Consider the following 128,541-nt stretch of genomic DNA (forward strand, 5'->3'; position numbering starts at 1 on the left):
AGCCACATCTCCTTGGAGATAATTTAACCAAGATTCCGATCTATAGTGCTGAACAGGGATTAAAAGAAGCGGCTGCCTTTACACAACGGGATTAGGATAAAAACACGGCTTTTCTAGGGGACACAAACCTTTGCAAACTGGCAATTGCCCCCACATCGGGGATCACGGCAGCCACAAAGCAGGTCTGGGCAAGGAGCCGGGAGGGTGGTGGAGCCTTGCACACTGGGGAACACCAATCCAGCATGAGAGATGTGTCCACGCTGATGTCAACCGCTGAAATCACAGCAGCTCTGGCCAGGCCCTGCCCAGGCGCCGTGAGGCAAGCCTGCGCTGCTTGCCAAGCACGTGCTCATGTCGGGTCCGTATGATTCGCTGGAGTGACAATGCAGAAAAGCCAGCGGTGCCGCCCCTGGCAGAGCGGGGCAGCTGTCAGGGGGAGCCCAGCCCACTCTGGCAGTTTCAGTCCTTACCGTCAGCCAGCGCATTGCCGCACTTGGACGCACACTTGCTTTTACAAAGTATTTTATGATTTAGTAAAAATAGGTTCATTATTGAAACTTCATTGTGCTGATGGCGAAACGCAGGAGAGGAAAATTGTCCATATCCCACCTTCAGGGCACCGCTTAGCGTGCTGCTGTGTGGCAGCGAATTATATACTTACGTCCACACATGCGTACATGTGAGTGTGCGAAGACGCTGGCTAATAAAGCAGCACCTGCTCCTCTCGTCTGTGATCTCCGTCTTTCAGCTAGGATGGGAGTCGATGTGCGTGTCCACATCCTCACTGACAGCGGCTCTGTCCAGGAGGCTCTGCCCTGTCCCTTTCCCAAGAGATCTGTGGAGTAGGGGGTCCCAGCTGGGCAGCCAGGAGGCCCATGTCCTCCCCATGTGGCCCATCCAGCTCAGCCCAGGGCTGATCTCCAGGCCGACGAGGGTGGACAGGGCCTGGGGATCCAAGGGGAGGGAGGCTGCATTGTGACGAGGCCCCTGGCCGCCAGGAGCCCAGAAGGGATGCAGAGCTGGAGCCAGGGGTGCGCATCCAGACAAGTGTGCACTTGGCTCCGGCCAGGCCTGTGGCCACCCCCTGTGACCAGGGCTCAGGCGGGCAGTCTGAGCCTGGCCTCAAGGGGAAGTGGGGTCCCACAGCTGGGAGGCCAGATCACGCGTTGCACTTGATTGCCACTGTCTCATTAGTTGCTCTTTTATCATTATTATTAATTGTGGGAACAGGTTTACAAAGTACACTTTCCCATCCCCCCAAGCACACCATTCAGTGTTATTACTCTTATTTACACTACTGCGTGCCCTCCCCACCTTCCATCACTAAAACTTTCCCATCTCCCCAGACAGAAGCCTTCCACCCCTTATGCATTAACCCATCACTCCCCGTGCCCTGCCCTGGTGGCCTGCACTCTAATTTCCATCTCTATAAGTTTGCATATTATCCAGTATTTTTTCGTGGTTACCATGGGGTTTAAATTTAACATCCTAGGTAACAGTCTTGTTTGCTTTGACACCAACTCAACTTCAATAGTTTACACACACACACACTACATTCCTACACTCTCTGTCCCCCACCTTTATGTAGTTCTTGTCACAAATCACACGTTTTACTTATGAGTCCAAAACTACTGATTTCTCAATATATTTTATGCACTTGCCTTTTAGACCTGCAGGAATTAAAAAGTATAGTCACAAATCAAAGATACCTCAGCCCTGGCATTTACATCTCCCCTTATCATCCTCACTGGAGACCTCTGTTTCCTTGCACAGCTTCGCTCTGGCATCCTTTCCTTTCTACCCACGGAGCGCCCTTAGCAGCTCCTGGAGGGCTGGTCTCTAGGGTAGGAGTTCCTCAGCTTCTCTTTATCTGGCAATGTCCAATCTCCCTCAGTTTTGGGGGGAAAAAAAAGGTTTTTAGGATATAGAATTCTCGGTTGGCAGTTTTTCGCTCTCAGCACTTTAAACATGTCACCCCATTGCCGTTTTACCTCCATGGCTTCCAATAAGAAATCGGTGTTCTATCTTACTGAGGCTCCCTTGTATGTGGTATGTTGCTTCTTCTCTCCTGCAGCTTGCAGAATTCTCCCTTTACCTTTGGCATTCGAGAGTTTGATTATACGCCGCTGCGTGGCTCTATTTGGGTTTATCCTGTCTGGATTTTGTTGAGTGTCTGGGATATGTACATATATTCATATATTTCATTAAAATTTGGAAGTTTTCAGCCATTATTTCTTTGACTATTCATTCTGCCCCTTTCTCTCCTCTCTCTCTGGGGCCCCCACAATGCATACATTGGTACACTGATGGGGTCCCACAGGCTCTTCAAGCTCTGTTCTCTTCATTCTTTCCTCTTTCTGTTCCTCAGACTGGATGATTTCAACTGTCTTATCTTCAAGTTCACTGATTCTTTCTTTTGCCAGTTCCAATCTTTTAGGGGATTTTTTGTTTCTATTACAGTGGTCTTTAGCTCTGTTTGGTCCTTTTTCATAATTCCCATCTCTCTCTTAATACTCTCTTTGTGCTCATCTACTGTTTTCCTGATTTCTGTTAACTATTGGTCCATGCTTTCCTTTAGCTCTTTGAGCACATTGAGGATCATTTTTTAAAAGTCTTTGTCTAAAATGTCCCAGGTCTGGTCTCTTCATTAATGGTTTCTGACGCTTTAATCAGAAAGTGATGCCTTCCTGCTTTTTTCATATGTTTTGTAACCTTTGTTGAAACCTGGGCATTTTTATATTTTAAGGTGTTATCACTGGAATTTAGGCTCTGAGGTGTCTGTTCCTTAAGCTTGTGTCCAGCTATTGTTATGACAAAGCTTTTCCAGAATGCCAGAAGCTAACAACAACAAAAAAAAAAAGAAAAAAGGAAAAGAAGAAGAAGAAAAAAACCACCTTCTCAGTCTCTGCAGCTGGACCTGTGCAAGTGCTTCCTTCAAGGCTCGTCCCTACGATGAGCTTAGAGAACAGCTCCAGGCCAAAGCACAGGGGCCTCCTGGTCCTTCCTGCGCATGTGTCTCGTCTTGGGCATGTGTGAGTGGCCCTGGGGATTCCCCCGTTTGTACACATCCGGATGTCTGTCTTCCCTAGGACGCAGTTTCCTCCTGGCCCTGGGCCCTGCACTGCTTGTCCTCAGCCAGCACCCCCTGCCCCAGGCAGCCCCTCGCCCACCGTCCCGCAGCATCATATCCTGTAGGAGAGCTGGGAGAGCCACCTCGACAGCAGGGCAAGCGAGTCACACAGACCACCTGAGACAGACCGGGCCGGGACCCCTGCTCCCCGTGTGTGCACAGGGTCACGCTGCCTCCTCCAGAACCGGAGCCAGGGGTCCGCACTGGGAGGGCAGGAAGTCCTGTGCCCAGCCGAGGGCATGGAGATGGCAGGAGATCCGACCACTTCTCAGTGCCCTTTTTCTCGATTCAGCACTTGCCCTGTTATTAATCCCTTAACTCTCTTCTGGAGCTTTGGGAGAGATGTTTCTGCCATTTCCTGCTGGCTGCTGAAAGTTTCCGTGCAGGGACGGGCCCTGCGGCCTCTCACTCCACCATCTCAACGGGGAGGGCCCCTCCGGCTGATTCTGTTCCATCTTATTCTCTGGGCTTTAACATCCTTTTGTTCTCCAGGACCCTGAGCAGAGTCAGGGGTCGAGGCCAGTCCTGGGCAGTGTCCGCCTCTCCCAGCAGCCCTGTCCCTGGACTTTGCCCCCAACTGCGGGCCGGCCACTGAGCCACACCCTGGGGGGCAGGCGCCTCTGAAACTAAGGTGACTGTGCCAAGGCGGAAGCTCTTGCCTGGGCTTCCCAAAGTCTGTTCTAGAACTGGCCCCAGGGCCATCACCTGGAAACTCATTAGAAATGCAAATTCTCAGGCCCCACCCCAGACCTGCGGCACCTGAGGCTCTGAGGTGGGGCCGCGTGTCCCAACAAGCAGCCAGGGCTGGGAGCTGTGCTGGGCGGAGAGATGCTTCTGCCTCCTGGAGGCCAAGGGGAAGCGTGGACACACATCTGGGGCTTGAGACCTGAAGCAGGTGGGGAGAGGCCGAGCAGCCACGTGGCAGGAGACTGAGACGCCCCCGTGGTCAGCCCATCAGCCTGAACGTGACTGTGACCAGCCAGTGTGGAAGGGCAGGGCCGGGGTCCCGGGACCCACCCACCCGAGACATCAGAGCCCCTTAGATGTCACAGGATGGGGGCCAGGAGAAGGGAAGGCTCAGAGAGCAGGTGGAGCAGAGACGGGCCCCCCCGAGACCCCCTTCCCTGGACTCCTGCCCCCCACCCCACACAAGATGGGACCCCCCATGCAAGATGAGCCCCTGCCCCAGGCTCCCCTACCCCAGCCCCCCGCCCCCCACCCCAACAAGACGGCTCCACGTGGGCCGGGTTCAGTGCATGCCGTGAGAATGGACTGTGGACGCGTCATGCTCAGTGAGAGGGCCTGGACACAAAGGGACCCATGTCGTGGGTTCTGTCCCTCTTAGAGGCCAGGGGGAGGGAAATCCCCAGGGACAAAGGCCCGTCCACAGAGCCCAGGAACTGGGGTTGGGGACGCTCGTGGGCCCAGGTTCCCCACAGGCGTGGAAGCGAGTGGGGGCGGCACACATGGTGAACACACCATGGGACACTTTAAAATGTTTCGTTTTCTCTGTCGTCCGAGAAATTATAGGCCGTACTGTGGGCAGCAGAGGCGGTCATTTGGGGTCTCCGAATTGCAATCGGGGAGCACAGTTTGGGAGCAGCTCAAACCATCTCCTATCTTGGGACTTCCAAGCAAGGGTTTTTAAGGAAAAAGAAGAGCTCTCCGTAAGCTGCTGGGAAAGCACTGCAGTCAGGGGATATTGGGGGCATTCGGGCGTCCCCGAGCTGGGCGTCTGCCTCTTTGTGCTGTTGCTGCTTCATGGTGAGCAGACGCCCCGGGAAGGGCTGGGACTGGCTCTCCGGACCTAGGCAGCTCTGCTCCGTCTCTGCCCCGCCAGCTTTCTGAGCCTCCCCTTCCGCTGGGGTCCCCGTGGCTGATATCCTCGTACCTTTTGTGATCTTGCCTGTGGAGCTGACCTGTGTCTGCAGGCGCCGGCGGCGGGCGAGCCCGGAAGGTGACGTCTCTTCTCTCGGTCTGCGCCCCGCAGCCTCGACTGCATCACCCCCCACTCCAGGCAGCCAGCAGGACCTCTCAGGACAGTGTTTCAGGGCGCCAGCCTTGGTTTCCCCAAGTGACAGGGAAAAACTCAGCCCCGGAAGACAGGGGTGACAGTGGGAAGGTTCCAGAAGCCACAGCCGCCAGGAGAGCAGAGCAGGCTCTGCCAGGCAGCTGGGGCCAGGCATGTCGCCAGGACAGGCACCGGCAAGGGGGGACAGGGTACGTCACGGGACACAGCGGCGTCTGGGGGGCAGGCAGTGTCTGGGGTCACAGGCTGTCTGGGGCTTGGGCAGGGGGTGGGTCACTCCTCAGGGAACGTGCCGAGGGGGCAGCGCCCTCGGGTGACGCTGTTCCTGGGACCCCGACTCAGGCAGAACCCGGGGGCGCACGGCCCTAGAGGCCGAGGCATGGACCCCTTGCCCTGTCCCACCCAGACTGCAGGCAGAGCAGAGGGGCAATTCCCAAAGGAAAATGGGGTTGTTAACAAAAGAGGGGGGCAGGCGCCGGGGCGAGCAAGCAGGCCCGGCAGCACCTCACAGGCCACGCGCCATCCCCCAGTCTGTCCCTGTCCCTGCTCTCCTCCTGCTCTGCGGTCCGACAGCAAATCCCGTCAGGGCCCCCCCGGCCCCCGCTGTCCCACCCCATGCTCTGCTCACCACATACTATTTGCCAATGTGGGTCTGAACCAGGGGTCCCCCGCTTCCCCCTGAGCCACAGAGGCCCTCAGCCAAAAGGGGGGACTAGGGGGGGCCACAGGAGGTCATAGGTGGGCTCAGCGCTTTCATGAGGGGGACACAGGGGCCATGGGGGGTCATGGGAGGGGCCAAGGGACAGTCTGTCAGTCACGGGCTCAGTGATGACACCCACGCAGGGACAGCGACAGAAAGGTGACAGAAGAGTGACACGTTGCCCACCTGCACTTGAGACACACCCGGCTCAGGGAATACAGAGATGTCATCACCCCTCTGTCCCTGGGCGACCTTCCATCCCTGGGCGACCCTCTGTCCCTGGACGACCTTCTGTCCCTGGGCGACCCTCGGCCCTTGGGTGACCCTCCGTCCCTGGACAATCCTCTGTCCTTGGGTGACTCTCCATCCCTGGGTGACCTTCCGTCCCTGGATGACCCTCCGCCCCTGGGCAACCCTCGGCCCTTGGGTGACCCTCTGTCCTTGGGTGACCCTCTGCCCCTGGATGACCCTCTGCCCCTGGATGACCCTCCGTCCCTGGGCGACCCTCGGCCCCTGGGTGACCCTCTGTCCTTGGGTGACCCTCGGCCCCTGGGTGACCCTCTGTCCCTGGATGACCCTCCATCCCTGGGTGACCCTCTGTCCCTGGGTGACCCTCTGTCCTTGGGTGACGCTCAGCCCCTGGATGACCCTCTGTCCTTGGGTGACCCTTGGCCCCTGGACGACCCTCTGTCCCTGGGTGACCCTCGGCCCCTGGGTGACCCTCTGTCCTTGGGTGACCCTCTGCCCCTGGATGACCCTCCATCCCTGGGCGACCCTTGGCCCCTGGGTGACCCTCGGCCCCTGGGTGACCCTCTGTGCCAGGTGCAGTCACTGGAAATCAGCACCTAAGTGTCCTGCTACAGGAAGCACCCCTCATTCCACCACCATCTGTGGGCCCCATGTGCGCCGGTGCCGTTCTCGGGGTTAGAAGCCTGTCCCCAGAGAGAATGGAAAGAGGCAAGGGAATTTGGGAGGGTGAGCGGGATGGGGGTCTGAGTTAGAGGGGCAGCAGGGAGGACCCCGATCTTCTGAGGGAAGGCCTGGCGGTGAGGGAGCCATGCACGTGCACGGTGCAGCCAGCCCGGTCGAGGGTGGCGGGTGCCAAGGCTCCGGGAGGGTACGAGAGGCAAGGAGGGGCGTTCCCCCTGCTGCGCTGTGGGACGCACTCCGTCTCGCTGGAGCGATGGAAGGTTCTGGCAATAGACAGCGGTGACGGAGTCAAACGTGAGTGCAGTGAGCGCCACTGAAGTGTATGGCAGAAAGTGGTTAAAACAGGAAAGTTTGGGATGTATATATGTGAGCACAACAAAAAGTCAGAAACCACTACCCACAGAACGGTACAACACAGGGGACCTGCTGTAAACCAGGGGCTACAGTTAATAATTTAATTATAACATTGGCTCAGTTGTAACAAAGGTACCGCACTAATACAAAATGTCAGGCAGAGGGGAAACTGTAGTGGGGGCGGGACTCAGTACTTCCTGCTTGATTTTTCTGTAAAGCTGCAACTGCTCTAATAAAAAAAATTGAAAAGAGAATATCATCTTGGCCTTCCTTGTAATTTCCTTGAGACCCCCAATCAAAATTCAGTTTCCTCTGTAAGCCCTTCTATTTCTCTGTTTCCGAGTGGGCAGGACTGGGCTGATGGAAAGTGTGGAGGGGGGGCGGCACGCCTCCAGAGTTCCGGGTGGGGGGAGGGTCCGGAGGCCCCACAGCCAGAGGAATGGGGGATGCCGGAGGCAGGGGGGAGCTGTGAGGCAGGTCTCCGACCCGGGCAAGGCCCAAGTTACCAAAAGCCTACGCCCGTCAGCCACAAGACTCTGTGGGCTCAGACCCAGCCTCCACCCCTGTGGACAGACAGTTCTTATGAGCTTCGTCTAGATTTGGCAAGGATGGGGCCTTTCTGCCTTCTCGACTCCTTCCCCAACACTTGCCCAGTCCTCTTAAGGAAATGATCAGGAATATGTGCCATGAAGATACTGCTGTCACGGTTTTTGTGACAGCAAAGGCTGGAATTGACATGAGGGCAGAAGGAGCGAAAGGAGGTGGCTTTGCAGAGGGAGCCGGCAAGAAAGCATGTGCATGGGTGCTGAGAAATGCTCTCCACCTGGGGTTGGTGGAAACATGCAGCACTCTCACAGCAAGTCACCTTCCTTAATCATTAACAGTGATCCACTGGGGCCCTCAGACTCAGTACCCATGCAAATACCAGCAGGTAGCCCATGTACTCTGAAGGAGCCTCCCTTTGATTCGGATAGGTCCCCGCCTAGGAAGGGACTGTCTAGAGGTCAAAGACACGGAGGGGTGTTTGATATTTGTGCTGAGCCAAGATTGTGGGCACCTTTAGTTTCTGATATGGGCTAATCTTTACCTTTTCTAATTTTTCCAAAATGATCACAAATTGATTTTGCAATAAGAACTAAAAAGCTCTTCTCACTTTTATGCATAGAAGGTCATAGTCCCAGTCTGGGGGAAGCGAGGGCAAGCTGGGGACAGAGGCGGAGTTTCCTGGCCAGGACGCATGGAGAACCTATGGGAGTGGGCTTGGGTTGGGAGTTTCTGGCAGGGAGTTGTGGGGACTCCCAGGCCCTGGCAGGCCAGCCAGGGCTGCTCCCCACAGGGGGGGCCACTGCGGGATGGGGCTATGGGAGTGTGTGCAGGGGTGCAGCCAGAAACCAGCCAGAAGCTCAGGGAGGGGGAGCAAGTGAAGGCGAGAGGGGGCCAAGGTGGAAGTCCAGAGGCAGCTGGAGGCCGCACTGCTGGAACAGGGGCTGCAAACCCCCAGTGGGAAGGGCGTGGGCCACAGAAGGGTCACAGTGGGGTGGGGGCAGGGCGGGGCGTCTGTCACTGGGACAGAGCCTGAAAGCCTAGGCTGGGAGCCTCTTCTCCGTGTTCCTTGCTCCATGTCCTGAGTCAGAAAACAGCCGCGGCCCAAATCACCCAGGCCCGCGGCCACGGCAACCGCCCAGGCTGCAGATGGCCCTGACTTCAGGCCGAAGCAGTGGCGAGGGAAGCCTGGCTCTCCTTGGGGGCTGGGGGCTCTCAGGAAGGGCGCAGGGGCCACAGCAGCCACCAGTGTCCTCTGAGGACGCGTCACAGTAGGAGACTGTCCAACTGAGGCCCTGACCAAGAGCGGCCAGCCCTGGGCCCCCTCTGCGCCCGCTGAGACCCCCGGGCCTAGGACATACTCGGCCATAGTTCACTACGTTTTCAAAGGAATGAAATCTTCAAACCCTCAACTGTAATAACTTTCATTTATATTTTCACATTAATTCATTATAATTTTATTTTCCTTTTTAATTTTAAAAGATATCTTTGAACACTTTTAGGAGGTAAATAACTTTTTGGAAAATGCCTGAAAAGTATTTTTAATTGACATATACCTTGATTCACATACTTTATGAAAATGCATGCCCTTTTTTGTGCATTCTGAATACAATTTTGGCTTTTTGCGTGTGTTAGACCAGCACTGCCCTAGACCTGAGCTGTGGGAAGACCCTGACCATCACAACAACCAGGGACTTGGTTGAAACGCCAGTGAGAAATTAGCCCTGCTGGATCAGTGTGTAAGAACACATGCGTCAGGTGCATCCGCAGCTAATCACGCCTGGGACACCTCCTGCCCACCCCAGGGCCCGCGGCGCTGCATGACAGTAATTACCCATGTTATCCTAGCCGTCACCCCCAGAAGGGAACACTTTACTCATCCTGGCGCCGGGTTGGGGCGGAGAGCCTGTCTTGGTTTAGCCAAAGGTTTAGCTTAGTCCTTCGCGCTTCCTCTCTCTGCCCTAGTGGCCACTGCACACTCGCCCCCAGCCCCTCTCGCCAGCTGCCTCAGCAAACCCTGGTGCCACATGCCGCACTGGCCCCTCGGTCCACCCGGGTCCCCGAGAGATGCTGTGGGGCCGGAGTCTCCAGCAGAATGCACTGCACGCGCAGTACGAGTGAAGAGTAGAATTGTTTTGAGCTCCTGAGTTTTGGGGCTGTTTGTTTCTGCAGCACAGACAGGCCCAGCCTGACCAATGTGAACGCAGCCCCATCCTGGACCCCCAGAGCTCCACGTGCGCATCAGACACAATGGGCTGCAGCCACTCCCACCTCGTCCTGCGGGCAGGCGGCCTCCTCCCTGCCCCGGGGGCGCCTCTCTGCACTGCCTGCTCCGCCGTACGGCCTGCACAGAGGGCACTGGCTGGGCCTCCACAGGGGCAGACGCTCAAGGAGGAACGGGGGAAGGATCTCAACAGCCGGGCTGCCCGCGGGTGCAAGCCGGCCACGCAGAGACTTCCGCCACCTGCAGTTCAACAAGAACCCCCAGCCACGGGAGGCTGTGCCGACCCCACCCAGGGCTGCAGGAGTCCCACCCCCGTGGCTGGTGGCGCCCTGATGTGCATGACACCCGCTGGGAGCCCAGCAAGTGCAGGCCGGCAAGCCACAGTGATTCATGTGGCCCATTTATTCATGACAATCAGGCTAAATTTAGGTTAATTACTTTTTAATCATTCTCTCGAGGGCACAGGAACAAACTTGAAGCGAAGTGCTATCTGATGGCCCCGCTGCCAGCCCAGGAGGGAGGAGCCCAGGCAGCAGCTTCTGGGGGGCCGAGTGAGCCTGGGGAGGTTCAGGGCGTGCAGCCGGCAGCCCCCATGGTATTTCCCTACAATGCGTGGGAACCTGTGTGCCAGGTACTGCCCACTGCCCGTCCCTGCGGCACTGCCCCTCCTTGCCCTGGAGCCAGCGCCTTGTGACCCCTCACTTGATAAGTGCAGATGCTGGGACTGGACAGCCCACCTTACTTCATGAGAGCCCCTGGCCTTGTCACCATGACAGGAGTCCCACCAGTGCCTCCACCTCCCCTTTCCCCTGGGCTGTGACCTGGGTGACAGGTCTTAACTCACCTGGGCTGGGCTGTGATCCTGACAATGTGTCCCTCCTCACCTGGGCCGTGACCCTGACGTTTCCCTTCTCACCTGGGCCGTGACCCTGACAACATGACCCTTTCACCCTGGGCCATGACCCTGACATTTCTCGTCTCACCTAGGCCATGACCCCGACAACGTGACCCTTCTCACCTTGGGCCGTAACCCTGAAGATGTGTCACCTGGGCTGTGACCCTCATGACATGTCTAGTCTCCCGGGTCCGTGACCTTGGTGACGGCCTCTGGTCTCCCTACCCTGGGGTACCACTCAGAGCAGAGGTGCTTCCTCACCACGGGGTGAAGCAAGAGGCCAGGCTTCCAAGCGCGGAGCGGGCCTGCCCCTGGGAGCCCCGGGAACCGGGAGGAGAGCCCCCCGGGAACCAGGCACTGGTAGCTGCATCCATGGCAGAGGCGGCTCTGCGGGAGGGAGCAGCATCCACGCGGCTTCATGGCCGCCCCGTCCCGCAGCAGCCACCCAGGTGCCCGGCTGGAGCGTGACGTCCACGAGAACAGGCCCCGCCAGCCCCCACCCGGACCGCGCGGCCGCAGCCGTCGGGAAGAAGAGAGGCTCTCAACTGCCCCGGCGCCGCAGAGCTGGGGCGCCCACGGAGTAGAAGCGGCGCCCTCGAGCCCGCGTTCCCCCGCAGCCGCGGAGCCGGGGGCGCCCACGGAGTAGAAGCGGCGCCCTCGAGCCCGCGTTCCCCCGCAGCCGCGGAGCCGGCGCCCTGCACCCTCTGGGATTTGGGCTGAGGGGACCTCGGATTGGACCCAGTGGATACTCCCAGGCCCTCTGTGTGGTCGGCTCAGGCCACGAGGGCCACAGTCTCCCATGGAACCCCGAGGCTGTCCCCTGGAGGCCCTACCTGGCCGGCCTGCCCAGGCCCAGGGCCCCGTGGCTGTGTCTCGGGTTCTTCTGTCCTTGACCCAGGTCTCGGAGACACCGGAACGGAGGTCCAGAAGGCCGAGGGTGCCTTCCCCCCGCCAGCCATCTAAGAAGTTGGCCCTACAAGCCCCTCAATGGGCTGAGACCGCAGACACATGGGAGCGACACTTTCAAGGGGGAATGGCCACACTCCCGGCTCACGGTTCCGCACCCCATGAGGCAGGTCACGCTGTGCCGACGCCCCAACCTGGAGTTTAAGGTTTTTCAAATGATGGAAGGCGCAGTCCAGCTCTAACACGGGACCCCAGGCTGAGCATGGAGGAGCCGCTGAGCCCAGGGGGCCATCAGAGCTCAGGGAAGCTGCCAGGCAGGCACTGGAGAGTAAGGTGCACAGTGACGGGCCCCAGGAAGACACGGGGCCCCAAAACCCTAGACAAGGGTAGGCTGCACGGGACCCCTGTGAGCCACACGAGGGTGGCCAGGGGACGCGGCCATGGGCTGACAAGGGAGGAGAGACCCTGTGGTCAGCAGTGCTGGGGACGCCGGCGTCTGGTGCAGCTGGCAGGGGGACCACCTCGGCCCCTCCATAAGCCCAGGCACTGGCTAAGAGACAGGAAAGGCCACAGCTCAGGCCTAGGGCTGACCTCACCTTAGGCTGGCCCTCAACCCCGACCTTACAAAGCCTAAAGGGAAGCCCTGGCAGGAGCCACGGGGAAACCGAGTTTGGAAGCCGAGTCCAGCCAAGTCAGAGGGGTGTGGGAAATGCTTGGGCTCACATATGTGCAAAACATAAAACCTTGAAGCCACACATTCAAGGGCCGAGCTGCCAACTGAGACAAAAACCAACACCTGCAGAGGGAGATAAGAATTCCAAGTCTCTTCAACATACCAGCAGCAAAGTCTACTGTGAGATGAAAATTTTTCTAGGCATGAGAAGAAGAAGGAAAATATGATTTACCATCAGGCAAAAGAGAAGTTGATAGTCAGCAACCCCGGGGTGGCCCAGAAGTTGGACTAAGCAAAAGCAGATATTATAAATAAGTTCAAAGAATGAAAGCACATGGTTGCTATGAGTAAATAAGTAAGGAACTCAAAAGATAAATGGAAACCATAAAAAAGAAGCAAATACAAAGTATGTTTCTCAGTTTTAGAATATTTTAAACGAATACTTTGCTGGGTGGACTAACTGATGACAGACCACTAGGAATGAACCATCCAGAGAGCAGAGAAGAAAAGTGGAGCCTCAGCGACCTGCAGGGCAGTATCAGAGGGTTTAGTCCCTGTGTCAGTTTGCTAAAGCTGCCAGAATGCAGGAGACCAGAACAGGTGGGCTTCTACAAAGGGGATCTATTAGGTTACAAGTTTGTGGTTCCAAGGCCATGAGAATGTCCGAGCGGAGGCATTGCCAGGACAACACCTGGACTCTGGAGCCAGGCCGCGGCGTCTGGGCTTGCTCTGCTGACTGGGAAGCACTTGGCCACGTCTGTTGGCCTGGCTCCCGGCCCACTGCTCTCAGCTTCTGATTCCAGTGCTTTCTCTCCGTGTCCTGCGGGTCCTCTCTTAGTCTCCGGGACCTTTTCTCATCTGAGTGTCTGTGGGCCTCTCTTAGCTTCTCTGGGACAAACTCTGGACCTCCTCTTGGCTCCCTACAGGTTCTGGGTCCTTCTGTGCACCCTTGGTTAGCATCTCCAGGGGCATTTTCTGAGCTCTCTCCAAAACATCCCTCTCTTAACACCCACCCTGAATGGAAGGGTCATATCTCCATGGAAACCACCTAATCAAAGGGTCCCACCCACAACAGGCCTGCCTCCACAAGACCGATTAAAAGAGTGTAGCTTTTCTGGGGTGCCTAAAAGTTTCAAACCAGCACATCCACACATAACTGGGGTCCATGAAGGAGAAAAGAATGAGAATGGAACAGAAAAGAATTTGAGGAAGGAATGAACGAAAATGTCCCAAATTTGATGAAAAACTTAAAGATCAGGTATCCAAAAACCTCAGTGAACAATAACAGGATAAACACAAAGAAATCACAGGGAGGCACACCAAAGTCAAACTGGAAAAAAAACACGATAAAGAGAAAATCAGAAGCAGATGGAGAAAAGCCGCTACTTCCTAGCAAACAGTGATGCGGTGACTTTTCATCAGGAACAGAGAAGGCCAGAAGAGCATCCAACATCATTCCAGTACCAGGAGAAGACGGGGCTGCTCAGACCCCTGCACCCGGAAAACAGGCCCAACAGGGGGAGGAGCTAACAGCCTCTCCTGATGGAGGAATGCCGAGCCTTGGCGCCTGTGGGCCTGCTCTGGGTTGGTGCCCAAGTCTGTGCTTGAGGCTGGAGGTAAGAGACATGCCGGAAAATGGGACCAACAGGAGGGAAGGACGAGCTCACAAGTGACGAGTGGTAAAATACTAGGCCAAGTTGACAGTCTTCTTGTCATTTCCTCAAAATGCAACTGCTCAGAGCAAAAGCACTCACACAGCCAGGTGGGGTTTATAATGGAGGTAGAAGTAAAAGATGTACCAACAGTCATGCAAAGCTCAGAAGGTGAAGTGTCAGGGGCGTGTACATTTTCAAAGGGGGTAGTAGGAAGTGTCCGTTGTGGGGGTTCAGCGTGGCCTCTCAGCAGATGCGGGAAGACCATGGGCAGCAGACTAGAGGCCAAGCCAGGGAGCCATGGGGAGGCACCTGGACAGAAGGACCTTCCACAAGGGCAGCAACACGGCCCCTCCCTCCCAACGGTGCACTGGCCCTCTGGACAGGACCCAGGAGGAAACCACCTGGGGGCTCTGTGAGGTCAACAGTCACAGGGAGACGGGGGGCTGCTCAAACTTGAGCCCCATAATGACGGTGAGTGGACAGAAGGGCAGGGCAAATTGCAGATGTGTGCAGGAACTGGTGAAGGCAGGATCTCCGGGAGGAAGCCCCTTTGCACCCAGAGGACCAGGAGACATGCACCTGTATGCCCCATATCATGGGGGGGTCCCCCACTTCCTTGCCTCCCTTTTCTCTCTCTGCCCTGATGCGCTGCCCAGGCCTGTCGCAGAGGCTCGGCCACAGCCACCACATGCAGAGACCCAAAGCCCTGAGAGGAGATCCACAATTCCAGCCAGGAAAACTGAGAAAAAGGCCCCTGTTGCCCAAAGGTTGTCTGGGGAAAGCCCCATTAATTTTTTTCTCTTTTCATCCCCTGCTTCGCCCAAGGACAGCTCAATTGCATGCCAGTGCAGAAAAGCTAAACCTCTGGGACAATCCCTTATTTCTGACCAGACAAAGGGTACAATTTCAACTTTCCATGTTCCACAAGTGCCACTAAGCTTTCTGCCACATCCTAACAGAGGTCCCCTTTCCTCCAGCTTCCTGCAACAGTTTCTCACTCCCTTATAAGCCCTCAGCACAGCGGCTCCCAGGCCTTGAGGCTTTGCCTGACCATCTCTTCAGGGCCCTGCTAATTTCCACTGTCCTTCCATTCCGGAAGCCACTGCCACATTTCTCGGTTTGGCTGTGGTTGCAGCACGCTGTCCCAGGGGTCTAAGTTGTATCAGTGTCTAGTGCTGCATAAAAAGTCAACCGAAGCCTAGGTCTTAAACCAACCACAATCATTCGTGGAGGCCCAGAGTTCCATGGGGCAGACATGTGGATGGGGTGCAGGGCCATGGCTTAGCCCAAGTGCAGGGCTGGCCGGGCATGTCTGAAGGCTCAGTGCTGGGTGATGCCCGCTGTCCACTGGAGGCCTAGCTGGAGTGCGGGCTAGAGAAGAGGCAGCGTCCGTGACTGGCTTCCTTACAACACAGCTGCCAGGTCTCCAGGCAGGGGCTGACAGAGGTGTCCTTCTTGTCACCTGGCCTCAGGAGGCGCAGAGCCTCGGTTCTGCCACCGTCCAGGTCAGGGCCAGCTCCTGCCAGATTTAAAGGGAGAAAACATGGCCCCATGGCTTGGCAGCCGGCATCAGCAATGACCTGAGGAGGACACGTGAGATGGGGATGCTATGAAGCCATGTGACACAAGAGGACCGTGGCAGCAGGCAGCTGAGACTATCGGTTGGCACTACCCATTTAAATGTAAACAAGTTCTCGTCTTTATCTTCAAGTTTTCTCTCCCCACTGGGCCCTTCTGGTCAGCATTCCAACAGGCCATGTGAGAGGAAACACTTCATCAATGCACCCCACCAGCCACCAGCCCACCTCTGTCCTTCTCACCGAAACCTCCATCTGCTCCAGCTCTGCCAGCAGAGCCCTGCTGACCCCAGCTCAGGCAGGTCTTCATTCCTCTCCCTGGTCACACTGCTTCTGAGGGCAGTCCGTGGCCCCCACGTTGAGCAGCCTCCCTCCCGTCCCCACCCCCCTCCCCCGCCCCACTGCGTTTCCCCTGCAGGTTGCCCTATCCTCCTTGGAGCTGCTCTGGCTGGGTCCAGGACCCGGGGAATCTGACCTTCTCTCTTCAGCCTGCTCGGGCTGCCCCAGTCCTGCTACCGCCCTGGGCTCAGGCCACTGCCTGGCTCCACACACGCTCACCCCCACGGCGAGCCCACCCAGACCAGGGCCAGGGATCCATTTATCCACCCACAGCTCACGGTGTGTATCCGGAGCCAGGATTCCTCTGAGCCTAGGGCTGAGATTAGGGTAGAGCAAGTGTACAACTAAGGACACCAAAGAACTCAGTAATCAAGATAAATAACATTTTCGTGCTGGGTTTTAAACAGTCAAAATGAAAAAAGAAGGCATGATATACAAAATATCAATATTTTAAATGAAAACGGCTCAATATTACCAATGTTTCCTCTTGCTTCAGGCTCCAGTCAAGCTCAGCAGGGCACTGCCTGAACCTCAGAGCCACACATCCTGTGGGCTCCTCAACAGCTCACGTGGACGGCCAGTGGGCACCTCAAACTGGACAATTCTCAAATGAAGTGCCCAGCAAGAATAGTCAAAGAAGAAGGGAGGAGACACACATCAATAGTAATACAAATAAAAGGGTGGGGGAACAACTGCAGATGAAAGAGAGGCTTAAAAGTCAATAAAAAATCCTAGTAAGCACATGGGCAAAAAAAATTGAAAACTTGGATGGATTGGATAAATTCCTTTCAAATGTAACATATTTGAAGAATATGACTGAAGAAGAAATAAAAACTTGAGCAGTCCCATGACTATTAAAATTGTTTTTAAGTTTTACAACAGAGAGTAGGAGGCCTTGGAGTGCTCTACTCTACCAGCTCTCAGTAAAAGGTTCTCCTGTAAAAAAAAGGAAGAATACGCGTCAATTCATTCCTAGATGACTATATTACTCTGACACCAAAACCAATGGCAATACGAAGAAAAGAAAAAGTCCCAATGAATTCATAAATATAGACACAAAATTACTATAAACAAAATACCAGCAAATAAAATTGAACAGTACAATTAAAAAAAAATACACCACAAATCAACTAAATCTCAGAGACAAGAATAGTTTGGTACTAGGAAATCCATAAATAGAATTCATTTTACTAGATTAAAGGGGGAAAATACATATAAGCAATCCAACAACATATAAACAGAATTATATACCATGACATGCAGGCTTTATTCCAGGGATGCAAGGTTGGTTCAATATTGAAAAATCCATCAATGTTTGCACACCAGGTATGGAATGTTCATATGTCAAGAATGTTCATGTTTATTTTGTTTTGTTTTATCAATGAAAATCAATCAATGTGATATTGTGAGCCACTGATTGTACACCATGTATAGTATGTATGTGTGTGAAGAGCTGTCAATAAAAATATTAAACCAAAAAAAAAATCAATCAATGTGATCCATCATGTTATCAGGCTAAAGAAGAAAAATTATGATCACATCAGTAGGTCATGACTGTAGAAAAAACATTTGGCAAAATCCAACCCCACTCATGATAAGAATTCTCAGGAAAGTAGGCAAGATCAGAAGAGGAACTTGGTAAAGAACCCCTAATGAAGCCTACAGCTACTAAGTAGGAGGAAACTAAATGCCTTCCCTGAAGAGCGGACACCAGGGGAGCCAGCCTGCCCCCACCGCTTCACTTTAGCTGTGCGCTGGAAGCTCCAGCTCATCCAATTAGATAAGAAAATGAAATGAAGGTGGACTGATCGGGAAGGAAGGAAATACTGTCTTTGTTTGCATATGACAGGACTGACTATGTAGAAAATCGTAAAGAATTGACAAAACACTTAGAACTAATAAGCAACTATATCAAAGTTGCAGGTACAAGGTTAATATACAAAATCCAACTGCTTTCCTATATGCCAGCAATGAACAATAAGAATTTGAAATTAAAAACATAGCAGCACAGACATTAACACCAAAGTAGAGTGAAATGCTTAGGTATACATCTAACAAAATATGTGCACAATGCATATGTGGAGAACTGCACAACTCTGATGAGTGAAATTAAGAAAGGTCTTAATAAATGGAAGGGTGTACCATGCTCATGGACAGGAAGACTCAATTTTAAGACGTCATTTCCATCTATAGATTCAATGTAATCCCAAGTAAGACATCAGCAAATTATTTTGTGAATATAACTGATTTAAAGTTTATATGGAGAGGCAAAAGACCCCAAATAGCCAAAGCAATATTGGAAGAACAAGGTTGGAGACTGACACCGTCTAACTCCGAGTCTCAGTATGAACCTACAGTGACCAAGATGGTGTGGTTTTGGTGAAAGAACAGACAAATATGTCAATAGAACAGAATAGAGAGCCCAAAATTAGACCCACACATGTTCATCAACATATAGTCAACCGGTATTTGACAAAGGAGCAAAGACAATGCAATGGAGAAAGGACAGCCTTTGCAACAAATGGTGCTGAACACCTGGACACTGATGGACAAAAACATGAATTAATCACTGACCTTACAGTGGATCTAATTAAAATGTAAATCTATAAAACTTCTAGAAGACAATATAGGAAGAAATCTAAGTGAACTTGGGCTTGGTGATGACTTTTTAGACACATCACCAAAAGCAAGATCATGAAAAAAAAATTTTTTTAATTGGATTTCATTAAAAGTAAAAATTTCTGCTCTGCAAAACATACTGTCAAGAGAATGAAAACACAAACTACAGACTGGGAGAAAATATTTGCAAAACATACCTGATAAAGGACTTGCATCTAAAATATACAAGGATCTGTTTAGACTCTAGAGTAAGAAAACAAACAACCTAATTTTTAAATGGGCAAAAGGGATGAACAGACACCTCACCAAAAAAATTTACAGATAACACATGAGCAATGGAAAAGATGCTCAGCAGCGTATGTCAATGGGGGATTACAAACTGAAACAATGAGAGACCATGACACCCTTATCAGAATGGCCAAAATTCAAAACACTGACCACGCCCCATGCTGGTGAGGAGGTGGAGTGGTAGAAACTCGTCCTCATTGCTGGTGGGAATGCAGAACAGCACAGCAAGTTGGGAAGACGGTCTGGAAGTTTCCTACAAAGTTAAATGTAATATGAAGATGTTGTGAGCCATTGATTACAACATCAATGGACTGTATGGTACATGAAGCTATCTCAATAGAAATATTTTTTTAAGTTAAACATGATCTTTACCGCATGATCCAGAAATCAAATACCTAGACATTGACCCAAACGAGTTGAAAATTTATGTCCACAGAGAAGCCTGCACATAAAGGTTTATAGCAGCATTATCCATAATCACCAACGCAACTAAAGGTCCTTCAAGAAGTAAACGGATAAACACACTGCAGCACATCACACAATGGAATATTATTCGTCAATGACAAGAAATGAGCTACCAAGCCATGAAAAGAGAAGGAGGAATTGTAAATGCACATTGCTAAGTGAAAGAGGACAGTCAGAAAGCGACACACTGCATGATTCCAACTAAATGACATTCTAGAAGAGGAAAAATAATAGAAACTGCGAAAATGATCAACAGCTGTTAGGGATTTGGGGCTGGGGTCGGGGAGGAATGCTGCTGTACTGGTGGATCCACAGCATAATGCATTTGTCAAAGACCAAAAACTGCATTCCACAAAAACCAAGCCCTAATGTCAGTTATGTGCTGCAGTTAATAATAATGTATCAATATCGGTCCTTCAATTGTAACAAATGTCCCACCCAGAGGCAAGCTGTTAATAATTGCCAGGTGGATTGTATGTTACATGAAGATATCTCAATAAAAATATTTAAAAATAATAATTGGGGAGAGTGGTGGGGGTGGGGAGAGGAAGCAGAGGAGAATTCTACTTCTAGCAATCTAAATCTGCTCTAAATAAAGTCTAGTAAATAAAGGGAAAAAATCCTCAACATGACAGAAGGCATTTATGAAAAACTCACAGCTAACACTACACTCAGAGGTGAAAGACTAAAAGTTTTCCCCCTCAAATTAGGAACATGACAAGGATGCCCACTTTCACCACTGCTATTCAACATTTCTAGCTTGCTAGCTGCCGGAATGCAATATACCAGAAACGGAATGGCTTTTAAAAAGGGGAATTTAATCAGTTGCTAGTTTACAGTTCTAAGGCTGAGAAAATGTCCCAATTAAAACAAGTCTATAGAAATGTCCAATCTAAGGCATCCAGGGAAAGATACAATGCTGATGAAGTTCAGGGTTTCTCTCTCAAGTGGAAGGGCACATGGCGAACATAGAGTTTCTCATTTGGAAGGGTAAATGGCAAACACTGAGTTTCTCTCTCATCTGGAAGGGCACATGGTGAACACCGCTTCATCTGCTAGCTTCCTCTCCTGGCTTCCTGTTTCATGAAGCTCCCAGGAGGCGTTTTCCTTCTTCATCTCCATAGGTCACCAGCTGGTGGACTCTGTTTCTCGTGGCTATGTTGTTCTGCTTTGCTCTCTCTGAATCTCTCATTCTCCAAAATGTTTCCTCTTTTGTAGGACTCCAGAAACTTATCAAGACCAACCCAAATGAGTGGAGACATGTCATCATCTAATCCAGCTTAACAACCACTCTTGATTAAATCACATCTCCAGGGAAACAATCTGATTAGTTTCAAACATACAGTATTGAATAGGGATTATTCTACCTTTATGAAATGGAATATTGATTAAAACATGCCTTTTGTAGGGTACAGATATCCTTTCAAACCAGCACAAACACTATACTGGAAGTTCTAGCCAGGGCAGTTAGGGAAGGGAAAAAATAAATATAACACATCCAAACTGGAAAGAAAGAAGTAAAATTTCCTTTTTTTTTTTGCAGATGACATGATCTTAAATATAGAAAAATCCCAAAGAATCCCCAAGGAAACTATTACAGCTAACAAAGGAATTCAGGAAAGTCTCAGGGTATAAGATTAATGTGCAAAAATAAACTATGCTTTTATATACCAGCAATGCACAATCCAAAATGGAAAGAAAACAATTCCATTTACAATGGCATCCAAAAGAATAAAGTATATCAGAAAAAATTTAACCAAGGATGTTAAAGATTTGTCCACTGAAAACTACAAGTCACTAATGAAAGAAATTAAAGACCTAAATAAACAGCAAGAGGCTCTGCATTCACGGATTGGAAATTTTAATTTTGTTAAGATGACAATACTACCCAAAGTGATCTAGTTTTAATGTAATCCCAGGCAAAATTCCAGCAGCCTTTTTTTTTTTTTTTTTTTGCAGAAATAGAAAAGCCATCCTTTCAGGGCCTTGTATTAGGCAATGATTCTTAGACTTCACATGAAAAGCACAAGCAACAGAAGGAAAAATAGATTGGATTACATCAAAATTTTAAAACTTTTGCATCTAAGGGCATTATCGAGAAAGTGAAAAGAAACCTACAGCATGAAAGGAAAGTTAGAAATCATATGTGCTAGTTTGAAATTGTTATGTACCCCAGAGAAGCCACATTCTTCTAATCCAATCTAGTGGAGGCACACCTATTGGGGGTGGGACCTTTTGATTAGGCTGTTTCCATGGAGATGTGACCCACCCGATTCCAGGTGGGTCAATTCTTTCACTGTAGTCCTCTATGAAGACAAAAGGCAGAAAACAGAGAGAGCTCAGAGATGACACAGACAGCAGAGAGATGGCAAAGACAGAGGGAGAGAGATGCCCCAGAGATGCCGAGAGGAGGCCCGCAGGACAAAGGAGCTCAGAGGGGTGTCCCTGGAGTAGCAAGCAAGGACCCACAGAAACTTAGAGAGAAAGCCACTGGCACCAGAAACTGAAAGCAACACAACCCGGGAGCAAGGGGCGCCAGCCACGTGTCTTCCCAGCTGGCAGAGGTGTTCAGATGCCAGCAGCCTTTTCTTCAGAGCCCAGGTATCCTCTTGTTGATGCCTTAAATTCATTTTCATGGCCTTAGAACTGTAAATTCATAACCTAACGAATCCCCTTTATAAAAGCCAATCCATTTCTGCTATGTTGCATTTTTGGCAGCTTTAGCAAACCAGAATATCATGTGCCTCATACAGGTTTAATATCCAGAATATATGAAGAACTCCTACAACTAAACATCAAGGTTGCTGGGAGCTGAGGCCTGTGCCCCCTAAAGACAAGCTGTCTTGTCTGAACAGGGCCTCTGATGGTGGTGCTATCAGTTAAGCTGTGAATGGGGTCTTTGCAGATTTTCTTTAGATGTGGCCAAACTGACCCTGAGTGGGCCTCGATCTTTTCGGCTGATGTCCTTGGAGAAAGTGGACATTGAGACAGAGACACAGACGGCTGAGGAAAGACGAAGCCCGAAGGAGAAGCCGTGTGGCAGGGGCAGAGATAAGAGCCAAGGAGGCCCCAGGATTGTGCAAGCCAGCACTGGAATGCTCCGGACTCGGCAAAAGTGTGGCCTGTGGAGCCTTGAGAGGAGCTGGGCGAGGGGCAGTGGGCAAGCCGCACCTGGTGGGCGCACAGCTCTGTCCTAGGGCTGGTGCTGGGAATCCTCCAGGCTGGTCTACGGCCCGAGGCACAGCCAGCGCAGCCCATCTTTGAACACTTCTCAGGCGTCAGCTCCTGGCTAAGCACTGCACAGACCTGGTCTCACTCAGCACTCCCGACAGGCCTGGGGGGTGGAGTACTGCTGCCATCACGCCCATCCTACAGATTAGAAACCAAAGCCCCAGAGGGACCAGCCAGCAGGCCCCCGGCTGCCAGCTGCAGAGGGCCGGGCCGAGCCCCAGCGAGCTGGGCAGCATCAGCTCCAGCCCCGGTCACCACAGAGGAGCCGGCCACAAGCCGAGGCCCATGCCTCTGCCTCTGCCTCTGCCCACTGGGAACAGAAAACCGCACACAGGCTGTTTGCCTTCCAGACCCTTCCTGATAACCAGCCGACCACTGTGAGCAGCAGCTTTGTGTCTGTGGCCCCCACAGGGCAGGGTACAGCCCCAAGGAGGCCCTCACTAGACCTGACCCAAAGCTTCCTGAGCCCCTAGAGCCACGCCCCTGCAGCCATCCCAGGGCTGGCCCTGAGGGTGCCGGGCAGCAGGGCACAGGGGAAGCAGTATGGGATTTGGCTTCCCAAGCTATGCCTCCACCCTGGGCAGGGTGCCCTGACCCCGTGCCCCATCTCCAGTCTTGAGAGCCAGCAGAGGACACCAGCCTCTCAGGGTAGGTCAGTGGCCGGTGGGTGGCATCAAGTCTGGGAGAAGGGAAAGCCGTGGTTCCCCAACCCTCTCGCCCAGCAGCCCCCCTGCCTCCATCCACTCCCCTACCCCCCGCTCTAGGCGCCCCTTGCCTCCCTCCCCCACTGACCAGCAGAGTTCTGGGGGTGGCCCAACCACAAGTCCTGAGCTGTGACCTGAGCAAGAGCCAGAACTCTGCCACTGGGCAGGGGTGGGAGGGGACTGAGAAGCCGACCCCAACTTGTGCAGCGACCCTGGGAAAGGAGGGGCTGTCCCCAAGACTTCCTGGGACTCCAGGGAGGAAAGTGCTTAAACAGACCTCCCACAAGTCTCAATTTGTGAATCTCCGAATTGCAAAGAGGCTCCGGGTCACCCAGGTCCTGGGGACTCAGTAAGGGGTCCTCTGGGAGGAGCCCTTAGGGTCAGACATCCCGCACCCATGCTGCCTGCTGGGGAGAAGAGGGCTGGGGAGAGGAGTGAAGGGGCTGGCAGGGAGGAGGGCAGCCAAGGTCCTGGAAGACAGGCGGCCCACGGGACAAGGAGCGGCACTGCCAGATCCAGGAGGGGCATGGCTCGTGGCCCCCTTAGGGTGCGGGGGACACAGGTGAGGCTGTTACCGAGGCTAGTCCTTCCGGCAGCAGCAGGCCGGCTAAAGGACCTGTGGTGGCTACCTCAGGCTTGAGGCCACGGCAGGAGGAGCTCTGAGGGTTGTGGGGGGCTGAGCAGCCAGGGCCGGAGTCAGTGGGGCCACAGGAGGCCCTATCATGAGATGCCACCCACCAGCCCGGGGGTGGCAACCTTGCAGTGCGGGCGAAAAGCTGCGTACTTTCACACCAGAGTTGGGGGGCCAGGCGGAACGGGCAGGGGTGGCCGTGGCCTCAGCAACGACAGCCGTGAGCCCATACCTGGCCGCCATCCCCAGGCTGAATGGCCTGGACAAATGACGGCCTCAGTGCCAGGCTTCCCATCCCTCCTGGGCTTTGTGGTGTTCACGCACATAACAGCACTACTTAGACACGAGCTGTGGCGAGGGCCCATGGGCTGTAGGTGGCGGCCGTGGCCTGAGAGGGTGCCGCCAGGCGGGCCTGGCCCCGGAGGGAGCACAGCCCCCGCAGGGACAGGCGTCCTGGCCGGGCTGACAGGTCACGCTGTGTGGTTAGGGCGTCCTCAGGCCGAGCCCAAGGAGTAGCAATGCCCGTGGCCAGTGAGGGCACAGGCAGACCCGCGGTGGGTGGCCTCTCTCCCAGCACTCCAGAGCCAGGGAGCTCGCTAGGTGCACTGGGTGACAGCAGTCCGTTGTCATCTGCCCCCAGGAGGGCAGGCACTGCGCAGAGGCCTTCCAGATGCCACGGCCAGGCGACCTTGACCTGGCGTGCAGGCCACATGGGCGCACTCAAATCCTCCCTGTTCTCCCTCAGCGTGCTTCCGGGGTCCCTGCCTCAGAGCACAGCACGTACCCCTGCTGGTGGCGGCAGAGACCAGGCCGGGGCTCCAGCAGATGCAGGCCCAGAGGGGCCTGTCTTCAGCTGCTGTGGCTGTGCGTCCAGCATCTGGCCCCACATCTTGGGTAACTCAGACCAGGTGGAGGCAGCCAGCAGAGGCCCTAGGCATTCTCCTCCTTTGTGAAACAGAGTGGACTGTGCGTTCCACGAAGGAACTCTGGGCAATCTATAAAAGGAGAGCCTGTACCAGGCCCAGCAGCTCTCTGAAATACAATCAGATTACAGAGAATACCAAATGGAAAGAAGCCACAACCCAAAACAAGCAAGGAAAATCTGCTGGACATGACTCCAGGATACCCAGTGGCCTGAATGTGCTGTGGCCCTGCCCCCTCCCTCATACCCAGGCTGGAGCAGTGAATGGGGACAGCCGACACCAGAAGACAACACCCAGGCCACATCCCCAACTCCTCCTTCATCTCTAAGATTGAGAGGCAAACAAGAAACCTCCAAAACAAGAATGGATATTCAACCAAAACAGAACAGGCATTTTCACCCACAGAAAAGGGGGCACCAAACTCAACAAAAAAATGAAAACCCCAAAAATCACAAGGAGCAGGCTAAACTTTTACAAATCACAGCAGGTGTGAGAAAGGCACCTCTGGAAAGGGCTATTGGAAAGGTGGGCCTTCAACTGACTTCGGGAAACTTGATGTCTCGAGATTCCCTGCTCCCCTAGCTGCACCTAAGCTGTCTGTAAAAGACAATGTACTGTGCCACCTGCATGCTTTCCGCTGGGAGGCTGCACCCTTGGCAGTGCCCCAGCCACAAAGTCTCTACTAAGCGTCCTGGACAGACAACACTCCACACGCTGTCATGACTCGCTCCTGGGGACCGAATGTGTCCCGAGTGGCCCCACTGGAGGAGCATTCCTGAATGCTTCACCTGGTCTCCCCCTGACACAGGCCCCTGCACCTTCCCCCTTGGCTGACCTGGCTCCATATCCTTTCCCTGCCGTGTGCATGCCTGGGTGCGGAGTCCTGAGTCCTCCTAGCAAATCACCAAACCTGGGGGCAGTCCTCGGGACCCCCAACACAATACCACAATCAGTCTTCAGTACAAAGTAGTACTCGGTGATGTGCTGACCTAGAAGCTAGGTGCCACTCTGTGCTGACCCCAGGGAGGTTCACACCCCAGCTGCCCACACTGCTGCCCAGGCCTCCAGCACATTCCACCAGGAGCAAACTGCTCTTGCATTTCCACGTGGTTATATACAGATGGGACAAAGAAAAATACAATTCACATTAGGGGGAAAATAGATAACTTTATTTCTTAACAACGTAATTAAATTCTACCACAGATTAATAAGGACATCATGGAATTATTTTTTTTCCTATTTAATAAATACAAATAAAAATACTTTGTTTTGCAAAAAGACTGTCTCTTTCTTTTCCAAATGTCACAGAAGTCTGATGGGCAAATGCAAGCCCTCCTGGAGGTCCACCGCCTAATGCAGCTCAACACTCCACTGCCCAGCAACACATTCCCACATATCTACACAGCTACCAGCACAAACCACTTTTTCACTCTTTATACAAACACTACATCTTATTTAATATGGCTGTAAATACTATTTAGGTACAATACCTGTCCTTTCCCCAAACCCTTCCTAATACAAGTTACCATTTTGGGTTTCAAAATTTTAAACCATTCCCCGCTGAGAAAGAAATAATCTGGTTTTCACAGAAGCTTGATATAAAGTCTCCTTTAACCAGTAATTGTTAACACCATGAAATTATGTGTGATATTTCAGCAAGACAGTCTATTTGTCCAGTGGGTACATTATAAAAGGGAAGGAAAAAAGGATAATATAAAATAAAATCTACTGTATGTCTTATAGACCATCCCTTATTTTAAAAATAGAAAATTCCTATTTGACCCCTGTTTGAAATGGGACAAGCATGTGTTTCTGCAGGTGGAGCTCTGTCACTGCTAGAGGAGCCTCCCAACGCCACGCTGCAAGGCTGCCTGTGTACAGAGCACCAACCTCATCAGAGCTGCCAGGCCCGGGAATGTGCTCTGCTCCGTGGGGGTCAGCGGGCCCTGTAGGCCACCCTCCAGGCAAGGTCAGGATAGGGGACGCACACTGCCTAAGGAGGGACTCCTCCCCATCTGAAGGATGATTCTGCTCCCACCCCACCCATCAGGGTCAAGTTCCTGGTGTAACCACAATGTGCAAAACCTTAGAACTTCCTACTTTTTAGATTAGAAAAGAAAAACTCCTGTAGATCCAGAACAAATCATCACTAAAACTTTACACCTCTTATATGCCTGCTCTAAAAACTCATTATAACTAAGACATAAACGTCAATCTTTGATAAATGTGATCAGAAAAGAACTATCGGTCTTTATGACCAGCAGTAAGCTTCTTTTTTACGTAACCCATTTTTCATTCATCTACATTTCTAAAAAGTGTTTATTTCTCAAAAATATTTCTAAGCATGACAGTTGGTAACACACAACAAATGCAGAGGATGTAACTGGATCGTAATAACATCTGCGGTATCATCTGAACTAACAGCGCGCAGCTGTGTGCCCTGTGTAGCACGCAGTGAGGACAGGACAGGCATGGCTACCGCAAGCTGCCTGGCCCGGCCCTTGGCTGTTGCCACAAGGACCCACTTCTTTGGAAAGAGCAGCACAGTTTCTGGCCCACTGAAAGTCTGGCATGGCCAGCCCTTTCTCCCATTCGCACTCAGCCGGGGGAGAGAAGCACAGGATGCCTGCTGCTGAGAGGGTGGCAGCTGCGGGGCTGTCGGCTCCATAGCTGGGAGAGGCCCCCGGCCCTTCTGAGGCCACGTCACAATGCAGCAGGCTGCCATTACTCTACATAAATCCTCATTTCAGAGAGGAAGCCTATTTGGGGTGGGAAAGTTGGGCAAATAAACAGATGATATGGTTCTGTACGTCTGCTTTTTTTGGTGCTAGCACAGAGTATCAGCGTCACTAATCATTCCCGAGGAGAAACGTCAGAAACCACCTGCTGGTAATGGGTCTGAACACAGGTGCAAAAAGCAAGCGTGCGGCCCTCAGAGCCCCAGAGACTTCTGTACAATCTGCTTGGCAATTTTATAAAACTGCTCTCGGTCATCCCGCCACATCTTGGAAGCATCCACATTTGCTCCACTTTCGTCATTGGGCTCTGAAAGAGAAGGGAGATATTTGTCATGATAACGAGAATGGGGCACGAGCCATGGTCAAGGGGCTTTAGCAGTCAGTAACTGCGCAGGAGCTCCCACTCCTTTCAGCATATGCAGCCTAGAAAGCAGCAAACAAGAACGCCTGGTGTCTGTGGGGGATGGGGAAGGGGAGACGGGGGGGGGCAGGCATGGCCGCTCCTAGACAGGAGACTCAGTGTATCTCTGGGCAAAAAGATCCATTCTTATAATTCCTACATTTTCAATGTCTAAAATGCCAAAGCAATTCTTCATTTCTCTTATTCAGGACACACCACAACAGACTCCCACAGTGAACCACCAGATAAAAATCATTTTTAGCACCTGAAGAACAAACTACAAATGATCCACCACTTGATTTCACGCACTGGAGATACTCTGCCCCAGCTGGTTCTCAGAGAGGCAGCCCCTCCTAGGTGACACGGCCCCTTCTCAGAGAGGCAGCCCCTCCTAGGTGACACGGCCTCCTAGGTGACATGCCTGGCCCAGGGAGGACACCTGGCACTAGCTAATCCATACGCTGCCACCTGCAGCCAGCATCATTCCAGAACATGAATCAGAAACAAGAAAACAGCCAGGGCCGGCCAGGAAGAAAGTGAGGACCAGGAGCACGACAAGCTGAAGGTAAGGGGTTCTGAAGCAAAAGCTGTGAACAGCAGCTATGAAGTATTGGCGTGCATGCATTAGAATAAAAGGATGTTCCTTGTTAGGGCAGAGAAATGAGACCACACAGGCCTGGGTGGAGAATGGGCAGGTGTGGTAGCAAGGACAGTCCAGCACCATGTAGGTTCCGATGCTGTCAGCTTCTCATCCAGGCCCCGGGTGCCCTCACTGTCCAGTCCTCCTTTCTCTAGCTGCCAGAATGGGCCTCTCATACTCCAACCAAAAAAGCCATAGCCATAAAACCATGGTCCCACTCTGATGCTGCCTACCTCTCGTTTATTCAACACTGACCACGTGAAAGGAGTACAGGGGATGTAGCCCCTGTCCCCAGAAGAGTATCATCTAGTGGGGCAGACAGACGGGTGACAAATACAGACAGGCGCACCACTGCAAACCATGATAAGTACTAGAAGGAAAAGAACCTAATAGCAGAGGCAGGTGACACAACACAGGTCTCTCCGAGGCTGACCCCTGAAAGGAATCTGTGTGCGGTCACGAGCAGAGACAGAGTCAGCTTCGCATCCCGCCAAGCGCCTGAGATTGGGTGACACAGGTGTATAGTGGACTCCACTAGGGCCCAAGGGCTGCAGGATTGCAGTTCGGTGCATGTGGGTGCCGGATCAAGGGTCAGAGGCAGGACTGGGAGGTGGTATGAGGTGGAGGGTGAGCGAGACAGAGACAATGTGGCAGAAGTGATGGGGCAGGCCTGGACACGTTTGGAGGCCACACACCTGGCCATGCTGGTGGCGAGAGGATAGCAGACAGAGCTGGAAAGGCAGCTGAGGCCACAGAGGACATGCTTTTCAACAGTGCTAAGGGATATATTAGTGTAACAAAGATATCACAAAAAACCATACATATAAGTTCAGAATTCAGAGCAAAGCTGTTTAACAGCCCATTAAAGAGGTTGGGATCTGAAACCACCCAAACCCCAGCCTCCCTGGAATCCTTCCCTCTTCCTCTGGGCTGACTCCCCTGTGTGGTAGGAGCACAATGCGGGGTGGAGCCTGCATGTGCCTGGACAGAGGCCCTTTCCTTAGGGCCTTCCTTGGCCTCTGGTGGCCTCTGTGAGCACAGCCGACTCTCCCCCTGAACTCCTCCCCCGTTTTCTGTGGCATGTCTTTCCTCCCTAACTTTCCAGATCATTCCTTCTTACCTCCCTTGTGGACTCGTCTCTCACGTGCCTTCTCATCACCCACCTTTTGCCTGACGTTATTCCCAAATGTCTTACCCACACGTGACTCCCGACCTCCTCTTCCCAGACAGCCCTTGGCTGACCTAGGGCCAGAAGGCCCCTGGACAGTCTCCAGGGACACAACCCTCACAACCATCTCACCCAAAACTCACCTCTCCCCCACATCATGCTCCCTCTGTATTCCTAACCCAAGGGCAGCACCACCCTCCACCCAGGCCCGTGTGTCAGAAACCCCAGCCCCCACCAGCCCGAGTCCTCCAGTCTGTCTCTTCAGGACTCCCAAACCCAAGCCTCCCTCTGGGCCCGGGACCAGCCTTATCCTGGCTCGGCCTGTCTTCCCTTTCCTAGGTCCCTCACCTGGTTAGGCCAACAGACATGCTGATGTCAAAGGACCTTTCTCTTCCCAGCCACGGCTGGGTGATTGAATGTCCCTGCTCTGACCCTCAGGATTTGCCCACAGCTGTCAGGCCAAGGTTCTGATGGCAACTGAGCAGGCTGCGTGGGGACATCCTTTCCCTGCTCTGGCTGTCCTGGCCTCAGCCAGCTCCTGCCAATACCCACCTCCTACATCCCACCATCCATGCCTCTGCATTCATACTTCTGTTTCCTCACTCCACATGCCTTCGCCTGTCCTCCCACACCTTAGCTCGTTCATACACATCCTGCGAAGTCCTCAGCACCCCACCCCCAGAAATTGGCCTGAGACCCTCCGCAAGTCTCCTGTAGAACCTGTGTGCACCTTCCCCACAGAACCCAGCGTCCTGGCTGGGGGCTGTGCCCTCGAAGGCAGTTCTCTTAGTGTTAGGGTGTAGGCCACACTGACCTCTGCAACCCTGAAGGCAGTGACTGGGACACAGCAGGTCCCCAGTATGTGTCTAATGAATGAATGAAATGCCCAATGATCAAGGGTCAGGTGTTAAAAAATCATAATTAGGAAAAGCATGCTTACCTTGGAAAAGGGTCTACAAATAAAATGAAGTGAAAAAGCCGAAAATAACACAGAACTCCCTATTTAAGGTGTCTCTCCTAAGACACCCCAGTGGGTGGCGCCTGCGTACCTGCCAGCATGCTCACTACTGACAGGAGGATTTTCTCCACGCTCTGCACGGGGCTCCACCGCTCGGCGCTGCTCTCGTAGCCCATGGGGTCGTCGCCAGGGGCGTGAAGGATGGAAATGCAGACCCTCCCGTCGGGGTAGACTGCAGAGGTGAGAACACGGCAGCAGTGGTCAGGCTCCACAGGTGAAAGAGAACAAGGAGATTCCGAGCTGAACTGTTTGCACAGCTGAGCTGGAGCACAGCCCGAGGCCTCATGCTTCACGCTCCATGGCTGTGCGATCCCTGCCCAGACCTGCGCCCAGCATGGGAGCCTGTCCAGGCCTCAGTGGACGTCACACACTGTGCACGGGGCTCCAGGCTGTCCCATCCAGTTCTAATCAGTTACAGCACGAGCTGACCCTCGGATGACTTTTTTTCCAGCATTATATCCAAAAGGGGTAAATTTATGTGGCAATTAAATATCAACACAGCCAATATAATTCGGGTTATCGGCAATACTTCACAACTGGTTTCTCAGATAGTTTTAATTCTACCACTAAAACATAAACTGAACTGCATTAAACGTTGGTTCACACAGCTAGAATAGAGGCAGCAGGGATAACACAAACACACAGAAAGGAAAGGACTACGATTTCCTTGGCGCCCACTCAAATAGGGAGACTGCTGCCCACACCGCCTGAGATGAACTGCGTGTGCTCTAACCCTCTTCCATCATGAAGAATCACTTGCAAAACAAGAAGATCTTATAGTAACAAATGAGTCTCCACTATATGCAATTAGCACGGGACTGGTTCTGTCAAGAAGGTTAAAAGCAACTGTGGTTTTTCTTTTACATATACTTTGAGAAACTCTCATATGGTATACACAGCTATCTGGAGAAATTCACGTGGATACACACAACTGTAAAATTATAAAGCCACTGACAGTACAATAATGGATAACAATTTAATATAAATTCACATTAATTCATGAGCTCAGAATCTGATGAAAATTTAAAATGTTACTAGTTATCACTTATCTCAAATAGCCTTTTCTTTTCTACCTGACCTTCATTTTTCCCATGTGTCCATTGTTCTAGTGGGTACTGCCTGGTGGCTGGGCAGACAGACACTGCATGCACACATTTCCTCTAAGGGAAAGCGCTTAAAAAATGCTGTGCCCACTTATCACAAACGTCCGGGTGTCATGGAATCTGCGTGCGTTTAACTGAACAATTTTCTCTGCTCTGAAAGGACAGCAGGTGACAAAAAGTTTCCTCCAAGGTGTCAGCAAATGCAGTGATAGTGCACACCCCAGAAATATAAAAAAGTAGCTGTGAAGACGGCAAAGATTGGGCAATCAACGCTTAAGGAGCACAGAATATTTAATAAGGTTAACTGGAAAGGTTGGTTTGGAAATGGATCGCACACTATTGAGTGATAGTAGCACAATATGGTAATTCACAATATTGTGTAAAATAGTGTAATTAACAAAGCTGAGTGTGAGTATGGTTGAAAGGGGAAGTGTAGTTATGTACATCACCAGAAGGAAAGATGGAGGATAAAAATTAGAACTGTATAACTTAGTAAATCTAGAGAGGACAATGATGGTAGCTAATTGCACAAATATAAGAAAGTTTTACATGAAGGAGAACAAAACACATGCCACAATTATAAGGTGTTAAAAATGGGTTGGTATATGGAAAAATGCAATTAATTTAACAGTAACATTGTAATATTCTTTCATCAATTGTAACAAAAGCTAAATGTCAGTAATATTAGGATATAAGGGAGGGGGTCTGGAATTTTCCCCCTTCTTTCTTTTCAGAAGAAATGGAAATGTTTTACATAAATTGTGGTGAATGCATAACTATGTGATCACACCAGGAGCCACTGACTATACACTTAGGATGGATTGTACGGTGTGTGACTAAAACTGTTCACAAAATAAACAGAAAATCACAAACTCCTGGAGCAAATGTGGAGAAAGAGAGATACCTATTAACTGCTGGTAGGAAAATAGAATTGTGCAGCCACTGTGGAGGGCAGTGTGGTGGTTCTCAGGATGCTGAGTATAAAACTGACATGTGATTTAGCAATTTAGTTACCAGTTATATACTCAGAAGAACTGATACAAATAGACATTTGCACGCTGGTGTTTACAGTGACGTTAATCACAATCACCACTGGATGGAGGCAGCTAAAGAGTTCATGGCTGCAGAAAGTAATGAAGTCGTGAGGCAAGCAATGGTATGAATGAGCCTTGAGGACCTTCTACTGAGTGAAGTAAACCAGAAACAAAAGGACAAATATTGTGTGTTCTTACATGAACAAGAACAAGCATACATCACTATTACAAAGTGTTAATAACAGGGTGGTATATGGGAACAAAATACAATTAATGTAAACTAGAGTCTATGGTTAACAGTAACACTGTAATATTCTTTCATGAATAGTAACAAAGGCATGATACCAAAGCTAAATGTCAATAATAGGGGGATATCACCAGTATGGGATTTTTTCTTTGGAAGAAATGAGAATGTTTTCATATCAACTCTAGTGGTGAATGCATAACTATGTGATTATATGAAGAGCCAGTGACTGTACAGTTAGGATAGACTGTACAGTGTGTGAATAAACTGTCTTAAAAAATATACATAAAGGCAGCTGTGGTCACTTCCACACGTGAGTTCATGCTGCTCGTCCACATGGAATGTCCGGCACTCTCATCTCTGCCAACAAAACCCTGACAATCCAGTTCCTTAGGAAACTAAATATTGAGTTGCCCTATGACTCAGCAATAGCACTACTTAGTATATACTCCGAAGAGCTGAAAGCAGTGACACAAACAGACATTTGCACACAGATGTTCAGAACAGCACTATTTACAATCGCCAAAGATGGAAACAATCCAAACGCCCATCAACAAATGAGTGGATAACAAAATGTGGTATATACATACAATGGAATAGTATGCATTAGGAAGATGAAATGATGTCCTGAAGCATATGACAAGGTAGATGGATGAGCCTTGAGAACACAATGCTGAGTGAAATAAGCCCGACACAAATGGATCGATACTGTATGTCTCCATTTTTATGACCATGGTAAAGGTAAAATCAGAGGCTTATAATACTTCAGAATATAGGGGACTCAGAGATACATAGAAGCTAAAGTTGGGTGAACAGTTAGCTAATAAGGTTGAATTCAAATGTAAGGGAATAATAGAAGTAAAGGTAGTTCTCTAGTGGGTCTATAAGTAATATTACCACATTGAAGGGTAACATGATTGAAAGGGGTTATATAGACCTATGGGTTAACACTAGAAGTATAAGTCCTCGAAAGAACTAGTTCAAAGATATGATTCGTGTACAAAGACAGTTTAAGTCCAGGGTACAGGGGGAAAAGTGTTATTGCATGCTACGGGCCCTGTTTTACAGGAAAACATCAGCACTACCACAGCAACGGCAGGAGTAAATGATGGGGGGAGGGACAAGAGTTAAGGGGAGGTTTAGATTTCCTATTTGGTGAGGGTGTGTTTACTGGTTATCTTTCTCTTGGGAACAATGAAATTATCTAAAATTGAGAGTGTTAATGGGCAGTGGACTTTGGCAGTATACATGATGCCTGATGAATGCAGGGGTCCGAAGGATGCACTGACTGAGAAGGAGACTGGCAAACGATGGTGTATATATACACATGAATACCGTGCCGCTACAAAAAGGAACAAAGTCTGAGGTAGGCAACGAGGTGAATGAACCTGTGGGACATTTGGTGAGGCAAAATAAACCAGAAACAGAAGAACAATTACTGTATGGTGTCCTTTAGAAAACGCTTATAAGAAAACGGGCCTAGATTGTAAGTTCTTATAGCAGACAATTTAGTCTGGAGTGGGTATTAATATTTCTGGATTTTGAAAGGCTGTTTTACATATGTATAACCTGGTATTTAGAGATAAGAACGACAGGGATCAGGTCAGGATTAAGGTAACACAGAACACCTGGGTAAGGAAGACATCGTCTATATTTCAGAACCAAACCTACTCTTTAAGATACGGAAGAAAGGTTTATTTCATCCAGAACCTAAATTTTCTGTAGCACACAATCTAACTCAACCTGTCTGGACAGCTCATTTGGACAACTGAAACACAGGGAGCCCAGAATAAGAAAGAGGTCCTTTAATCCTGTACAACAATGTAATGCCTGGATACATCCTAGAACATAATAAGCAGATAATCAAAAAGTATTGGTCAAGTCCCTTGAGGGATGGGAGAGAAAATATGGAACTACTAAACTTTACCATGAGGGAATCCCCTGATACTGTGTCAAACATTAGGGACACTTACATATATAGGCCAAGCCCTTGATTTTGAGGCTAACTCTTGTGAAGCTTACGTAGGTAGCGGAGAAGCTTAGACTACCCATAGGCAAGCCTGAGAGTTCCTTCTGGAGGATCTCTTCTGCTGCTCAGATGTGGCCTCACTCTCTCTAAGCCCAACTCTGCAAGTGAAATCACTGCCTTTCCCCCTATGTGGGGCATGACATGCAGGGGTGAAAATCTCCCTGGCGGCGTGGGAGATGACTCCCAGGGATGAATCCAGTCCTGGCACTGTGGGATCAATAATTTCTTCTTGACCAAAAGGGGGAAAAGAAGTGTAACTAATAAAGTATCAGTGGCTGAGTGAGTTCAAACAGAATCAAGAGGCTACTCTGGAGGTCACTCTTACGCAAGCTTCAGTTAGACACTGCAACCTATCATAACTTACCAAATTCCAACCAAACCCACTCCAGCCAATCCTAAAGAACACCTAGGGCAATACATAAGATTCTACAAAGGTTCCATGCACTAGGGTAACTTTTCAGAAACTTACAGCCTCCAGATGGGTCCCTGGACCAGATGAGTCCTGAAATCTAGAGGGCCCAGCCTCTCCAGAACATCAGCTAATCAGTTCCATCCATCCCCCTGCTCCATATTACTGACAGCCCCTTCCAACATGAAAAAGTTAGAATGGCCATAGCCCAAATACATCTAAAGAGTAGGACAGAGAGATCAAAGGTAATGGTGGAGTTATACAAAGAAGGTCAGGTTTAACAAATGAGTATGAGTGCTGAATCATTAAATCGATATTTCTTTTAGTCTCCAGTATCTTAGAGCAGCTAGAAGTAAAAATTTAATATTGTGGAACTGTAGCCCATATCTAACTCTGAAATCTGTTCTACAACTAATTGCTGTGCTGTGCTTTCAAATTTATTGCTGTTTTGTACATACGTTATTTTTCACAAAAAAATAATTTTTAAAAAGTCAATTGTGATGATAAAAAAAAATTATTCCTTCTAGCCTCCTATATTCTGGAGCAACTAGAAGGAAAAATCTGAGATGATGGTCTGGGGCCCATGACAAACTCTGGACCTGCCCTGTAACCAACTACTTGTTGAAGAGGCTTTGCAAACTACTGCTTTCTTCTTTCTATGCTTTGTATATATGTTGTATTATACAATTAAAAAAGTAAAAAAAAAAAAAACTTGCCAACTAGCTCCTTATAGGAGACCCCAAGTCCCCCGAGGGCCAAAGCCACACGTGCTGTGCCTCCATGCTGCCCACCACACTTGGTTCTGCTCCTAAAAGGCGTCATGACACCACCCCAAGTCCCACCCAAACTTTAGGAAGAGATTCGGCTTCCAAAACCTCTTAGAACATCCACATGGTTTCATCAATATTAACATTCGGTTTCAAGCCCCCAACCACTCTCCCTCAGATCCTACAGCCCAAACTGGACTCCTCATTTGTATCCTCTAGTACAACAGGCTGCCTTGATGAAAGATCACTCTGACCAGGATGCCCCTCACACCTCACTCAGAACCCTTCCATGGATTCCCAATGCTCCCAGGGAAAAGATGAAAGCCCCTGACACTGCCCCAAAAGCCTAGCAGGTTGGGCCTAACCAGCTCTCCCTTTTCCTCCTTACACAGGGCCTTTGCACATGCTCCATCCCTTCTGCCCCACAAACACATAACCTGGGGAACTCCTACAACAGGAGAAGCTGTGACCAGTCTGCTTAGATACTGCCTGTGCATGCGCCTTCCCTGACTGTCCTGCCAAGGCCAAGCCTTCTCTCCCTCCCTGATGTCTTTAGAATGCAGGTCTACATGCAGCCCAATGTTTCTTCATCAAAGCCCATCCCTACCCCCCCATAGAGTAAGCTCTTGAAGGTTAGCCATCCCTGGGTATCTTTTATTATTTATTCACCAATGTATCCTAGCAACTCCAATGAATATGTTGAAATTTTTTAATTATGTTGCACCAGTTTGAAAGGATGTACGTACCCTAGAAAAGCCATGTTTTAATCCTAACCCCATGTTGTAATTTCTTCTAATTACAGCCATTTCTTCTAATCCCTATTCAGTACTGTATGTTTGAAACTGTAATCAGATCATCTCCCTGGAGGTGTGACTCAATCAAGAGTGGTCGTTAAGCTGGACTACATGGGGACGTGTCCTCACACATTCCAGGTGGGTCTTAATTAGTTGACTGGAATCCTATAAAAGAGGAAGCATTTTGGAGAACATTGGAGATTCAGAGACAACAGAGAAGGACAACAGAGAGTGCTACAGAACCATGAAGCAGAGAGTCCACTGGCCAGCGACTTTTGGAGATGAAAAAGGAAAACACCTCCCAGGGAGCTGGAGAGGAACCCAACAGATGATGCCGTGTTCAACATGTGCCCTTCCAAGCGAGAGAGAGATTCTGACCGTGTTCACCATGTGCCCTTCCACTTTAGAGAGAAATCCTGAACTTCACTGGCCTTCTTCAATCAAGGTATCTTTCCCTGGATGCCTTAGAGTGGACATTTCTATAGCCTTGTTTTAACTGGAAAATTTTCTCGGCCTTAGAACTGTAAACTTATAACTTATTAAATTCCCCCCTTTAAAAAGTCATTCCATTTCTGGTATATTGCATCCAGCAGCTAGCAAAATAGAACATATGTGTTGATTAACAAATGTGTTATACTGGTAGACCTATAAAATACTTCTACTCAAATACTTAAGTTTACAAAACAAAATAATATCCTTCATTTACAGTAAGGTAGGATTTGAAGACTTTCTATTAATTACATGAACATTAAGAACACCTTTCAGATTTTCTTATTACATTTTCACATTAATCATTTTATTAGTTATATCATATCTGCCTCTAATACCATGTCACTAGCCTTTTTTTGAAGAACGTATTTATCTTTAATTCCATCTTTTTATTTTAGTCATTTCAGTTACCTGCGATCCTCGTCACAGTCGCACTATGGTTAATCAAGTTGACATTATTGACCTCTTCAACTGACTCTTAGCTATCATCCACAATGTATTTTTAAACTTTTTATGATGGAAAACCCCAAGTGTATACCAAAGAGACAACTGTCCAATCAATCTATGTTCTCAGCATCCAGCTCCACAGCTGCCAGCTCACGTCAACCTTCTTGGAAGAATGGATGCATCTGGCAGATACATCTACCACACTCCCTCGGAGTTGAATCAACACTGAGATGAGAAAAGTACAAAGTAGTCTCTCCTACAAGGAAGCTCTTTATTTACATGGAGCAGAATCAGCAGAAAATCAGACCTTCCCAATGAAGGTTCAGGACGCAAATGCAGCAGGAGAGAGGGCCCTGCCAGATAAGGTGGTCCTGAGAACCTCTGTGTGTGTTTGGAGGGGGGTGGCAGCAGGAGGGGAAGGGGAGGGAGGGCACTGAGTAGAGAGAGTGCTTAGGTGGGTGTTGACTTGGGGAGGGTATGTCCAAAAGGGTTTATTTTAAAACCAAGCAAGAAGTTAAAGGCTCAGAAAATTCTATAAATTCTCTCATTGGTTAAATTAGCTGTTAGTTCTTTCCTATGCAGAAAGGAAAAAGAATTCGTTCAAATAAGTACCTGTTTTATTTCTACCAAGTAGTATAATTTAGTGCTTTTCTTCTCCACAGCTATGAGTGGGGAAATAATGGTAAGAAAGAACATTATTCTACACACTATCACTGAAAATACAAAACATTCTTCCTTATCTGTAATCCCTTTTTTAAGGGAGAAAAAAATAGCAGTTCAGGAAATTCCAATCCCTGCTACTGTACAACTAAAGCACCATACAAATTTATGTAAATGACTTTTTTTCTCTTTTTTAAAAGTCATGCTTGTTTATTTTAGGAAAGAAATGACTCAGAAAAAGAAAAAAAAAACCAACCACTGAAAGAGAACCACTCTTACATTTTGTGCTAACCTTTCCCATTATACATGTTTACCGTGATTTTTTTCAAAAAAACAAAATAAGCTGATTAGTAACCTCGTTTTCCCACTCAAAATATCACAAATATCATTTCAATAATTAAATATTATTCCACATCATTTCAAATATCTACGTTGTATCCTAACACATGGATGAGTTTAATTTACTCAATTAATTTTGTTCTGGAAAATACAGGTTGCTCCCAATTTTTCACCATTGCCAACAGCTCTATGGCAAAAAACAGCCAAACCAGTGAACTTGACACACCTACCCACACCCATTCCCCTCAGACAGATACAGCTTTAGACTTATATATTTTTTGATCAACATGGAAATCATGGTATTATTATCACATGTTAATTTACTAACATTCAAAACATAAATACATGTAACAGTCTATATGCCACGATTATTACAGCTCACGTTCATGATATCATCTCTATGCCTCTCTCGTTACCACTAAAATTACTGCAAAAAATACTTACTGTTGGGATGAAACATCTCACAGGTAAATCTCATCTTTGGCGGACTTAATGGGTAATCAAGCGGAAAACTTAGGATGGCAGGAAAAACACCAAATTCAAAGCAGGTGTCTTCTGGGCCCCTAGAAAATATAAAATAAATATATAGAAACCTGCAAGTTGGATTTTTCAACAGCCACCATAATTCAGAAAAGAGTTAAGGAAATTTTCATTGCTCCATAAATTCACACGAAAAGATAATCTAAATAACAGTGATGAGATTTTTTTTTGTTTTTTTTTTTCCTCAGTGGAAACTAAGGTCTTATTTTCCCATTTCAATCTAGCTTACACCTTAAGTATGAGCACAAAAACTGAATTACAGGCACAGTTTTTACATCATTAAAGGCAAGAGTCAGGGCCAGCAGAACCTTTTTTAATAATGGGATCACAAAAAAGAACTAATGCCATCAGTGTAAGTGCCTGGATTTTTTTTTTTTTTCTGGATATGAGGCACAATTACATTTTAGGATAAAGATCTGAATTACAACATGTTATAGCAAGGCTCTATTGTACTTTTAATAAATGAGGGGTTAGGAATTGTTATTTCGAAGGCTCTTAATTTTTAAATGTGCCTAAGAAGTGATGTTTCTAATCTTTGAGAACCAGTGATCCAGGCATACACACTTTATTGGCTGTGCAAGCCCAAACCCACCAGCCCTGTCCAGCTGTGCCACCCCCCACACAGACATAAGTCACCATGCACACACAGGTGTAACCCCCACCCCCAGGCTTGTGCCTTCCTCATCTGTGAAATGGTGGAAGTGGGTAAAAAGACTCCCAAGGTCCTGTGCAGACTACACAACTCTATGTGTGCAAGTGAAGGCCATCTTGACCAAGACACAACATGTCAGGCCGGCCACAGAGACAAGTGACAACCACCTGGCTTGCAGCTTCACACAGGAGGGTAACACCCCCCACTTCCAAACACATTTCACTAATAAAACATGCATTAGAGTAGTTATAAAAGATCTTGGGCAATCTTTACTATTTGAAGAGAACAGAACTGCTGAGTGACAGCCATAGACACTGAAAGAAATAACTTACTTTGGGTGTGAGCCATCAATTCAATAAATAAGAAAGTAAAGTGCATTCTATTTATGTGATCTGAGAGAACAAATCTCTGGATAAATGCCTCTGCCTCTCTAAGAGATGACATCACAGCCTATGAATCTCTATGACAGGAAGAAACCACCCCAGGGACCCACAGACCCTGGGCAGCTCCCAATCAGCTCAGGTAAGAGGGTGGCTGCCTTTTCAAACAAATCCAAAGAATGGCACAGGAAAAAAAATACTAAAGTGCATTTATTCTAAAATAATTTAATCTAAAAAGGGTTATTTTTAAAAAGCACAAATTTGTTTTAAAAATTGATGACGAAAATTATTGAGTTCAGTGAAACTAATAAAAAAATAGATTTGCAAATATTAGAAACAATATTTTCACTTGGAGGATGACACTCAGGGCTTGATGGGGTATCATAGCAACAGATGCCCAGCTGCTTTAGGGACCTGCGGTGCTAGTCTGTGGTGAACTGATCAAAACAAGAACAAGGTAATGAGTTTAAATGAGATTTTTCTCAATTTAAGAGATGAGGCTTGGTCCTAAAGACTGTGTTGCTGTTACTCTGAGGGACAACGACAGTGACCAGCTACTTGGTTTTGGAGGAGACAATAGCCCCTGGGCCTTGGCATAAACAGCAACGGGGGATGAATGCTGTGTGACAGTGAGCACCAGCCAGCCACAGACTCTCACCAGAGGGAGGTGCTGCAGCTGTTCTGGGAAGGACATCAGTCCTGCAGATGCTGCCAGGGAAGCCACCAGCCCAAAAGGGCTACAGGCCCTGAGCCCTTCCTTTTTAACGTAGCTGAGGGCTGCCCTGGCTGCCGCTCCAAGCCTCTTTTGCAGGACAATGGCTCAGAGCCAAGTGTAAATGTCATTCTGTGACTACTCCACACAGCCTTTTGATGAACAGATATCAAGAATTATTGTTTACATTTTAGTGTTAAGCAAAGTTCGGAAATCCAAGGATCAAATAACTTGGTTAAGGTCCGAAATCAATTTAATTTAGCAACAAAGTGAAGAAGAGAACCCGGTCCAAACTGCTAAGCCAGAAAGCTGGGCAAATGAAGACATGGGTCTTTGGGAATGACGACGATGATCCATCAGGAAGGCCTGGCATTGCCTGAGCGCTTCTGGCACCTGTGAGTCTGCAATCAGGAAAAAACACCTGAGTAGTGTTTGGAAGCCGGCAAATGGTATTTGCTCAATACTTTGCTAACAGCTCTTTGCTTCTAATAACAAGGCTTTCTTAAAAAGAACGAACCAGCAGGTCATTTGGTAGTCCCAGAAGCACGATCAAACATTTCCCACAGTGCTTCCACACTTCAGACATCAGCGCTCTTTTCAAATGTTCACTTTGCCACTGGTTTAAAGCTGGGGTTTCTTTCTCTTTGCCAGAACACTTGGGTGCCAGGGGCCACGTGTGCAGGTCAGCCTGCAGGGGCAGGCACATGCTGGTGACTTGGAGAAAACACTCCAAGTGAATTACTAGACCAAGAGCTCACACAGGACTGGTACTATTCTGGGACAAATTTTATTGCTTATCCCCAGGAAAGCCTCGCTTCTCTTTCACTAAAGTAGGTCATATCTCAAAATCTTCTAAAGAAAAAAAAACAGAGGAGACAGGATAACAAGAAAGGAAACAACACACATTTGCCTTCAGCAAATGTAGTTTTCAAAGTCGCAGGTTATTTTCCACCTTGTAGATTTAAATGATCACCTAAACCATTTCAGAGTCATGAGATTAGGATTTATGAAATTTATTTTCTGAGACACATAACCAGACTGCATTTAGAGAGAAATCCATCTCAGCTTGCTTTGGTCAACCATCTTTTAGGTAAATTAAATGTTTTAAAGCACAAACACCGGGAGGGCAACAATACTGGAGTCGCATACTGACTGCTGGGGTCCCCCAGTATATGGAGCGCTGACCCAACTGCCCAGCCTCCCTTCAGTCCCAAACAAGACGCCACCATGCCAGGAGTGCTGCAGAGCTGGGCAGTTGATAGGGAAGGGTCCTGCACACGGAACCTTAACCCCAAGAGGGGCAGGTCACAGAGGGAGGGAGCGTGGGGCTGAGGAGAGTGCAGAGAGGGTCCCAGACCTCAGCGCAGTTCATCGGTCTCTGGGACTAGATGGGTGTTTTCTTTTTCCTTTTGTTTCTGTTCCAAGTGCCCCAGGGGATTTAATATAAAAAGCAATGCTGAATATCATCACATAGTTGCATATTCATCATTTCTGAGTACATTTGCATCGATTTAGAAAAAGAAATAAAAAGACAACAGAAAAAGAAATAAAACGATAATAGAGAAAAAAAAATACTCCTATAACCAAGAAATTAAGAATTAACAAATAACTGGGATGACAGAATCATTATATCGCTGCCTTTCTCTTACATTCTAGTATATTGTAGAATAGCCAAAAGGAAATACCTGAAATTACTGAAACCCACTGATTTGTAACTCAGATGCCTTCAAGTTCCACCCCTTTATGTGGTATTATAGTTGTTTATACTTGTTATTGTAATGGTAACAACTCCTCTTCCCCTTATTTGAATCCATAAAAATCCTAAATTCCTGACTAGGGAAGACAGATTTTAGGCCTATAGGCCATCTGTTCTCCTCGCTTTCACCCTTTTGAAACCCTGATGTCATAGACTGGCTATTACCCACAATGGGCAGAGAGCCCCTGTTTGATCTGTATCAGTCCCATTCAGCAAGGTGGAATAGCTGAAATGGAGTACAGTTATGTAAAGGCTCAGGAGTTAGGCAGTTTTAACTAAACTTTTTTTCTTTAATAATGAGTGGATTAAAATAAAAATAAGTTAGACCTTAAAAAAAAAAAAGCAATGCTGAAAACCTTGGAGTGAAAAAGGAGAAGTGGCTTTTATTTGGAGAAATGATGGTGAAAGCAAATATAGGTTTTCCTCCAAATATTTTCATTGTTTAATCAGTCCAAAGGGGGTCAACAGCTTTACCATAATCATTTTTGCAATAAGACAATTCTGAAAAGTTTTAAATCAAACATATTTAGATTATATTTAATGTGCACAAAAATGTTCAATTTACAAGAACATTATAGTGAAATCTGATGTAGAAAATAATTTTTACAACATAAACTTCAACCATATTTAATTAGAAACAGTTATGCATTTTGAAAAATGGCCAAATAAATTAAATAACTTCCTGAATTGCCTCCCTGAGGTAACCATACCATAGGGCTTAGTTATTTGCCCAGACTTTCTTCTATGTATATGTATGTATAAACTCATGCACTCTGACCCACAAAATTGGTTTCTTAAAAACTGAAAATGTAGCACAGCATTTCTGAGAAGAATTAAATAAGACTAAATGGACAGACTTTCCATGTTCAAGGATTGGAACACTCCGAATCATTAAAATGGAAAGTCTCCCCAAACTGATCAGAGTCAAAGTAATTCCTATCAAAATCTCAGCAGGCTTTTTTGTGGAAACTGACAGTCAGATTTTAAAATGGAAATGCAAAGGACCCAGAATAACCTCCACAATGTTGTAAAAGAAGAACAAAGTTGGAGAACTCTAGTTCCCAATTTGAAGACTCACTATAAAAACTACAGTATTCAAAACGGTAGTCAAGCATAAGACTAGACATACAGATCAGTGAAGCAGAATTCAGAGTCCAGAAACAAACACATTTACGGTCAGCTGATTTTTTAAAAAGGTACCAAGGCAAGTCAATGGGGAAGAACAGTTTTTCGACAAAAGGTACTGGGAAAATTGGACATCTACATGCAAAAGAAGGAAGCGGATTTGCACACCAATGTTTATAGCAGCGTTATTTACAATTGCAAAGAGATGGAAACAGCCAAAATGTCCATCAACAGACGAGTGACTAAACAAACTGTGGTATATACATACGATGGAATATTATGCAGCTTTAAGACAGGATAAACTTATGAAGCATGTAATAACATGGATGGACCTAGAGAACATTATGCTGAGTGAGACTAGCCAAAAACTAAAGGACAAATACTGTACGGTCCCACTGATGTGAACCGACATTCGAGAATAAACTTGGAATATGTCATTGGTAACAGAGTCCAGCAGGAGTTAGAAACAGGGTAAGATAATGGGCAATTGGAGCTGAAGGGATACAGACTGTGCAACAGGACTAGATACAAAAACTCAAAAATGGACAGCACAATAATACCTAATTGTAAAGTAATCATGTTAAAACACTGAATGAAGCTGCATCTGAGCTATAGGTTTTTGTTTTTTTGTTTGTTTGTTTGCTTGTTTGTTTTGTCTGTCTGGTTGTTTGTTTGTCTTTTTTTTTTTTTTACTACTGTTATTACTTTTATTTTTTTTCTCTATATTAACATTCTATATCTTTTTCTGTTGTGTTGCTAGTTCTTCTAAACCGATGCAATGTACTAAGAAACGATGATCATGCATCTATGTGATGATATTAAGAATTACTGATTGCATATGTAGAATGGTATGATTTCTAAATGTTGGGTTAATTTCTTTTTTTTTCTTTTTTTCCGTTAATTAATAAAAAAAAAAAAAAAAAGAAGGAAGCGGAGCTCCTACGTAACTCCATGTGCAGAAATCCTCAAAATGGACCAAAGATCTAAGTATAAGAACTAAATCTAGAAAACTTCCAAAACAAAATAGTAAATCTTTGGGTTATACAGGACACTAAAAGCATGATCAGCAAAAAACTGCTAAATTGGACTTCATCAAAATTTAAAACTTTTGAGCTTCAAAATACTCCATTAAGAAAACAGGGGGAAAAAGAAAAGCTGTGGACTGAGAGAAAATATTTGAAAGTTATATATCTGATAATCGTGTATCTGAAAAGTAATATATCTGATGTATCCAAAATATAAAAAGAATTCATATAACTCAATAAAAAGAAAACAACCTAATTTAAAAACAGACACTTTCTGAACAGCTCACCTAAGAATAAATACTAATAGCTACAAAGCACATGAAAAGATTCTCAACATCTTCCATTAGGGGAATGCAAATCAAATCCACAAAGAGACATCCCTTCACACCCACTACGTGGGCCACCATCAAACAAAGTGCTGAGGAAGTCGTGGGGTAACTGGAACCCTCACATCTTGCTGGGAGTAAGTAAAATGGTGAGCCACTTGGAAAACAGTTTGGTAGTATTCTTAACAGTTTAACATGAATTTACCATTCAACCCTGTCATGGTCAGGTTCATGTGTCAACTTGGCCAGGTGGAGGTGGCCAGTGGTCTAGTTGGGCAAGCGCTGGCCTGTTTGTTGCTGTGAGGGTTGCTCATGGACTTGTGATTACGTAGGCTGCATCCACAGCCGACTGAGTCTGTAATCAGCTAAGGGGAGTGTCTTCTGCAATGAGTGATGCTTAATCTAATCACCAGAAGGCTTTTTAGGAGGGTTCAGAAGAGACAATCGCTCTTCCTGTTTCAGCTGGTGAGCCTCTCCTGTGGAGTTCATCCAGATCCTTCAATGGTGTCACCAGCTTCACAGCTTGCCCTACAGATTTTGGACTCTTCCATTTCCACGGTAGTCCAGCCAGCCTCTCCTGAGAGTTCGTTGAGGAACTTCATTGGAGTTACCAGCTTGTGGTCTGCCCTACAGACCTCGGACTCTACATTCCCAAGGTTATATGAGACAGTTTTATAAATTTTATATTTATGGATATCTCCTGCTGATTCTGTTTCTCTACAGAACTCTAGCTAACATAAACCCAGAAACTCCCTGTTAGGTATCTATAGCAAAAGAAATGAAAACATATGTCTACACAAAGGCCTGCATGCAAATGCATTATTTGAGATGTCCAAAAAGAGAGAAACAAACAAAAACTCACAAATATCCATCAGCTGCTGAATGGATTAACAAGAATGCCGTATATTCATACTACAGACATGGATGAATCTCAAAAGCAGTATGTTAAATGAAAGAAACCAGACACAAAAGATTACGTATATCATGATTCATTTTGCATGAGGAAGAACAAAGGAACGTCAATACTGCGGGGTGTTGGAAATAGATGGTAATTAATATTTTAAAACTTTATGTGTAAGACTAAAGCAAAAAATGCTTATTTGGTACAAAATTTATATTTTGACTAGTGCATTTCCTAATATAACTTCTGTAGACAGCTTAATTGAAACCATAATACTTGGAACCTTGAGTAGGGCATGAGATTTTGTACGTTTATCCAGACTGATGACTCAATAAATCCCAGAAGGATGTGAACAGTGAATAAAAAAGTATTTGCAAAGTCCCCTTGGGGGAATGGTGAGAAGGGGAAAATTCAACTTTCCCAAGTGAGAGTTCTTGATATTCTCACAGTGGGGACAACCAAATCAATAGGCAGAGCCCCCAATCATGGGGTTTGTTCATATAAAACTTAACCCTGCAAAGGATAGGCTAAGCCTACGTAAAATTAGGCCTAAGAGTCACCCCCAAGAGAACCTCTTCTGCTGCTCAGATGTGGCCTCTCTCTCCAGCCAACATGACAAGCAAACTCACTGCTCTCCCCATCTCTACGTGAGACATGACTCCCAGGGGTGTGGACCTTCCTGGCAACGTGGGACAGAAATCCTAGGATGAGCTGGGACTCAGCATCAAGGGATTGAGAAAATCTTCTGGACAGAAAGGGGGAAGAGAGAAATGAAACAAAATAAAGTGTCAATGGCTGAGAGATTCCAAACAGAGTCAAGAGGTTATCCTGGAGGTTATTCTTACGCATTATATAGATATCACCTTTTTAGATAAGGTGTAATGGAGAGGCTGGAGGGAAGTGCCTGAAACTGTAGAGCTGTGTTTCAGTGGCCAGGGTTCTTGAAGATGATTGTATAATGATACAGCTTTCACAATATGGCTGTGTGATTATGAAAACCTTGTGTCTGATGCTCCTTTTAGCTACTTTATCAGCAGACGAGTAAAACACATGGATTAAAAATAAATAAATAATGGGGGAACAAATGTTAAAATAAATTTAGTAGTTGGAAATGCTAGTTATCAATGAAAGGGAGATGTAAGGGGTATAGTATGTATGATTTTTTTTCTGTTTTCTTTTTATTTCTTTTTCTGAATTGATGCAAATGTTCTAGAAATGATCATGATGATGAATATACAACTATGAGATGATATTGTGAGTTACTGATTATATAACAAGAATGGAATGATTATATGGTAAGAGTGTTTGTGTTTATATGTGGTTATGTTCCATTAAAAAAAAAGAATGAATTATTTAATATATGACAATCTTGTTGAAAAATTCATACGAGTTTAGTTGTACATAAGTACCTCAATAAAAAATAGTTTAAAGTATATTCAATAACTTTACATATTTAAATGGAAAAAAAAGATGACATATACCATGATTCTATTAATATGAGATGTTCACAAAAGGCAACTCTCGGGGGGAAAGATTAAAAAAAAAAGGCAACTCTCCTTCAGAAAGCAGCACAGTGGTAGTGCTAAGGCTGGTAGTGAAGGGGGGGTGTCCTAGTTTGAAAGGATTTATATACCCTAGAAAAGCCATGTTTTAATCTTAATCAGTCTTGTGGGAACAACAGTTTCTTCTAATTCCTATTCAGCACTATAGCTTGGAAACGTGATTAGATTATCTCAATGGAAATGTGGCTCAATTAATTGTGGGCACTAAACTTGATTAAATGGAGACATGGCTCTATCCATTCTACACAGGTCTTGATTAGTTTCCAGGAATCCTATAACAGAGCAGAATGATGGGAGAATGAGGAGAACCAACAGAATAAGGAGATTCTGAGAGAGCAGAGAATGCCACAGAACCACGAAGCAGAGAGTACACCAACCAGCAACCTTTGGAGATGAGGAAGGAAAACACCTCCCAGGCAGCTTCATGACGCAGGAAGCCTAGAGAGAAAGCTAGCAGACTGTCACTATGTTCACCGGTGCCTTCCCAGTTGAGAGAGAAACACTGAACTCATCCGCCTTTCTTGAGTGAAGGTAACCTCTTTATGGTGCCTTAGTTTGGACATTTTTAAAGACTTGCTTTAATCTGGAGATTTTTCACGGCCTTAGAACTGTAAACTTGTAACTTAATAATTAATTTCCCTTTTTAAAAGTCATTCCATTTCTGGTATATTGCATTCCAGCAGCTAACAAACTAGAACAGGGGGCATTAGGTGCAAATGAGTATGAGGAGCTTTCTGTACTCTAAAACTGCTTTGCAGTGATGGCTGCACAACTCTAGGAATTTACTAAAATCACTTGAAAAAGATAAAATTTATGGTACATAAATTAAATTTCAATGAAGCTGTTAAAAAATTGACCTGGGGGAAGATGCATCATGCTGCTCCAGGGTTTCCCAGCCCAGACCTTACTGATCTTTGGGTCTGGACAGTTCTGTTGTTTGCACGGGGCTGTCTTGTGCACCATAGGGAGATCATATAGAGGTCGGGAGTTCTGCAGCATCCCAACCTCTATACACTAGATATCAACATGAGACAACCAAAAATGTCTCCAAGTACTGCCAAATGCCTCTTAGGGGACAAAATCATTCTCGGCTGAAAATCGCTGATCCAGACCTACTGTTCTATAATTTACTTTTGTCACTTACTTAATCAAACATTGGAGACACCTTTCCATGAAACACACAGATTCTATCAAAATCTTTTTAGTACCACATGGCATTCCACTATATGGATGTTGCATAAATTAAGTTGGATGACGGTTTCGATTTTTTTCATTATCACATGAATGTTATTTCCTTGTACAAAGATTTGTATAATACTTCTATCAAAGTAATTCCTAGATTGGGATTTCTAGGTCAAATTATAAAAGTACATGTTGGGTGGGCCATGGTGACTCAGCAGGCAGAGTTCTTGCCTGCCATACCAGAGACCCGGGTTTGATTTCTGATGCCTGCCCGTGCAAAAATAAAAAGTACATGTTAATATCTTATTTTAACAGCACAAGATGCTGACTCTGTGACAGTCTTCTATACACTAGAAAGCCTGATGTAATGGGTGGTTGCGTGATCATTATTTTTGCACTGAGCAAAGACCAATCAGGGTGGCAGCAGAAGTGGCAGCCTGGAAATCCTGGAGCCCTCCACTGCATGCCAGCTGAAGAACCATGGGAAAGTCACTTCACCCACCAGGCGTCACATGCCCAAGGAGCAGTGAAATTGATCAAGGGCCCCCCACCACTCAGTAAGGGGCAGAGCATGCTCAAGTGACTCCAGCCTCGTAAACCCACTGGTCTGGAGAGGTGACTATGTTAGGCCATGGACCAGTCAGGGAGGTTACCAAGGCTGCTGCTCTGAGACTGCTGGGGCAAGACAGAAACAGACCAGTAAGATTCCAAGAGACATGATACCTTTTCCAGCCACTGACAGTAAAGCCCTTCACTAAAGGGCTCTCTCTGTTTTGCAGAAGAGGCTTCCACCATCTCCGCGTAAAAGACATCAGAAAAGACCCCCAACACTGCAGCTTGGTGGCAGGGGTGCACAGGGTCATGGACTCCGGAGCTGGAGAGACCAGAAGTCACTTATCTAAAATGTGTGGAACCTCTTTGTCTGGAATCTGAATAAACAAAGGCCAGAGAGACAAAGCGACTGGCCCAAAGTCAGAAAGCCATGCCACGAGCACACAGCTATGGCAGATGTTTCCCCTTAGCCTGACCCTGAAGAGCAAGTATAAACTGGATCTCAGGCTTAAACCCTCTAAGCTCAGCAGTGAGTTGTTAGTTATTTTTCAACTGTTCTGGACATTATATTACTGGAAAGAACTATGTTAAAGTCTACATTTAATGCGAGTTACAGGCTGTAATTTTATTATCAAGTTCTCTTAATCATTAATCTGCTATGTTCTCCATCCTAGTCCCTCAACACCATTCTTTCAGAATAGAGATTCGGGGTTGCCTGTGACATACCTGTATTACCAGGCAGGGGTCCTACTATAATACATACTCGGTATTCATTACCTGAATATCTGAAAACATGCTTTCTTCTCTGAAGGGCCCCAAAAGAAATGAAGGTTCTGCAGGCAAGCATGACTGCAAGGCTGTTTGCACTGTACTTCAAGAAAATTACCCAATCATGTTTTTTAGAAATATTAGGGTAAGGAGGAAACCCTGGAAACTATCAAAAAATAAAGAGGGAAAAGAAAAATCTATTACTAAGGCAGTAAAAAATCAGCCAGCTGTCTGCCTAAATAGCAGGGTGAGACAAATCAATGGAAGGACAGTTAATTCCTTAATAGATGTTTTAAGTACATCCGTAAACGGCCTCTTATTTGTGCAAGGATCTGGAATCTAACCAAAACCCGCAAACTCACCAGAACTGAAACAGGGGAATTCCATGCTAATGTAAAAGCCTTATTCAAACATAAAAGTGCTCTACCTAAAAATAGTTCTAATTACTTTTCAAGACAGGTTTTCAAAATATTAGTTTAATTTATACTGTTTATCTAAAATTAGTAAGACTTATCCTACCAGATTTTTAACAACGATCACTTTTTAAAAACCATATGGGAAGGCTAAACTGTTCCTAACGTATATGAGCCAACATCTTCCAAACACTGAAGAATGTCTGGGGGCATACCCTGGCACAATTCCCAAAGACATCGAACAAGCAGGCCTGCTCCTTGGTGGCATGTACAGGTGGGTGTGTATGTGTCTGTGCAAATACAAAAGGAATGTACATGATACATTAACTGGAAAAAGCAGGTTACAAATCAGTTCTTACAATATGATCTCATGTTTCTTGAAAAATAAAAAGACTACTCCATAAGACAGGTGCACAATGCCATACATTATTAAATGTAAGACACCAATGATTTTGAAATTCATCATCCAATTTAAAACTACATTTTGGAGGATAAAAGATCCAATACCATATTAGATACAAATGTAGATTATAAATACATCCTCCTTCCAGAAACTTTTAATACAGAAAAGAATGTGTATCATAGGCTCAAGTAGTATTATAAGTAGTCAGGAAAGATATATGACCAAATGTTAGGCATGCTGTACTTATCTCTAGATGGTGTTTATTAATGATTTTCTTAAAAAAACATTTCGCTTATCAAAAAAAACTCATTTTCACAATCATTTTCATGAATTAATCGAACCTGCCAGACAGCATTCAGCAATAATTTGTTTCTCAGACTAACAAAGATCATTAAGAACCAACATGACATGATCACACAAGGCCAACTCAGAAAGTGTGATGATGTTTAAAATTAGGCCCTCAAACTAGAGTGCACATTTGCTCCGTGTGCTGGGAACAAGTCAGCTAGAAAGGAACAGCCAATTCCCACCTCAAGGTGCTCAGAGCACCCGCAAGGCTGAACACGGCAAGCACTGCACGAATGCCCCTCAGCATTGTGCTCCACTGCAGAGGTCAGATGTCCACAAGGCTCACCTCTCCCTCCACCCATAAGCTGGGATACAGCCCTCCGATGAAAAAGACAAACCCATTCTGCGAATTGGAGCTGGGTCAATATTTGACCACCGCATTTTGCCTGTGAACACCTAATTTTAGCACATACACACATACATGTGTGCAAGCCTGTGTGACTGCTCTCTCTACCGATAGACCCCGGAGCACCCCCAAGTCCCCTCCCTAACGTAAAATGAAGAAAAGCAAAGGGCCTGGGCCATGGCACCACAGAACACTAGAACTGGGGGTTGATTTCTTTCTCTTTTCCAGTAACAGCACTGTAAGTTAAATCTCGTGAAGTCCAAGTACAACCTTCTAGAATGGGGTCAGATGCCATATGCTCAGTCTGCCAGAAGCAGAACGTGGCCATATCTTGGTATTATAGGCAGTGGAACGCCCAAAAGCCCAGACAAGGCAAAGAGCAAAAGGAAGAAGTAGCAAAGGAGGAGATGGATGGGCCGGAAGAGAAGAAGCCACAAGAAGAAAAGGGAGTCACAGTCCAAAGGCAGGGCAAGGCCAGTGCGAGATTGACAAGTCCAGTGCAGCTGCCCATGTACTCACCTTCAGACTTGTAGAGTCTTCGTTAAGCCAAAGTCATCCAGACTATTTGTGAATGAACCATTGAGACCATACAACATTGAAAAATTATTATTTAAAATTCTGCATACATATATTTACAACTAAACTTTTCTATGGTTATAGAGAGCATTTTCACTTCTTCTGGAAAATTTTTCATATTATTTTCTGCTTTCAGACAAGCAAGTTACAGAAGAGCCAAAAGCTAAAGGATTCATAGGCCTAATATCCAATAGAGTTTTAAAAACTAAGAACATAAAATTAACTTACATGATCAATGCCTCCCATTCAAAAAAATTCTCTTCATTCATGGGGCCTGCAGGGAAATAAAAAAATCCCACAACATTTTAACTTTGAAGGCAACTTTAACAATTACAAGTAAACTATAAAGAAGTTAATGTTAGTACCTTACCTGCCACAATTCCTTCCGGAGGATTCAATGTTAATTCTATAAAGTTAAAAGGCAAAACCATTATTAAATAGAGTGAAGTTATAGTGACATTTTAACAAAACACCCGTAAAAAGCATACGAGGCTGTGTACTACATAGCATATGTATTAATAGATGAAAAGTTCAGAGGACAGGTTCAGTTGTGCTTCTGCTGCTGCAGCCAGAGAAACAGGGACTTTCAGAGCTATAGGCCCTTTCAAATTACAAATGAAAAGACAAACAAAAAGGGTCAGCCGTCTTTCCAAAATACTCCAGCTGGTGGCTTTAATTAAAGCTCATAAATCAAACACAGCCTACTATTTTCCAAATGAATGGTATTTCCTGTCACTTCGAGAGTTGGACAAACTTTTGTGAGCATGACAAACCAGAGATGAGCCAGAGTTGAGGTTTCAAAAGTTTGACATGGTCAAATATATCAAACATTTTATTGGTTAACAGTCAGTCTTCAATACCACCCTACAAAATGAGAATCCCCCACAGATCTGCTACTCTATAGAATATCAGATTTCAGCAATGAAATTAATGAAAAATAGTAAGAAACAACTCAGCAGCATCATTCTCAATAACTTAAGATTAGCGGTTACTGAAAGACTTAGGGGGTGAGGTTTGCGGGAAGGTGGTGGCATGGGAAGCTACAGGGACCAGTACCTCCACAAGACAGCTACTGAACAGGCAGGAATGTTCTGAATCAACTATTTTGAAACTTAAGAGTCCAATGGAACATTTGCAGCAACCTGAGAAGAGCTGGAGGAAAAGGCTGGTAAATTACAGCCAGCAGTGGTGGATTTCCCCATCCAGACAGTAGCCACCACTCATTACATTTAAGGCAGGTAGCAGTGGGGGCTGCAGCCCAGGTTCCTCGTGCAGCTTGTTAGTGCCAGGGAGGCTATAAGGGCCTAGACCTCCACTATCTGCAGCCACTTCAGATCACTGGGGGTAGGGGTAGTGGGCAGTGTTCCAAACCCACATGGGCAAAAGCAGGAGCAAAATCTTAAAGAGACAACACCATTTCTTTTTTTTCTTTTCTCTTTCCATTACTATTTAGGAGCAAAAATAGTTTAGAAAACACAGAAATTAATGATTTCATCCCTCAACAAAAACAACAAACTGTAGCAATCTCAGAGGAATGAGAGAACTGGATTTCCAGGGTTGTAACAGTCTAGTATTCAGAATGTCCAGTGTACAGTAAAAAATTACAAAACACATGAACAAACAGGAAAGTATACCCATAATACAGGAAAAAAAATACACCAGCAACCATTCCTGAGGAAGCTCAAACATAGGAATATTAACCAAAGATTTCAAATCAACTGTCTTAAATATGTTCAATGAGCTAAAGGAATAAATATTGTGCACAACTACAGGAAAGTAGGAAAACACTGTCTGAACAAAATAAAGAAATGGAAATTATTAAACAAGAGCCAAACAGAAATTGTGGAGCTGCAAAGTACAGTAACTGAAATTCAGTACTTCATCCATCTACAGTAATTCATCTATCTACTGAATTCAACAGTAGATGTGATCAGGCAGAAGAAAGAATCAGCTAACTTGAAGACAAGACAACTGACATTATCTAATGTGAGGAATAAAAAAAAAAATTGAAGGAAACAGAGGCTGAGGAATCTGTGGCACACTAGCAAACAGACAAACATAAGCATCCCTGGAATTTCAAAAGAACTAGAGAGAGAGGGGCAGAAAACGTATTTGAAGAAATAATGGCAAAAACTTATCAAATCTGGTAAAAGACATGAATAAACACAACCAAGAAACTCAATAAACTCCAAACAGGACAGACTCTAAGAGACCTACACCAAGACACATTAGAGTGAAATTGTCAAAATCCAAGACAAAGAAGCAGTGGGGACAATCAGATCAATAAGCCGAGCCCTCAATCTTGGGGTTCATCCCTAAGAAACATTTCTGCAAAGGATAAGCTAAGCCTACTTAAAATGAGGCCTAACAGTCACTCCCAGAGAACCTCTTCTGTTGCTCAGATGTGGTCTCTCTCTCTAAGCCACTTGGCAGGTGAATTCACTGTCTTCACCTCTAAGTGGGACATGACTCCCAGGGATATAAATATCCCTGGCAATGTGGAACAGGAATCCCAGAACGAGCCAGAACCCAGCATCACAGGATTGAGAAAGTCTTCTTGACCAAAAGGTGGAAGAAAGAAATGTGACAAAATAAAGTTTCAGTGGCTGAGAGATTTCAGAGTTGAGAGGTTATCCTGGAGATTTTCTTATGCATTATATATAGATATACCTTTTCAGTTTATGTCGTATTGGATGGCTGGAGGGAAGTATCTGAAACTGTTAAGCTGTGTTCCAGTAGCCTTGATTCTTGAAGACAACTGTATAAAGACATAACTTTTATGATGTCTGTGTAATTATGAAAACCTTGTGTCTGATGCTCCTTTTATCCAAGGTATGGACAGAGGAGTAAAAAAAAAAAAAACATGGATAAAAAATAAATAGTAGGGGGACAAAGGGTAAAATAAATTGTGTAGACTGAAATACTAGTGGTCAATGAGATGGGGGGATAAAGGGTATGATTTGTATTGAGTTTTTTTCTTTTTATTTCTTTTTTTTTGGAGTGATGCAAATGTTTTAAAAAATGATCATGGTGATGAATACACAACTATGTGATGAGACACTGAGCCATTAATTGTACACCATGTATGGAATGTATGTATGTGAAGAACAGTCAATTAAAAAAAAAAAATCCAAGACAAAGACTTCCGGCAGAGTAGGGTGGGCTGACTTCACCCAAGCTACATTGAATAACAAGAACAGGGTCAAAATAAAAATAAATAAATAAATAAACAGGACTGCAGCTGAAGTGGAGAGATGGTGATGGAGAGAGAGGTGAGCTTCCTCAACCACAAGCCTACCAGGGTTGGATGGAGCACGGGGTGAATGCTTCTGAAGGAAGCACCATGCTCCTGTGCTTCCACCAGCTCCTGCAGGAGGCTTTAGAGGTCTTCCCTCATGGCCCTGTTTTCAGGAGCTCCCACCGGGAGTCCAGAAGAGCAAATACAAATGGCTAAAAAGCAAATGAAGAGAGGATCATCTTCATTAGCCATAAAGGAAAGGCAAATCAAGACTTCAGTGAGACACCACCTCACACCTATAAGAATGACTGCTATTAAACAAACAGGAAACACCAAATGTTGGAGAGGATGTGAAGAAATTGGAAAGATTATTCACCACTGGTGGGAATGTGTAATGGTTCAGCTACTGTGGAAGACAGTTTGGCAGTTCCTCAGAAAACTAAATATCAAGTTGCCCTATGACCTGGCAATACCAATACTCTGTATATACCCAGAAGAGCTGAAAGCAGTGATGGAAACAGACATTTAAACACCAATATGCATGGCAGTACTATTCACAACTGCCAAAAGATGGAAACAATCTAAGTGCCCATCAATAGATGAGTAGATGAACAAAATACAGTATATACATACGATGGACTACTAAGGAGCAGTAAGAAGAAATGAGGTCCTGAAGCATATGATGACATGGATGAACCTAGAGGACATAATGCTGAGTAAAAAAAGTTAAGATACACAAGGATAAATACTGTATGATTTTGCAATTATGACTCTGGTAAAGGTAACCTCAAAGGTTTTCACTGTAGAATGCAGGTCACCTAGAGGTACACAGATGCTAGAGACAGAGAAAGGTGACACAATGAGGTTGAACTTAAATGTAAGAGAAGAGACAGAAGTGATGGTAGCTAATTAGTGGGGTCATAAGTAACATTACCATATTGAAGGTCAGTATTATTGAAAGGGGGGATGTAAGTGCCATGTATCCCACCAATTAAGTCTACAATCATAGAACTTCTTCAAAGGTTTTCTCTTCTACAAAGAATCAATAATAGAGGGGGATAAGGGGAAAACTAAAATGCATGCTAGGGCCTATAGTTAACAGGAAGACAGCACAACCAGGGGTAAATAATTAGGGGAAAGGGACCTAGAGCTTAGGGAAGGTTTTGATTTGATACTTGCTGAGGTTGTGTTTACTGGTTTTTTGTTTTTTAGGACCAATGAAAACTGTCTACAACTGAGAGTGCTGCTGACTGTACAACCAAGTGAGGGCACTATATGATATGGGTTATTATGGACATTATCCATGATGCCCAATAGATAGAGGGACCTGAAGGGTACAACGACTGAAAAGCCAAAAGGCGATATATGTGTGTGATGGAATACTACACAGCTACAAAAAGGAATGATGTCGTGAGGCACATAATGAACTGAATGAACCCTGAGGACAAAGTGCTGTGCAAAATAAGCCAGAAACAAGAGAACAAATATGCTATGGGTCTCTTTCATAAAACACTTAAAAGAAAATTGGAGCCTAGATTATAAGCTCTTATGGCAGCTATACTAAGTTTGAAGTTGTAAGTGTATTTCCAGATTCTGAGACACTAAACTATATGTGTATAAGCTGGTATTTCTCTGGAAATTCGAGTGATACCTAAGATTGAGGTGGAGTTTGGCAACTCTGAAAGTCAGTATTCCTACATATAATAGTTAAAGTAACCAAAAAAGAAACCAGGCTTCAATTAGAGATAAAAAGGAAGCCAATCTGGCCAAGACTAAGGTAAAAAGGAATACAGGGCAAAAGATGATAGTAAATGTACTCTAGTGTCTCATTTACTGTACAAGACCAAAGACAGAGAGGTTTATTTTATCTCGAACTTAAATTTTCTGTAACACACAATCTAAATCAACCTGTCTGGATAGAGCTCATTTAAACAACCCAAACACAGGAATGGGGACTTGTAATTCTGTATAACTTAATGTAATACCCAGAGACATCCCAGACTATAGTGGGCTGATAATTTACAAGTATAGGTAGAGTCCCTGGGGAACTGGAGAAAAAATAAAGAAATATTAAACTTTCCCACCTGGGAAACAAACCTCTGGATTCTCTCAAACATTATGGACTCCCAAGAGTTCAAGCCCTTGATTTTCGAGACTTGGCCTTATGAAATTTATTTATGTGGTGGAGACGCTAAGATTATCTACAATTATGCCTAAGAGTTGCTTCTAGGAAAACTCTTTGTTGCTGTTGCTCAGAGCTGGGCTCCTTGTAAGCCCAACTCTGCAAGGAAAATTATTACCCGTCCCCCTAAGCGGTACAAGCCATTCAGGGATGAAAGTCTCCCTGGCAATGTAGGGCATGACTCCCAGAACTGAGACTGGCCTTGGTACCATGGGATCGAAAATGCCTTCCAGACTAAAAGGGGGGAAAGAAATGTAACAAAATAAGGTATCATGGTTAAGAGAGTTCAAATGCAGTAAAGAGGCTATTCTGGAGGCTAACTCCTATGCAAGCTTCAGCTATAAAGTGCTAATTATCATGGTCTGCCAACCCCCAAACAACCTCATGCCTATTAGCCCTAAAGAACACCTAGGACTCTGAGACGCTATAAAAGTTTCATGTACTGAGTTTACTTTCCTGAAATCAATAACCTCCAGAGGGTTCCTAGGCCAGATAAGTCTCGAAACCCAGAAGGGCCAGCTTCTCCAAGAATATCAACTAATTCCATTCCCTTATTCTATATTGTTGTTATCCCTTCCAACATGAAAAAATTGGAATGAGCATAGCCCAAAGACCCCTACAGATTGGGAGTAGGATCAAAGAAGAAGTTATAACAGAGAAGATAGGATTTAACAAATGAGTATGACTGCTGAACCACTATAATGATATTTCTTTTAGCTTCCAGTATTTTGGAGCGGCTAGCAGAAAAAACCTGAAACTGGAATGGTAACCCATACCAAACTTTGAAATTTGTTCTGTAAGTACCTGCTGAAATGTACTTTCAAAATTACCGCCTTTTTTTTTTTTTTGATATATGTTATATTTTACAGTAAAAAATGTCTTTAAAAAATCCAAGACAAAGAAATTTTAAAAGCAGCAAATGAGAAGCAAACTGTCCCCAATTAAAAAAACAGACAGACAAACAAACAAAAAACTCATCAGAAACCATGCAGACAAAAAGACAGTGGATAACAATTTAAAGCCCTCAAAGAAACAGCAGCTATCAAGCAAGAACTCTATATCCAGAAAAATTATCTTTCAAAATGAAGGAGAAATTAAGGTATTTTTTACAAATAAACAAAAGCTGGGATGGGAGAGTGCATTATCAGAAGAGCTGCTCTACAAGAAATGCTAAAGGAACTTCTTCAGTGTGAAATGAAAGGACACTGGACAGTAACTCAAAGTCATGATAAGAAATAAAGAATATTAGTGAAGGTAACTAAAACATAAAATCCTGAATTACTATACTTTGGGTTTATAACTGCTTTCCCCCCATTCCCTCCTAATAGCCAAATGTGTAAAATAACATTAAAATCTATGTTAATGGGCATTCAATGCATAAAATGCCATCTGAGACAGTAATAATACAATGGGGAAAGGCAAAGATACATAGGGTTAGAGCCTGTATATATGTGAAACTAGGATAAGACTTGTAGAACTAGGTTATTAGTTTAAGATGGTCATTGTAATTACAAAGATAAGCACAAAGAAAGTAACTTTAGGGAAAAAGCACAAAGAGGTTGAAAGTAAAAGGGTAGAAAAGATATTACATGCAAACAGTAATCAAAAGAGAGCTATAGTGGCTATGTTATTGTCAGACAAAGTAGAGTTTGGGTGAGAAAAAAGGATATTAGATATTGATAACAATTTAGTTCAGCAAGAAGATAAAACAATTATACATATATGCGCCTCAAAACAGAGCCCCAAAGCTAAAAGAACTGAAGGGAGAAATAGACAGTTCTACAATATTAGTTAGAGACTTCAACACACCACTGTCAACAATTGATAGATCATATAAACATAAGATCAAAAAGGAAACAGAGGACTTGAAGACCACTATTAAGCAAATGGGCCTAATGGATATATCGAACACTCAATCCTACAAAAACAGAATGCCCATTCTTTTCAAGTGCACATGGAACATCTTCTAGGATCACCTACATGACAGGTCTGTGCTGGTTTGAAAGGATGTATGTTCCCTAGAAAAGCCATGTTTTAATCTTAATCCCATTTTGTAAAGGCAGCCACTTCTTCTAATCTCTATTCAGTACTGTATGTGCGAAACTGTAATTAGATCATCTCCCTGGAGACGTGATTTAATAAAGAGTGGTTGTTAAAGTGGGTGAGGTGACCACATGTCTCCACCCATTTGGGTGGGTCTTGAGAAGTTTCTGGAGTCCTGGAAAAGAGGAAAGACTCTGGAGAATGAAGGAGATTCGGAGAGAGCATAGAATGCTGCAGCACCACGAAGCAGAGTCCATGAGCCAGTTACCTTTGGAGATGAAGAAGGAAAAGGCCTCCCAGGGAGCTTCATGAAACAGGAAGCCAGGAGAAGAAGCTAGCAGACAATGCCATGTTCGCCATGTGCCCTTCCAGATGAGAGAGGAACCCTGACTGTGTTCGCCATGTACCTTCTCACTCAAGAGAGAAACTCTGAACTTCATCAGCCTTGTTGAACCAAGGTAACTTTCCCTGGATGCTTTAGATTGGACATTTCTATAGACTTGTAATTGGGACATTTTCTTGGCCTTAGAACTGTAAACTAGCAACTTATTAAATTCCCCTTTTTTAAAAGCCATTCTGTTTCTGGTGTATTGCATTCCAATAGTTAGCAAACAAGAACACAGGCCAAAATTCAAATACTAATAAAATTTAAAATGTTAAAACCATTCAAAGCGTATTGTTGGACCACAATGGAATAAAGCTCGAAATGAACAACAAAAGGAAAACTAGAAATTTTCCAAGTATGTGGAAATAAACAACATACTCTTAAGCAATGAAGGGGATAAAGAAAAAAATCACAAAGGAAATTAGGACATATCTGGAGATGAATGAAAACAAAATCACAACATACCAAAACTCATGGGATGCATCAAAGGCAGCGCTCAGATAAAAAATTTTACAGCTCTAAATGTTTACATCAAAGAAGATCACAAATCAATAACCTGACTTCACACCTAAAGAAACTAGAAAAAGAGCAAACCAAATCCAAAGTTAGTAAAAGGAAGGAAACAATAAATATTGAGCAGAGATAAATGAAAAAGAGAGTAGAAAAACAATAGAGAATCAACGAGACCCAAGGCTGGTTCTTTGAAAAGAGCAATAAAATTGGCAAATCTTTAGCTAGACTCACAAAGAAAAAGAGAAAAAAGGCACAAATAACTAAAATCAGGAGTCAAAGTGGAGGCATTACTAACAAACTTAAGGAAACAAAAAGGATTGAAAGAGGGCATTATGGACAATTACACACCAACAAATTAGGAAAGCTAGATGAAATGCACAAATTATAGGAAACACACAAATTAACCTAATACCATACAAGATAAAATAGAAAATTTCAAAAACTTGTAACAAAGAAATCAAACCAATGATAAAAAACCTTCTAACAAAGAAAACTTCAGGATCAGATGGGTTCAGTGATGAATTCTACCAAACATTTAAGTAAGATTGAATACCATTTCCTCTCAAACTCTTCCAAAAAGTACAAGAGGAGGCCAGCATTACCCTGATACCAAAGCCAGATAAATACAACACAAGAGAAAATTACAAAACAATAGTCTGCATGAATACAGATATAAAAATCCTCAACAAAATAAGAGCAACTGAACACAACAGTATATTTCAAAGGTTACACACCATGACTGTTTTGGTTTGCTAAAGCTATTGGGATGCAATATACCAGAAATGGATTGGCTTTCATAAAGGGGATTTATTAAATTACAAGTTACAATTCTAAAGCTATGAAAATGTCCAAATTAAGGCACCAAGAAGAGGATATTCTTGGACCACAATGGAATAAAGCTCAAAATAAATAACAAAAGGAAAACTGGAAATTTTCTAAGTATGTGGAAATATAACAACATAGTCTTAAGCAACCAAGGGGATAAAGAAAAAAATCACAAAGGAAATTAAGAAAATTTCCTTTTCACAAAGGAAAAGGAAAAGAGGATATGTTCTTGGAAGAAAGGCAGCTGGCATCCGGGTTCCCCTGTCACCTGGGAAGACACATGGTGACATCTGTCGTCCTTCTCTCTCAGTTCTGGTTTCAAATGGCTCTTTCAGCTTCTGGCATCTCCTGAAGTGTTTTCCTTCTGCATCTCCAAATGTCTGTCACTTGATTTCATTTCACTGTTCTCTACATCATCTCTGAGCTCTCTTACGTTTTTTAATCCAGTATTGTAGAGGCAGACCTGTGGTAGAGTGGGACCTTCTGATTAGGCTGTTCCCATGGAGATGTGACCCACCTGATTCAAGGTAGGTGTTCTAGTTTGCTAGCTGCTGGAATGCAATATACCAGAAACGGAATGGCTTTTAACAAGGGGAATTTAATGAGTTGCTAGTTTACAGTTCTAAGGCTGAGAAAATGTCCCAATTGAAACAAGTCTATAGAAATGTCCAATCAAAGGCATCCAGGGAAAGATACTTTGGTTCATGAAGGCTGATGAAGTTCAGGGTTTCTCTCTCAGCTGGAAGGGCACATGGTGAACACAGCATCATCTGCTAGCTTTCTCTCCTGGCTTCCGGTTTCATGAAGCTCCCTGGGAGGTGTTTTCCTTCTTCATCTCCAAAGGTCACTGGCTCATGGACTCTCTGCTTCATGGTGCTGCAGCATTCTTTGCTCTCTCTGAATCTCTCATTCTCCAAAATGTTTCCTCTTTTATAGGACTTCAGAAACTAATCAAGACCCACTCAAATGGGTGGAGACATGTCATCCCCTAATCCAGTTTAACAACTCTTCTTAACTAAACCACATCAACCAGGGAGATGATCTCATTACAGTTTCAAACATACAGTATTGAATAGAGACTATTCTACCTTTAAGAAATGGGATTTATATTAAAACATGGCTTTTCTTAGGGGACATACTTCCTTTCAAACCAGCACAGTAGGTCTTAATCTTTTTACTGGAATCCTCTATGAAGAGAACAAGAGCATAAAACATTTACTGGAATCCTCTCTGAAGAAAACAAGAGGCAGAAAACAGTACTACTGAGCGGCTGCAGGAAGGAATGAAGTTGTAAGGCATGCAACTAGATCAATCAACCTTAAGGTATACATGCTGAATAAAATGTCAGAAATAAAAAAGCAAATATTAACATGCCTTACTCATATGGATTAACTATAATATACAAACGTGGAGAACTGAAGTCAAAAGCATGGATTATCAGGTTAGGGCCTATTGTAAAGGTTCCCAAATTATAAGCTATTATAGCAGTAAAATACAGTTAGGAGTTGTAACTGGTATTTTAAAATTCTGAGCTAGTGAGCAATAGCTATCTGTACAAAGCCTGGTCGTTAACTGAAACTTTGGGCACTTATGCGACACCTGAAACTCAGACTTAGAGCTCTAAAGCTATGAAAGTCAGCACTACCCCATTCAGCAACTGTCAAGCTGAAAAGGCGATTAGACAACATCTAGAGATATGAATGAAGCTGATCTGACTAGGATTAAGGTAAACCAGAATACTGAGTAAAGGATGATATGGCCCATATTTTCAAACTTCAACCTCTGTGCAAGACCAAAGGGAGAAATGTTTATTTGATGCAAAATTTATATTTTTGATAGCACATTATCTAATTTAACTGGTATGGTCAGTTTACTTGAATACCATAATTACATGGAATCTTGAATAGGGCGTAAGATCTTGTTCGTTTGTACAGGTTAATGTGATGCCCCACTATATCCCAGAGTAATTTCAGCAGAGAAAAAAGAAGGATTTGCAAAGTCCCCTTGGGGTACTGGGAAGAAAGGAGGAAATATTCAACTTCCCATTTGGGGGAATTCCTAATATTCTCACAAGGAGTGGGGACAAAAAATTCAATATGCTAAGCTCTCAATCTTGGGGCTCACCCCAATGAGGCTTATTCTTGCAAAGGAGAAGCTAAGCCTACTTGTAATTATGCCTAAGAGTCACCCCCCAGAGAACCTCTTTTGTGGCTCAAAATAGCCTCTCTCTTTAGGCCAACTTGGCAAGTAAACTCACTGCCCTCCTCCTTATGTGGGACCTGATTCCTGGGGATGAGCTGGGACCCAGCATCACTGGAATAAGAACACCTTCTTGACCAAAAGAAGGAAGAGAGAAATGAGACAAAATAAAGTCTCAGTGGCTGAGAGATTTCAAACAAAGTCAAGAGATTATCCTGGATATTATTCTTATGCATTATACAGATATCTCTTTTAAGTTTAAGGTGTATTGGAGTGGCTAGAGGGAAGAACCTGAAACTGTTAAGCTGTGTTGAGTTGTGTGATTCTTGAAGACAACTGTATTATAACTTTTACAACGTGACTGTGTGATTGTGAAAATCTTGTGTCCGATGCTCCTTTGATCTTGTGTCCAGGTTATGGACAAATGAGTAAAAAGTATGGATAAAAAAATAAATAAATAATAGGGGGATAAGGGGTAAAATAAATTGGGTAGACTGAAATACCAGTGATCAATGAGAGGGATGGGTAAGGGATATAGGCTATATGAGTTTTTTGTTTTTTAATTTCTTTTTCTGGAGTGATACAAATATTCTGGAAATGATCATACAACTAAGTGATGATACTGTAAGCCACTGATTGTACACTATATATGGACTGTATATGTACTAAGATTTGTCAATAGAAATATACATTTAAAAAAAACCTACAGCAAATAGCATATTCAATGGTGAAAGATTGAAAGCATTCCCCCTAGTATCAAGAACAAGAATGCCCACTATCACCACTGTTACTCAACATTGTATGGAAGTTCCAGCCAGAACAATATGCAAGCAAGAGAAATAAAAGGCATCAAAATTGGAAAGGAAGAAGTCAAATTATTCCTATTTATAGATGAAATGATCCTATGGATAAAAATTTCAACAAATCTACAAGACAGTACTGGAACTAATAAACGAATTCATCAAGTAGCAGGATAAAAGAAGTCAGGTAGGTTTCTATACACCAGTAATGAACAATCTGCAAAAGAAATCAAGGTAACAATTCCATTTATAACAGCATCTAAAAGAATAAAATACCTACAAACAGAAAGTGAAAGACCTATACACTGAAAACTACAAAACACTGATTAAGTAAACTAAAGACCTAAATAACTAGAGAGACAGCCCATGTCCAAGGATTAGAAGATTCAATATTGTTAAGATGTCAATACAGCCTAAAGCAATCTACAAATCCAATGTAACCCCTATCAAAATTCCAGCAGCCATTTTTGCAGAAATGGAAAAGGTGATCCTCAAATTCATATGGGATTGCAAGAGGTCTTGTATGAATTTGCCAAATGTTGCCAGAATGTAATATCCCAGAAATGGAATGGCCTTTAAAAGGGGAATTTAAGTTACAAGTTTACAGTTCTAAGGCCATAAAAATGTCCAAACTAAGTCATCCAAGATACCCTGACGCAAAGAAGGCCAACGGGTTCAGAACAACTCTGCCAGATGGGAAGATACATGAGTGGTGTCTGCTGACTGGTCCTTCGACTTCTGGTTTCAAACAGCTTCCCGGGGATGTTTTCTTTCTCCATCTCCAAACATCTGGGTCTTGCGTTGGCTCTGAAGCTCTGTTCTCCAAGCATCTGCATCTGAGGTTTCTCCAAAATATATCCCCCTTTAAAGGACTCCAGTAAACCAATCAAGACCCACATGGTGTGGGCAGAGTCACATCTCCATTTAATCAAATGGCCACATCCACAATTGGGTGTGTCATTCCCATGGAAACAATCTAATCAAAGATTTTCACCCCACAATACTGAACAGGATTAAAAGAAACAGCTGCCCCAACAAGACTGGATAAGGAAAAAGGGCCTGGCTTTCCTCAGGTACATAACAGCTTCAAACTGGCACAGGCCCCAAATGGTCAAAACAGTCTTGAAAAAGAACAAATTGGATTCACACTTCCCAATTTGAAAACTTACTACAGAGCTACACTATTTAAAACAGTGTGGTTCTTTAAACAAACATGAAACTATAAACACTGGAGAGAATGCGGAGAAATTGCAACACTTATTCACTATTGGTGGGAATGTAAAATGGTTTAGCAGCTGTGGAAGTCAATTTGGTGAGTCGTCAGAAAACTAAATATTGAGTTGCCCTATGACTCGGCAATAACAATACTCAGTATATACCTAGAAGAGTTGAGGGCAGTGCCACTACAGACATTTGCACACCAATGTTCACAGCAGCACTATTCACATCACAATTGCCAAAGATGAAAACAATCTAGGTGCCCATCAACAGACAAGTGGATACATAAAATGTATATACATATAATGGAATATTATGCAGCATTTAGACAAAATGATGTCCCAAAACATATGACAATGTGGATGAATCTTGAGGACATAATGCTGAGTGAAAGACACAAAAAGACACATACTGTATGATTCCACTATTATGACTCAGATAAAGCCACCAATATTTTGGAGCAGCTAGAAGGAAAAATACGAGACGAAGGTATGGTAGTCCACGACAAATTCTGGGAACTATTCTATGGCTGCTTGCTGAAGTGTGCTTTGAAAATTATTGCTATTTTCTTTCTTTTCTTTGCGTGTGTGTATATATATGTTATATTTTACAACAAAAAATGGTACAAAAAAAAACTATAGGCAGTTATACTAATATTAGATAAAATAAATTCCTGAAATCAAAAATTTGAAAATATTTAGTAATATAGCTCTCCATTAGAGCAAAGTTGATATCAGTAATAACTTTTTACTTGATATTTTGAGAACACACACAGTTTTGATAGTTAATCAAATGTATTTAAGGTTGTGTTTAGCATTTAGAATTTAAGAAACTCTGGTATCTGTATCTATAGATTTTTTTTCCTTCCTTGCTTTAATTTTAAATTGGTTTATGAGACATATTATACAAGCAGGCTTTACAATGATTACTGAGGCTTTTTTTTTACTTTTAATATGCCTATGGATAAGCTAAACGATTGTACTTGGTTAAAATTTTCATATGTCAACTGTAAAAATATTTGTATCTTCATATTTTCCTGAAATCAGGAAAATATCTAGTAGCACAGGTTATTACTATAGCAATGCGGATATGTGTTAAGAACTTTCTACTTGGTATTTCTACACAGTTTTGACAGCTGATCAAATGGTATCTAAGTTAGCGTTTAATATTTAGAATGTAAGAACTTTACTATCTGAATTTGTAGATTTTTTTCCTTGTTGCCTTAATTTTAAATTGGGTTTATGGAGCTTACTGTACAAACATAGGCTTTACAGTGATTAAATAGATGCTTTATTTAAATATGCCTATGGTTAAGCTAATGAAGATATCCATTTTTGGTAGAACTAAGTATATAATGTTTGTTTTCATAAATAAAAATAAAATAAAATTCATTATTAAAAAAACAAAAGGGGTATGGGGTAGGGGGATGGAACCAACTGATGCTCTTAGAAAGACTGGTAACTCTGGATTTCAGGGTTTATCTAGCCTAGGAACCATCTGAAGGTTTTAGGCTTCTAAGAAATAAACTTAATGAACAAATCTTTTATAGAGTCTCAGCTAAGCCCTGGGTATTCTTTAGGGTTTACAGAAACCATCCCTTTACTTTCACCCTTCCTGAATCATATCGTTTTAGGTGTGAATGCTCTAATAAAAGCATATAGTTGGACCAAGCTATTTGAGACAAATTAAAAATCTTTTCCTTTACAAAAAAAAAAAAAAAAAGAAACACAGAGGAACACAGACAGAGAGCTATAAAGAAAAATGCATTAGTTCTCTAAAGTTCTTGATGTGCTGGATTGAGCAGATGTTGGCAAACTACAGCCCTCAGGCCCAATGTGCTCTGGTGCTTGTTTCTGTAAGTAACATTTATTTTGCCACAACAACAAAAAGTGTGGTCCTGGCATTGGGATAAACATATAAACCCATGGAATAGAACTGAGAGTTCAGAGATAAATCCATAAATCTTGATTGATTTGCCAATTGATCTTTTTATTCACATGGGCTGGCATCAGGAATCGAACCCGGGTCTCCAGCATGGCAGGCGAGAACTCTGCCTGCTGAGCCACCGTTGCCTGCCCTGTGGCCAGTTGATTTTTGACAAGAGTGCCAAGCCCACTGAACAGGGAAATGAGTCTCTACAACATTTTGCCAGGACAATTAGAAATCCACATGCAAATAAATGAATGAATGTAGAACCGTGTCTCTCACCATGTAAAAATATTAATTCCAAATGGACCAAAGACCTACACACAAAAGGCTAAATCATTAAAACTCTTATAAGACAACTTAAGGAAACATCTTCAAGACTTTGTAGTAGGCAATGAATTTTCAAGTTTTACACCAAAAGCAACAAAAGAAAAAATAAAACAGATTTCATCAAAATTAAAAACTCTTGTGCATCCAAGGACATCATCAAGAAAGTGAAGAGACAACCTACAAAATGGAAGAAAATATTTGGAAGCCATATATCTGATAAGGGTTTAATATCTAGAATATATAAAGACTTACTACAACTCAGCAACAAAAAGACCAACCCAATAAAAAAAAATAGGTCAAGGATTTGAAAAGACATTCCATTAAAGATATTCAAATGGCTAATAAGTATACGAAAAGATGTTCAACACCATTCAACTTTAGAGAAATGCAAATGCAAAGTAAAATTAAGAGATAACATTTGCATCCACAGGACAGCTATTATCTAAAAACTGAAAATAACAAATGGTGAGGATGCAGAGAAATAAGAACTCTCTTACATTGTTGGTGGGAATGTACAATGGTGCAGCCACTGTAAAAGAAAGTTTGGTAGTTCCTCAGAAAGTTAAACACAGAATTACCATATGATCCAACAATTTCACTCCCAGGTATAAACCCAAAAGAAGAGAAAGCAGAGACTCAAATAAGTATTTGTACACCAAAGTTCATCACAGCATTTACTTACAATAGCCAAAAGGTGGAAGTAACCCAAGTGTCTGTCCATGATAAGATACGGGATATACAAAATGTGGTTTATCTATACAATGGAATATTATTCAGCTATAAACAGAACTGCTGGTACATGCTACAACATGAATGAACCTTGAAGATACCATGTTGCGTGAAATGATAAACACAAAAGGACACTGTATGACTTCTCTCATATGAAACACTCAGAATAAATAAGCAAACTCAGACACGAAAAGCAGAATAGTGGTTACGAGGAGTTGGACAGGCGGAAATGGGGAGTTTTTTTTTCGTCTGAAAAGCACACTTTATTTTTAAAAGCCAAAGGCAGTCAATATAATCTATATACTCTATTATGATGATATAAAGCATGTAAAATACTAAGCTGTCTAATATTTAGTCCATTTCAATCATATCAGCCTATCAACAGGTAACAAACAAGTCAACAACTTTGGAAATGGGGAGTTGTTGATAAATGAATATGAGTTTGAGTTTGAGATGATGAAAATAGTCTGGAAATATAGACACTGGTAAAAAAAAAAGTTAGACAGTATTGTCAATGTACCTAATGTTAAAGAATTGTCCACTTAAGGACTTCCGGAGAAGATGGCGGCTTAGTAAGATGCGCGGGTCTTAGTTCCTCCTCCAGAAAAGCAACTAAAGAAACAGAAACAATACGAAACAGCTCCTGGAGTCACGACAGAGACCAAAAAGACAGCGTACCCCATTCTGGAACAGCTGAACGGGCAGGGAGAATCTGCTGCGGTGAGATACCCGAGGGGCGCGCGTTTTCCCGGCCGGGGCGGCTGGCGACTGGGGTCCCCTCCACGCACGTAGCTCCCCGGTCTGACTGGGAACATTGGATAGCGGGGCCCTCCCGTCATGCTTGGCGTTTCGGGCCAGCTAGGCAATTAGGACCGGCACTCTCCCAAGCCGCGGCGGCCAGTGACCCCTGCCTCCACGCGCGGTTTTCCGGGCTGACTGCCGTGCAGACAGACAAGCGCCATGAGCGCCACCTACTGGGCAGGAAAAGAAAAACAGAGCCCAGAGATTTCACAGAAAAAGCTTTCAACCAGCTGGGTCCCACACCCAGGGAAATCTGATCAAATGCCCAGACACCAGCAGAAAATAATGGATGACGCTCGGAAAATTGAAGATATGGCCCAGTCAAAGGAACAAACCAATAGTTCAAATGAGATACAGGAGCTGAGACAACTAATGCTGAATATACGAACAGAAATGGAAAAACTCTTCAAAAACCAAATCAATAAATTGAGGGAGGACATGAAGAAGACATGGGCTGAACAAAAAGAAGAAATAGAAAATCTGAAAAAACAAACCACAGAACTTATGGGAGTGAAGGACAAAGAAGAAAAAATGGAAAAAACAATGGATACCTACAATGGTAGATCTAAAGAGACAGAAGCTACAATTAGTGAACTGGAGGATGGAACATCTGAATTCCAAAAAGAAACAGAAACTATAGGGAAAAGAATGGAAAAACTTGAGCAGGGGATCAGGGAACTGAATGACAATATGAAGCGCACAAATATACGTGTTGTGGGTGTCCCAGAAGGAGAAGAGAAGGGAAAAGGAGGAGAAAAACTAATGGAAGAAATTATCACTGAAAATATCCCAACTCTTATGAAAGACCTAAATTTGCAGATCCAAGAAGTGCAGCGCACCCCAAAGAGAATAGACCCAAATAGGCGTTCTCCAAGACACTTACTAGTTAGAATGTCAGAGGTCAAAGAGAAAGAGAGGATCTTGAAAGCAGCAAGAGAAAAACAATCTGTCACATACAAGGGAAACCCAATAAGACTATGTGTAGATTTCTCAGCAGAAACCATGGAAGCTAGAAGACAGTGGGATGATATATTTAAATTACTAAAAGAGAAAAACTGCCAACCAAGACTCCTATATCCAGCAAAATTGTCCTTCAAAAATGAAGGAGAAATTAAAACATTTATAGACAAAAAGTCACTGAGAGAATTTGTGACCAAGAGACCAGTTCTGCAAGAAATACTAAAGGGAGCACTAGAGTCAGATACGAAAAGACAGAAGAGAGAGGTATGGAGTAAAGTGTAGAAAGAAGGAAAATCAGATATGATATATATAATACAAAAGCCAAAATGGTAGAGGAAAATATTATCCAAACAGTAATAATACTAAAAGTTAATGGACTGAATTTCCCAATCAAAAGACATAGAATGGCAGAATGGATTACGACCCAGCAATACCACTGCTAGGTACCTACTCAAGGGACTTAAGGGCAAAGACACAGACGGACATTTGCACACCAGTGTTTATAGCAGCATTATCTACAATTGCAAAGAGATGGAAACAGCCAAAATGTTCATCAACAGACGAGTGGCTAAACAAACTGTGGCGTATACCTACGATGGAATATTATGCAGCTTTAAGACAGACTAAACTTATGAAGCATGTAGTAACATGGATGGACCTAGAGAACATTATGCTGAGTGAGTCTAGCCCAAAACTAAAGGACAAATACTGTAAGGTCCCACTGATGTGAACCGACATTCGAAAATCAGCTTGGAATATATCATTGGTGGCGGAGACCAGCAGGAGTTAGAAACAGGGTAAGATAATGGGTAATTGGAGCTGAAGGGATACAGACTGTGCAACAGGACTAGATACAAAACTCAAAAATGGACAGCACAATAATACCTAAGTGTAATGTAACTAGGTTGGAACACTGAATGAAGCTGCACCAGAAATATGAAAAAAAAAAAAAAGAATTGTCCACTTAAAATGGATATAATGATTTCTTATGTATTTTTACCACAACTAAAAAATAAATTACTGAAAAAAAAAAAACTGAGGTACAGCTCTACCTTTCAGAAGCTGCCACTAAGAAGTACAAATCTTGGGGTCACAGTTTTTTGTTGTTGTTGTTGTTTTAACATGGGCAGGCACCGGGAACTGAACCCGGGTCCTCTGGCATGGTAGGCAAGCGTCCTTGCCTGCTGAGCCACCGTGGCCCTGGGGTCACAGTTTTTATCTACTTATACAGAGGCTCCAAAGGGAAACCAAGCCTGTGGATAAATTCAGAAGGGCGACGAATGGGAATGGGAGGAGAAACCACAAAGCAGAAAAATACATGGACAGGAATGGCAGCTACAGAGGAGTAAGGAATCAGGCCAGAAATTCACTTCTGATTTAGGCAGGGTGCTAGGGAAGTTAATAAAATAGTAAGCAAGCACACAAAAGAGAAGACAACAAAACCAAAAGCTGGTTCCTTGAAAAAATTAATATAATACAATACAAAAATTAATATAACATAAAGTTAATATATCTGTGGGGACACTTCTACTGAAGACGGCGGAGTAGGGAACTCCAGGATTCAGTCCTTCCTTCAAAACAACTATTAAATAGGCACAAACTGCATGAAACAACTATTTTGAAACTCTGGAACACTGTCTAGCATCCAGGAAAGAGCAAGAGGCTGATAAACAATGTTAAAGAACAGTAAACTGCCCTCTGCAGGGTAGCTGCCAGCACCCATCCCCACCCTCAGAGCAGGCCACCTTGGGGCCCAGTTCCTGGCTAGCTCACTGGCAACAGAAAGGGACATAAAAACCCTTTTGCCCAAGAACAGGGGTGGGCACAGCTGACTGCCGATCATGGCTTTTGAATAGCTAATTCTGATCACTGGGGCCCTTTTTACACCAGGATTATAAAAAACTATGGTGGAAAACAGTCTGGGACAAAGGCCTGCTGGCTTCAAATGCCCAGGAGAAGGAGGTTTGTCTCATGCAGAGGGGACAACCAAACTCCCATGAACAGGGGAACACCAAAATAACCAACAAGCAAAAGCCCAGGACAACACAGACGCCCAGAAAGACAGGGAACACCCTTTACACTGCATTTGACCTTCCTGATGGGAGGGCTGACCCTCAAGGAAATCTCTGTCATCACCAGCTGGCTACCAAACCAAGAAACACACATCTCAGGAATAAATACAAGTTAACATTTTAAAATATTAAAATGTGTAACAGATTAAACTCTCCAATCAAAAGGCAGAGATTGGCAGAATGGATAAAACAGCATGACTCAACCACATGCTGTCTGTGAGAAACTTCACCTTCAATTCAAAATACACAAGTAGGCTGAGGGTAAAAGAATGGCAAAAAAAGATACCATGCAAGCAGTAACCAAAAGAGAGCTAGGGTGGCTAAAATAATAGTGGATAAAATATACTTTCACAGTTATAGGGCGGGCCGCGGTGGCTCAGCGGGCAAAGTGCTTGCCTGCTATGCCGGAGGACCTCGGTTCGATTCCCGGCCCCAGCCCATGTAACAAAAACGGAGAAACAGAATACAATAAAACAAGAAAATGTTTAAAAATGTTTCCCTTTCTTCCTTCCTTCCTTCCTTCTATCCTTCCTTCCTTCTCTCTGTCTTTCCTTTAAAAAAAAAAAAAAAAAAAAAAAAAAAAAAATATACTTTCACAGTTATAAAGGACAAAGATGGTCATTATATACTGATAAATGGGACAATTCAAAAATATGTAACATTAAATATATATATGCACCTAAAAGGAAAGCCCCAAAATAAATGAAGAAACTACTGACAGACTTGCAGGGAGAAACTGACAGTTCTACATTAATAATAGGAGACTTTAACACAGAACTCTCAGTAATGGAAAGAACATCTAGTAAGATGAACAAGAAAGTACAGGACTTGACTGAAATATTAAATCAAGTAGACCTAACACAGATAGAACACTGCATCCAATGCAAACAGAATACACATTCTTCTTGAGTACATATGGATCATTCTCCAAGATAGATACATACGTTAGGTAACAAAACAAGTCTCAATAAACTCAAAAATATTAAAAAAGTGACTCTGACTAAGTTGCAGAACATGAAGTCAACAGGCATAATTGTATTTCTACCTAGCAGCAAGTTAGAAAATACAAGTCTAGAGACCAATTTTATTTCTCTTTAGAGAAAGAGAACCAACACAGAACAATGGGAATGGAAGAGTCCAAAATCCGCAGGGCAGGCTGTAAAGCTGGCAGCTCCAATGAAGGGTGTGAATGGACTCCAGAGGAGAGGCTCACTGGCTAAAGAAGCAGTGCATAGGTCTCCCTTCTAACTTAAAAAGTCTTCAACTGATTGGTGGGAGACATGCCTTAGTTGGTAGCCGATGTAATCAGCGACAGATGCAATCAACTGATGATGATTTAAAACACCAGCCTTTCAGTTTATCAACCAGCCATGAAATCTTTTCAGCAACAGTCAGGCCAGTGAGTGCCTGACCAGACCACTGGGCATCATCATTTGGCCAAGATGACACCAGAACCTAACCATCACACAAATTACAATGGAAAATACATACAAATAAATTTTTTAAAGATGTGCAAAATCTCTAACAATGGAAAGCATTTTTAATAATAAGTTCTAAAAGACCTTAATAAATGAAGAGTATACTATGTTCATGGATTAAAAACTCAACATTATAAAGATATCAATTCTCCTCAAACTCAATTTACATGCCACCTTAGTCAAGACCCTGATAGGTTTCCTTGTTTGAATTTGAGAAGATAATTAAAAAAGATATTGGAAATGAAAATGACCAATAGCCAAGACATTCTTTAAAAAAAGAGCAAATTGAGAAACATGGCTAACAAGATTTTGGTTATAAAGTTATAATAATAAAGGCTGTGTGGTATTGCCACAAAGACAGAGCCACCGAAGAGAACAGAAAGATCAAAGGAAAAACCCATGCAAATATACCCTTTATTTACTATGTAGCACTGCACAACAGAGGTGAAAAGGCAGTCTTTCCCACAACAAGCTACCAGAGCTAATAAGCGAATTCAGCAAAGAGGTGGGGTACAAGATTAGCAAACAAATATCAGCAGTGTTTCTACGTACTAGTGATGAACAATCTGAAGAGGAACTAGAAAATCTCCAATTACAATAGCAACTAAAAGAATCAAACATCTAAGAATAAACTTAACCAAAGATGTAAAGGACTTGCACATGAAAAACTACAAAATATTGCTGATTGAAATTAAAGGAAACCTAAATAAATGGAAAGACATCCTATGTTCATGGATCAGAAAAAAAACTAAATATTATCAAGATACCAATTCTACCAAAATCAATTTATAAATTCAACACAATCCCAATCAAAAGTCCAACAGTGGTCTTAACAGAAATGAAAAGGCCAGTTATCATATTCGTATGGAAGGGTAGGGGATCCCAAAACCAAAACCATCTTGAAAAAGAACAAAGTTGAAGGACTCACACTTTCTGATTTTAGAACTTATTACAAAGCTAAAAAGTAGTCAAAATAGCATGGTACTGACACAAGTACAGATATATATACCAATGGAATTGAATTGAGAGTTCACAAATATACCATAATATCTATGTACAATATGTATCAGAACTTCATTCCTTTTTACAGCCAAATAATATTCTGTTATTGGACTGGCCAAATGATTTTTTGACAAGGGTGCCATGTCCACTCAGTAGGGAAAGAATAGATTCTTCAACAAATGGTACTGGGAGAAGTGGTTAGCCAAATGCAAAAGAACGAACATGGGCAGACCCCATACTTCACATCATATACAAAAATTAACTCAAAATGAATCAATGATCTAAATTTAAGAACTCAAACTATAAAACTCTTAGAAGAAAACATAGGAAAACATCTTCAGAACCCTGTATTAGGTAGCGGCTTCTTAAACTTTACACCAGAAACACAAGCAACAAGAGAAAAAATTAGATAAATGGGACTTCATCAAAATAAAAAACTTGGTACATCAAAGGACTTTATCAAAAAAGCAAGACGACATCTACAGAATGAGAGAAAATATTTGAAAACCTGGTAAGAGCTTAATGTCCAAAAGATATTTAAAACTCCTACAATTCAACAAAAAAGATAAGTCAATTTTTTAAATGGACAAAAGACTTGAATAGACATTTTCTCTAAAGCAGATATGCAAATGGCCAATAAACACATGAAAAGACGACCAACATCTTTAACCATCAAGGAAATGCAAACCAAAGCCACAAGATACCACTTCACACTGACTAGAATGACTACTATTAAAAAACAAACACGTAAATGTACAACAGAGTGAATCTTGTGGTAGACAATAACCATGATTAACTGTACAAATATAAAAAAGTTCTTTCATGAACTAGAGCAAATATCTGACACTATTTTAAGGAATTAATAATAGAGTGATGTATATGGGGGAAATATACCTACTGCAAACTATGGACTAGGGTTAACCGTAATATTAATACTCTTTTATCAATAGTAACAAATGTACCACACCGATACTATGGGTCAATAATGGGGGGGAGGGGAACTGGAGTTTTCTCTTTTATTTTTATTTCTTTTCTGGAGTAATGAAGATGTTCTAAAATTGATCGTGAGGATGTATGCACAACTATGCAATGTTATAGTGAGCTGGTGATTGTATACTTCCGATGGATAGTATGGTGTATGAATATATCTCAATAAAATCGTATTGAAAAAAGAAAGAAAACCAAAATAACAAGTGTTAGAGAGGATATGGTGAAATAGGAACACTTGTACACTATTGGTGATTTCTCAGAAAGTTAAATACAGAATACCATACAACCCAGTCATCCCACTTCTAGGTATATACCTCTAAGCACTGAAAACAAGGACTCAAACAGGTATTTGCACATCAATGTTCATAATGGCATTATTCACAATTGCCAAAAGGTTGGAAGCAACCCAAGTGTCTATCAACAGAAGACTGGATAAATAAAATGTAGTATATCCATACAACAGAATATTACTTAGCCGTAAAAAGGAATGAAGTTCTGATCCATGCTGCACGTGAATGAGTCTTGAAAACATCATGTTGAGTGAAATAACCCTGAAACTAAAGGACAAATATTGTATGATCTCATTTATCTGAAATAAGCAGAGTACTCAAATTCATAAACTCAGAAACTAGTATATATGATACCAGGGGCTAGGTGGAGCTGGAGAATGAGAAGTCAATGTTTAATTGGTACAGTTTCTGTTTGGGGTGATGGGAAAGTTCTGGCAACACATGACAGTGATGGAGATACAACTTAGTGAACGTATTTAACACCAGTGAATTGTACATTTAAAAGTGGATAAAATGAGGAATTTTCAGTTTTATGTAAATTATCAGGAAAAAAAAAACCCACAGAACTATACATGACAAATAGTGAACCCTAAATGTAAACCACGGGTTACAGTAAATAGCACAATTATAATATTATTGTTTCATCAATTGTAATAAACATACCTCATTAACGGAAAAATGTTAATAGGAAAAACTATTCATAATGAGGGCATATATGGGAAACCTGTACTTTCTGTATGATTCTTCTGTAAAGCTACAACTGCACTAATAAAAAATAAATTAATAAAAAGAGATACCTAGTAAGCAGAGAAGTAGAGATGATGCATAATCAGCTGGAAAAATGAGTCTGAAGATCAGGGGAGAGGTCGAAGTTGGAGATAGGAATTAGGAGTTATCTGCATATAGAGCATCTGCAACCCCTGGGAACTGGAGGAGACTCTCCAGAGCAGTGGTTTCCCAGGGAAATACAAGGTGCCATTTTTGGTTTTCACAATGACTAGGGAATGCTACTGCGATTTAATATGAAGGGAACCAGGAATGCCTAAATCCTATCATAAATAAGTCCTACTCAAGGAACAATCACTTCACTCAAAAATACCACTAACACCTGTTGTGAAACCCTGATCCAAGCAGATGAGTAAAGGGCCAGAAGAGAGCCAAATGCTGTTCTAAAGGTGCACTAACATTTAGAAGTGGGAAAAAGAGAAGGAAACCATAGGAGGCATTAAGCAGAGGCCAATGAAGCAGGACAAACAAGAGGGCCCACCCCAAAAGTCAAGGGCATTAAAGAGTTCAAGGAGGGAGTAAATGTGTGCCATCTAGGTCATGTAAAGGAAGGCTGAGACTCTCGAATTTGGCGAGACAGTCTCTGATGATCTGTTCTTCTCTGTATCTCTTCACAGAAAGTAAAAAGAAACAACCACAGAACCCAATTCACTAGGATTTATAAATCCAATCCTCTGAAATTTAGTTTTTGTGTGTATTTGTCTAAAATCAAACCACCTTATAATAACAGAAGAAGAGCAAAATAACAGATTAAGGCAGATGGACTCTAAACTGCTGCAGGGTGGGGGCCACAGTGTCAGTGGGAGATGAAATATGGCACCTAATAGCAAAATATAGAAGAGTTCTAACACTCATTTTCATGGGACCACAAGGAGGCGCTGAGACACAAAAAAGAACTGGCTTTATTCTTCATTTGGAGTTCCCCCTTGGAACTCCCCTATGTGACATCCTCCCTTCAGGGAGAGGGAAAGAGTGTGATCTAAAAACTGCAGCTTGGAGACCTACTCTTCCAAAGCACGAGGCTCTGAGCATTCCAGAACCATCCAGATAGATGTAGCTTTCCTAATAGAAAAATTATTCAACAGCAGCACCTACTGGTCAATAAAGAATTACAGTAAATGAGTTCAGAGAGTAGAGAAAATACTTTCTTGACTACATTTTTCTCTAATTTTGTTTTTTTGTGTTCAAAACACACATACACAAAGGTTTTCTGATAAAAACAACTTGAAAAAGGGAACAAAATCTTAAGAATATCAGATAAACTTGCAAAGACCATTCCTTGCCACTATCCTTCAGAATGTTAATTTGCTGATGATATTAAACAAAATTAAATATGCATTTAACCTTTGACCCAGAAATTCCACTTCGAGGAATCTATCCCACAGATGCACAGGTAAAAATAAGAAAAGATAAGGCTATTCGCTTCAGGATTACATGTAATAGCAAAAAAAAAAACTGGAAATGGCCCAAGTATCTGTCAATAGATGACCAAAGTATGATACACCTACCAATAAAGTACTTTGAAGCTATTAAAAATGAATAATGAATACCTCTATATTCTAGTGAACTCTAGGATATATGTGGTAGTTAGATTCAGGCATCAACTTGGCCAGGTGAAGGTGCCTAGTTCTACTGCTGTGGACATGAGCCAATGGCATGTGAAGCTCATCTGTTGCTGATTACATCTGCAGTAGGCTAGGGGGCGGGCCTGCTGCAATGAATGACGTTTGATTTAACTGGCTGGTGCTTAAATGAGAGAGCGCAACGCACAGCCCAAGCAGCTTGGCATACCTCATCTCAGCACTCGCAGCTCAGGCCATAGATGCAGAAAGAAATCACCCTGGGGAAAGTTGGTGGAACCCAGAGGCCTGGAGAGGCCAGCAGAGATCACCCTGAGCCTTCCCACGTAAGAAAGAACCTCAGATGAAAGTTAGCTGCCTTTCCTCTGAAGAACTATACATTAACTAAATAAATCACCTTTTATTGAAAGCCAATCCGTCTCTGATGAGTTGCATTCCGACAGCTAGCAAACTAGAACAACATATTAAGTGAAAAAGCAAGGTGGACAAAAAAGTATACAATATGCTGGGATTATCTAAGAAGGGGGAGTTGGAGGGGACAAACACACACACATACATATCTGCTTCTACCGCTACTTACAAAAATGGAGAGATTAAACCATAAAGTATTTAAAAGAAAAGATTACCTATCAAGGCAAGGAGGGATAGGGGAGAAGGCACAGGGAAATAAGCTAGACTTCTTTCACTATACCTTGTTTTGTATATTTGACTTTGGAACCGGGAAAATATTCAACATGACTATAAAAAATAAATTTTGAATTTTAAAAACAATCCCAAAAAATACTTTAAAAAGGAAACAAATACTTAAATGTGTATTACATGGTGACATAACCACACAGGGATGAATTCCAGTTAAAAAAAAAAAAAGACCATAATGATGTCAAGAAATCCCTGATTTCTCACTGGAGGGAGCATGGATGCAGGTAAGAATGGGAGAGGAGCTCGAAATTTTTACCTTTTAACATTGTTTTGATGTCTAAACCACATGAATGTACATTCTAAGACCAGAGGATAATTTAAACTTGAGAATCAGTGAAGTTGTCCACCTGATACAAACCCTGTAATACAAAGCAGATGCATTCAATATGAGTTGAACCTAAAACATACACCAAACAACCCTGAAGAACAATTCTTTGCGTCCATCTGTTATGGCATCCTGGTTTAATCTAAGGGAATTTTTGAACAGGCTTTTGCTGTGGGGTTGTTCAAATGCCTCACAGGTAAGGAGGGAATTGCTCCGAGCAGGTACAGGGGCTACATACAGCAGACAGGCAAGAGGCTGGCTATATTCAGCTGTCGGACAGGAAAGGCCACAAACCAAAACCATGGTACAGCACGGTTTTTCACTTAAACTACTCATTGAACTGGTTTATCTACCCAAAGCATAAATAGAACTAGGCTACTTTTTAAAAGTTCAGCTATATTATAATTTATGTGGACAGCTTAACTGAACACCATAAGTACATGGAACCTTGAGTAGGGCATGAGATTTTGTAGGTTTGTCCAGAGTGATGCCTCTGTAAATCCCAGAAGGATTTGAACAGTGAATAAAAAGTATTTGCAAAGTCCCCTTGGGGGAAATGATAAGAAAGCGGGAAAACTCAACTTCCCCAAGTGAGAGTTCTTGATATTCTCACAAGCACTGCGGACAATCAAATCAATAGGCTGAGCCCCCAATCTTGGGGTCTGTTCATATGAAACCTAACCCTGCAAAGGATAGGCTAAGCCTACATAAATTAAGGCTAAGAGTCACCCCCAAAAGAACCTCTTTTGTTGCTCAGATGTGGCCTCTCTCCAGCCATCACAACAAGCAAACTCACTGCCCTTCCCCTGTCTACGTGGAACATGATTCCCAAGGGTGTGGACCTTTCTGGCTATGTGGGACAAAAATCCTAGGATGAGCTGGGACTCAGCATCAAGGGGTCGAGAAAACCTTCTCAACAGAAAGAGGGAAGAGAAAAATGAGACAAAATAAAGTGTCAATGGCTGAGAGATTCCCAACAGAGTTGAGAGGTTATCCTGGAGGTTATTCTTACGCATTAAGTAGATATCACCTTGTTATCCAAGATGCAATGGAGAGGCTGGAGGGAACTGCCTGAAAATGTGGAGCTGTGTTCCAGTAGCCATGTTTCTTGAAGATGACTGTATAATGATATAGCTTTTGCAATGTGACTGTGTGATTGTGAAAACCTTGTGTGTGATGCATCTGTTATTTACCTTATGGACAGATGAGTAAAACATATGGATTAAAAATAAATAAATAATAGGGGGAACAAATGTTAAAATAAATTTAGTAGATTGAAATGCTAGTGATCAATGAAGGGGAGGGGTAAGGGATATGATATGTATGAATTTTTTTTGTTTTCTTTTTATTTCTTTTTCTGAATTGATGCAAATGTTCTAAGAATGATCTTGATGATGAATACACAACTATGTGACAAAAAAGAATATTCATATTTGTCATGGTTAGGGACAGGTGTCAACTTGGCCAAATTGTGGAACCTGTTTATCTGATTGGGCAAGCGCTGGCCTGTCTGTTGCAATGAGGACATTTCATAGGGTTAGGTCATGATCACGTCAGCTGCATCCACAGCTGATTCCATTTGTAATCAGCCAAAGGGGAGCATTTTCTGCAATTAGTGATGCTAAATCTAATCATGGGAAGCCTTTTAAGGAGGACTCAGAGGAGACAGGTTCCATTCCTGCTTTGGCTGGTGAGCCTCTCCTGTGGAGTTCATCCAGGCCATCCATCGGAGTCATAGGCTTCGCAGCCTGCCCTGTGGATTTTGGACTCTGCGTTCCTACGGTCACGTAAGACACTTTTATAAATTTTATATTTGCAAGTGTTCCCTGTTGATTCTATTTCTCTAGAGAACCCTAACTAATACATCTTGGTACCAGGAGTGGTTCTTAAGAAACAGAATCTTAAAAATGGGTTTTTATGAATGGTTTTCTACTCTGACTGGACTCAGAGACTCTAAGGACTCTGATTCCCATAATCAGAATGACACTCCCAATCCATGGAGTGAGTTGGCAAAGGAGAAGTCAAAATATCATCATTCGATTCTCCTAATGCTTCGCTTGTATGAAGCCAGACTCTGGGGGATAATGTTTTTGACACCTTTACAGAGTTTTGTAGAAATAAGAGTTATAGAGATGTTGGTTGGTTGTTGTTAGATACACTGTCTACATTAAAGGGTGAAAGGGATGGGCTTAGGCTTCAAACGAGAAGCTTAAGCGCCGTCTGAAAGATGTAGACGTTTCTATGAGTATTCTGAAGGAAAATCTTATTTCCTGTAGCCGGAGACTTGAGATCTCTGAAAATCAGACTCAGAATCTTATTGTTAGAGTAGCAACTTTACAACGTAAACTGAAATCTCAGTCTTGCATGGTGTCTGCCGTTAAAGTGAGGGCATTGATTGGAAAGGAGTGGGACCCTGAAAAATGGGATGGTGACATATGGATTGATGATAATGATGTCGGGGATGAGGTTGAAACCTTAGATCATGCTGAGTCTTCTCTATATAACCCTGTAATAGTCTGCCCTGAGGACATAGCCACACACCTCCAGCCTGCCTTGAGGAATTGGCCACCCAACCTCCTCCTGAAGGGATTAGCCCTAGAGTGATTAATCCTGTTTCACCAGATGAAACTGCAAATGAAGGCCCTGGAGCAAATGGCTTGGAAGATATTTCTAATTCTTTTCATGACCCACCCCCACCACCCCTCATTTCTTCTAGACCTATAACTAGACTAAAGTCCCAACAGGCCCCTAAAGGTGAGGTACAAAGTATCACACATGAGGAGGTACGTTATACTCCAAAAGAACTGTGTGAGTTTTCCAATTTATATAGACAGAAATCAGGGGAATATGTGTGGCAATGGATTTTAAGAATGTGGGATAATGGTGGGAGGAATATAAGGCTGGATCAGGCTGAATTTATTGATATGGACCCACTAAGCAGAGATTCTGCATTCAATGTTATAGTTCGAGCGGTTAGAAAAGGTGTTAACAGCTTGTTTGGGTGGTTGGTTGAAACATGGATCAAAAGGTGGCCAACATTACCTGAGGTTGAAATGCCAGAACTGCCCTGGTACAATGTAGATGAGGGGATCCAGAAGCTTAGAGAGATTGGGATGTTAGAGTGGATTTATCATGCAAAGCCTGCTCCTACACCCCAGGAATGTCCAGAGGATGCACCTTTTACCAGAACAGTGAGAAATAAATTTGTGAGACTAGCACCATCATCCCTCAAGAGCTCTGTGGTTGCACGTCTCTGTAGGTCAGATATTACTGTAGGAACTGCTGTCACTGAGCTGGAATCCTTAAACACAATGGGGATGACAGGATCCCGAGTTGGCAGAAGCCAGGTGGCAGCACTTAATCACCAAAGACAGGGTAGACGTGGGTATTATAATAGACAACAAACTCAAAGGAGGCATCAAAATTATATGACACGCAGAGATTTGTGGCATTGGCTAGTAAATCATGGGGTACCTAGAAGTACAATAGAAGGGCAGTCTACTAAATTCTTGTTGGAGCTGTATAAACAAGAGTTCTAGGTCAAGGGAACAGAAATCTAACCTGAATTACAAAAACACAGAGTCACAGCCCCTTAATCAATTTCCAGACTTGAAACAGTTTACAGACCCTGAGCCCCTTGAATGAAGAGGAGGCCAGGTCCCTATGGGGGAGAAACCTGTTACACTGCCACAATTTTTACTGTTAATCTTCCTCTAAGTCTTCCCCAAGGAGACCGACGGCCTTTTACCAGGGTAACTGTGCATTGGGGAAAAGGAAATGATCAGATATTTTGGGGATTATTTAGACACTGGTTCAGAAGTGACATTAATTCCAGGGGACCCAAAACGTCACTCTGGACCACCAGTCAGAGTGGGGGCTTATGGAGGCCAGGTGATCAATGGAGTTTTAGTTCAGGTCTGTCTCACAGTGGGTCCAGTGGGCCCCCGGACCCATCCTGTAGTTATTTCCCCAGTTCCGGAATGTATAATTGGCATAGACATACTGAGCAACTGGCAGAATCCCCACGTTGGTTCTCTAACTCGTGCAGTGAGGGCTATTATGGTGGGAAAGGCCAAGTGGAAGCCACTAGAACTGCCCCTACCAAGCAAAATAGTAAATCAGAAGCAATACCGTATTCCTGGAGGGATTGCAGAGATTACTGCCACTCTTAAGTGCTTGAAAGATGCAGGGGTGGTGATTCCCACCACATCCCCATTCAACTCTCCTATTTGGCCTGTGAGAAAACAGATGGATCTTGGAGAATGACAGTGGATTATCGTAAACTCAGCCAGGTGGTAACTCCAATTGCAGCTGCTGTTCCAGAGGTAGTGTCATTGCTTGAGCAAATCAATACATCCCCTGGTACCTGGTATGCAGCTATTGATCTGGCAAATGCTTTTTTCTCAATAGCTATTAGTAAGGACCACCAGAAACAGTTTGCTTTCAGCTGGCAAGGTCAGCAATATACTTTCACTGTCCTACCTCAGGGGTGTATCAACTCTCCAGCCCTATGTCATAATCTTGTTCGCAGAGACCTTGATCATTTCTGCCTCCCACAAGACATCACACTGGTCCATTATATTGATGACATCATGTTGATTGGATCTAGTGAGCAAGAAGCAGCAATTACTCTAGATTTACTGGTAAGGTATTTGCGTGTCAGAGGATGGGAGATAAATCCAACAAAAATACAGGGGCCTTCCACTTCAGTACAATTTCTAGGTGTCCAGTGGTGTGGGGCATGTCGAGATATCCCTTCTAAGGTGAAGGATAAATTGCTGCATCTGGCCCCTCCCACAACCAAAAAAGAGGCACAACGCCTAGTTGGTCTTTTTGGATTTTGGCAACAACATATTCCTCATTTGGGTGTGCTACTCCGGCCCATTTATCGAGTGACCAGAAAAGCTGCTAATTTTGAGTAGGGACCTGAACAAGAGGAGGCTCTGCGACAGGACCAGGCTGCTGTGCAAGCTGCTCTGCCACTTGGGCCATATGATCCAGCAGATCCAATGGTGCTGGAAGTGTCAGTGGCAAATAGAGATGCTGTCTGGAGCCTCTGGCAGGCCCCTATAGGAGAATCACAACGCAGACCTTAGGATTTTGGAGCAAAGCCTTACCATCTGCTGCAGATAACTACTCTCCTTTTGAGAAACAGCTTTTGGCCTGCTACTGGGCCTTAGTAGAGACTGAACGCTTAACCATGGGCCACCAAGTTACCATGAGACCTGAGTTGCCTATCATGAGTTGGGTGTTGTCTGACCCACCAAGCCATAAAGTTGGGCGTGCACAGCAGCACTCTATTGTAAAGTGGAAATGGTATATACAAGATAGAGCCAGAGCAGGTCCTGAAGGCACAAGTAAGTTACATGAAGAAGTGGCACAAATGCCCATGGTTTCCACTCCTGCTGCCACATTACCTTCTCTTTCCCAGACCAGAGCTATGGCCTCTTGGGGAGTTCCTTACAGTGAACTGACTGAGGAAGAGAAAACTCGGGCCTGGTTTACAGATGGTTCAGCACGATATGCAGGTACCACCCGAAAGTGGACAGCTGCAGCATTACAACCCTTTTCTGGGGTGTCCTTGAAGGACAGTGGTGAGGGGAAATCCTCCCAGTGGGCAGAACTTCGAGCAGTGCACCTGGTTGTTCATTTTGCTTGGAAGGAAAACTGGCCAGAGGTGCATTTGTATACTGACTCATGGGCTGTTGCTAATGGTTTGGCTGGATGGTCAGGGACTTGGAAAGACCATAATTGGAAAATTGGTGACAAAGAGGTCTAGGGAAGAAGCATGTGGATAGACCTTTCTGAGTGGGCTAAAAACATGAAGATATTTGTGTCCCATGTGAATGCACACCAGAGGGTGACTTCAGCAGAGGAAGATTTTAATAATCAAGTGGATAAGATGACCCGTTCTGTGGATACCAGTCAGCCTCTTTCCCCAGCAACTCCTGTTATTGCCCAATGGGCTCATGAACAAAGTGGTCATGGTGGTAGGGATGGAGGTTATGCATGGGCTCAGCAACATGGACTTCCACTCACCAAGGCTGACCTGGGTACAGCCACTGCTGAGTGCCCAATCTGCCAGCAGCAGAGACCCACACTCGGCCCCCGATATGGCACTATTCCCCAAGGTGACCAGCCAGCTACATGGTGGCAGGTTGATTACACTGGACCACTCCCTTCGTGGAAGGGGCAGCAATTTGTTCTAACTGGAATAGACACATACTCTGGATATGGGTCTGCTTTCCCTGCACGCAACGCTTCTGCCAAAACTACCATCCGTGAGCTTACAGAATGCCTTATCCATCGTCATGGTATTTCACATAGCATTGCTTCGGATCAAGGAACACACTTCACAGCAAATGAAGTGCGGGAATGGGCACATGCTCATGGAATTCTCTGGTCTTACCATGTTCCCCATCATCCAGAAGCAGCTGGATTGATAGAACAGTGGAATGGCCTTTTGAAAACTCAATTACGGTGCCAACTAGGTGGCAAAAACTTGAAAGGCTGGGGTAATGTTCTCCAGGAAGCTGTGTATGCTCTGAATCAGCATCCGCTGTATGGTGCTGTTTCTCCCATAGCCAGGATCCATGGGTCCAGGAACCAAGGGGTGGAAATGGGTGTGGTACCACTCACTATTACCCCTAGTGATCCACTAGGAAAATTTTTGCTTCCTGTCCCTGCTACCCTGAGTTCTGCTGGTCTACAGGTTTTAGTTCCAAAATGGGGTGTGCTTCCTCCACGAGAAACAACAATGATACCTCTGAAGTGGAAGTTAAGACTGCCACCTGGTCACTTTGGGCTACTTATGCCTCTGGATCAACACGCCAAGAAGGGGATTACATTATTGTCTGGGGTAACTGACCCTGACTATCAGAAGGAAGTAGGACCGCAACTACATAATGGAGGTAAAGAAGAGTTTTCTTGGAATATAGGAGATCTCCTGGGGCGTCTATTAGTACTACCATGCCCTGTGATTAAAATCAATGGAAAACTGCAACAACACAATCCAGGCAGGACTACTAATGGCTCTGAAACTTCAGGAATGAAGGTTTGGGTCACCCCACCAGGCAAAGAACCACGGCCAGCTGAAGTGCTTGCTGAGGGGAAAGGGAACATGGAATGGATAGTGGAAGAAGGTAGTGATAAATATGAACTTCGACCACGTGATCAGTTACAGAAATGAGGACTGTAATGCTGTTTTGTTCATGTTATACTATTTAAGTTGTAAGATATCAAGTTTAAGAATGAATGTTGCCCAAGGATTTGCACCCTATTCTGGAGAGATTTAATGTGTTTCCAGTTATATGCAGGACAGTTGAGTATTGTCAGGTAAAAGAAAAAAAAATGTATGCTTATTTGTTTTCATTTGGAAATTAAGTATGGTCTAAGGTGATATATATATAGGTGCCAAGTTGACAAGGGGTGGACTGTCACGGTTAGGGACAGGTGTCAACTTGGCCAAGTTGTGGTACCTGTTTATCTGATTGGGCAAGCACTGGCCTGTCTGTTGCAATGAGGACATTTCATAGGAGTAGGTCATGATCACATCAGCTGCATCCACAGCTGATTCCATTTGTAATCAGCCAAAGGGGAGTGTCTTCTGCAAATAGTGATGCTAAATCTAATGACGGGAAGCCTTTTAAGGAGAACTCAGAGGAGACAGGTTCCATTCCTGCTTTGGCTGGTGAGCCTCTCCTGTGGAGTTCATCCAGGCCATCCATCGGAGTCATAGGCTTCGCAGCCTGCCCTGTGGATTTTGAACTCTGCGTTCCTACGGTCACGTGAGACACTTTTATAATTTTATATTTGCAAGTGTTCCCTGTTGATTCTATTTCTCTAGAGAACCCTACCTAATACAATCTTGTATGTTGATTGGTTTTACTAATAAAAAATTTTTTAAAAGTTCAGCTATATTAAAACATATGCCTAGTTTTCTTCTAAAAACAAAATTCCTGTATTTTCTGATTAAATGAAATGCTTAAAAAAATACTTTAAACTATGAACATGCCACAAATCATATACACAGGTCCACATTCATGAGTCAGCTACTGCTCAAGAATCATTCCAACCCAAGTAGGGTTTTCCTACCTTCCATTTCTGTCCCCTCCAGGGTTCTTCTGCTCGCACCCTTACCTCTCTTCACAAAAGGAGGGGGACAGAGGGCAGGGAGAAACAGTCAGCAGAATGGTAAGTCATCTATTTTTTTTTCAAAAGCTCCTATGCACCACACCTCACTGAATCTGTGATGCAGGTAAGGTTATTTTTGGATTTCTTTCTGACTTGACTTTCTGCCCTCTTGGAGTGTTTTCCTACCTAACATTTCCAAGGCACTGAGCCAATCTTCTGGGAAAGAAGGCATTTCGTATAAACAGTCTGCACCAAAGTGTTAAAAATTTCTAGCAGTATACCTTTCCACCCTTCCAGAAGTAGGAAACTTTTAACAGCTCTAAATTAAAATGGAAGAAGCCTGTTAGTCAGGCACATGGCCAACCATTCCATTGTCAATGGCTGGCCTGGTCTCTTCCCTCACATATAAAATAGCAACTCCAAGGCTCTTCCCATGATGCAAACTTCATGGTTATGTAATTTCTAGATGCATGACTCTGATGTCCAAACAATGCAAGAGTTACAAGTGAGATGCCTCTAACCTCAAAGATTAAAGCACTTCTAGTAAAACCTAAGTTTCACTTTTGCTTTTGAAAAGCATTTCTCTGGGTAAAGACTTCCAGGCTGCCAGCTTTGTACTATTTTACCTTTTTTGTACTTAAAGATAGATGCGCTTCACTGTTTTCTGGCTTACACTGTTTTCAGTGAGAAACTGGCTTATATTTGCTCCTATGTAATTTATCTTCTTTTTCTGCTTTTAAGATTTTTCTCTTCTTCATGGATTTTAAGTAATTTAATTATGATATCACACGGGGTAGTTTTCTTTACATTTTTGTGGGGGAGTCTGCTGAACTTTTGTCTATGGGCTTAGAGTTCTTATCAAATTTGAGATATTTTCAGACATTATTTCTTCCAGTATTTTTTTCTCTACCTCATCTCTCTCCTGTCCTTTGGGAACTTCAATTACTTATATTCTAGGCCATTTGATACTATCCCACGGCATACTGATCCTCTAGTTATTTTTTTCCCAGTCTGTTTCCTCTATGTTTCATTTTGGATTGATTCTTTTCATATCTTCACAGTCATTAATCTTTTTTACTGCAATGTCTAATCTGGTGTTAATTCCAACTGGAGTATTTCCATCATAAACATTATGATGGAAATGAGAGAATACATCCACAAAAGACTTGTACATGAATGTTCATCATAGCAACTTTATCTTTAAGAGCCAAACACTGGGAACAATCCAAATATATATCAACAGATAAATTGTGCCTAGCTATACAATGGAATACTACTCAGCAAGGAAAAGGAATGGGGTACTGATTCAAGCAACAACATGAATGACTTTCAATATAATTATGCTGAGTAAAAGAAACTAGACCATAAAAGAAAAAAAAGTATACTCTGTACTAAATGAAAGCAGATCTGTCATTGCCTAGAGACTGGGGAGAAGGGAGGGAGGGAGGGAGGAAGGAAGCAATGGACCGAAAGGGGCAGGAGCAATCTTGAGGACACTCCATCATTCTGACTGAGGTAATGATCTCACAGGTTCACACATACATTGTAACTCATCAAACACATAAACTCAGTGGCAACAACAACAAGTGAGCATCATCTCACAGTTTCCATGGGTCAGAAATCTAGGCACAGCTTAGCTCAGGTGGTTCTCTGCCTAGTCTCGCAACACCAAAATCAAAGTGTAAGTAGGGCTGCACTCTACGAACTCATTCTCAAGCAGCTGTTATGACTGAGGTCCAAGGTTCCCTGCTGGATGTTGACCAGGCATCACCCTCAGCTCCCAAAGGCTGACTGCATTCCTGAGCTCACGGTCCCCTTCATCCATCTTCAAAACCAGCCCTGGCAGGTGGAGTGCTCACAGTTTCAATCTCTGACCTCCCCTTCTGCCTTCCTCAACTGCATTTTTAGGGCTCACTTGATTACTGGGCCCATGTAGATAATCATCCTATATAAAGGTTAGCTGTTTAGTAAGCAACCTGAAGCACATGCACAGTACCTACACTACTAGGGTATCCTGGGTGGAAATTTCTAGTCCTACCTACCACACATACTAAAATTTTTATATAGTAACTACATAAACAAACACACACAATACACTCTGCAATGGAACTTTAGAAGTCAACTATTATTCAGGTTTTATAGCTGCAAACTAATCGACAATATGGTTGGAATAATGGCTAAGGCCTTTGTAAGTACAGAAAAAGGAGGCAATAATAAAACCGCTAATGCTAATATCCTTAAGAGATAAAAGCTCAACAACACAAATACTGGATTGAAACAGAAAGCCTGAACTTCATTACCAATGCAGAAGCTTAATGGTTTCTTTCTCTGTAAAACTGAGAAAATAAAACCTACTCATAGTATAGAAACAGGGCTAAAGGGACTAAAACAGATACAAAAACACATACCACTGATGCCAGGAAATGGTTGGCTTTCACACATGGAACTCTCCCAGAGGGGTTTGCCATGAGAAGACAAAAACAGAAGTCCCTGATCTTCTCTTCAAAATGAAGTACCTCCTCTGCTGCTCCCCCCACAAAAGTCTGTATTAAATATGTAAATACATGCTTCTATTAGAGAACACAAGGTGATCACCGTTATTTAAACATGCACTTTAATGAGGCTGCATTTGACAACAGGTTGGTGAGTTCATGCCACACACCAAATCTGTCCGTGCAACACCAACAAAAAGGTTTAGGAATTCTAGCTGCGTGCATACTTAGCAATTATTTACTCCATTCTTTATGTGAGCTTATTTTCAACTTTCTTCCAAAATTATCCTCAAAGTGAGAATAACAATAGCAACTAACTCTGAGAACTATATATATCAAAAATCTTGCTAAGCACTTCACCTGCAATAACCAACTTTTATTTTCAAGATGAGCAAACTTGCAGAGATGTTAAGAAATGTGGCCAAGGTCGGAAAGCTACCAAAAACAAAAACAAAACGACACAGGTAAGGTCTGAACCGAGATCTGTAGCTCCAGAGGCCATGCTACCATATTGCCTCCCCTGGTTAATCAAAGGTCTCTGGCACCTCCAAACACGCTGGCATTCCCTCACTTCTCATAACGAGTCTCTGAATTTACTTCCAAAGGAGCATTCCATATTTAAAAGGTAGAGAACAGATATTTCTCAGGTTTCTGATTTCTTCCTTTGCTTTCCCCATGTATCGGAAATATTTAACTCAATAGGCAAGAAAGCACTGAGATTTCTGAATAGGACCTAGTTAGAATGATAGGTGGCACTGCTTCAACACTCTGATCTTTTATTAAAGAGGAAGACAAACTCGGAACTTTTACCTCATACTGCTCACGGTGCGCCTTTTCCCTTTTAAAACACTTTATTTTTAAACTTTTTCAGCAGGCAATTGAGGTTTTCTTTCCCATCTTCTCAATACATGTCTGCAAGTCTAGAATAAGGGAGGCTCCATGAATTACCAAAAAGCGCCAAAGACCAAAGAGAAGCAGGTTATACTGTGAAAGCATTAATGAGGAGCTATTATTCTCTTTTCTCCTTTCTATTTTTTTTAAAGTTTCTTTAAAAGTGTAAATACGTTAGATACGTAGTAGACAGGAGAGTACGAAGAATGCAGACGCAAATGAGCCAGAACCAAACTCACTGGCTCCTCGTTCCTGAGTAAGCAGGCAGGACCCGGTAGTTCAGAGTCCAGAACCGCCACCTCTTAACTTCGGCAAGTGAGCAGCTGGCACAGAGGCGCCCCGAACCCCCCCAGGGAGGGTTGGCCTCTGCACGCCCAGGTAGGGCAGCGGGGCTCGCCGCACGCTCGGGCGGCCCGGGTTCTTACTTTCGGTTCGCGCCACAAACGAAGGCCGCCGCCCCCGCCACAAGCCCACGTCCCAGCCCGAAGCCGAGCCGCGGGGCTCCGCTCCACTTCGGCTGGGCCGCGCGAGGCCACAGGGCGCCTGCCGCTGACAAACCCGATCCGCAGGCCCAGGGGACGGGACCGGGGCGCGGGGGCAGGAGCGCAGCGCCGCAGCCGAGGCGCCGTCCAGCCCCGGCGAGTTCCTCCGCGGCCGTCGGACGGGACGGACGGTCAAGGCCGGCCCCGGGGAGGGGCCGCCCGGCCATGGACAAAGGCCGAGCCGACGGCGAGGTCGGGCGCGGAGACCCCGAACTCACGTTTGTACTCTGCCATGAGCCTCTTGAGAGCCGTCCCCGCCATCGCGCGGGCAACAGCGGGTCTCCGGAGCCTCGCCTCATAAGCGCTCGTCCCTCCCGCCCCGACGCCGGGGGCTGCTTCCGGGTCGCCGCGGCGGCGGTGGAGCCCTTCCGGGTCGCGGCGTTTGCGCGTGCGCGGACGAGGCGGTGGTCTCCGTCGAAAGCGAGTTTTGGGCTCTGAGGGACCAAGCCGACCTGTCGCGGCGGGCCCGCTTGCGGCCCGGAGAGCGAAGCGAACGAGACCGACCGCGCGGCGCGGCGCCTCCGGAGCGTCAGTTGGTCCCCTTACGGTGCTGGACCTGCGCTGGGCCGTCAGAGGTGCTTGGTTGAAGACCAGGTCAGCGAGAGCCCCGGAGCTCAGGCCGCGCGGCCGGACACTCTGGCTGCAGGCCCGGGGTCGGGCTTCGCGCAGCCGGCGGCCTCGGCAGGGCGGGGGGCGGAGGGTTCGTGTTCACACTGTGCTTTCCGAATTTTACCGAGGAAATGCAGAATAAAAAGCAAAAGCTCCCCCAGTCAAAGCTGGTTCTTGTTGGTCCATTCCAGAGGCGGGCACTTCCTCCGGCCCGGCCGAGGCTTGTCCGAGGACGACTGAGGGCCAGCGGTGTGCTGTGGCCGGAACGCCTCGGGCGGGGTTAGGCTCCTGAAAGGCGCGGAGACGGGCGCGTGCGGCGGCGGCAGCCCCGTCGGTGGGGCGGCGCCGGGACCGGAGCGCCGGGGCCCTTCTCTGCGGCTCTGGGTTCTAGTCGGCCACAGAGAGGAGCCCTGGGGACCCGTGCAGGGAGGGGGCAGCGCTCTCTGCTGACTGCTGGCCCTGCTGACCAGCAGTGACCGGGTCGCCACCAGAAGCGGACTCGCCCACCGTCTCCGTTTCGGGGTCCCACAAGCCTCAAGCCCTGCGCCCCTGGCCGGAGCTTCGGGAGGGCTGGTCAGTGACTAAATCTTCCTCCAACTCCCCTTTTCTCTCCCGGCTTCTCTAGTGGCTCCTGCAGTTGTGGCAAGTTGATCCTGTGACAAGTGAGCCCTTTTTTCCCAGTACTCTGAGTGGTTCTCTCTACTTTCCTGATTGACCTGCGTGGTTGGGTGACCTGTTGACGCTTCCCAGAACCCACATCCTTAATGACTTCGAAGAAAGCAAACACGTTAAGGATTTTGTGGATGTGTTCTCCAAGGACCTGCATGCATTTTTAAAAGAAAATTGCTTTCATCTCTCACCTGGACTGTTTCAGTAGCCCCTTAACTTGTCTCCTTGCCCATCTCCACTTCTTTTGTTTTCAGCAGAGCAGACCGGATCCATTTAAAAGGTGTCAGATCAGGTTGCTGCCCTGTCCTTCCCATCTTACTTGGCAAAAGCCCCATGGCTGGTTACCTGCCCGCTTCCTCTCCCACCTTGTTCTAGTTTGCTAGTTGCAGGAATGCAATATACCAGGAACAAAATGGCTTTTTAAAAGGGGAATTTAGTAAGTTGCTAGTTTATAGTCCTAAGGCTGAGAAAATGTCCCAATTAAATCAGATCTATAGAAATATCCAATCTAAGGTGTCCAGGGAAAGATACCTTGGTTCAAGAAGGCCAATGAAGTCCAGGGTTTCTCTCTCAAGTGAGAAGGCACATGGCGAACGCGGTCAGAGCTTCTCTCTCATCTGGAAGGGCACATGGTGAACACGGCATCATCTGCTGGCTTTCTCTCCTGGCTTCCTGTTTCATGAAGCTCCCCAGGAGGCGTTTTCCTTCTTCATCTCCAAAGGTCGCTGGCTGGTGGACTCGGCTTCTTGTGGCTATGTCATTCTGTTCTGCTCTCTCTGAATCACTTTCACTCTCTAAAATGTTTCCTCTTTTATAGGACTCCAGTAAACTAATCAAGACCCACCCGAATGGCTGGAGACACGTCTTCACCTAATCCAGCTTAACAACCACTCTTGATTAAATCACATTTCCAGGGAGATGATCTAACTATAGTTTCAAACATACAGTACTGAATAGGGATTAGAAGAAACGACTGCCTTCACAAAATGGGATTAGGATTAAAACATGGCTTTTCTAGGGTACATACATCATTTCAAACTGGCACACACCACCTCTCCTCTTCTCACTCACTCCAGCCTCCTTCGCCTCCTGGCTGCTATTCCAGAAGTCACTGACACTTCTCTCCTCCAGTGGCCCTGGTTCCCCCCCTCCCAACCTCTTTCAGGTCTTTGCTCACAACTCCAACCCCCAGCCTGAACCCTGCATCTCCCCTTTTCTCCACAACAGCTATCCTGCATGCCATGTTCTATCATTTACTACATACTATGCTATATAATTTATTTATTGTCAGTCTCTAACTAGGAAACCTGCCCCATGAGGGCAGGAGTTTGGGGCTCATTTGTTCCTGGATACAGCCTCAGCCCCAGGAATGGCAGGGTCTCGATAAGTCTTTGTGGAATTGAATGAAATATAATGATGGCAACATAAAAGCATGCATACTTGAATGTAGTAGCACCACAAACTTTGAATGCAATGCTCCCTTCAAATGTCCACAGCACTTTATATAAATGATAGGGTAGTTAACATCCCTTTAGACAGTTTTAAAGAACTAACCTCCTCACAGGGGTTCCTAACTCCACACAGCTGCCCTCTCCCCAGTCTTACAACTTACACCCCCATCTCCTAAGGCAGGCTGAGAACACATTTCACTTATCACCAGGGGGGCAGAGGGTGCCGTTCCCATTGCTGCAAAAGGAAAACAACTCCGCTCAAGCGGCTCAGGGAACGTGGATGACGAGCAGGGCAGTAGCTCAACCCGACAGTGCTCCAGGCCAATGAGAAGCACAGCTTCAAGTTTTCTTAATTGACTCTGTCCTTCCTAGACATTTTCTAACTCACTGTAGAATGTTGTGTGTTCTTCAACTATTATTTTAGGAAATATGGTTTACAGCTTGTATCAGGATTAGTTTCAGCTTCAAGTGACAGAAATCTAAAATATGAATTGCTTGAACAAGATAGAAGTTTCTGACATACATGTGGCCATTGTGAGGGCTTTCTCCTCCGGGAACCAGGCTTCTCTCTTGTTCCTCCCTCCTCAACATCTCTTTCTCCTCCTAGGCCAGTCATTGTTCTTTTATGGAAATTCAGATCTAACTGGCATCCTGTATTTTTATTTGCCAGACCTGGCAACTCTCAAGTTAGATCAGTTGGTACTGGTTGTGGATGTCTTCTGAGTAGCAAGTGTGTGAAACTTAATGTTTTACCTAAGCAACACACACGTGGGAGGCCAGCAAATTCAGAGTAAAATTGTCTTTTATATTCTTGATAGCTAAAGTTCAGACGTATAAAAAGGCTGTCAGTTTAACCCATGTTAAATGGTATAGCTTTAACAGTAATACCTTATTTCTCAAACTGTGACACTGCTGGAGTGACAAACAGTCCCAATATGCCTGGGATTGTTCAAGTTGGGACCCAAGACACAGGTAACAGCATAAACAGGGCATATCACTTCCTAAAGCATCATTTTACCTAAAGATTCCAGAAGTTAAGTTTATGTAATTTAATTTTTAAAAAATATTTAATATCACTGGATCTATTCCAAATGTAATTTGCATGAATTTCTAAGATAAAAGATAACTTCAAGGATATCCTGTTCTCTCCTCTCCTGTTGAACATATTTGGGTGGAAACTCAAGCAGCATTGCTCTAATGTACTCAAATTCTTAACCCGTTAGTCTTTTCTAACTTGGGGCATGTGGGCACATACCTCTACTTACACAAAAGCAGGTGCAGTCCCTGGATTCTCACCATCCCTTCCCATTCTCACCATCTCCTTCCCAGCACCTGGCTTCTCCATTAGCACTCCTGAGGGCCTTGCTGAGTGGTGGACACAGATACTGAATTGTAACAGATAGCCCCCAATCTTCAAATGCAGTGTTTAACAGAAGCCAAGAGACAGAATACCAAACTATATTTACTGTTTACAGTAGTAAAGAACAACAAATAATGTACAAATTGGTGAATAAACACAACAGAGCCAACAAAACATCCCACCATAGCCTGTACAGCAAAATGCCAAGGAAATGAGGACATTTGCAGCAATATTTCAAGCAGGCAAGAGATGAGTGGTCATGGTCCAACCGCTCAGGTGACTATAAAAAAGGCAGAGGATGGCTGTCAGGCAGCAATGGATCCTGATTGAAGGACAACAGGCAGAACTATGGAAAATTTTAATTGGCATAGATCCCAAAATATTTCACAGAACCAAAATCACCATACTAACGCATAAATTCAATACATATTTGGAAAGCAGCAGAGCAAAGGTCCATGAGATCCAGAAGAATAACACGAAGTCATCTTCCCATGGGTCTTATTTTTTAACCACACTTTGAATAGCTCTTTTACACAATGACGTAACTGCAAATTCAGCAATACTTAATCTTACTTTTTTATATATAGACCATAATTACTCATCAGAAGCAAATACTAGAAGAAATCTGAGGCCACAATGTTATTATCAAATGAGAACTGTGGTAATTACCTTCTTTCATATTTAAAAAAGGAGGGAAAGCCAATGCAGCCTTGCCCGGTGCTGCCCGGTGCCCGAGCAGTGGCGATGGGCATCCTGGGCCTCAAAACCTGGAGAGGCCTCATGGAGCAGGGGATGCTTGGGGCTGTAGTTCCTCCTTTTACCTTTTAAGAAGCAATGCAATATTTCCTCCTCAACTTAACCATATTATGACAAAACTTAAATTTGCAATATTTAGCATTTTAATAACAGTAAGTCAAATTTTGCCTTCCATCCCCATACCCCCCTAAAACTTGTCCAACAGAAACACCCCCACTGTGGTGGACATGAGTTGGTCACATGATTAGGAAAAGCAATGGGGGGGGGCATACAGAGGTGGGGAGGACTGGCAGCGCCTGGGAATAAGATCGCTATCCACAGACTAAAAGTGGACATTCAGGTCACAAGTTTGAGGGAAAAATCTAAGAGTAAAAACAAAAACAAAAGAAAAAACTGGCAACTGATTTTACCTAAACAAAGATAATTCTTGTTGGCCCAATTTAAAGTTGTAGATTAATCCCTGCAGATATAGTTTTGAGTTGCACTCACAGTGCATCAGAGAGAGAGGAAAATAATTTTGGTGAGTGTCCTTGAGTTTCTGCAGACTCCTTTGTGATTGGCATGTTCATGTGTTTACTATTTAAGAGCAAATACAAGGGCAGGTGGCATGGTGTTTCAACGGTGCTTCTAGATGCTGTGCCCACTGGGGACCTCACGGACTGCCCCCGTCTGCTGCTGGACCCCGCCGACAGCATCTCCCCCTGTCTGCTGCTGGAAGACGTCGATGGTGTCCTCGTCCTCCATTTCCAGCTGGGAGCATCAGGACAAGCACAGTGGGAAAGGGGGAAGCTTGTTAAATTTTCTCTTCATCACAGAAACAGTAAACACAAGACTGAATAGAGTTAATGGAAATATGCACTTTCCACCAGAGAACACCACCCTAATCACACCTTGCTTTTTTAATACCTCCCATCATATATAATGTACAAGAAAATATGTCTAGTTTTGGATTTATAATAAACCCTATTTATTCACATTTCCCCTAACAAAACTCATAAAGGAATCTTAAAAGCAAATAATTTTAACTGATAAAGAGAAAAACTGGGTCTCATTATAAAATAAACTGAAATTAATAAAATTTTTACTGGAAATTGGGCAAATGAGGATTCTACTGCATCATCTACTGTGACCTGCCTTCTGCCAGTTCACACAGAGATTAACCAGGCTGAAGGCAGCAACAGTTCCCAGAAACCTGCAAGCTAGAGAGGGGGAACATCCTGGGCTCTTGACTGCTCTGACTCTGCAGACACTGGCAGGGTGGCACCTGGGCTGCAGGGCCTGCCTTGCGAGCAGTGACTTCACTTGACCTTCTTGGACCTGCCCTTCACCTCCTAGTTCAAGACCCACTGGCTCCTCAAGGCTGTTCCCCACACTGCTTGCCCTGGGCTGCCCTTGTGTCTTCATATATAGCCCCTTAAAGTTTTGCCAAAAAATGTCTACCTTTAAACTTTGAGAAAGGTGGTATCTCCATTTAACAGAGAAACAAAACTGAGACTGAGAGGTGAAGGACACTCAACAGAAAGTCACCCAGCTGACAGGAGGGGAGGGGTGCAACGCAATCTTAAGCCTCTGTTCCAGGACCAAAGCCCTCTTCACTACAACACGACAGAGCAAATCTTGGATGTTTCTGTGTGCAGTAGGTCTCAACTTAGAGAAATTAAATAAGCTGACTGATAATGATGGGGGAAGTGTGTCCCCCTTTCCACTCACATAACTTGTACATAATACTTAAAGGGCATGAGAAGCCAATAATTAAGCTACAACTTGACTCAAATTGCAAATTAAGCGTCTCAACCACAAAGGGAAGGAGCTTTTGAGTTATCTTTAGTGACCTCTCAGCCTGTACTGGTAGTTGCCTGGTGGGCAGAACCCCCTCCTCAGTGTCGCAAAGGAGGCTCCCCCAGCACATAAGCTCTGACCTTCATATATGAAGAGTGGAGTTTGATAAAGTATATTCTTCTCACTTGAAAACTTTAATTTCAAGATTAAAAAATGAAATCTAATAATTTAAATGGTTAAGAAAAAGTAGTTTTCTGTATGTCCATCAACCAACAATTCTCAAGAATATTTTAAGTGGCAATGATTGAAATGCACATCAGAAGTAGTTATTGGACATAAATGCCTATAAAATATACAGTCTGTTTTCATACCTGTGCTGGGGTATCTGTTTCATTAATTGGTTGCCCATCAAACCTGAATCTAATTTGTCTCATTGACAAGCCCTAAAAAGAAAAAGGAGTCATTAAATATTTCCAGATTATTAATACAGTTTAATTCACAAAATCAAATATTTATATCAAAATATCAGAATCCCAAATGTACAGGTGTATGATCCAGATGATTACAGGACTTACACATGGGCCTGCAATCGTTCTCAATGCAAACACTTCTGGACTTCTCTATCGCCTTCCACTTATTAGTCCCCTTCCCCTGTCCCGACTCATTCCTCTGGTTTCCCTCCAGATGCCAAGCAGAAGTTCTAGTGTTGGACCTACCACTTCTCCCTTTAGAAAATTCTCAAAAAGAAACAAAATGGGTCAGGTGATGATGAGGGACAGAATAAAGAAAACTGCATAAAACTGGAAAGCAGAAATGATGATTTTGGCCTTGAGGTAGGAGCAATAATAACCATGCTATTTCCCAATAAAGAGTGTAAGAAAAAGTTAAAGGTGTTGACAGAGATTGCCTCTCAAGACAGGATTTGAAGAATGGGAAGGAAAACCAGAAGATGTAAATGTTTTATATCACTTTTTATAAAAGGGGAAAAAATCCAAAGGCAGGAGCAACCACCACCAGGAGAGCAGCATAAAAGAGCATTTGCAAAGCATTTGAGTAAAGATGGCATCACAGCAAGATGAGACCCTGCACCTTGTGTCTTGAAATGCTGTTTTCCACTAAAAAGAAATGGGCTCCCTGGATAATAAGCAGACTCAGACCTGGGACAGAAAATGCCACACAGGAGCCCAAATCATCCTGTCATACGAGGCACTATTTAAGCACCAAAAGCCACTGGAGTCAAGAAAGCCCAGGAGAGAATGCTCTCTCAAGCATTAGGGAGTCCCAATTTAATAAGCCACGCCCTTGATCTTGTAACCTGCCCTTATTTCTGCAATGGCAAAGCTAAGCCTACTTCATCATGCCTAAGCGTCACCCCCAGAGATCCTCTTTCGTTGCTCAGATGTGGGCCTCTCTCTCTAATCCAACTCTGCAGGGGGCACTACCCCTGCCCCCATGTGGGATATGACTCCCAGAGGTGTAAACCTCTCTGGCAATGTGGGACACAACTCCCAGGGATGAGCACTGGCATCACGGGATTGAGAATGCCTTCTTGACCAAAGGGGAAAAGAAAATGGAACAAAAAGTTTCAGTGGCTAAGAGATTTCAAATACAGTCAGTAGGTTATTCTGGAGGTTGCTCTTATGCAAGCTTCAGCTAGATCTTGCAAATTGCCATGGTATGCCAAGCCCCAACCAACAGTATCCCTGAAAACCCTAAAGAATACCCTGGGCTCTATTTGAGACTCTGTGAAAGTTTTTCTTAGTAAGTTTATTTTTCAGAAACTTAAGGCTTCCAGAGTGTTCCTATACCCAGGAGTAGCAGTCTCTCCAAAAACACCAACCAGTTTCATTCCTCTATCCCATAAGGTCAACCCCTTTCCCGGAGTAAGAAGTTAACCCAGGAGAGGACTGAAGAGCCCCAAGTGCCAGAGATGAGTCCACTTGAGCCTTTACTATGACTGAAGCACAAATATATTTTAATCCCTGAGGTCATAATGACACTAAAAATAAGAAATCTAACTAGTCACTGCTGGAAGAGGATAATGAATCAACTCATTATTTTGAAGACTGGCAAATAAAACTGTCTTTCTTAAACAAGATGTCCCCTGGAAAACCAAACTATTGAGGACAGCCACCCCTTCACAGATTTATGCCAGCGGCCTCGTGGAGGAGGAACAGAACGGAAGGAGAATTCACCACTTTGCAACGCTGAACTAATTAAGGGTTCCCAGCACTGACCACCACCCACGGCAGCTACTCCCAGACACTGTGTGCTCATGGAAAAACAAGCCACCATCCACCTGTCCTGCTCGCAGGGGCGGGGGGACGGGGGGCTTTCAGATCCAACTGTCAAATTGCAGGGACACAAATACAGAGAAATATACCAAAGACATTCAGCAATGCCACCTGCAGAACCCAGGCTGAAGGCAAGCATACATGAGGACAGGTAGTGCAGCTCATCTGCTGAAGGACCAACATGATGGAGATGGCTGCAGCTAGTCTGGACAGAAACCCACTGACCAAGTGCAAAGTGTGGACGCAGCTGACTGCTGGCTGCCACTGGCTGCCACACACATGGGTATCTCAATGTATCATGGAATTCTCACTGCTTTTGTTCTCCCAGCACATCACGGAGCTGCACCTGGCGGCCGCACCTGTCTCTCGCAGTACGCCTTCATCAGCTTGCTCAGCGGAGTGTGCCTTTTGATTTTGAATTGGACAACTGACCCATCTTGCCCGGCCACTTTCAGATTGATGTGATCATTCTCTGTCTTTACTCCCTCCTGCAAAAAAGAAGTGAAACTGGGCCTCAAAAACCATTCATCTGAGAACCACAGTTTTAAAGGGCAAGTCTTTAGGTGACTGTTGCTTGTTTTTTTTAAGTCATTAAAACCAACCTAATTCTTAAAATCCTCCTCCAACTCAGAGCTGCTCAAATGACTTTTTATTTTTACACAATTTATTTTTAACTTCTACTTGTTAAGCATCCTGTGTAAGGGAGCAAATGGAAATTTACAGAGTTCTTCTCATAGGTTGTTAACCGGAAGAAAAAATCCATTTAATAAATCTAGGAAGAAAGAGAAAATTATGTTCTTAGACGAACTTTTATGAAACCAGTAAAAACACAAATTCACAGGTAATTATTTATACATGACTAGTAAAATGCAACAGCAGAACCAAAACATTTTACAGTTCAAAAGAACGCTGGGTCAAGTTATCATGCAGTAATTTTGCCCAGAAGCTTCTACCATATTATCAGTCTGAGGCCCATTCCAGCTTCAAGTGTGAGAGCAAAACCGTCTTCCTGCAGCTTCTGGTTTAAACTGAGCTACCCGAACATTAGCAACTCCTGGTATTTTACCTTTACCTAACTCTTGATAAACTCAAAACAACTGGACAATAACAATATAACTGGGTATCCTTGCCTGGAAACACATTTGAATTGATGTTAAAAAGCCTCTGTTCTCTTTGGTCTTGGTGGCAGAAACATGATGACGCAGGGGACATCACCGTTTGGAAAGCGTCACAGTAAGACGCACACCTTGTGCCGCTGTGGCTCACAGGCCTGCCACCTTCAAAAGTCCACCTGTGGGAAATGTGGCTACCCTGCCAAGAGCAAGAGAAAGTACTACTAGAGTGCCACAGCTAAAAGAAGAAATACCACCGGTACTGGTCGAAAGAGGCCCTAAAAACTGTATACTGCAGATTCAGGCACGGATTCCATGAAGGAACAGCTCCTAAACCCAAAAGGGCAGCGGTTGCAGCATCCAGTTCCTCTTAAGGATTTCACTGATTCGCTGTGCAAGAAATGTTCTGGTTTTTTTTTTTTTTTTTTTAAAGCCACTGTTAAAGATCCATGTTCAGGGTAACTCAATCTGCAAAGGAAATGAGTATTTACAGAAGTATTTTTAAAATTCAACATACAACCCCTGTAGCTATGCCACAGGATGGGGTACAGTAAGTTCTGAAAATAGTGTTACCTCAGTTATCTGGCATTGCATGGGAATTAAAGAATCTACAAAAATCATTTATTTTTCAACAAAATGAAGCTGACTCCTCTGAGTCAATCTGAAAATAAACTCTTGATGGGAACCTAAACTCTATCTGTGCTTTCTCACCCCTGAAACCTGCATTTCTCTTCCTCTGGACGTGGCACTGGAGCGTGAAGACCCGAGCTGATTTCCACGCAGGAGTCCACGTTCTTTTCAGACCTGCAACTCCTTTCTTTAGCTCAGTTTCTCCTCCTCCTCCCGGCTGCGGAACCTGGCTAATCTGTCCCAGCTATGCTGACAACAGCGGCGTGTGTGCAGGAGCGAACCCGGGGGTGAGACCCCCGAAACCGCACTAGTGTTCAGCAGTTCCTGTGCTCCTGGCCACCCTGAGTTAGCAAGTGGTTGGGGCCCAGGACACAGGAGAGGCAGAGACATGTGGTCCGGACAGCTGGAGAACTCCTGGTAAACGATCAATTTAGGAGTAAAAATCTAGAGATATATACACACATGCAAAATATACACACACATATTATATATATATATATATATATACACACACACACTAAATATATACACTACACACACACACACACATATATATATACACACACACACACACACACACACACACAGAAACACGCCTAACGAAACTCTAAAAACAACTGCAATTCTGTTTGGCCAAATTCAGGCATTACCCAGCGGTCAGCAGAAACTACTTTCCCCAATGGCCCAAAAAAGTTTCCATCCCCCACTGCTGGGCTGGGAGTGGCTTCCCGCCCTCCCTCTGCAGGCCGAGCCAGGGAGCCGCCGGACAGATAGCGGACAGACAGCGCTGGGGCCAGGTCTGGGCAGGGGCGGCCCTCAAGAAGGGGGCCTGGCAAGCGCCAACTCCTTCATTTTGCAATTACGTAAAGCAAAAGTGTATTCGAATGAAATGGATGCGGAAGCTGACCACGCGGCACAAGCGCGTGCCAGGAGCCCTGGGAAACACAGAGCCCACGTGCACGCCACGGCATCTGAAGGTGAGCGCGGGAGGTGGGATGGCACGGGGGCGGGGCCTACAGGAGCGCATCCAACGCCCCGGGCTATTCCCTAGGCTGGAATCAGAGGTCAGAAGCCGAGGTCGTTCCTACTGCACCAGCCAGAGGACCTTTCCCTGGAGAGAAACGCCCGCTCCGCCCAGGAGGCCAGGGGATAGGTGGGGCCCACAGCAGCGGGCTGTGACGGGAGGGGGGGAGACACCTGCGGGCCATGATGGGGGAGGAGTGGGCCACACCTGCGGGCCGCCATGGGGAAGGCCGGGAGCAAGTGAGAAGGCTGAAGAGGGCGGGTCCACCCGGGGGCCGCAATGAGGAGGGGCGAGTGCCCACCTGGGAGCCGCGCGGGGCCGGGGCGTGGCCCGTTGCCCAGGGCGCGTCCTGAGGGTAAGTGATGGCCTAGCCCTGTCCGCCCAGGTGCGGTCCCAGATAGCTCTTCCCGTGGGCGGCGTGCTCCTGGGGACCCGGGCGCGGGGGAGAAGGGTCGGGAAGGGCCCCGGGAGAGGAGAGGGACCAGCCGGGCATCCTGAGGCCCGCGGCCCCGCGTGGGAGCAGCCCAGGCCCCGCCCCGCCTGGCCCCGCCCACCCCGCGGGCGGAGCCAGGCGGGGCGGGGCACGGGGCGGGGACGGGCCAGGCGGGGCGGAGCCCGGAGCGGGGGCGGGGCGCTCGGGGTGGGGGGGAGGGGGGGGGGGGGGGGGGGGGCGGGGCCGCGGGGGGGGGGAGCGGGACGCGGGGGCGGCGCGGGGGAGCCCGCGGACAGGCCCCGAGGCGCGGGGCGAGGGGCGCCGGCCACCCCGCGGGCCCCGAGGAGCGCGCCGCGCCCGGCGCAGACGGCGCCCCGACTCCCGCGGTGGCGGCTGGAGCGCGGCGAGCGCGGAAAGGCGGGCCCGGGCGCACGGCGCTTACCTTGGGCTTCTCCTCGGACATGGCTGCGGCGGCGGCGGCGGCGGGGGGAACGCAGGCAGCGCGCAGCGGGCGAGTCACGCTCTCGACCCCGCCGCTCTCCCGCCGCAACTGCTCGCGGGGCCGCGCTTTGCCCCCCAAATCTCGGCCCGCCGATTGGCCGACGCGGGGTCACGTGGCGGGCGCGCGTGCACGAGGCGCGCGCCCAAGGCGTCGGCCGCGCGCTCGGCCCGGGACGTGGTTCCCGGCGGTTGGAAATGCGTCACGGGCGGGGCGGCCGCGCGCCCGGGACGGCCCCTCCCCCACCTCCCGGCGCCGCGCCCGCCCCTCCCCCCGGCTGGCCCGGGCCCCGCGCAGGGCGGGATTCCTCACTTTCCTCTGCGCCCGGGCCCTTCCTCTCCCCGCGGGGACCCTCCCCCGCCGCCCCCTCGGGCCTGGGCGCCTGCCGGTGAAGGCAGGAGGGGCCCCCGCGGGGCCGAGGCCCGGGGCCGGTCCCACGCGGGCCAAGCCGCTGCTGTGGGGGTCCGGGGAGTGTCCCGGCGCGGGGCGCAGCTCACCCCGCCCAACACCCCTGGAGAGGCCCCCAGAGCGTCGCGGCCACCCGCCTCCACCTGTCACCTGCTCTGCTAGCCTCGTCCACTTTGCCCTTTGTCACTTCCAAAGCCCCTAGCCGCTCCCCAGGCCGGCGGCCCACCCGGGATCGTCCCAGGACCCGGATCCGCACAGCCACCCATTTGCGGACCGGCGGGAGGCGCCGGAGGGTCGGGTGTGCCACTGCGGGTGCGGGGGGCTGGCGGGGACGCAGACACAGCGTGGGAGACCTCGGGGGTAAGCAGTACGCACCCCACCTCTGCGGACTGTGCTCCCGGGAGAGTGCGCTGGCTCTGCCCCGCACCCCCTCATCTGGCCCTCGTGCCCTCGTGCAGGGGACCCGTAACCGCCACACTTAACTAGTACCTAGGAGTGTCCCCAGCTCAGCGCCCGGCGCCCTCCGGCCCAGACACCAGACACCGCAGCAGCGCTCAAGTATGGCCCTGGGACCCAGGTTTTTCCAGCTAAGAAACCAGGGGTGGGGGGAGGGTCAGCCAGCCAGGCAGTGGAGGTCCCTGTTTGAATGCAGCTGCCCTGCCCGTGTGCCTCCTGCGCGGTCCAGCTGCGGTCCACTGTCTCCTGTTAGCTGGACCAGGCTTGGCAGCCTTATTGCCACCCACTGTTCGCTCTCCTGAGCAGTGCCCCGTTTAGCAGGGGAAGGGGCCACCCCAGCACAGAGGCCCAGGTCCCCAAGAAGGTGCCGTGAGAGCCAGCCCTGCCCTGGCGGGGCGGAAAGGTCAGCCACTTCCCAGACACAGGCAGACACGAGATCCCCGGGTGGTGCCTGGTCACCAGCCCTGAGACACGGCCATATGTCAAGCGCGCCACCCCTGTGTCCACCATGCATGCGGAGCGTGCTCGGGGGCGGTCGGCAGAGCGTCCCCATTTCAGTGGCCCGAGCGGGGCCGAGACTACAGTCAGTATCTGGATAGCAAGGGTTAGCTTCCACTTCCCCAAAGTGGAAGGCCATGCTGTGGCTAAAGGGATATGAGAAAGAAGGGCAGCCGATGGGAAAAGATGCTCATGCCTGATTGATAAGGTCTCGAAAGCAAGCCATGGCGCTGGTGTGGCAGATGCCCTGCAGGTATTGTGCGTTCCAGGGTCAGATCACGAGAGACCGCTGCTGCCGTGCCTCCGCCTACCCCAGGTCCCCTCGCATGGGGGAGAGGGGATTGAGGTGTTCACAGCAGCATTGGAAACGCAAAAGGGCATCCCTAGGGGACAATGACGACGCTGTGAGGACCTGCAGGAGGAGAGACCTACGACAGGCGCAATCGATGGGAAACCAGGGTTTGGGAGAAAACAGCCACAGCACACACCTGGGCAGCTGGTCAAAGGGCCACTGGGAAGTCCAGCCCTGGGCCGCCCTCGGCCCTGTCCCCACACCCACCCCTCACACCCCATGCCGCCCTTGGCCCTGCCTCCCCTTACTGTACCTCATGCCACCCTTGGCCCTGGCCCCCTCATGCCCTGTGCCAAAGGTTTCTGTAGAATGTGACTCCCCCCCCAGGCTGCGACCCCAGAGACTGAGTCACCTGCCTGAGCAGGACTCCCGGGGTGGGGGCGGGCTGAGACACGCCCGGCAGAGTTGGAGGCTCCCCTGAGACAGGCATGGCTGCGTGGCGGGGTAGGGGTGCCAAGTGCCCGAGCAGAGCTCCATGGCCTTGGCCCCGGGCCCCCCAGCTGCCTGCCTGCCTCAGGCCCAGAGTCCCACGGAGAAGCCCAAGGCAGCAGCGCTGTCCCCTGGGCACCCCTTCTGGGAGGCACGGCCGTGGGAGAGGAGGCCACACAGGTGGAAACAACCTGGAACACCAAGAGGAGCACTACTGAAATTAGGATGTTGAGTAGTGGAGCGGTGGTGGCTGAGGCCTCCACAGAGGAGTGCAGGGCAATGTCACAGGACTCACCCGCCACAGAAAGAGAAAGAAGGAAAATATGAGAGAGGTTAAGACATCAGAGGGCAACACAAGAAGTACTGGGTCCACGAGGCCGGGGTTTCGGAAGGAAGGACGAAATCAAAGACGCAATTAAAGAAAGTGTCCCTGAATTAAAAAAAAAAGATAAAACTCTACAAATGGAATTGGCCAGTGAGAAAAGCCTGACACTGAGCTAGACTGTGTGTAAGGAAAACCCCAAAAGCATCCAGAGAGACTTCTGCTTACAATTAAGGAGGATTCGCTTGTATCAGCCTCTCCCAATGAGGACAACCGGGTACCTGTAGAAAATATAAAAAAATATTTGTCTGAAGACAGCAGAAGTCTACTGAGACAGGAAAGGCTTGAGAGACACTGACCCCAGAAGGGAAATGATTTTCCCCTTTGAGGCACTCAGTGATTATAAGCAGTGGATCAGAAATGTTGAGAAACTGAGCAGAGATTTGAGTGTCATGGCGAGGCTGGTGGGGGGGTGGGGGGCGGCGATGACTGGTCATGGCGATGGCCCAGCCCTCCAGTCGGGGCAGCCAAGGGGGGTGACACAGGCATGGCTGGGGTCTAGGCAGGTGAGCCCACAGGGCTGAGACCCGGCTCCCACCAGCTCCATCACAAATTGGATGAACGCAATGTGTCCCCTCCCCATCCGCCAGCCAGAAGCAAAGGAAAGCAGCACCATCCTGGGCCTCAGATTACCTCAACAAAAAGTCCTGAAGTTAAAGATTACAGAGAAAACCAGGAAGGAAATCATCCAAACCCAACAGAATAAAACACAGCAGTGCAAACACACAGGAGAACAGGATATTAGCATTCTCAGACACAGATCTAAGCATGACAGGGATTAATATAATACAGATGATGACGTGGAAATTTTCAGCAGAGGAGTGGAGTCTATAAAACAAATGGAAATTTCAAAACAGAAATACAGTAACTGAAATTATTAATTCAATAGAGGGGTTTAACAACAGGTTAGACGCAGTGGGAGAGATGACTAATGAACAGGAAGACAGTTCAGAAGAAATATTTACACTAAAGCAAAAAGAGGAAAAAGTTTGGAAAATATAGGCAAAAACGGGCTAAGTTAATAGCTTATAACAGTTTCATATCAGTTACAATTCACACTGCAAAGCAGAAAGTGGACGAAGAGATATTAGTGACATCCATTCCACCTGGGATTGGGTGACACGATGTAATAATTTCTGATGTTTTGTTGCAGACGGTTTTAAAGCCTCGCACTGCCTCTTCCCCTCCGGAGGTGAGGAACCCACGCGCGCGCGCCCTGTGGGGCCTGGAGGCACACAGGCCCAGCCCCGCCCCCTGCAGTGGACACCCGAGCTCTCCTTTCCTGGCTGTCTCAGACTAGGGGGGACCCTGTCCTGCCCTCCCTGGAAAGCCTCCCGGTATGAGCAGTGAGCTCCCTTACGGTCTGGGTGACGGGGGCAGCGGGCAGAGGAGGCAGCATCCGTGTCCATAGCCAGACCAGCATTGGGTGAGGGCCCATCTGCTCATGAGAGTAAACCAGCAAGCACAGGACACTTCTGTCCTATCGCGTATACGGATAAAGCAGGGACTTGAAACCCAACAGAAATTACGTGACATACTGACTCACGTGGAACATTTACAAAACTTAACCAAGTATTAGGTCTTTAAGAAAACCTCAGTAAATTGTCAGAAGCAAAGTCACAGAGGTGGGGTGCTCAGCTCAGCGCAGAAAGCTGTGACAAGCATTGCCCCACCCTAAAAACAAGAAAAGCTGGATGGTCCACACAATCATAACTTTCCCTAGACCCGTTGAGGTTGACACTGTGGGACAGTGAATGGGCCTGAAACCTAAAGGGAGAGGGGCTGCCAGGGAGAGGTGGGGTTGGCTCACCTGTGGCAAAGGGCAAGAGGAGGTTGGGCTGCTGCAACGGAGTGAAAAGAACTCAGATCAGCTTTGTAACAAGCTGCCAATGCCGAGTGTGGGCTGGCCTCAGGGTACAGAACCCTGGGGAGCCGGAGACAGAGCCCACAGCCACTCCTACGCCTTCTGCACAGGCCTCCACTGGGCACGCGTGAGAAAGGGGGTACAGAATGGGGGACCAGAGAAAACCTGCCCTGCCAGACACATCTCCCATGTGGAACCAAATCCTTAAGTTGCTGGGGAAAGGCAGCAAATTGCAGCACCCTCCAAGGCGCCAGGAAGGGCCCACTGTGCTGGGCAGAGGTCAGTCTGCACACTGGGCCTGGGCCGTGGACATCTTTTGCCTCTGGAGAAGGAGGGAGTCACTGAAAAAGCCCCACCCAAGACCCAAGGACATGAGGCTTCCCTAAAACAGAGTGGATGAGGGCCACAGAGAACTCCACCTGCCACCTTCATTCCAGGCCAAGCAGGAGCAGAGCACCCGGGCAGGAGCAGCAGGAGCACGGAGAGAACCTCTCTGAGGGCAGGGGCACGGGATGGCCTAAAGCTGAAGGTGGGACAGGGCATCAGGAAACCTCCAGCAACCCGGCCTCCACCCTAACCCGGCACCCAGCAGAGCTGGAGAAGGAGGTCTGCAGTACACTAAATGGAACCAGCGTGCTGAGGTGAGCCCCATACCCCCCAAAAGACACGCTCGCCATCTCAATCCATACCCTTTGGGTGTGAACCCATTTATAAATAGGACCTTTTGAAGATGTCATTTTAAAGTAGGATGTGGCCCAGTGGGTGTGCCTGAGTCCATGTCCTGAAGTCCTTCCTGAGCAGAAGAAATCAGGACCCAGGGAAGGCCGCGGTGGGGAGCAGGAGGCCAGCAGTCCCAGCACTCAGAAGAGCAGAGCAGGAGAGAGACGGGACGGGAGGCAGAGGTGCCGGGCATGGAGCCCCAGGGCTGCAGCAAGCCAGCTCCCAAAGTCACAGGGGCCCAGGAGAGGACCTAGCCTTGCTCATGCCTCGATTTTGGATTTCTAGCCTCCAAACCATGAGACGATAAATGCTTGCACTTTGATGTATGTCATGGAAGCCTGGCAAATGAGACACGTGGCAACAACGACAAAAATCCAGACCAACTGCTAATCTGAGGGACCCAAACCCACAGTAACATGCAGAGGTAGAAGGCGTGCCTTGGTCTCTGTGGTCTTACAACCAATGTCAGGCTTTCAATAAAAAATTATGAGATGCAAGAAAAGCAATAAAAAGCACCATCAAGGAACAAAAACCAACAGAACAAGATTCAGATGTTGCCCAGATGCTGGGACTGTCAGACAGGAAATTACAGTAAAAGCTCTCCTGGAAAAGGCAGGAAACATGAGCAGTTGGGAATTTCAGCAGAGCGATGGAAACACTTCAGAAGAGTCCAGTGGAAACGCTGGGAATAAAAAACAGTCAGAGAAGTGAGCAACACTTTCAACAACTCATGAGTGGACTCGACACAGCCAAGGGAAAACTCAGTGAACTTCTGGATAAATCAATAGAAATCACCCAAATTGAGACAGTGAACAAAAGTGGGGGAAACAGAAAAGACAACAGTTCTAAGATAATTTTAAATAGTCTGGCGATAGAAGGAGAAGAGATAGAATAAGAGAATGATAATGGTAAATAGAAGAAATATTTGAAAAGACAATGGCTGAGAAAAAAATAATAATAAAAAAAGACAGTGGCCAAGAATTCTCCCAAAATAATGAAATACATCACACCACAGATCTAAGAAGTTCAGAAAACCCCAAGCAGGACTAAAACATTTTTAAAGGGTACACTATGCCGGTTTAATTCTGTTGTGTACAAAAATGCCAAGTTCTTTAATCCTCATTCAATATTGCTGGGTGGGAGCTTTTTGATTCTTTCCATGGAGATGTGACTGGCCCAATTACGGGTGGTAACTTTTGATGAGATGGTTTCCATGGAGCTGTGTCTCCACCCATTCCAGGTGGGGTTGCTTAATGGAGCCCTTTAGGAGGGAACCATTTGGGGAAAAGCTTCAGAGCCCAGGAAGCCAGAGGCCTTTGGAGATGTAGAAGGAGAACTCCCCCAGGGGAGTTTCATGAAACAGAAAGCCTGGAGAGAAAGCTAGCCGGTGTTGCCATGTGCCCTTCCAGCCGAGAGAGAAACTCTGAACTTCATCAGCCTTTCTTGAGTGAAGGTAACCTCTTGTTGGTGCCTTAATTTGGACATTTTCATGGCCTTGCCTTAATTTGGAAATTTTCACAGCCTTAAAACTGTAAACTTGCAACTTTTTGAGTGCCATTCTGTTTCTGGTATATCGCATTCCAGCAGCTTGCAAACTAGAACACACAGCAAGACACGTCGTATTCTGGCTGCTAAAAACCAAAGATAAAGAAGACATTTCAGATAGAGAAAAAAGACATTACACAGTGAAGAACAAAGAATTACAGCACACCTAGTCATGAGAAACTCTTCAAGCCAGAAGACAATGAAGAGACACTTTCAAAGAGTGTAAATACAGATTTCCATACTGAGCAAAATATCTTAAAAATGAAGACGAGACTTCCCGGCTGGATAACATGTAGTAAGCCCAGGACGGTCTCCCTCTCCCACTGATTGCCACTAAAAACTCTAGACAATACACAAAAAGCAAATATCTGAGACCTCTGAAAAGTTACTAATAGCAGGCAGATAATGGGGGTGGGGGGACAACAGCTGCTTAAAAACAGACCTGAGTGGAGGGGCCAGTCAAGCGCTTTTCCTTTTATTTCCAGCTTTTTCCCGAGGGCACGCCCCGAGGGGAGCTGTGTAGCAGGCGCAAACAGTAACAGCTCCTAGAGAAATCCAGTCTTCCTGGCCAGAGAAAGAGACCCTGCAAGCCAGAGAGGGTGGGTTGAATCCCGGGTTTTCTTTTCTTTCTTTTTTGCTGTCTTTCCTTTCCCAAGGGCCCAGCGTGGTGTGCACTATGATGATAGGATGGGCTCCTGTTCTAGTTTGCTAGCTGCCGGAATGCAATATACCAGAAACGGAATGGCTTTTAAAAAGGCGAACTTAATAAGTTGCTAGTTTATAGTTCTAAGGCCAAGAAAATGTCCCAGTTAAAGCAAGTCTATAGAAATGTCCAATCTAAGGCATCCAGGGAAAGATACCTTGGTTCAAGAAGGCCAATGAAGTCCAGGGTTTCTCTCTCAGCTGGAAGGGCACATGGCGAACATGGCGTCATCTGCTGGCTTTCTCTCCTGGCTTCTGGTTTCATGAAGCTCCATGGGAGGCGTTTTCCTTCTTCATCTCCAAAGGTTGCTGGCTGGTGGACTCTCTGCATCTCATGGCTACATCGTTCTGCTCTCTCTGAATCTCTTTCTCCAAAATGTTTCCTCTTTTATAGGACTCCAATAAACCAATCAAGACCCACACAAATGGGTGGAGACATGTCGTCCCTTAATCCAGTTTAACAACCACTCTTGACTAAATCACATCATCCAAGGAGATGATCTGATTACAATTTCAAACATACAGTATTGAATAAGGATTATTTTACCTTTATGAAATGGGATTTATATCAAAACATGGCTTTTCTTAGGGGGCATACTTCCATTCAAACCAGCACAGCTCCTAAACTTTAAGAGAAAATCCTTACTTTTTCCTGGCCACAGGAACGAGGAAAAGGAACCTAGTACTCAAAAAACAGTGGGTACCCCTGTTATTTTTTTTCCTTCTCTTTCCTGTTGTTACTTAGCCCCAAGGGCAGCCCCAGGGACAGGAAACTGTGTGACAGTGTGAGTGGCTAAAACTCCAAGATGAACTCCATCTTCCTAACCAGAAGGGAAAGGGGCCCCTGAGAGCTGATGAATGTGCTGGAAATCTCAGAGCTGGGAGAGCTGGAGAGGAGGGAACCCCTGGTTCTGTGAGTCCCAGCTCACCCGGAGCTGCATGTGCACGGGCAAACCCGATGCAGCATATCAAAGGCTTTGAAAACTAAACTTGGAGAAGCCACCCTCCGACCCCTGGAGGCAGAGCTGCACGCGCTCAGGACCCAAGAATACGTGCAGGCTTGGAGCGGAGCTGCCCACGGGGGTCAGGCAGGGCTCGCTGTCCGGGGGACACGGGGCCGGGCGCCTGCGCTCCACAATCAACCTTCTCCAAAGCACTGTAGGACCCAGAGGCCTACTGCACGATATCAAAGTTTCCAGGATAAAATCCAGGGTTACTTGACGTATGAAGAACTGAAAATGGAGCAGGTGTCAAGGGAAATGGCAATCAACGTATGTCAACCCCAAAATGACTCAGCGGTTGGAATTATCAAAGATTTTAGCACAGCTCTCATAACCATGCTCCTTGCATAAGGATAGACACTCTTGAAATCAATGGAAAGATAGAAAGTCTCAGTTGAGAAGTAGAAACTATAAAAAATAGTCAAATGGAAATTTAGGATTTTAAAAATATAATAGCTGAAATCTTACAATCCTTTGCCTGGCCTTAAAGGCAGAACAGAAGTGACAGAGAAGGGAGTCTGTGAACTTGAAGACGGGTCGTTACCAATATCCAGTCTGAAGAACAGAGAAAAAATCTATATGTTTTTAAATTATCCTCAGGGAACTACGGGACAACAACAAAAAAGTTATAATATTTGCATCATTGGAGTCTCAGAACAAAAGAAGATATAGATTGGTGCAGGGAAGAGTATATGAGGAAATAAAGACCAAAATGTCACAAATTTGGTGACATACATAAATTGACAGATTCGAGATGCTCAGCAAACTACAAACAGGTAAAGCTCAGGTGGAACCACAACCAGGTCTTCTTACTCAGGGAGCACACGTGCAGGTGCCAGCAGGGCTGCAGGAGGGCCCGGAGCCCCGAGGGAGGCTGTGGCCACAGGACCCAGGGCGAGGTCCCGCTGGGGCTGGGGCTGTGGCCGAGGCTGTGGGGCTCCCACAGGGGAGGCCAAGGCAGGAGCAGCCCTGCCACCACACTGGGCCCACTGGTCCAGCACGCAAAGGTCCCCGGAAGGGAGCTCACTTTGCTTTCGGCCCATCACGGCGTCCCAGACCATTTTTTCCTGGAGACACCCCTCTAGGACGAGGTTCTGAAAATAATGCCCCCGCCAAAGCAGGCCCTCCCCAGCCACCCAGTGGACTCCAGGCCTCTGTCACCCTGGGAACAACGTGGCCATGTCCGTGGAGATATGAAGTGCCCCGAGGAGGCAGCCCCCGCCCCAGGTCACCACCCCAAACTCTCCGTGTCCCCATGAGGCCCAGCTGCTGGTGGAACCAGCGTGGCCAGACCCTCGGCTTCATGCTGGTCCCCTCCCTGCCCCAGAGGCTCCGCCATCACCTCGGGCCCTGTGTCCAGGACCTGCTGAGGGCTGGTCCTCACAGCTACCCACCTCGGCCAGAGGTGGCACAGTCTCCCCTGGCAACTCTCCGGGGCCACCACTGGTGCCATCTCCAAGACTGCTGCGACCTCAGGCCTGAGCTCTGGAGGGCAGCTGCCTTCATGGATCTCCCCATCAGGACGTACCAGCCATCTTCCAAAGCCTCTCACCAGGAGCCAGGCCCTACCGCAGCCGCCACGCAGGGCTATTATACTGGAAAACTAAAGGGAGTTAATTAAACCCGGAAAAAACCTACAATCAGGTGTATGATAATTGAGCTGCTCAAAACCAAAGAAAGCTTTTCCTGAGGAAACTATCTTGAAAGCAGCCAGAGGAAAATAACATGTTGCATGCAGGAAATAGTGCTTTGCATGATTGTTGATTTCTCATCAGAAACCGGGAGGCCATAATTTAACATCTATGGGTCAGTTTAGTTAACACTTGTAAGAACATGGAATCTTGAATAGAGCGTGAGATCTTGTTGGTTTGTCCAGCTTAGTGTGATGCCCCGACATATCCCAGAGGAATGTGGGCAGAGAATAAAGGAGGATTTGCAAAATCCCCTTGGGGGACTGGGAAGAAAGGAGGAAATATTCAACTTCCCCATCTGGGAAATTCCTGATATTCTTGCAAGCAGTGGGGACAACCAATCAATAGGCTGAGCCTTTGATCTTGGGGTTCACCCCTATGAAACTTATTCCTGCAAAGGACAGGCTAATCCTACTATGATTATGCCTAAGAGTCACCCCCAGAGGACCTCTTTTGTTGCTCAGATGTGACCTCTCTAAGCTGACTCGCCAGGTGAACTCACTGTCCTCCCCTCTACGTGAGACGTGACTCCCAGGGATGTAAATCTCCCTGTGAACGTGGGACAGAAATCCCAGGATAAGACAGGACCCAGCATCAAGAAATTGAGAAAGCCTTCATGACCAAAAGGGAGGAGAGAGAAATGAGACAAAATAAAGTGTCAGTGGCTGAGAGATCAGACAGAGTTGAGAGATCATCATGGAGGTTATTCTTATGCATTATATAGATATCCCTTTTTAGTTCATGGTGTATTGGAGTGGCTGGAGGGAAGTACCTGAAACTGTTGAACTGTGTTCCAGTAGCCTTGAGTCTTGAAAATGATAGTATAATGATATAACTTTTACAGTGTGACTGTGTGATTGTGAAAACCTTGTGTCTAATGCTCCTTTTATCCAGGTTATGGACAAATGAGTAAAAAAAATAAAGATAAACAATAAAGAATGATGGAGAAGGATAAGGGGTAAAAAACTGGGTAGATTGAAATACTAGTGGTCAGTGAGAGAGAGGGGTAAGGGGTATGGGACGTTGTTCTAGTTTGTTGGCTGCCAGAATGCAATATACCAGAAATGGAATGGCTATTAAAAAGGGGAATTTAATGAGTTGCTAGTTTATAGTCTAAGGCCGAGAAAATATCCCAATTAAAACAAGTCTATAGAAACGTCCAATCTAAGACATCCAGGGAGAGATACCTTTGTTCAAGAAGGCCAGTAAAGTTCAGGGTTCCTCTCTCAAGTGAGAAGGCACATGGCGAGCACGGTCAGGGTTCCTCTCTCATCTGGAAGGGCACATGGCGAGCACAGCATCATCTGCTAGCTTTCTCTCTTGGCTTCCTTTTTCACGAGGCTCCCAGTCCACTGGCTGATGGACTCTGCTTCTCATGGCTATGTCATTCAGCTCTGCTCTCTCTGAATCTCTCATTCTCCAAAACGTTTCCTCGTTTATAGGACTCCAGTAAACCAATCAAGACCCACCCAAATGGGTGGAGACATGTCATCACCTAATCCAGTTCAACAACCACTCTTGACTAAATCACATCATCCAGGGAGATGATGTGATTACCGTTTCAAACATACAGTATTGAATAGGGATTATTCTACCTTTATGAAATGGGAATTTGATTAAAACATGGCTGTTCTAGGGGGCATACATCCTTCCAAACCAGCGCAGATGTTCTTTCTTTTTATTTTTTTTCTGAAGTAGTACAGATGTTCTAAAAATGATTATAGTGAAGGATACACAACTATGTGATGATAGTGTGAGCCACTGAGTGTACACATGTACTGTGGATGGAGTGTACAGTGCATGAAGATATCTCAAAAAATGTATATATATATATATATATATATATATATATATATATATATAAAAGGAAAAGAAACCAGGAGGCCAGAAAGAGTGGAGTAACATCTGCATAGTGCTGAAAGAAATGCAGGCTGGAATTCTATGTCCAGGAGAGATATTCTTGAGAAAATATGGTGAATTAGAGACATCTCAGATGAAGGAAAAAAAGAGTATATCACCAGGAGATATTTAAAAAAAATGCTAAATGAAAATCCAAAGGAAAAAATTTGAGAAGGAAACATGGAATTTCCAGAATGAAGGAAAATAAACAGAAATAGTAAATATTTGGGTAAACATAATGGACTGATTTTCTCCTTTTAAATTGTCTAAAATATATATGATCAAAAACAAAAAAATTATTGAAACTTTCAATGTATACAAGTAACACTATAAAATGTAATAGGTGTTATTACACTTGTAAGGTGGAATGTATATAACACCTGTAAAATATATGGAAAAGGGTCAAGAGAACTAAATACATGGTTGTAAGGTTTCTACATTTTACATGAGGTGGCAAAATTCTAACTCTATATACATCCATATAAACATATATATATCATATATACATACGATGGAACATTATGCAGCTGTAAGACAGAATAAAGTCATGATGTATGTAACAACCTGGATGGATCTTGAGGAGATTATGCTGAGTGGGATTAACCAGAAACAAAGGGACAAATACTGCATGGTCTCACTGATACGAACTAACATCAATGAGTGAACTTGGAGAATTTCAGTTAAGAACAGAGGTCATCAGGAGATGGAAATAAGGTAGAGAATGGGTAGTTGGAGCTGAAGGGACAGATTGTGCAACAGGACCAACTATAAAAACTCAGAAATGGGTAGCACGATACTGCCTGACTGTAGCACAATAATGTAAGGACACTGAATGAAGCTGAATGTGAGAATGATAGAGGGAGGAGGGCTGGGGGCACATACGAAATCAGAAGGAAACAAAGACGATAAAGGCTGAGATGGTGTAATCTAGTAATGCCTAGAGTGTACAATGATAGTGACTAAATCTACAAATTAAAAAATGTTTTTGCACAAGGAAAACAAAGGAATGTCAATACTGCAGGGTGCTGAACATGGATGGCCATTCATATTTTAAAACTTAAAAAAAATTCCAACTCTAATAAACTGTAAAATCCACCTAGAGAACAACCATTAAAAAATATAGTATAAACAAATATAAAGAAAAAGCCAATAGATGGATTAAAAAAGGAATAGCAAGAAAAAAATCAAGTAAAGGCAGACAAGGGAGAAGAAAAGACCCAAAACAAAGGGCAGAAACAGAAAACAAATAATAAAATGGTAACCCTCAATCCAACCATAGCAATAGTTCTATTAAATCTAAATGGATTAGATTTAAATCTAAATGGATATGGAAAAACAAAGAAGTTAGGATAGCCAAAACAGTCGTGTAAAAGAGCGGAAGCTCGTCCTGTCTGGTCTCAGGACGTGCCCTGGGGGCTCCCGACCCGATGGGGCAGTGGCCAGACAAGGCTCCTGTGAGAGGAGCGAATTCAGCAGGAGACGCCAAGGCCTGGGGAGCACCCGGCCATTCCCTGAAGTCCTTCCCATGTCCCCTCAGGAGTGATCCCAAGTCCCTGGGTGTCACCCACCACCTCTGCCCCCAACCCGAAGCAGGCGTCCATCCCAGAGCGTCGCGGGCCCTGCCCCGTCTGCAGCGGCACGGCCCGGGGAACAGCCACAGCCACAGACCCCAGGGCTGGGGGGACAAGCCCATGAGACCTGAGGCCCGAGCGGGCCATGGGCAGCTCCAGGCGCCCTGCCCAGGCTGTGGGGCCTACTGCATGGGTCCAGCCCTGCAGGGTGTCAGCAGCCAGGCCCAGGGCAGGTGGGCGCCTCAGTGGCCAGTGGGCATGAAGGGCGACCTGCTGGGCAGCTGGGCAGCTCTCCCAGGCCCTGCCTTGGCAGCCTGCACCCATGGGTTATGTGCTACCATGCGGGCTCCTGGGCCCTCCCGCACCCACCAAGCGAGGGCCCGGGGCAGGGGCAGCAGTGAGTGGACGCGTCTCAGGCCAGCACATGCGTCCCGATGGCAACGGCACCTGCTGAGCAGCGGGTGGGGCCTGGCAATCTGCATTCTCCCCAGCCCAGCCACTGGCACTCCACTCTGCGCCCACCCGGAGGAGCCCTGCGGGGACAGAGCCCTGAGCACCCATGCCCAGGACGGCTGCCTCGGGCCGTGAAGGGAGCAGCGCCCCTGAGTCCAGAGGAGGGTGCTGCCCAGGGGGTGCCGGCGCCAGGCCCCTGGACCCACGGGAACCCATCCCCTCATGGTTCCGAGGCGGCGGGCAATGCAAACCATGGCCTCGTGGAGGCGCTGCTGAGTCCCTGGAGCCTGTCCTCTGGGCCCCTGGCCGCCACCCTCTCCCTCCTCTGTCTCTCCCTGTCCCTCTCTTTACCTCTCTCTGTGCCTCTCTGTCTCTGTGCCTCTGTCCCTCTCTCTCTGGCTCTCTTTCTCTGTGTCTGTTTCTCTCCTTCTCTCTCTCTGTCTCCCTCTGTCTCTCTCTCTCTCTCTCTCTCTCTGTGTCTCTCTCTTTCTCTCTGTCTCTCTCTCTCTCCGTGAGGTGTGACAGCTGCAGCGATGGGCTCGGCTGCCCCTGCACTCGCTGGACCACACTTCCCTGCAGCCATGTCCTCACAAGCCCCCGGGGCGGGTGCACACCGCAGGGCTGGGTGGTTTGAGCGTGTTTTCCAGGGTACTCAGCTTTGCACATGTCCAAGAGCCCCTGGCGGGCACTGTGCTGAAGGGTCTCAGGGAACCTGGGGAAAATGGACCCAGCGCTGGGGGCCCTGGGCAGGGGACCCTGGCTCCAGGCAGTGCCGGGGGGTGGGGCACTGTCTCCACCAGCCCGCGCCGGGGCCCTTGGGGCGGCTGCCTGGGAAGGGCGTGCCGTCCCCTCCCGGTGACCAAGCACGAGCCTGGGCGGCCCGACACAGTGCTGCTCCTGGGACCCTTGCGGGGTGCAGGGGAAACGATCTGGGCTGGGCCATGCCGTGCTGCATCCTGGGAGCTGGGACCCCACAACGGGGGACAGAAGCACTTGGTCCGGTGTGTCCCCTGGGGGGGCGGGTGCTGGAGCCAGGCCAGATGATGAAGTGCCCCCACCCACAGAGGCGGCCGAGCGATGGGACGTGGCCCAAGCCTGGGTGCCCGGCAGAGGCCCCACTGTCCACCGTCACAGGCTGGGGAGGCGTTGGGGTCCCCGCACCCCCGAGCAGCAGTGGCCGGAGCCTGGGGGTCCTGAGAAATAACCGAGTGGTGCGGCCCCCACCCGCGGGGTTCAGCAGGCGCCTCGAGGTCACACGGCCCCAGAGATTGAGCCGCTCCCACCTGCAGCTCAGGGTCCTGCACCCCGCGATGGTCCCGGGACTGCTGCCCCAAGCAGCTCCAGGGGCCCCAGGAGAGGCCCCTGTGCAGAGCCCGCGAGCCGGAGCGCAGGGTGGGCCCGGGAGACGAGGCCCGGGCGGGGCAGCTCCAGGCACAGCATTTGATCTTTTTATTGTATTTCATTTTTGTGGGCCCCATTCCCAGAGGGTGACAGCGGGCAATGCAAGTGACTGTCAGGCAGGTCACTCCCACTTGTTCTGTTGGCCGGAGACACCGCTAGGCCAGGCCGGGGTCCGCCAGGGGGTCGGGGGATGGGGACGCATGGTGGCCACCACAGCCGACATGGGCGGTGTAGGAGAAGGAAAGCGTCCCGGCCAATGGGTCCACGCAGCAGTGCTGAGAAAGGGTGAGTAAAAGTGGCGGGGAGGGGAACCCAGAACATCTGCAAGTCTGGTAATGAGAAAAGTACCAACATCATTAGGAATAAAAACTGGGAAGATCATTTTAAAGCGTGAGATAGTGTAGAAACTCATGGCCTGTGCACTTGAAGGTCAAGATTACGTGGCGGGGGGCCACGCACACGGGAGTGACTGCAGTGTCCGAGGGACGGCGGAGGAAGAGCCAAGAAAAAAGGTCCCTTCGGTTTTAGAAAATCTCCCGAAAAAGAGGAAGGACGGTGAGGCCCTGGAAGGCTCCCGGGAGCGCAGGGGGCAGGTGGCCGAAGCACCGGACAAGCGCGGCGTGGCTTTTGATGTCCGCATCTAAAGGACCCGTGGGTGCAGGGCCTCGCGTGGGGCAGGAGAAAGGACTTTCTCGCTGGGGAAAGTCCCCCACGCCCTGAGGGTGCTGCGCGCCCAGGACCCGCACGGGGCCCGCGCATCGCCCGGTCTGAAGCCTGCCCGAGGTCGCAGCAGCTGACGGGCCGGGAGCTGTGGGGTCCTCTGCCGGGAAGTCCTCGTGCACGGACTCGCCTGCCCGGGACGGCCTGGGGGCGGCTCTCGGGTCCAGCGCCCGCCCCCGCCCTGCCCGTCGCGCGCCCGGGAGGGAAGCGGGCGGCTTCCAGGTCGGGCTCGCCCGCGGCGAGGAGGAAGCGCAGGCCGCCCGGCCGGCCCCGGAACCTCCGCGCGCGCCGCTGCAGGCCTGGGCGCGTCCTCTGGGCGGATCCGAAGTATCTTAAAAGAGTGTTTGCGGCCCCACCCTCCCGCGCTGCGGGGGAAGGACCTGGAAAGGCACGGCAGGCCCCCGGCCCCCGGGGAGGTTCGGTGCGTTTCCCCACGTGGCCACCACCTGGTCTGCAACCCAGCGAGGACACGCGGTGCCGCGGGGCAGGGGAGCCCCGCTGTCGCGCTGTCCTGCGGCCGGCCGAGTGTGGGCGAGTCCCCAGGCAGGGTGCAGGCCCCTCCCCCGTGCAGTGCGCCGCGTCCCGGACACACGAGCCCGGGCTTTGTTCCTGGGCCTTGTTTGGGAAAGAACTTGAAATACGTTAGAAGAAACACAAAAGTAAAAATAATAATAATAAAAAAGATTAAATGGACAACTCTAAAAAAACATGAACCAAAAACACACCGTAGAAGACACAGACAAGTCGAACAGACCAATAACCAGGGAAGAAATCAATAAGATTCAAATACCTAACCCTCAAAAAGACAGCACCCCCCGATTTTTTAAAGGTATCTCACCAAGCCTTCTGGAGCATATGAAAGCGCGGACACCTTCACTCTGACGCCTCTGCTCAGGGCCGTGGAGGGGAAGCTGTGCCCCGAAGCCCGGGTTCTCAAAGCCAGTCACTCCGGGGCCGGGGCGGGATGGCCCGAGGTAAGCAGGTTTTCAGGTCGCCGCAGTGACAGCCTGGCCCAGGGGGTCTCGGTCTCTGCCTCGGGGTCCCTTATATGCAGAATGAATACAGGGAGGGGGAGGAAGCCACACAGCAAGACGCTGCAAGAGTGGAGCCGGCGAGACCTGCCCACGCGGTAGCTGCTGGGCAGGGGCCCAGGAACCGAGGACCACGGCAGCCAGAGCTCTGGAGCAAGCACCGCCTGCTGACACCACGGTCGGACATTGTCACGGCCTCAAAAGACATCCAAACCAACAAGGACAGCACAAGAAAGGAAACTTATGCCCGTGTCACTTCAGACTAGAGCTGCAAGACTGAAGTAAAATACTGGCAAATCAGAGTCACCAGATTATTAAAATAATCATTCGTGGTGACCAAGTTAGATTTACACTAGGAATTCAAGGAGTGTCAAATGTTAGAAGAATGACTTTCATTTACTTTATGACACTAAAATTAAAGGATAAAAATCTTATAATCTCTTTTTGAGAGATGCCAAAATATTTACTTTGATTCCATTTTCAAGCCCATGCCTAATAAAAATTTGGACGAAGCTTACTAAGTAGCAGGCAACTTTCTGAGTTGATAACAGTAGTTCCAGGAAGAAGCGGGTTCAGGAGCGTCCTGCCCCCGGAGGTGCATGTGGAGGGCACCCACTGGCCGCAGTGCCCTGTCTGACTCTGGACCAGGGGTAGCCCACCGGGCAGGGGGCAGGCCAGAGCTGTAGGTATGGGATGAAAGACCAGCCGAGAACATTCCAGGGACTCCTGAAAAGCCGCCACAACCAGGCAGGGAGCTGGGCAGGGGCTGCAGGTGGAGAACTCCATGCCGTGGCCTCGGGCCGGCACCGCTCACTGGAGCCCTTCCTGCACCTGCACCGGGGCTGGCCAGGCCCCGCCCCTCACCCACAGCATCACCTTGACAACAGGCACAGGTGTGCCTCTGTGCCGCTCTGAAGTCCCCGGTGCCACCTCAGGCCGCGCCCAGGAGCTGCCCCAGGACAGACAGGACTGCACCCCACCCCCACCCCAGGCGTCGGAGAAGGTTGGGGGTCCCGCCCTTCCCAGCAGAAGGGGAGGGGCCACGGGAAGCCTGGCACTGCCAACCCCACCCCCACCCTGTCTCACATGCCCATACTCACCTGCCACTCCCCCGTACCCACCCTCACTACCCCCACCGCGCCCTGACCCCACACTTCGCTGCAACAAGCTGCAGGCTGGGGGATTGAAGGGCGGACCCCGACCCTGAAGGGGCTCCTTCGTGGCCCTCAGACCCCGGCCCACACCACCCCCGGCTCTGCGTGGCGGGACATCCTGAGACTGCACTTCCCAGGCGCCTTCGCCAGCTGCCTGCCAGGAGGGCCAGTGGGAGGTGCCGGTGGGCAGGGGCGGGGCGCCCCACCGTGGGGACCCCGCCCACCGCTCTGCAGCCCCGTCCCTCCGCAGCCGGCGCCCAGGGTGCCCCTTCCCCTCCCTGGGCCGACTGCTGTGGGGTGCCGGGCACCGAGTGACGGGGTGGGGGCGTCAGCCTTAGGGCGCTTGCCCCGGGAAGACAGTGGCGCCCCCCCATCCCCCCCACCCCGCGCGGTCAAGCCACATCCTGGGTTCCGGGCTGCCCTGCGCCCCGCCCAAGCCGAGCCCCCCCTCGGGCCTGCAGCCAGCGCTGGGCGGGCTCCTGCCCCCGCGGACTGCCCTCTGGACTTCGTCACTTGGCAGTCCCTGCCCCCGCACTGACCGCACTCGAGGTCGCGCCGGCTGGAGGGGACGTCCCCGGGCGACAGGCACCCGCGCCCAAGGCCACGAGGCAGGCGCAGCGCGACCAGAGAGGGGCTTTCCGCGGGTCCGCGCCGCGGGGGGTGGGCATGCCACGTGGGTCCCCAGGGAGGACCCGGCAGCTCCAGCAGCACAGTGGGCGGCCAGGGTAGAGGCCTGGGCGGAAGGACTGTCCTCTGGGCCCCCCAGGGCCAGTATTGCCTTAATTCAAGCTTTCAGAATAAAGTCCCAATTCACAGTTTACTCTGGATTTTTGCCAAATTCGGGGGTTGGCTCTGGGCAACCCACCCTGACCCAGTGAGTGGTCTCCCGGAGGCAGGGGAGAGTCCTGCCACCAGGTAGGGGTGGGGTGGGGGGAGGAGCCCTACAAGGCCAGGTGGGTGCCCCCCCACCCCCGCTGGGGTCCAGGTCACAGGGCTCTGCTCATGGCGCCCTCCACCGCGTGGGATCCCCCAGGAGGCCTGAGGGCTGCAAACCCTCCTTCCTGCCCCACCGGGCCACGGTGCTGCTGCCCAATCACCCCAAAGCCACTCGAATCCTCAGCCGGGCCTCAGGGTCCTGGACGGCACCCCTGAGCTGTCCTCAGGGCTGCGGGAGGGAAGCAGGGCCAGTGTCCATCAGTGCCACCGCCACAACCCAGGAACCTGCCTGGGCAGTGGGCAGGTGTGAGCAGGGATCTGACACCCAGCGGTCCCAGGACTCCCGGTGGAGTGGGCAGCCACCAAGCCTGGCCTGGTCCACGGAGCCTGGCATCCACCTGTGATGCTGGCCACCCCCACTCACCCCACAGAATCACCTTGGAGCCCAGGACAAGGGCAGCAGGGTGTGGCCTGGGACCCGTCCCCACATCCTCCTGGGCCACCTCCTCTTGGTCTCTGACCCCAGACCCTATCCCAGGGCTCAGTCCTCTTGCATGTCTCCTTCGAACAAGGCCAGGAGGTAGTGGCCATCCTGGCTCCCCGAGGAAGTCAGAGGCAAATCAGGGTGTGTCTGGGAGCAGCCAGCGCCCCTCCGACAGGCCTCCCGCACGGGGTCCAGCCCTCCAGACCACCATCCCCACACCGCAGGGACAGGGGGCGAGGCCACACTGTCTCCCCGAACCTGCAGCGCTCTGGCCATCCTTGGGGTGCCTGGGCCACTCTGCCTGGCCACAGAGCTGTGACCTCGTCTCTTCTCCTCTCTGACTCCGGGACCTCTTTCTAATGTCCAGCCACGTGCTGTCCATGACCTCTCACCCTGAGAACAGTGACAGCCATCCCCACCTGGCCGGGCAGGCCTGGAAAGCCTCTGCTGACTTTGGTGGGGAGCAATGGCCCCAGATTCGTGTCCACCCAGAACTCGGGCATGTGACCTTGTTTGGAAAGAGGGTCTTGACACGTATGACCACACTGCAGCAGGCAGCTTAAATCCGATGACCCAGGGAGCAGGGTGGGGACGCAGCCAGAGCGAAGGGCCGCAGGGGCCCCGCGAGCAGGCGAGGCGGGGAAGGACCTGCCCACCCGGAGACTCTGGCAGAGACCGGGGGCTTCCCTGTGGGACCCTAGGGGCTCTGCAGCATTAGGGCCAGGCCGGGGGTGGGGGAGGGAAACGAGAGTTTCTGCTGAGCTGGGGCTGGCTGTGCTCCTCCCAGGACCCCCCACTCCCCCGACACCTGGGGAGGAACAGGAAGGTGCCCGGGTCCCTCCCGGTCCCCTAAGGCTGCGAGCACGGCTGGGCATACGTGGGCCATGTGCCGAGGAAGGCCAAGTGGACCCCAGGGCCTGAGGGGCTGCTGGCCGAGCTGTGGGGAGAAGTCCGGGAGGTGCCGAGTGACGGGGATGGATCCACGTTTCACACCCACACGGACAAGCGCCTGGAGGGAGGACAGACTCGGCGCACATCACTGTCTAAGACGTGCGAGAAAAACCATGGGCAGCAGAGCACAGTGATTTTGGAGGGAGGAAAAGGCCAAGTAAGGCAGCCCCCAAAGTGATGCGGGGGGGAAAGCTTGATTTATTTGACTCCATAAAAATCAACACTTCGGTCTTAGCACAAGCTGCAGGGCACCAGGGGGCATTGGTGACCACGAAGGGTCCTGGGGAAGGCGCAGCTCCCCCACACAGACAAGAAGAATTCAGGGGACCGCCCCCACCTGCCGCCCCGCGTCACATCCCTGTCCTCGCACCTCCCCAATGCTTTCTTCTTTGGACCTTTTGACCGTGGGCCCCGTTCCCACCCCGGCCAGGCGTCCCCAGGGCACCGGGCTGGCTCAGCCGCCCAACTCCAGAGGGGCCGTGGGTGTCGCGTGGTCTCCGGCCTCCGCCAGCCACGCCCTCCAGGCCCAGGCCTCGCCCAACACTCAGGACCGCGCGGGGTCCAGCCAGAGGCCCAGGCGGCTCCTGGGACCGGGTCTCCAGCAGCCTGCCACCCTTCTCTAGCATCTGGAGCCCAGTCTGGGGTTCAAGCCTCTGTGAGAGAGGGGGGCCCTGCACAGGGGGCTTAACCCACCCCCACCTGCTGGAGGGCCGGTCCCCATAACAGACCGGTGGGGGGCTAGTAGGTGAGAGCCAGGCGGATGGGGGATGGGGGGTGAGTGATGGACAGATAGATGATGGAGGGAGGGGAGATGAGGGGCGTGGGTGATGTAGATGGATGGTAGGTGGGCAGGTAGGCGGGTAAATCGATGGATGGATGGACAGACAATTATTCTCCTGGTTTCCTTTCTCGATTGAGGGGCCGGGAGGCAGTGCGCAGGGCGGCGGGCTCTTCCAGGCCCGCGGGGCAGTAGGGCGCACACACCTGGCTTCCCGGAGCAAGTGCTCCAGGACGGAACGTCCAGTATGCAAGGCAGGGCTGGAGCTGTGTGTGAGAGATGGAGGTGGGACCCCTCTCCAGAACCTTGTGAGAATTCTGGCTTTGCCTCTGAGTGTGGGGGAAAGGGGACTTGGGTGGGGTCAGGGGGTGAATTTCAGTTTATGGGCGGCTCAGGCTGCTGCGGGAGGAGGCTGGGCCGAGGCAGGGGGTCCGGGGGCCTCCAGGGCAGAGAGCTGGGGCAGGCGTGGAGGGGGTGCACACAGCAGTCCCACACACTCTTGGGGTGCACCTGCCAGGACTGAACGGGAAGGAGGAGGCGGGGACCCTGCGCCAAGGAGGGGCGCGGTGCGTGCTCCCGCGGAGAGTGCTCCCCAGTGGCGCCCCTGCCCGCTTGCGGGGCCTGGAGCCCGGCCCTCAGCCCGCACACGCACGCACACCAGGGCGCACACGCAGAGGCACACATGCACACACTGCGCCCTCAAAGCCCCCTTGCGGGCCTCTGCAACATCTCCGGTCCGGGCCCCGGCCGCCCTCCACCACCCCCAAGAAGCACCGCCCGCCTGGAGTCCCGCTGGGGCCCTGGACACGGCTGTCCCTGGCCGGCCGCGAGAAGGAGGCCCCCAGCCAGGTCTCGGGGGCTCCAGGGTCGGAGCCTCCGCCTCTCCCGGGGTCGTCCCGTGGGGGTGAACGCCCCCCACCTGGCCTCCTCCTCATCCGGGGGCCTTTAGCTCTGCTCCGCGGGCGCGCGTCCTGGTCTGGGTTCTCGGCCCCGCGTGGGCGGTGCGTGGACAGGGGCACCCCAGCCCGCCCCTCGCCCTGAGCATGGGTCTGTGCGGCCCTTCAAGTCACTGGAGTTTGCTGAGGATTTCGTCGAGGCGCTGTCAGGATGAGGACCGGAGGCACTGTCTGAGGGTAAGGCGTGGCGACCTCCTGGGAACCTCCTGAGCAGCGGCAATGCCGCCTTCCCTCTGTCGGTAACACTGGAGTGATTTGGGCAACTGCAGCTCACTTAGGGGTGAGAGGAAAACAGCAGGCAGCCTGAGAGCTGGGGCCTGGGTCTGGTGAGAATCAGCCTAGAAACTTCCAGCCACGGACCCCAGAGCCTGGGACATGGCTCACCACCGAGAGAAGGGAACAGCGGCCCCTGGGCCTGGGCCAGCACCCCCACCCGCGCCCTACCCCACGCAGCCCCCCACACCGGGTCCCACGAAGTCCCCCCAGATGAAAGTGCCTCGCTTTGTGTGCCGAGGGCCCAGCACTTGCGTGGAGACCCAGACTCGCCAAGGCTTGCCGAGCGCGGCTTTACGGGGCACACCGACTGGCCTAGCTGCGAATTGTCCTGACTGCTCCAGGTCTGCACGGCCGAGGAGCGGGCACCGCCACAGAACCCTAGGGCCGCAGTCTGACGGCTCCGTGAGGGACAGATGAGCAGCGCAGGAGCCCCGTGGCCGCCCCCGCCAGGCAGACACGAAGCGGGACGGCTGGGAGGACCGGCCTCCCCAGCGTGGGCCCAGGGCTTGTGACCCTGGAAGGTGGAGCAGAAAGGATGAAAGGGGGAGAGGGAAATGAGACGAAATAGTCTCAGTGGCTGAGAGATTTCGCAGTCGGCAGGTCACCCCGGGGGTTGTTCCTACACATCCCATCCCTTGTTAGTTTATGGTGTGCCGGAGAGGCCGGAGGGGAGCGCCTGAATCTGCTGAGCCGGGTTCCAGCAGCCCTGATTCTTGAAGATGATGATATAACGATGCATCTTTTACGGTGTGACCATGTGATTGTGAAAACCTTGTCTGATGCTCCTTTTCTCCAGGGTATAGAGATGAGAGGGAGGGGTAAGGGGTATGGGATGTGTTTTTTTTTTCTTGTTTTTTTCTAGAGTGAAGCAAATGTTCTAAAAAATGATCATGGTGATGAATACACATCTCTGTGATGACACTGTGAGCCACTGATTGTACACCATGTATGCACTCTATGTGTATTTCTCAACGAAAATATATTTTTTAAAAATTAAGGGGGTGGGGGCTCCTGCGCGTGCTGCTGAGCACGGGGCCTACAACAGTTGGGAGAGGGCGGATGGCTGGCCGTGTCCCCGTGCCTCCAGTGGCTTCTTGGAGATGGGCAGCCCTGCCCTGCAGCTTTGGTGAGATGGAGGGGCGTTCCCGGTTACTGACCCAGCCTGTGGCTGGGTGG

The 128,541-nt window shown here is 46.8% G+C and overlaps 2 protein-coding genes and 1 pseudogene across 6 annotated transcripts; 1 reads left to right on the plus strand and 2 right to left on the minus strand.

Moving 5' to 3' along the window:
* Window positions 1-25,963: 25,963 nt before the first annotated feature.
* Window positions 25,964-92,433, minus strand: UBE2G2 (ubiquitin conjugating enzyme E2 G2). Of its 4 annotated transcripts, none has more exons than XM_077119187.1 (6): window positions 92,310-92,433; window positions 53,033-53,068; window positions 52,891-52,936; window positions 39,540-39,658; window positions 30,812-30,952; window positions 25,964-27,861 (listed from the first exon to the last, which is right to left on the minus strand). In XM_077119187.1, the coding sequence occupies exons 1-6, from the start codon at window positions 92,350-92,352 to the stop codon at window positions 27,749-27,751; spliced, it is 498 nt and encodes a 165-aa protein (XP_076975302.1). In that variant the 5' UTR covers window positions 92,353-92,433; the 3' UTR covers window positions 25,964-27,748. The 4 variants fall into 4 exon arrangements, with proteins under 4 accessions (XP_076975302.1, XP_076975303.1, XP_076975304.1 ...); XM_077119188.1 differs by lacking the exon at window positions 92,310-92,433 and adding an exon at window positions 62,117-62,481; XM_077119189.1 differs by lacking the exon at window positions 53,033-53,068.
* A 3,833-nt stretch (window positions 92,434-96,266) lies between these two features.
* SUMO3 (small ubiquitin like modifier 3) lies at window positions 96,267-108,714 on the minus strand. Of its 2 annotated transcripts, XM_077119191.1 has the most exons (5): window positions 108,593-108,714; window positions 107,401-107,453; window positions 101,369-101,497; window positions 99,087-99,158; window positions 96,267-97,686 (listed from the first exon to the last, which is right to left on the minus strand). In XM_077119191.1, the coding sequence occupies exons 1-5, from the start codon at window positions 108,639-108,641 to the stop codon at window positions 97,564-97,566; spliced, it is 426 nt and encodes a 141-aa protein (XP_076975306.1). In that variant the 5' UTR covers window positions 108,642-108,714; the 3' UTR covers window positions 96,267-97,563. The 2 variants fall into 2 exon arrangements, with proteins under 2 accessions (XP_076975306.1, XP_076975307.1); XM_077119192.1 differs by lacking the exons at window positions 107,401-107,453; window positions 108,593-108,714 and adding an exon at window positions 104,651-104,777.
* On the plus strand, window positions 102,134-102,525 carry LOC143648774 (large ribosomal subunit protein eL37-like; annotated as a pseudogene).
* Window positions 108,715-128,541: the final 19,827 nt, after the last annotated feature.

This window comes from Tamandua tetradactyla, chromosome 10 (assembly GCF_023851605.1).
Source record: "Tamandua tetradactyla isolate mTamTet1 chromosome 10, mTamTet1.pri, whole genome shotgun sequence".
Lineage (NCBI taxonomy): Eukaryota > Metazoa > Chordata > Mammalia > Pilosa > Myrmecophagidae > Tamandua > Tamandua tetradactyla.

Excerpts from the sequence above, each read along its gene's own strand:
- UBE2G2 (XM_077119187.1), bottom strand. The coding sequence starts at position 92,352 with ATGGCGGGGACGGCTCTCAAGAGGCTCATGGCAGAGTACAAAC. Across the intron at positions 53,069-92,309 it reads GCTCATGGCAGAGTACAAAC|AATTAACATTGAATCCTCCG; the intron begins GTGAGTTCGGGG and ends TTAACTTTATAG. Across the intron at positions 27,862-30,811 it reads AGTAGTGAGCATGCTGGCAG|AGCCCAATGACGAAAGTGGA; the intron begins GTACGCAGGCGC and ends CTTCTCTTTCAG.
- SUMO3 (XM_077119191.1), bottom strand. The coding sequence starts at position 108,641 with ATGGACACGGATGCTGCCTCCTCTGCCCGCTGCCCCCGTCACCCAGAC. Across the intron at positions 107,454-108,592 it reads CTGCCCCCGTCACCCAGACC|GTACCCGGTTGTCCTCATTG; the intron begins GTAAGGGAGCTC and ends TATTTTCTACAG. Across the intron at positions 97,687-99,086 it reads AAACAGATACCCCAGCACAG|CTGGAAATGGAGGACGAGGA; the intron begins GTATGAAAACAG and ends TGATGCTCCCAG.